The sequence below is a fragment of the Ovis aries genome, chromosome 8, assembly GCF_016772045.2.
Source record: "Ovis aries strain OAR_USU_Benz2616 breed Rambouillet chromosome 8, ARS-UI_Ramb_v3.0, whole genome shotgun sequence".
Classification (NCBI taxonomy): domain Eukaryota; kingdom Metazoa; phylum Chordata; class Mammalia; order Artiodactyla; family Bovidae; genus Ovis; species Ovis aries.
Window position 1 is genome coordinate 6,072,085 of NC_056061.1, and position 144,179 is coordinate 6,216,263.

At 42.4% G+C, this 144,179-nt stretch overlaps 1 protein-coding gene, 2 long non-coding RNA genes and 1 other non-coding gene across 9 annotated transcripts; 2 read left to right on the forward strand and 2 right to left on the reverse strand.

The window, feature by feature from the left end:
- Nucleotides 1-7,685: 7,685 nt before the first annotated feature.
- Nucleotides 7,686-42,116, reverse strand: HMGN3 (high mobility group nucleosomal binding domain 3). 5 transcript variants are annotated; one of them, XM_042253160.1, is made up of 7 exons: nt 41,984-42,116; nt 20,334-20,384; nt 14,241-14,270; nt 10,953-11,003; nt 8,719-8,835; nt 8,557-8,599; nt 7,686-8,169 (listed from the first exon to the last, which is right to left on the reverse strand). In XM_042253160.1, the coding sequence occupies exons 1-7, from the start codon at nt 41,996-41,998 to the stop codon at nt 8,156-8,158; spliced, it is 321 nt and encodes a 106-aa protein (XP_042109094.1). In that variant the 5' UTR covers nt 41,999-42,116; the 3' UTR covers nt 7,686-8,155. The 5 variants fall into 5 exon arrangements, with proteins under 5 accessions (XP_042109094.1, XP_012037822.1, XP_004011166.1 ...); XM_012182432.4 differs by having other exon boundaries at nt 8,500-8,599; XM_004011117.5 differs by lacking the exon at nt 8,557-8,599.
- LOC121820140 (uncharacterized) lies at nt 41,286-50,016 on the forward strand. The gene is made up of 3 exons (XR_006060562.2): nt 41,286-41,404; nt 41,730-42,468; nt 45,710-50,016. It is a non-coding gene; the product is annotated as an uncharacterized LOC121820140 (long non-coding RNA).
- A 14,503-nt stretch (nt 50,017-64,519) lies between these two features.
- Nucleotides 64,520-64,590, reverse strand: TRNAG-CCC (transfer RNA glycine (anticodon CCC)). Its single transcript has one exon. It is a non-coding gene; the product is annotated as a tRNA-Gly (tRNA).
- A 9,117-nt stretch (nt 64,591-73,707) lies between these two features.
- LOC121820141 (uncharacterized) lies at nt 73,708-101,919 on the forward strand. Of its 2 annotated transcripts, XR_009601502.1 has the most exons (4): nt 73,708-73,779; nt 80,119-80,177; nt 81,109-82,816; nt 83,053-101,919. It is a non-coding gene; the product is annotated as an uncharacterized LOC121820141 (long non-coding RNA). The 2 variants fall into 2 exon arrangements; XR_006060563.2 differs by having other exon boundaries at nt 81,109-101,919.
- The last annotated feature ends 42,260 nt before the right edge of the window (nt 101,920-144,179 follow it).

Below are 144,179 nucleotides of genomic sequence, written 5' to 3' on the forward strand. Positions count from 1 at the left end.
CCAAAAAGACATCAGTGGAAGAGTCACAAGAAGTATTATTCAAGATCAATTATTTCCTGGAAATATAGCTAAACATTTATTCCAAGTCCAAGGAGTCATTTTTCACAGGCACTCTACAGCAACCAGGTAAATAATATTTTAAAGTGCTATTCAGTAAATTAACTTAGTTTTATGTATGTTTGTTTGTGACTAAAATCTGTTCTCAAAATGAAATCCATTAGAGTAATTATATGAACGTTTTACGGTGGAAAATGTTAGGATTCAGTAATGGCTTTTATAAATACACATTTGTGTTACTAAGAAACTAATAATGCTAGCTTCCCCACTAGACTCTGAGCTCTGTAACAGCAGGACAATGACCTTCTCAATACTGCATCCCTAATACCTTGCAAAATGCCCAGCGTTTAGATGTTCAGTATGTTTTTGATGAATAGATGAATGTGGAAGACAGACTTTGGTGCAACCCTGATATGTCCTTTGTCCTGAAAACATACTTATTCACAGAAGACACACTAAATCAAATTTCCACAAAGGAGAAAGACTGAGGAAAAGGATCAGTTGAATCATGTGAAATCCCTGTTTCTGAAGGTCCAAAGAGAAAATAGGATAGGCATTTCATACAGTTAGGCCTAATGTGATTGTTTTAAAAATGTTCTGCTCTCATTTCTCAATCAGTGTGAATTTATGAGACTAATTTAAGTACAATTATATCTTAAAAAGAGATCTTTCCTCCTATCTTTATAGAGGAGTTTGAGAAACCAAAGTGTTTCCAGGGGGACGTAACAGGTGTCTTCAGACACTTGAAGGGTCACTGGATGAAGAATGTTAGTTCTATACGTCCCTGGTCCTGGGAGACCTGACATTAATAGCTGGCAGGTTCAAGGATAGGGCAGGTGGCTCAGTGGGTAAAGAATCCGCCTGCAAGGCAGGAGACTTAAAGGAGGTGGGTTCGATCTTTGGGTCAGGAAGATCCCCTGGAGAAGGGCATGGCAACTCACTCCAGTGTTTTTGCCTAGAGAATCCCACGGACAGAGGAGCCTGGTGGGCTACAATCCAAAGTATTGCAGTCAGACAACTGAAGCCACTGAGCAGGTACCCACAAGGATACAGTTCTTTGCTCAACAATAAGAAAGTACTTTGTAACAGAGCTGTTTGAGTGATAATGTCAAGAATGAAGGAACTCAAAAGTCTAAGAAACTCTTTGTCATGTTGTAAAGGGGATTTAAACCTCCTTGGAAGGGAGTAAGATGATCTCAGGGGTTCTTCCCGTTTTCAGAGTTGATAACCTGGCTTCAAGCAACTCAGTGAGACCCATCAACCTAGGCCTGCTGCTGCTGCTGCTGCTAAGTCACTTCAGTCGTGTCCGACTCTGTGCGACCCCATAGACGGCAGCCCACCAGCCTCCCCCGTCCCTAGGATTCTCCAGGCAAAAACACTGGAGTGGGTTGCCATCGCCTTCTCCGCAACCTAGGTCTAGGTGTATTTATCTCTATGTGAATATTTTCTGTTAAACTGTTAAGCAATTTGTAATCTAGAAAGATACTACACAGAACGAACATGGTGTAATTTTTGTAGAAAAGTGAAGTTGGGTCTAAATTAAAAAAGAAAATGTGAGCACACAGGTCAAACTAGTATTGTCCCAAGACTAGTACCACAACCAAAAAAGATGTTCCTTAAGTTATGATGTGTCTGTGTGGGTGCATGCTAAGTTGCTTCAGTCGTGTCTGACTCTTTGCAACCCCATGGACTGTTGCCTGCCAGGCTCCTCTGTCCATGGGACTCTCCAGGCAAGAACATTGGAGTGGGTTGCCATGCCCTCCTCCTGGGGAATCTCCCCATCCCAGAGATTGAACCCACGTCTCCTATGTCTCCTGCATTGGCAGACAGGTTCTTTACCATTAGTGTCACCTGGGAAGCCCCAAACTGGATTTTAAAAGGCTTTAGTTTAAATACAAACAACCCGCCTGCAACTCAGGAGACCCCAGTTCAATTCCTAGGTCGGGAAGATCTGCTGGAGAAGAGATAGGCTACCCACTCCAGTATTCTTGGGCTTCCCTGGTGGCTCAGCTGGTAAAGAATCCACCTGCAATGCGGGAGACCTGGGTTCTATCCTTGGGTTGGGAAGATCTCCTGGAGAAGGGAAAGGCTACCTACTCTGGTATTCTGGCCTGGAGAATTCCGTGGACTGTATAGTCCATGGGGTCACAACTGAGTGACTTTCACACAAAATAAAGATGATTTAATTTTTTCATTAATTCCAAGGAATATGAGCCTGAATTGTGGTTCATATGTTTGGGTTACACTGTCCAATTAGCTTAATTTGGAGACACATAGAGCAACGATAAAATCCTGAGCTTGGATCTTGTTTACTGAAGACCACACTGAGTCCAACAAGTATTTACTCTGCCTTAACCATATGTCGAAAAGGTGAAAGAGACAATGGTCACTGGTCCCCAGGGACTAACATCTCACCTGCTGCATGGTTTGACTCATACTTCCTGAACATCTCCATTTTATATCATTTCACACTTTTAACACCCAATCAAGTGTACTATTTTTATTCTCTTTTATAGACAGGAACTCTTAAGATATGCAGAGTATAGAGACTAAGTAACCTGTCCATGGTTATATGGAGAGTAAGAAATAAAGACAGGACTTGAACCTAGGGAGTCTGGTTTCAGAGTTTACAAGTTTAACCACTATATTATATTGCCTTTGATATGAAGCATAGTTTTTCCTTTTGCACACCTATGACAGACATACCTGATGTATGCACCAGCCCACACCTACAAGGCCCATTTGTATTCATCCAATTTCCATTCAGTTGGCATTTATGGAAAATCCACTGCATTTTAGGCACTGCATTACGTGATTTCATAGTAACTACCTCATTCACCACTAACAGCTTTGTTGAACAGATATTCTATTTTAGGGATGAGAAGCTGAGAAGCAGAAGTTAAATGACCTGGCTGGCTTAACACAGGTGAGCAATGGTGACCTCCTGAAGTTCCGTGCTTTCAGTAGCCTCATAAATGTCATTTTTAATGGTGTACAGTCAGTGGATTTTAGTATAGTTACAAGGATGTACAACCATTTTTAAATTCCAGAACCGTTTCAATATCTTCCCCAAAGGAAACTGTTTCCACTATCAGTCAGTTCCCACTCTCCCCTCCCACTACCATGAGTCTATTTTCTGTCGTTATAAATTTGTCAGTTCGGGACATTTTGCATGCATGAAATCGTATAATTGTTTTTTGTGACAGCCTTCTTTCACTGAGCAGGATGTTTTCAAGGTTCATCCTTGGGAAAGTATGTATCAGAACTTCATCCTTTTATGTGGTTGAATAATATTCCACCATGAGGCACATTTTGCTCATTCACTCATCAGTGAATGGACATCTACACGGCTTCCACTTTGGGGAAAATAAAAAATACTGCTATAAACATATCATGCATCAGTTTTTGAGTGAATATGTTTTCAGTTTTCTTGGGTATATATAGAACTCCTGGGTCATTTGGTAACTCTCTCATTTTCTGAGGAGCTTCCAAACTGTTCCCCAAAGATGCTGCACCATTTTCCATTCCCACCAGCAACAAATGGAGGCTTCAGTTTCACCAGGTGCTCTCCAACACTTATCTTCAGTTTTTAAAGTTATCCTAGTGACTGTAAAGTATAGTCTCCTTATGAGTTTCACTTGCATTTCCCTAATTATTTTGAGCACTCCTTCATTTAAATATTGGCTATTGATACAACCTGGAGAAGTGTCTATTCAAATCCTCTGCTCATTTAAAATTTTTAAAATTGTTTATTGTTGGGTTTTAAATTTTTATTATATGTTCTGGATAATAGGTCCTTATCAGATATATTATTTGTAAAAATATTCACCCATTCTGTGGATTGTACCTTTACTTTCTTGACGGTTTAAATTTTGATGTACAATTTATCTAGTTTTTTATTTGGCTGCTGTGCTTTAGATCTCATAGTTAAGAAACTGCTGCCTAACCAAGGTCATGAAGCTTACTCATAAATATAATCCTAAAATCGGCTTTCACTTTCTCTTCTCATACAAGGGAGAGATGTATAATCCCAAATTCCCTTTGCAGTTTTAAAAGAGCCTGAACCTCTACTTGGCACTGGAAAAAAAGGCTCATTTTTACTGAGGCATAGCAGCATCATATTAATATATTTAAAGAATTCACAAATTTTCTCCCAAATTACTTTATGAAAAGTGCTTATTACAAGGTAGTAAATAAATTGTGGCTACTTATGATTATTATCTTAATCATTATAATTATTACAAGATATTTTATATCAGTGTCCTGGATAAAATGATAAAAAATAATAAAAGTTCAGAGCTCACAATTAAGAGAGGCATTCAAAGAGATACATGAGCATAGGTGACAGCTAAAAATTGCGATGGCCTCCTTCTATCTGCTGGGATTGGAAACCTGAAGGACAGCATTTGTACCTCTAGCTGAGAAAAACATCTCCTAAAATTTGAGGAGAGGGAAAAAAACTTTCGTTTTGTAAACCTGTTTCAAACTTAATCATTTTAATGTCCACCAAAGATGTTATAGAACAGCTCACCTGTCAGGCTGATGTATCTTTTCAGTTCACACGGTCTTTTCACAGAACATAAAAATGGGAATTACAGAGCCACTTACTTCTCAGAGCCCACTCTTACTCCACCACAATCCACGGGCCGGCCTCAGGGAGAGTTTTAGGATTACCACTTACGGCTGAATAAGCAGTGCACTGCTCAACCATAAGGCCATGCCATTTGACTCAAAGTCACTGTAGATCCAAAGAGTTATGATTTTCCAGCAGGTGAGGCAGACAAGTGGGCTTTCCAGGTGGTTCAGTGGTAAAGAATCCGCCTGCCAATGCAGGAGATGCAAGAGACAGAGGTTCAATACCTTGATCGGGAAATGGCAACCTGCTCCAGTACTCTTGCCTGGGAAAATGGGTTGCCATTTTCCCTGGAGTAGGAACTGGTGACCCACTCCAGTGTTCTTTCCTGGGAACTCCCATGGACAGGGGAGGCTTGTCAGAGTCCATGGGGTCGCAAAGAGCTGGACACAACTGAGCACAGCACAGCAGAACACAAGCAGACAAGTATTTTGGACAACACACATTTTTCTAACTTGGGTCCATTCACTGAAGGGGTAAGCAATGTGGCAGTGGATGGGATTCCCAAACCTTCGTTGCATTTGCTGGCAGCGCACTCATACCCTTGGCAGCACATCCTTTGGTCAAGTTCTTGGGGAGCAATGCGGGCTTCCTATTTGGGTAGCTGTCTGCTCGACAGTATTCCCTTGCTTTGTCAACGTGGCAGTAATAATACCCAGAACTTTAAGAGACGTAAACCAGGGGCCTACAGAACCCTGATCTCTGTGTTTAAATAAAAAGTAACGACAGCAGTGGCCACGGCAAATAAGGACTTAAAACACACTGATTCCCTCAGAGAAAAACATCACAATTCATAGACGAAATTAAAGCGACACTAAACATAGGAAAAGCTCAGTTTTACTGGTAATAAATTAAAAAACTAAAACAGTACAGCATATGTTTCATTCATGAGACTGACCAAAATAAGGGTGTTGACAAATGCAGGAAGAAATGGCATTTATACCCTGTTGATGGAAGTGGACAGGGACCATTTTTTTGGCCACAGCGAGAACATCGAATGTATATTCCCTTTGATTCAGACGTTCCACTCCTAGGAAATTACTTGAGTTGAAATATGTAAGTAGGCAAAACTTTGTGTACAAGAATGTTTACTGCAGTACTACTGGCGATACTGCACTGTTAGAGATAATCTTTATACCCAATACAATTTATTGGTTGAATTCAATTCCAAATAGAATGCATAGTATGATTCCTTCTTTTAAAATTATATGCACGTATGCACACAAGCACACACAAGTGCTTATATATGCACATACAGTAAAATAGAGAAAATCATGGGACAGTGATTATCTCTGGGAGATATGAAGGGGAAAAAGGAGGAGTCTGACTTTATGTATCTTTGTAATCTTTTTTTAAAGAAAGATCACCAGCAGCACTTTAGAAATTAAATGTCAACCTGTGAAGTTTCTACTTCACTTTGGACCTGGAAGCTAGCCAGAAATGCACTTCAACTGCGTATTAACTGCATGATGAAAATATTTTTGTCAAGTGATCATAGGATACCAGCTATTTTCCTTTGGGGTAAAAGTTCTTGGCATATCTGACACTCATCAGCCAAGGTACATTTCATAATCAGAAACCAAAGAAACTATACATGAGATTATCCTCCATATAATACGGTTCCTACCTGCAGGAGATTAATGCCAAACTTGGGACAATGACACAGGTGTAAATTCTGAGTCCTGAAATTATACCTTGGAGGAGGGAGCTTGTTTTTGTTGATAAGAGAAAAGCATGGAGGGCCCTAGGAACAACAGCCTTTGTGCAAGAGTCCCAGAGCAGCCCAGGCAATAACTATTCTCCATTTCTTAATCCAAGAGGAATCCGCAGATTTCAGCCTTTCTGGAGGTGTTCATGCAGTTACCCAACTTCTTAGGAATGCAAACAAACAAATTTGCATTTAGAAAACAGCTCTTCTGCACCTCTGTCCTTCCAGAAACAAAAAGACATTGCTATGGCCTGAATGCCTGTGTCCCCTCAAGTTCCTATGCTGAAGTTTCAACTCTCAAAGATGCTGGTAGTAGGAGGGGAGGCTTAATTCATGAGGCTGGAGCCCCTGTGAATGGCATCAGTGCTTATAAAAGAGAGATCCCCAGCACCCTGCCCCATGTGTGGACACAGGGAGAAGTCTCAGATCTGTGGGGGGCCTCACTCAATCCTTCTGGCACTTGATCTGACTTCCAGCCTCCAGAACTGTGAGAAAGAAATTTCTGCTGTTTATAAGCCACCCAGTCAGTGGTATTTTGTTGCAGCAGCTTGAACAGACTAAGACAGATGCTATTCAAAAGATCACGTTTAACTCCTTTCCCAGAAGTGGCCACTTGGGTAAAGAGCGTCCAAAACTGTGAAATTCTCAATGAATGGGGAAGTATTTTAACATGAACGTAACTTAGTACTGGCTTCCCAGGTGGCACTAGTGGTAAACAGCCTGCCTGTCAATGCAGGATATCTAAGTGACGTGGGTTCCATTCCTGGGTTAGGAAGATCCCCTGGAGCAGAAAATGACAACCCATTCCAGTGTTCTTGCCTGGAGAATCCATAGGGACAGAGGAGCCCGGTGGGCTACTGTCCCTAGGGTCACAGAGCTGGACACGACTGAAGGGACTTAGCACAACACAGCACGACTTAGTTTTTTTTGAAAGTGGGAACATTTTCAAGGATGAGGCTGAGTTTACAGTTTTTCACTAGTTCTGGTTTAGCAGAATGCCATTCTATTTATAAGGATTTCAACAAAATAATGTTGCATTAAGTGTTATTATATAGTTGAATATTGCTGGCCACTTCTGGTATTAAGGATATTAGAAATAATTCTACACTGGCACTCATAGATGATTCTATTAAAATAACATTTTTAAAGGCCAGAAAACTAAGAAACAACCCTATATGAATTATTAGAGGGACCAGCATGGGACAGACTGTACAAATTCTTTCCATCTTCTGCAACAAGAAAACGAAACAATGCCTAAATTTAGCAAAGACACTACTAAGGCAGGTATTTTGCAGGCAGGAAAACCTTTTATTTTAAACCACAAATAATCAGCAGGTGGCCACAACTATCCATGTTTCATTAAAATCACATAAAACCTAGGTACAAAAGCACCACTGATTATTGCTCTAGAAAAACGGCATGAAAAAATTCAAATACGCACAGTAAAAGCACCACAGAATGCACAGGACTAAAATTTTAAAGCGAGAGCATGGAATACTGAAATCAATTTTATAGACAGCTTCCAATATTAAACTGGTATTTATTTTACTCAAGGATGATGGAAATTCCCAAAAAGCACGACTATGAGAAGGTAAAACGTCCATCCTTATATATTTTTGTATGCCAACTAGTAGAGTCCTAAAAAATTAGCATTTACAAAATACTCGGTAAAAATAGCTTTTAAAAGTTGTCCCAAGAGGTACATAAAATCAACCCCAATTTTCATGACCATTCATTCTCCCTCGTTAGCTACAGATTCAGTTTTCTGTGCCTGTGAAAAAAAGAAAGGAAGACAAAAAAGACAGAGTTACTATTAAAACTACCATAAGCCAAAGAAGACTCCACCCGAGCAGCAACATGCACAGTTTGGAACGTCTGCTTTTAGCGGCTCTACTGCAAAACCAAGTTCAACTCTGGGTGTAAAAACAGACAAGGCAGGGATATATGACACAAACACTTGGCTGCATTTGCTGCTTTCTGCTTTGCAAACGACCACAAAAGCTTCGCCTGCGGGGCTCCCGCGGTTCACGATTAAAGAAAAAGAACACCACACTGCTATCTGATGCTAGTCACTGCAAACGTGCAGAACTGTCTACTGTACCCTTAACTCTCACTGTTTCAATCTGCCCCTTTACTGACAGTGTGCCGGGTGGGGTACCTCTGGAGGCTGAGACATTAACAGTTGAGCGAGAGATGCGGATCTGCAATCACATTATGGGCAGTAAAGAGACACATTATGAACGGGCGGCCACTGGCTGAAGGGTCCAGCGACTGCTTTCATGACACTGATTCATCAGCGGGAGGCGTCTGGGGAAAGTACCTCTTCAGCTTTAGTGTCACCATTTTCAGACGGTGCTGCGGGGCCTTCCTTTCCAGCGTCCTGCTTCTCCTCCTTCTTCCCTTTAACACCTTTGCTAACCTTTGCTGCCGGTTCTTTCTAACAGAGGATCAAAGCACAGGGAGACAGGGTGTGTGAGACAGGGTGGGAGGCTGCGTCAACTCAGCCAGCCTCCATCCAAACGCAAGGGGAAGCACAAACAAGGGGGAGGGGTGGCTCTCAGGGGAAAAAGGGAACCCGGTTCTGCTGAGCTTTGAGTGGGTTACATGGAGGCTCCCGTGAAAATGTAACAGGCAACTCAGGAAATCCACCGGACTTTGACCTCTCCTCAAGTGTGTGTCTGGTGAGCATCCTCTCTCGATGCAGTGGGAAGCGGTCCTGACGTGGGGAGAGCAGCTGCAGGGGGACACAGTGAAGTCAGGGCAGACCCAGTGAGAGGAACCACTGCACGTGAGGACCTGGGGCTAAAAGCTGGGAGAGCCCCTGAGAAGGAAGCCCCAGAGGAAGAAAAAACCCCAATTTTAAGACCAAGCTGGGACTGCCCTGGTGGTCCAGTGGTTAAGACTCTAATGTGCTCCCAAAGCAGGGGGCCCAGGCTCCATCCCTGGTTTGGGAACTAAGATTCCAGATCCCACAGGCCATGAGGCGTGGAACCCCCCCCAAAAAGAGACCAAAGCCACAAAAATGAGTTCCATTTCACAATCGCCTTTTCACACCTCAATACACATCATTTCAAACAATGCACACACAACAAGGGGTGACGCTCTGAAAGGCAAAGTAAAGAAAGGCCGTTTGGGGGTACACTTCCTACCCCCGATAATTCTGCAATGTATCCCTACCTTAGTAGGACTGATGTGAGTGTCTATCCATAAGATGAAAGAGAAAGGCACTCAGTCATGTCTGACTCTTTGTGACCCCATGGACTACACAGTCCATGGAATTCTCCAGGCCAGAATACTGGAGCGGGTAGCCTTTCCCTTCTCCAGGGCATCTTCCCAACCCAGGCCTCTTGCATTGCAAGGGGATTCTTTACCTGCTGAGCCACCAGGGAGGCCCATGCATAGGATGAGGGTCTGACATAGGACAAGAGGCTTTCCAGGTGGCTTAGTGGGTAAAGCATCTGCCTGCAATGCAGGAGCTGGAGGTGAATATGGATTCAACCCCTGGGTCGGGAGGATCCCTTGGAGAAGGAAATGGCCACCCACTCCAGTATTCTTGCCTGGAGAATCCCCATGGACAGAGGAGTCTGGCAGGCTACAGTTCATGGGGTCACAAAGAGCTGGACATGACTGAAGCGACTGACCACACACGCACACAGGACAAGGGCTATGTAGCTGTTTGCTTGTATTCATTATTTGCTGTGTCTTGTTATTATTACTGTGTGTGTTAGGCGCTCAGGCATGTCTGACTCTATATGACCCCGTGGGGTGTTGCCTGCCAGGCTCCTCTGTCCATGGGATTCTCCAGGCAAGAATGCTGGAGTGGGCTGCCATTTCCTTCTCCAGGGGAATCTTCCTGACCCAGGGATCAAACCCAGGTCTCCTGCTTCCCTGGTGGCACAGCTGGTAAAGAATCCACCTGCAATGCAGGGGGCCTGGGTTCGATCCCTGGGTTGGGAAGATCCCTTGGAGAAGGGAAAGGCTACCCACTCCATATTCTGGGCTGAAGAATTCCATAGTCCATGGGGTCACAAAGAGTCAGACACGACTGAGCGCCTTTTACCGACACTTACCTGCAGTGCAGGCAGACTCTTTACCGTCTGAGCTACCAAGCAAGCCTTAATTATTTGGTAGTATTGATTAATTATTAGTCAGCAGACTGGCCTCCTAAGACCAGTTCTAGGAAGCCAGAAGCCCCCACAAGTCCTCCACCAGCTGTTGGCAGCAGGCCCAGGCTCACTGTTCCAGAGAACCATCTGAACTGTGTGTCTCATGAGGCAGCTACCAAACTCCACCTTGGACGTGAGGCTTCTCAGAGCAGCATGTGCTCTGACTCCCTCTGCCGCACGGACCAAACGGAAAACAGACTCCCAGCAAAGTGTAAGAACTGTGCTCTCTGCTTTTTGAGAAAGCCTGTCTCCAGCTCGGGTGAGTTTTCTGGTCCAGGCACTGAGCCTGAATCATTAAATGTGATCTTTCCTTGGATGACTCTGGGATATGGAATTATAATTCATTCACTGTTGAAAAAGCCAAAGCGGGGGAGGGAGCACCTCTTACCTTAGCAGATGTTTTTCTTGGTTTAGGTTCAGGTTTGGGGGGAGCAGGTTTCTGCAAAGATAAATGAAGTTATACAAATACTGAAAAAGACAACCCTTAGCACCAAAAGAAACAGCAACAAGACCGCCAAAGACAACAGTCCATTTTGACTATGATGTTCATTTCAAAAGGAAATAATGTCCTATTTTCAACACCAGCGAAAAGACCTCCGCATTTCATGACTAGTTTCATCCTGGGTTCTCAAGTCGACGACAGGTGAGATCTGGAAGTCAATTCACCATTCCCTGGGCCAGAATAAGTCTCTGGGAACACGTTTAAGCTTCTGATGTCTCTTTATTTCCTTTTATCACAGCAATGCAGCAAGAGGAACGACTCAGGCCCTCGGCCAAATGACTCTGTGAATTTGGTTCACACCGGCCTTCCAAACAGTCTAGAAATCCTAGCACCGTCACAGGCGAAGCCCATGTGGGAATGGAGAGAGCCGCCCATGAAGTATTCCAAAACCAGTTCCAAATTCTCCCACCTCTGATGTGGGTTTCAAATGCCTGTCTGAGCTTGAGCATCTTCCTACTTTTCTCTTCCGAGGCCAGTTCAAGGTGAACAGAATCTCCTGGCCACCCAGACCCTGGGCTCCCTAGCGTCTGTTGTTAGGAACACAATGATAATGATGCAATGCTCGCTGTGTGTGCGCGCTCAGTCACTTCAGCCGTGTCCAACTCTTTGTGACCCTATGGACTGTAGCCCACCAGACTCCTCTGTTCGTGGAATTCTCCAGGCAAGAATACTGGAGTGGGTTGCTGCGCCCTCCTCCAGGGGATCTTCCTGATCCAGGGATCGAACCTGTGTCTCTTTTATCTCCTGCACTGGCAGGCGGGTTCTTTACCACTAGCGCCACCTGGGAAGCCCACAAGGTATACTGTTAGCTCCCAAAGTTCAAGATCTTTCACAGACCTTATTAGCTAAAGGGCCCACCAGGCGACCTTTTTTTTCTTGCTTTGTGTGTTTCTCCCCACTCCTGGAAGCAGTGCCCTCCCTGCCCTGTGGCCCCAGGCCCCTCCACACAAGCCCTCAGCCTGGCTGCTCCCTAAGGACCTGAGATGGGTACAAAGAGACACCGGGGAAGTTTAAACCTGTGGTTTTTCTAAAGCTATCTTAGGGCAAATATTTCTCTCTCATGGAGATAGGAAAAAATTATACCTCTCTCCTGGCAGCAGGGAGCATGGTTTTTAAATAGAAAACACTGCCCAGTGTACCTCCTCCACTCCCCCCCCCCCCCCACCCCCCATGGAGAAAAACACTTGTTTCGACAGTCCCTCCAGGTGTCCTGGACCATACCGAATCTGGCCCTTTCCATCAAGGTCATAAACTGAAATTATAATCACTTCAATTCCGGAAGACTGGTCGTTGGACATAACCTCTCAAATGAAAAAAGGAAATTGAGCTTGAAAAGCAGGGGTTGTTTTCCTTTATCTTCTGACCACCATAAATTTGCTCCCCAAATATATCAGCTTGCATAGCTCCTAAATTTTCAGGATATAAAACATTTCACTTCAGGCTTTGATACATTGTACTAACATGTCCTTGTTTTCTCAATTTACAGCAAAATGGACCTTTTCCTCCTAAACTCAGTATTGGTGTTTTAATGGGACAGGAAATGGTGATGTTTTTGTAGTCTGTAATCCCACTGGCTTCCGAGGCTCTGCATCAGCACCGCGGGCCATGATGTCAGTGGAAGGTATTATATTGCTGGACCCTGGTGCTCAGGAAAGGCCTTGTTTTATATTTTGGTTTTTAACTTAAAGGTCTGCCCCCTCGCCCTTGATAAGCTAGATATCCATGCAATACAACAGCTTTCAGCATAATCTACAGTGAAATCTAAAAGAGTTAAGACATAGCTTTTAACCACAGTGAAAATCATACCATTGGACAAGCATAACACCTTTTGTGTTGGTATATTGTATTGGTATTGTAGCAGAATCTGGATTAACTATGTACACACACAAACACACCTCCCAGGTCTTAACCTTCCAGGTGACTCTGATGTTGCTTCTTAGGTTGGGCCTCATGTGGTGCTAGTGGTAAAGAACCTGCCTACCAACGCAGGAGACACAGGAAACGTGATCCTTGGGTCAGGAAGATCCCTTGGAGGAGAAAATGGCAACCTACTCCAGTGTTCTTGTCTGGAGCACCCACGGACAGAGGAGCCTGGGGGGCTGCAGTCCACGGGGTCACAAAGAGTCAGACACGCCCGAAGTGACTTAGCACGCACACATGCGGAACACTGGCTCAACCCAACCTAAACCCAGCTATACTTCCCAACTTGAGAATGGTTCCAACACCTATTTCTTTCCTTTTCTTTTAAATTTGTGAAACAAGTTTAGCAAAAATATATTGAGAAAAAAGCCAGAAACTGATATACATTTTTTTAATTTATGAAAAGTTTCCAATATCCATTTCAGCTTGGATTCCCTGCATTGTGCCAGGCACAGGTGTGGGCTGAGAAGAAAGCCAGGCTCCCCTGAAGGTCCCAGTGCCATCTAGTATGGGCTGTGAGCCAAGAGGTCAATGCCTTTCCCCCTGCATCTCAGTGGGCAGCGCACGTCCCCCTCCAGAGAGCCAGGCTGACCGGTCTCAGCAGGAGGAGGCAGGGCACACCAGCAGGCTGGGTGGGAGGAGCACCAGATTCAGCCAGGAGCACGGCAGGGTGAGGAGGGCTGGGGCAGTCTTGTCAAGGCTTGATCACTGCCCATCCCAGCTTCAATGCTCTCAACCCACGACCCTTCCTTGGGCTTGGCCTGGAGGGGGAAACCCCAGGTGGCACACTAGAAATGGTTCCTTTTTTAAAAAGATTCTCTGCTTCTGAAGTAAGGCGACAGTCTATGGATTCAGAGGACTTCCAGAACATTCTGACTAAGGTATGGATTTTCTCTTTCTCATGGAGACAGAATCAAGACTTCTTGTCTCCTTTGGTACATCAGGTGTAGAATAGGAGATGAGGGCTTTGCTAATAACGTCACTCTTCATCGCACAGCTCCAGCCATATCAAACAACTTTCTGGGCTTCGTATGCTTGCTTGCTGGGCTGGCCACTGTTCTTCACCAGTCTATTTGATTAAGTGAATTGCTTGGCAACACTTGTCAAACCTGCTCGAAATTCTGACCCAGGTAATTTCCAAAAAGGAAATTAAACAAAGCTCAAAGGAAACACTACCTTAGTCTTCATTCTGCTGCTGCGGACAGAAGGAGTGTGTGTGTAAGAGCTAGCAACAGTGGGGCCCAAACTACTCACCGCTGACAACCTGGCTGACCGTCTGGTGGGCTGCAAAGGAAAAGAAACACAAAACATAATTCTTCGTGATTTTGCACAATCAAGCCGATTTTTTAAAAAAATTCATTCTTACTGTCTTACTTTGTTGAAAGAATAGTACGCATGAGTCCCATTAATCCCCCACCTCAACCCCCCATGAGCAGTTAAACATACCCCAAGTGCCCTGCGCACTGGAACATTCCAGAAGAAGTGTCTGTAAAGAGGTACAGGTGCACTGTTCAAAGAAATGGCCTCTCACAGGGGAGGGCGCCATGGGCAAGGCAGGGAAGACGTGTTTAGGCTGCCACCCAAACCATCATCTACTGTGTGATAAAATGGGCAGCAACAGCACTGAGGCGCTATTTCAGAACCAGTCCAGTCTGACGCGCATTCCTTACAAGCAGAACCGAAGCTTATACATTTATACAAAAAGAGACTTATATAATTGTGCAGAAACCGAAATAGCAGGAGTCCCCTCCCTGGTTACTATGTTAGAAAAGAGAATGACTACAAATCTTAGGCAGTTAACAACCACAGCTTCCTTTTACCTGTAACAAAATAAACACAATGACTGATCTATGAAATGCACATCGCTGAAAGATTTAAAGAGTATAAAGCTCTTTTCATTTGGAAGTTTACAAATTTAGAGAATCTCTTGAGACCAGAATTTTTCAAGGAAATCTTCCCTAAGGATGGTGCAACTTCACAGCAAAGGAAATGGCAAAGAAAATTACTAAGAGCAGAAATGCTCTACATATTTCAGAAAAACGCACATACAACTGATAATCTGCTCCTCACCAGCCAAAGACAGAGCCTCAAGGGATTTCACTTTCTACAACTTCCTTTCTTTATAAGTGTTCCAGGAGCAAATACTCCTCCCGTTCTCTTCGGTTCGTAGCTCTATTTCTACTAGAACCGTGTACCACCTAACATACAGTAGATATGCAAGAATACTCATTAAAAAAAAAAAAGGAACGCAAGCTTTTCCCTAATTTGCTGCCTTATGCAGACTCTGCCTCATGACAATAGCTTAAAGGTCTCAAATAATCTTTCTGATGGTCAGCGCAAATCGTCAGCAGGAACCTGGGTCACAATTCCAAGGAATCACGGAATTCTCAAGTCAGTCTGGGTGAGCTGGTCAAGACCAAAGGGCCTTGGAGTGTTTCTTGCCATCTCGACATGGAAGAATTTTCTTGCTGAATATAGCCAGAAGAAGCTAAAGCTGTCTTTCTTTAAACTACAGAAGGAAATGAAAGGCCAGAGCCTCCAGGAATAACTTTAACCTTGGTTTCGTGTGCACAGCTCAGAGCTGGACTTCAGGTGGGCGGGCAGAAGTGTCGAGACAGAAGACTGTGCAGACACATCACTGCACAGGGTCAGGGGGTGCACAGCGCAACACACAACGTGGGCCTTCCCTCCTGCCCCTTGTCTGTGCCCCTTCTGCACGGAACCATCTTCTCTAGCACTTCTGAAGCTCTGATGCCTCGCGGGGGCCCTCAGCAAACATGGAAGTGATTGGACTGGGTGAGCACCAGACACGCACAGCAAGAGTGAACTTGCAGGGAGCGGTGCCAAGGCCACTGGCTACTTAGGATCCAGTCTGGAGCCTGAAAAGGGGCCAACAGGTTAACCATTATTTACAACTGCCTCCCTATCAACCAACAAGCTGTCCTGAGTAAGAGCTCATTGAAGGGAAGCCAGATCTTGTGAAAAACTCCCCAACTAGACGGTTCTCTGCCCCCTCCCTCTCCAAGCAAGAGGGAACACATGAAGAGGCAGAGTGATGTCATACCCCACCCTCACCCCGGGATTTCCAGAGGCGTTCCAACAGAGCACTGGCCTGCCAGCTGTTCCCATCCAAATGACTCACTACCTTTTCATAATTCAGGTCCAGCACAAGAGTTTCAAAATGAAAAGTCTAGAAAACGCATGCAAAACAAAGTCTGCCTTTCTAGGCTGTCTAAATGGAGCCATATCTAAAAAGCATATATTTTACAGTAAATTGGTTTTATGACTTCCTGCCTAAAATTCACCAGCTCTTCTTTCTATGTCAGGGAGGGGGAAAAAAAAAACCCAAACTTCTCTTAAATATTCTTCTCTTAAACCGTCCTAAGAGATGCTCTTTCTCACTGCAGAGAGGGGAGGCTCAAACAAACTTGCGCTCACAGTCAGTAGTACTGACTTTGCAGCAGGCGTGCACACCTTCCTGCAAAGTCTCATCACATTTCACAAATCTTCCTATAGATGACTGGACTGTATTTACTGGATATATGCTAGACCAGGCTGCTCTTCTCCCTTCTTTCAAACACTAGAATTCAAGTATTCATTTGAGACTCACACTGTGGGGCAGAACTACTATTTTTAAAAAAGATTTAAGAATTTCTTTCAATAAACAAGGGTTTACTGTATAGCACAAGGAACTATATTCAATATCTTGTAATATAGTGGAAAGAATTTTTAAAAAGAATATAGACGTATACATGTATGTGTATCACCAAAGCATCTTGTTATGTGCCTGAAACACAATATGGTGAATCAACTATACGTCAATTTAAAAAAAAAAAGTCTCTCCATTTGTTGATTGTGAATCCGCAGGAAAAGTGGCCGAAAGAGCAGTTTTCAGGGGAAAAAAGGCAGGCTTTTAGAATGATGGGTCGTTGAGAGTTATAGAGACCACGTGAAGGTTTGTTACTGTGGTACACAGGTGCTGGACAAAACGGAATTATTCAGTAGGCATTGACTGCTTACCTGACAAACTCCCTAGGCTGGAAAAAATTATAGTGAGGGCTACTATGAAAGATACGGAGTCTTTAATGTCCTGCAAAAGCAACACAGAGGTCTGATCTCAATATGACAGAATTCCCTGGGAGAGCTAGGGACAAGTAGAATCACTGGACTTAGCTGAACACTGCTCAAAACATATGGGCCATTCCAGTGGAATTCAGAAGTACATTTACTTTTATGAGACTCCTTAATGCCTCTGTGCTTCACCATGCACTTCCAAGTAAAGCCCACAAGTCAAGTTGCTTTTAACTTTCAGAAACAAATGAAGAGCTAGGTCGAATTTCCCTTCTTTGCAGAATTGAGAAGTGGAGCAGGATGCGTATCAGGGTCTTGCCTGGAGGACGGAGAAGACAGAGAAAAGGCACTGGGTGACCAGATTCGATTTTTTGGGGCCATGACGTGTGGCATGCGGGATCTTATAGCTTCCTGACCAGGGACTGAACCCGGGCCCCCTGCACTGGACCACCATGAAGTCCCATGACCAGACTCACGATGACCCCAAAAGGGGCATGAGGACAGGGGATTCTGAGTCAGAAGACTCAGACGGCTTTCCTGGTGCTGCAACTGACGAAGTGAGGGAAAAGTATGTTATTTCTCTGAGAACCTTTTTCACTCTTGTTAAATGGGGATAATAACTCGTGCCTCTGTTCACCAAAACAGTGCTTCTCTGACATAAATTGCTCCCTCTGATTGCTTTCTTTTTCTTCATAGCAGATTTCTCCTCATTTTATTTGCTCTTTCTCCCTTCTAAGTGGAAGCTCCATGAAGGCAGAGACTTTTGCTCCTCTGTCACTACGCAATCTGCACAGCCTGGTGCATCAAGTCTCCATACATCTTTCGGTTGCTTTGGTAGGAATGCTCTTGCTGTTGTTCGGTCGTTAAGTCAGTCGTGTCTGACTCCACAACCCCCTGGACTCCAGCACATCAGGCTTCCCTATTCTTCACCATCTCCCAGAGTCTGCTCAAACTCATGTCCACTGAGTCAGTGATGCCATTCAGCCACCTCATCCTCTGTCGCCCCCTTCCCCGCCTGCCCTCAATCTCCCCCAGCATCAGGATCTTTTCCAATGAGTCGGCTCTGTGCGTGGCCAACTAGCTCTATGGAAATCCCGAAGTGCTCTCTCCCCTTGTTCCAGGGTTAAATTAAGGGTCAGCTCAAACAATGGAGGTGAAAGGGCTTAGGAATCTGCCCAGTGTAATGACTGTAGCCTATCACTTTGGTCATTTATTGTCCAGATACTATACTCTGCACTATGCCCTTCAAATACCACTGAGAAGATTTTCAAAAGGGGATCCTCCTTTGTAACTGATATTTATTGACTGTAGACTGGGTTGGGCACACTCAGTGACATAACTAGAAAGCCCCATCAATTTAGCAGGGAAAATCAATCAATATATGATTAAACAGTTCTTATCCCAAAGCACTTTTAATTAACCAACCTTTTCACTTTTTAAACAATTGTGTTGGTGTCCTGAAGACAAATCATAAGTTTTAATCTGATCCTGATTTAAATGATAGGAAGAGTCTTTTCTAGGAAAGATTTCTGATAGCAGCAAGATAATATATGCAATCAGATAAAACATTAAAAATAATAATGTAAAAATATAAGTAGTAAAAATTCTGAGGCTAAAAGAATATGCATAAGACAACTGTATGAGCAAGAATCTCGTTCATATATTCTAACCAGCTTGCTTTTAGTGTTGAAAGGAGGGAAAAGTTCTCACTGTCCACGATCTGTTGTACATAATGGTTTCTAGGTTTTCTGACAGATCAATTTAAATAGCAGTCCCCAAGGAGAAACCCAACTGCATTTGTGCCAAAACCTAAAAACATTAAGGCGTATTACACTTAGTCAATTGTCCTACAGATTATATTTCACCATTTTCCAGAAAATTCAAGCACTGGAACTTTGGTATAACATTTTTTTGTTTGGTTCTACCATCTGTCTGGGCTTCCCTTGTGACTCAGCTGGTAAAGAATCTGCCTGCAATGTGGGAGACCTGGGTTTGATCCCTGGGTTGGGAAGATCCCCTGAAGAAGGGAAAGGCTACCCACTCCAGTATTCTGGCCTAGAGAATTCCATGGACTGTACAGTCCATGGGGTTGCAAAGAGTTGAATACTACTGAGTGACTTGCATATGGCAGTCCACTCCAGCACTCTTGCCTGGAAAATCCCATGGACGGAGGAGCCTGACAGGCTACAGTCCACGGGGCCGCAAAGCGGCGGACACGCCTTCACTTTCACTTTCACCATCTGCTTAGTGACTTGACCTTGGATTGCCAGTGCTACCTCCCAAGCTCCGCTAGACACTGAAAACTGGGTAAATGCACGGCGGGGACTTGGCTATACGCAGTTCTGTTTGTTCTGCTTTTGAAGTATTTCTTTACAGATTCTGTTGAAGATTTTCCACTCGGCAGAACGAACTTCCTTTTACAAATCATGTGTAGGGGTTTTGCTCTCCTGACAACCTCTGAATTATTAACACACTATGAGTCACCCAATCAAAGACTCTGTAACTAGATAGTATTTTCGTCTCTCTCCTGACCCCTTTGAGTTTGTAAGTTCAAGGGTTAAGAGCTGCAGTGTTTCTACACACTGTAAGGCTCTGTGTGAAAGGGAATGGCTATCACCACAGTTACCATCTCATTCTAGCTCGTCTCCTTTTAGAAGCTCATGATATTGCCATGGAAGGTCAAAGGCAAGCATCTCTTCCAAGCTCCTAGCCTGTTGGAGTTTTCTGTATTTTCACACAGAGCTTCTTTGACTTATTATCTAATTATCCCAAAACCTAAGAATTTTCCTGGTTAGAAGTAAAAAACTTCAAAATTCTGGCATTTTACATATCTTTTGTAGTTTTTGACTTTAAAAGACGACTGCTTTTAGGCAAATATTCAGAGCCCAAACGGTAATTTATAGTTCACTCACTGGAGTGGAGAATTTATTAAATCAACAGTCTTTCATTTCCTTACTGTGAAAGGCGGACATTGTTCTCCTTGATGAATTTACCTATTATCTCACTCTTTGCCCAGAAGGAATTCTCAGCATCTGCTTTAACAGACAGCAGTACGGACAAGCAGAAATATAAACATGCTAAGTGGGAAACACCTCCTGAGCGCCCCTAACTGAAACCTGCCCGGGCCAAGGGCGGAAACACAGCCACACTTCTATCTCTGGTTTACGTAGTCTCAACAATCCAGTTTAGAAGAGCAGTCATTCAGATGCAGACAGTCATAACAATACTAGAAATTCCAGTTAGTAACTGAATACAGGATGTCAAAGACACACTTACCTCCTGCTTAGTTACTTTGGATCCATCCTTGCCCTCTGTATTCTCTGGAGACTAAAAAGAAAATATTTGGGTGAATTGTATTTAAGTTGGAAAATGCATATTAAAAGACTACATAAGCCAATGATAATTTCCAGGGAAAAGTAAATTTGTAAAAGGATACGTCTTACACACACACACACACACACACACACACACACACACACAGCATTTATCTGCATAACTGCTCTAATATTACACCAGAATTGTTGCAAGAACTGATCTGAGCCCCTGTTCTCAATGTACATTCACTTGAAGCAATTTTCATTGATTTCTCTTGCCACTGGGGGAAAGAACAGAGAGCCAATAGTCACTTTGTTCCCTAAGATGAGAGCAGGAAAAGCCCAGGCCAAGCGCAAAATTGTTATTTTCACCCCATACTCAGCTAGCTTTGATTTCTAGCCCATTTCCTGATAAGACTTGACACATTTATCCTGAATTCCCATTTTTCCATCAGTAACTCCAGGGTCTCTCCCACACTCCCAGCCCCAGCGGAATGGCCCAGCACCCAGCCACGCTAGCTGATTTCTTTCCAGAGTTTGATCCATGCCCCCGGGGAAGCATCTGCCCACTCTTGTGACAGCTCCTTTCCAGACTCCATAAATACACTTAGATTTATAAGACAAATCAATTATGTCAATATGTTTTTATTGGCTAGACAATAAATAAGATGAAAACACTTCAAATAATCAGAAAATTAAAACTATTTGACACAACACAGGAATAGAGTGGGCTTCCCAAGTGGTGCTAGTGGTAAAGAACCTGCCTCCCAGTGCTGGAGACCTAAGGGACGAGGGTTCAGTCCCTGGGTGGGGAAGATCCCCTGAAGAAGGGAACGGCTACCCACTCCAGTACTCTTGCCTGGAGAATCCCATGGACAGAGGAGCCTAGTGGGCTACGGTCCATAGGGTCGCAAAGGGTTGGACACAAGTGAAGTGACTTAGCAGAAAAGCATGCAGGAACAGAGGAGTGTCTCAGACGCTAAAGAATCTGTTTGTGATGCAGGAGAACCAGGTTTGATCCCTGAGTCGGGAGGATCTCCTGGAGAATGGAAGGGCTACCCACTTCAGTACTCTTGTCTGGAGAATTCCAAGGACAGAGAAGCCTGGTGGGGCTACACTCCAAAAGGTCACAAGGAGTCGGACACAACTGAGAGACTAACACACACACAGGAAGAGTTCCCAGGACAAAAAACATACAAGAGCAAACTGACATTTGACGCAATGCACGGCTTAGCAAAAGAAAACAGCTGTGTGGTAATGCCTAGTCTGATAAAATGAGAAAAACATTTAAAAGCTCCTCAAACCCACTGTTCGCTGGGGTTGGTGACACTGTAAATCAATATATTTTCAAAGAACAATCTGGCAATATAAAAAAGACACAGAGGACTAATCATGTAATGATGGAGTAATTCTGATTTCGGAACCAAGAGTCAGAGAAAGAAACAAGAAGCTTTGTAAAAATACCGTTTTATTTGTACTCTAATATGAAAGAACTGGAAACAACTCACAGAATCGGTAAATAACAGACAAATGTTTAGATAAACAACGTAATTATTAATGTTATGGGATTAAAAATAGTTAAGCTATGTGAACATATGGAAAGTCCACATAAAGTAAGATTAAATTTAAACACTTAGGTTACAGGAAAATCCCTGGCAGACCAGTGGTTAGGACTGCACACTTTCACTGCGGAGGGGCTGCGTTCAATCTCAGGTAGAGGAACGAAGATCACGTGAGCTGCACAGTGTGGCCAAAAAACTATTAATAAATAAACGCTTGGATTATAAAGTAATATGTAAAAGTCAGGTCAGAAGTAGATAAAGTCTTTGAGAAAGACAAAACCTTTTCTTCAATGCAAACAACACAGTAAGCCTCTTCTTCCCTGGGGCTGCCTGTTGGCCAGTTTACGGATTTCTCTCTCTTCAGAACCTCCCACATCCCTGGAGTTCTCTCCTGTTTCCACACCAACCGTTTCCCCCCTCATCCGTGCAATCCTCTCTATCATCAAGGAAAACAGAGCTTCTCTTTCCTCTCCCCACTCTCTGGCGCAGGATGTCCGGCTCGCAGGTCTTGTGCTGCATCAGCCGGCTGAGTTAGAGACAGGGAAATCTTGAGAAAGTCTAACAGGCGAGCCATTTGGCTTTGCCCATTTCCCCAGGTACCAATGTGACCTGTCTGGCCACAACCAGATGCTGTGTTGTCTGAAGTGCTGGGCTCTCATCCTTACTTATCAGGCCACTCAGTAGATCTGATCTGGGCTACCCTCTACCTGTAACTGACAGGCTTCTAAAGCAGCAGCACACAGCTACTACTTATTTGTTTTTTGGCCACGTGGGAAGTTAAGTTTCTTGGCCATGTGGGATGTTAAGTTTCTTGACCAGGGATTGAATCCACCCTCCCTGCATTGTAAGCACAGAGTCCTAACCACTGGACTTCCAGGGAAGTCTCCACACAGCTTCTACTGACATTAAATGACAGTAAAATTTTTTTTCCTGAAACTGATATTATCCACAATTTTTTTTTCCCTTAAACTGATATTAATGACATTATGTTCAATATGCTTCCAGGCAGTGGATTTGTGACAGCAATATGACTGATTACTCTCTAAACTGACCTAATATTGTTCGTATTGGATGCCAATTATTGAAAAAGAGAAACCTGGAAACCACCCCTACCCCCAAAAAAGGCAGGTATAACTGACTATGTTAATACTTCCAGATGAATGAATGAGCCTAAGCCTGGAGACGGAAGAGAGACAACTGTAGCGCAGCTGGTTTCTCTGGCAACTACTCCCCGAGATCACTCTCTACACAGGCACACAGCAAACTGGTAGGCAGGAACAACCCAAATGATCTTCACCCTGGCGTCAGTGGGGTTCTGCGGCACACATGCAGGTCCAGACACCACTTCACTCTCGGCTCCCTAGCTCAGAGCCGGGTGGTCTGGGACAGTGACCTCATCATGTGACTCCGTCTCTTTCTCTGATCGATGATAGTGACACCTAACTCAAAGGGTCACCTTTACGATCAAGCGAGATACTGCGGAGAGCATTTCATAGACCGAATGGCTATACAAATGTTATACAACAAAACACAGAGCAGGATACTGGCTGCTTGGGGCTGGTGCACTGGGCCAACCCAGAGGGATGGTACGGGGAGGGAGGAGGGAGGGCGTTCAGGATGGGGAACACGTGTATACCTGTGGTGGATTCATGTTGATGTATGGCAAAACCAATACAATATTGTAAAGTAGTTAACCTCCAATTAAAATAAATACGTTTATATTTAAAAAAAATAAAAAAAAAATATAAGGCTTTAATGAGTCTTTTTTTATAGCAACAATTTTTATTTGAATATAGAGGTAAAATAACCACCTTTTAATCCTGAAATTCTAGACTTCCATACTTGTGACTAATATCTACTAAGCCATATTTGTCATTATTAATGAGTCTGTAAATTATCATATATGATATATTAAATTCAATGGAGCCTTGAGGTTGAATGCAATTCCTTACATCCAGATTCCCTGCAACCTTGTCATCTGCTTCTGTTACACAGAGTAACAGGCATACAATTTCAGAAGGACCTACCACCTTTCAGGCTGTCTTATCACACTGCTAACACTTAGCCATGAGGCTGGAGAGAGCAGGAGGTCATGGTATAAAGGAATCAAAAGAGAAGCCCAAAGCTTTCGTCCAAGATTTTGAGGAATAAAAATGAAGAAAAGTGAGAAATAAGGCTTGAGGGTGTACACAGATGATCTCAGATATACTTCAACCACCCTGTGAGCAGAAGGGAAGGATGAAGTGAGTGAGACAGGCTGCAGGGGGATCCAAGGCAGACGGGTTCTTGCCCACTCCCCTAGACAGGGCAGCCTCACGCTAATCTAATTTGAATGCAGAATGGCCAAGAAGGCAGAGAACCATGGTTTAACAAAAAAAATCTTATTCACACATCTGAGGCTCCTTCAGCATCCAACTGGATGGGGGCTGAACTAAGAACCAGCCAGGGGTAGGGGACACATGTGGTGGCCTGATGGAAGGCACAGCGGGGATTCTGGGGGAGTCACTGGGTGGCGGGTGGCGCAAGTCAGCAGGCAGCTGGATCACCTGGTAACCCAACGAAAAAGGAGAATCAGTCAAGAGCACAAACTGTGCATGGCAAAAATCAACAGGTAGCTGAACTTTTTAAAACTGCAAGTTCTGAAAATGAAAGCAGGCTCCTTGAAATTAAAAAGAACTCAAAAGGTAAAGTCTAGGCCAGGTACAGCAGGAGAAATAATGAATTGTCATGGAGTGCTGAGGAACTAGCCCAGAATGTACCAAACAGCAGTAAGCAGATAAGCAGTATGAAAGAGCGGTTAGGAGACATGGTGGTTAACTGCAAGGATCCACATATGTTTAACAGACTTTCAGAAGCAGAGAACAGAGACACTGGGAGGAAGGCAAAGGCATAACGGGTGAGAAGTTTCCCAAACTGAAGTCATGAGTCTCCAGACGAAAAACTCACACCAAGGAGCAAACTGGAAACAAAGCAAAGCAAACATATACAACGAGACATAATGAAACCACAGAAGGTCGAAGAAAATGAAGAAAGCCGTTAGAAGTTTCCAGAATTAAGAGATGGATTATTTTCAAAGAACTACCTTCTCACCAGAATCTGTAAACAGGAAACTCCAGAGAAATGTTCAAGGAGTTGAGGAAAACTGTCAGCCTAAAATTTTACACCCAGCTATCATTCAAGAGTAAAGATAAATGAAGGTGTGTCATAATATAAATACTAAGAAGAGTTTACTGCCAACAGAGTCTCTCTTTCAACAAGGATCTAAACCTAAAGGATCAAATTCAGCAAGAAGAAAAGAGAATTGACACGAAAGAAAAATGTATAAGAAAAAAGTATAAAATATATTGGCAAATCTAATATCTATTTTTTGTGTATTTAAAATATTTCAATAGAAATCACAGACTAGTGTTGCCCTATGAAATTATAAAATGTAATTTCAGATTTTCTAATAGCCACATGAAGAAAGTAAAAAGACAAAGGTGAAACTAATTTTGATAATATATTTAGCTGAAGATAACTAAAACTTTATCATTTCAACATGCTATCAAGATTCAAATTATTAATCAGATACGTGACAAACGTTCCTCACACTAAATCCTCAAAACTCGGCATGTCTTTCACGTCTACAGCACACTTCCACTCAAATGCCAAGTTTTCACTAGGAACATCTGACCCACATTTAGCGGTCATAAACTATATTGTATTTTCACATATCCAGGTTGTTGCAAACATGTTTAAAACCTCCCAGTCTCTGAATCGAATATCAGCTTTTAAATTTAAATTGATGAAATTAAAATTTTTTAAACTTGGCTCATTCTTTCTCAGTGGCTAACAGCCTCGTGTAGTTAGTGGCTGCCATCCTGGGTGGCACAGGTCTAGACAGTAACAGCCATAAAACATGAGAAGAGGGGGGAGACAGCATCTCCACCTCCAGCATGGGAGGGTCCTGGTTTTGTTCTGGAGGATTATACAGACACAGAATCATTTTAGATCACACTAAAATAAAAATTTTAAGACAGGCATTATGTTTTTTAAGAAAATAAAAAGAATCTATACACTTAACAAATCAGGAGGAGTGAAATAAAGCAAATTTTACAAATCCAAGGCAGGGAAGAAAAGAGGAAAACACATGATAAACATAAACCACAAAACAAGTCGTTAGAAAAAGTCCACATATATTAGTTATCATAATATACCTAAACAAGCTACACTCATTCATTATAATGTCAAATAACAAAAGAAATAGAATGCAATACATGATTACTTATAAATTTCAAAACATGCACAAATCAATTATCATGGATTTACATATAACATACACATCATGAACATCTAAAATCATGACCTGCAAAGATACACAATCAATTCATGATCAAGGTTATCTTCAGGAAGGTTCACAAGGGAAGGGAATCAAGGAGGTGTTTTGAACTTAAACTTCATAACATTTTATTCTTAGAAAGATCTGAAGCAAAGAGGATAAAAAACGGTCAAATGTGTGAATTCTGAACGATGGGTAAATAGGCATGTCATATTATTTTCTGAATTTTTCTGTATTTAAAACTCCCAAAGTATTACCAATATTCAGGGGGAAGAGGGGTGAAAGTAAAGCCCAATGGCAGTGCCACACCTCCTGCCAACACAAATTCCACAACTATTAGTGTTTCTTGTGTTTCTTACAAGTCTGGGCAGACACCACCTCTTCCTCTTCTGGCCAAAACATATAATTCACAGTCATTTCATTTGTGCTGATATGAAGGAATCTGGAGTCGGGCAAGATGGGAAGCCAAGATCATCAGAAACCCAGATTCAGAGCTGTCCTCTTCAGCGGGCGTGGGAGGAGAGCTAGTGAAGGAAGCCAGGGTTCCTTCAGCAGCTGACCAACTTCACTTTCTCCACTCTCCCATCTTACAAAGATGCCGGAGTCCTGCATCTGAGGACACGAAAATGCACTGATGGGGACAAAATCGTACTTCCTTAAGACTGCAACAGGACGAGGAGTCCTTGGGAAACGAAGGAAATGAAATTTGGAATTTTCATTCTGTAGACCATCCACAGGAATCAACAGAACAAATGCCCATTTATTGAGATTCTCATTGAATAAACAGCAGTTACCACTTTACTTAGGGGTTCTTATGGGGACCATCGGCCCAGCTTTCTCTCTCCAAACTCAGGAAGGTATCTGCAGAGATGAGAGAATTATTACGGCCCTCAACAGTTGCTTGGAAACAGCGCTGGATGGTCCTAGCCTCCAAATTTGTCACTTTGAGAAAAATACTGAGGGTGTGGCAGGAAGCTGGGAAGAATAGTACCTCCTGGTGCCATCTTTTTCAGATGCAGAAGACAAGAGCTCGGGATTCTTAGCAACGAGTGCTGGACCCTGTGTTAAAGTTCCAAATAGTCTTTACTGGTTAAGCGCAGGCTCTCGGAGTTTTCCTTCCAAGACATTAAGTGACAAAGGTTATTGTTTTCTAACGTAAGTGAATTCACTGAAATCTTAGCGTGTGTACACAATTCAAGTAACCCATTAGCCAGCTGCCATAGAACAAATCCAGACTCAACTCCTGGATTATCTATGCTGATGCAGGAAAGTTGGGAGCAGATATAACACTGCAAATAAACAAAATCACTTCTGGGGGAATGTATTACTTTGAGTGGACTCTTATTTAACTTGCTGGTCAGTATGTTTAAATTAGTAGCATTTCTCTTTTAAAATTAAATTTTAAACATTTTCTTTTGAAATTAATCTACATTTTCTGTTACAAATCTAAAGCTGGAGAAAATAAAGCAGTCCAATAGTGAGCTGGTTAGCAGAGGGAAACCATTTGATGACAAAAATCCAAATAACCCACCCCGAGAAAGACTGAAATGTGTCTGTAACTAAGCTTTCACGCTTCTGCTAAAACTGATACATAATTAAATTATTTAAGGCAGCATTAATTTCCCTCCACAAATGAGGGCACTGTCCATGAAATTCTCATGAAGTTTTCCAAACAACACATATTTCCCTTAAACTCAAATATGCACATATTTGAATTGGACATATGAAACAGACTCTGACAATTTTATTCAAAGCCGTAAGGACCACTGCTTAACATCACCATGGCAGTTTTTCGTTCATTCTCTAAGTGTGTGTTTGGGATCTTCCAATATGGTCATTTCCTTCTCCAGATCTTCCCAACCCACGGATTGAACCCGGGTTTCCTGCGCTGTAGGCAGACGCTTACTGTCTGAGCCACCAGGGAAGTCCAATACTGCCTTGCTTGTTAAAATAACCCTTAAAAAATCCAGTTACTTGGGAATGAGAGGTCACATGCAAATGACCTTCTTTAATAATGAAACCAATGTCAAAATTTTTTCTTACTTCCTCCTTGGCTTATGTCTATTAATTTCATCAACTTCTATAAACCCAAATAGCTTATTAAGGCCACGAGGCTAGTATGTCTTCCCAAAATAAAATCTTGTTGTTCACGATAAAAGTAATGGAGTAAGGACTCTGCTTTAAAAAGACTCTCAATGAACTGAAATAAACAGCAATTCTCTCTTTTCTGCTGCTGCTAAGTCGCTTCAGTCGTGGCCGACTCTATGCGACCCCATAGATGGCAGCCCATCAGGCTCCCCCGTCCCTGGGATTCTCCAGGCAAGAACACTGGAGTGGGTTGCCATTTCCTTCTCCAGTGCGTGAAAGTGAAAAGTGAAATTGAAGTCGCTCAGTCGTGTCTGACTCTTAGCGACCCCATGGACTGCAGCCTACCAGGCTCCTCCGTCCATGGGCTTTTCTTTTCTGAGGGATACTTTTAAGGAAAGTATCTCACGGATTCCATTACAAAAGATAAATGAAAGCAAAGAAAAAGCTGTGTTTGAGTATGCTCAGCAAAATTTTCTTTGTATGTAGTGAAATGAAGTGAAGTTGCTCAGTCGTGTCCGACTCTTTGCGACCCCATGGACTGTAGCCTACCAGGCTCCTCTGTCCATGGGATTTTCCAGGCAATAGTACTGGAGTGAATTGCCATTTCCTTCTCCAGCGGATCTTCCTGACCCAGGGATCAAACCCAGGTCTCCCGCATTGTAGACAGACGCTTTACCATCTGAGCCACCAGGGAAATCCTTTCTTCGTATAGTACATAAATGTACATAATTTAAAAATGGAAATATATCATTAATACAAAATAACTTAAAAATTTTACGCAGCTCTTTGGTCTGAGCTGCCTTTTTCAGGAGAGTCACCTCTTCCCATGTTGGGTGAATGGGATGGTGCAGGAAGTTCCTGGCTGAGGCTGGAAGCCTGACCCCAACCTGGCTTGTATCTTATGTCCCTGGGCCTGAGTTTCTTCATGAGGAAGACTAAGAGGCTGGATCCAAAGATCTCACTCGCTTGACTTAGTGAGATACTCAAGTATATACTAATCACACTATGGAATATATACCACAGAGATGTCAAGTACTGAAGCCTTGGAAAGGGATACGAGAAGAGACCCAGAGCAACCATCATCATCTCAACAAACATGGATTCTGTACTGCAGTCACATGCAAGGCAGCAATCTAAATGAGTTAATCTCCTTCACCACAGTCCTGTGAGGCGGGCAAACAGCATCATATCCACTGTATGAAGGAGGAACTGAAGCCAGAGAGGTTTAGGTAACTTGCCTGAGACAACACAGCTGGCAATCTCGCTGGTAAGGGTAAGAGCTGGGATTCAGACCCGGGGGGACGGGCTCAGAGTTCTTCCTCTCATCCACTACAGGCTCTAAGTGCTTTCTTCTGGCTTTGCTAGATTCAAAACTGGGTGCATATCTGGGACGTTAGGGCAGCAAGAGGGTTCCAGTCCGGGAAGTACCTTAACCTGTAGACCTGGGCAAGCAGCACATTATTTGTAATGGGGTGTTTCCCCCTCTGCCTCATGTGGCTGCTGCCGCTGCTAAGCCGCTTCAGTCGTGTGCAACTCTGAGCGACCCCATAGACGGCAGCCCCCCAGGCTCCCCCGTCCCTGGGATTCTCCAAGCATGGACACTGGAGTGGGTTGCCAGTTCCTTCTCCAACACATGAAAGTGAAAAATGAAAGTGAAGTTGCTCAGTCGTGTCCGACTCTTAGCGACCCCATCGACTGCAGCCTACCAGGCTCCTCCATCCACGGGATTTTCCAGGCAAGAGTACTGGAGTGGGGTGCCATTGCCTTCTCCGCCTCATTTGTGAGCCTCTTAGAATAACATGGAGAAGGAAATGGCACCCCACTCCAGTACCCTTGCCTGGAAATTCCCATGGACGGAGGAGCCTGGTAGGCGACAGTCCATGGGGTCGCAAAGAGTCAGACATGACTGAGCGACTTAACTTTCAGAATAACAAGGAACAATTTCCCATTAGAAACATGACATGTTAACTGCTTCCAAGTTCTGGCTATCTGCAGTGAACAATGGGGTGCATGTATTTTCCCAAATTACGGTTTTCTCTGGATACATGACCAAGAGCGGGACTGCCGGATCATATGGTAGCTCTGCTTTTAGGTTTTTAAGGAACTAAATGTCCATATGAATGGATAAACATGTGGGGACTTCCCTAGTGACCCAGTGGCTAAGATTCCTCTTTCCCAGTGCAGGGGGCCCTGATTTGATTCCTGGTCTGGGAACAAGATCCCACATGCTGCAACTAAGAGTTCGCAGGCCCTAATTAGAAATCCTGCATGTCCCAACTAAGACCCGCAGAGCCAAATAAATAAAGACTCAAAAAGGAGAAGATGTGGTACATATATATACGATGGAATATTTCTCAACCATAAAAAGAATGAAACAATGACCCCGGCAGAAACATCGATAGACTCAGAGATTATTACACTAAGTGAAATGTCAGGCAGAGAAAAATACCATACGACATCATTTATATGTGGGCTCTGTAAAAATGAGACAAATAAACTTATTTACAAAGCAGAAACAGACTCAAAAACAAATTTACAGTAAACAAAGGGGAAAGGTGAGGGTGGGATGAATTAGGAGTTTCGGATTAACATATACACACTACTATATACATTAATAGAACAGATAATCAACAAGGACCTACTATACAGCACAGGGAACTTAATTCAATATTTTGTAATAAGCTATATAGGAAAACAATCTGAAAAAGAATAGATATATGTACATGTATAACTGAATCACCTTGCTGGATACCTGAAACTAACATAATATTGTAAATCAACTATACTGAAATATAACTTATACTGCAAATAAAAACATAAAAATTTTAAAAAGACTAAACCTATCATAAAATAAAACTTAAGATAATTCTGAAAAAATAAAAATATTACATGTTGAGATGCACATACATTTACTATTCTAGGTTTTTAAATGTCCATACACATGCTACAAGTACTTTCATCTTACTATTAAAAGTAAAGACAAAACAAATCATTTCTATCATTTTCGTAGCACTTTATGTTTCTCTATGTACATTCAACTTGTTGCTGTATTTGATCATCTCAACAGCACTGAGATACACAGGACTGTCTCAATACTCCCATTTTACAGATGAAGAATAGAGGCTCAAAGAGATCAAGCGACTTTCCCCCATTAAAGAGTGGGGGAGACCACCCTAGACCCCAGTCTTTCAACTTTTACACCAGGGATTTTAGAGGGATGTTACCAAATCCCTTAATTTTCCTATTTGCTCAGATACGAATTTACTTCTACTAAATGGTAAACAAGTTATGATGCTCCTTATATTTTTGCAAAATGAATCAAGCTGGCTCTGATGTGATGGACGTGTGACCCTAAAAGGGGGAACAGTAAAAGTAGAAACAGTAAATAAGAGATAAAGGAAAGCAATGGAGAGGAGACATAAAAGATAGAGTTCAAAAATGTATTCTATGGCATATATATCGAACGTCAGAAGCCTTACAAGCTTCACACTTAAGTCTTTGGTGTGTTTACCTCCCACATACACCAGGTCTAGGACTCACAGCAACTTCCCACAAAGTAGAATTTAACTAATTGTGTCCAGTATTGTAAAAAGTCACAGTTTATACCCAAAAAGAGAAAGAGAGAAAAGAAAAAAAAAAAAAAAAACCTATCTTTTGGGGTAATCTTTGTATTTATCTTTGGATGGGATCAAAATAATAAAGATATAATTTTAAAATAATGTCACTTCATACCTTTTAAAAATAACTTTTGTAATTAAACATTAATCAGCTGGTAATCCAGAACTCTGAAATAAAAATCCGTTCAGTTCTAGGTCCGACAGCGTTTCCAAGCTATGAGGCTTTTATCCTTTATTTGATGAGTTCCAAACACAAAAGCACCTGCTTGTTTTTAAATCCAATGCCTAAGCAATGGGGGCTTCATACATGTATTACAACCTGTCACTATTACTGTATAATATGCAAGTGTTCATGGGGTTCTCAGCTCTCTGAGACTCAGATTCCTCATTTGCAAAACTGGGCTAAAAATATATTCTACCTTGTTGGGTTCCTGGACACATTAAGTGAGCAGGTGAATGCAAAGTTCTTAAACAGTCAATGGATGCGTCATATCGTGAGGCCAGTATTTTTTTTTAAATTGCAGTATAGTTGTAAACTATGCTTTGGAAAAGACCCTGATGCCGGGAAAGACTGAAGGCGGGAGGAGAAGGGGACGACAGAGGATGAGATGGTTGGATGGGATCACCCACTCGATGGACATGGGTTTGAGCAAGCTCTGGGAGTTGGTGATGGACAATGAAGCCTGGCGTGCTGCAGTCCGTGGGGTCACAAAGAGTCGGACACCACTGAGGGACTGAACTGAAACTGATGCAAATGTATTTACATATTTCTGGCGACAGGCAAATAGCCCCGTTAACTGAAATATAACAAAGACAATATATCTTGGAAATAGTAAATCCACCAGTTCATGGTGGAATTCGAGAAAATATGAAGCTTTAGACTTTCAACACTCGAAGATACCAATGCTTAGGGATGGAAACTTCACATAAATACCTTGCATAGGAGCCTGCAGTCCATGAGTTCCTGAAATACCCAGAAGGCTTCATGATAATGGGCATCTTTCAGAAGCCAGAGGTCTGGACCCTGAGGGCAGCCTTAGGGTGTGATCACAGATAATAATGACTTGTGGGGTAACTTCCTCTGACTGGTGCCTAGAAGCAATGGCATCAGCCTATATCTTAATAAAGAGAACATTTTAAACAGATGGACACACATATTTACATAGCTTGAGTCCTTCTTGTTTCATTCATTGGGCGCCTTTCTTTAAATACCTATCACTGACTCAATGGACAGGAATTTAAATAAAAATTCACTAGCTCTAGGGAGCTAGTGAAGGGGCAGGGAAATCTGTCTTGCTGCAGTCCACGGAGTCGCAGAGAGTCGGACACGACTTAGAAACTGAGCAAGGACCACCACTGAGATTATCAGGAATGAACATGTATGGGAAGTACCGTGCTGTCACAGTTAGGAGTAAAATGCTGAGGGCTGGGGTGGAATTCCTAGTTCTGTCACTTCCCAGCCGTGTGACCCAGGGGAAATGCCTTCATCTGACTAAGTCCCAGTTTTCCCACTGTGTCTGGGGCTGAGACCAGCTGCAGGCTCCATGGTTCTGGAAGCAGACCCGTCTCGGCCACCCCCTACCTCGGAAGATGTCATTGTGGAGAACACACCTGACCAGGTGCTTAGATGATTCAGGTTATTAATGCAAAGTGCTGGGAACAGTGCCTGAGTCATAGAAAGCTACCTAAATGTTATTTATTATGGCTGTCAATATCATACTCTGTGAGACGAGACCAGCCTTTCAGAAGTGCAGGGAGAATAAAATGAAATAATATGAAATTACTCCATAATGCTTCCCACCCAGGTTTATTTCTAACAACTTCACATATTTTTATTTAAAAGAAGGTGCCTAATGACTATAAAGCACAAAGCTCAGCCAGGCATTCAATAAGTGGTAGCTATTTAACTTTTAATGGTAATAAATATACATATATGTTGTTACTGGTAAGTTACTCTTAAAATATTAAATTTTGGAACCAATTTTGAGATTTAAAACATTTTTACTCTACTTCCCTACTTCTGATTATGCATATCATTCCCTTTTGTGACTGAACAAGCATTCGCTTTGGGCAGATCTAAATGGCCCTGTTTTCTGGATATGCCCACAAGACATAAAAATACTGGACTCAACAAACACCTTGACCAGCAACCAATACATGATTCGATTGAACTCTTCTAAGAAGGCAGTGAAACGCACAATAAATGAGCAGCCAGTGGGGGGAAAATTCAACATTTTGATTTGGTTTGTTATCTTCAACACTGATTTTTAAATTACTCAGGAGACTAACATCGTATTTCAACACACTAGGTACTCTGAAAGAAGACAGCTTAAATGGTGTTTATGTCAGTCGCCATTTCCAAACTGTAACCTGCAGAAAAGTGGAATATACTTAAATTTGGTGTAAACAAAGGCAGTGGTTTAGGGGGAAAAAATATAGAAGTGGATCACTTGATAACTGATTTGCCAAGGGAATTTTAATGTTATATGGCAATATTTTTAAGCATAATTTTTTCTGTGAGAAAAATCAACCATGTAAAAATGCACCAGATGAAAGCTTGTGTTCTCTTAAAAACACTACATTTGTTATCTGGTTGTTGAACACTGACTCCTATAATTGCAGTTAATTGGACACACAGGTGAGATCTATGTGCCACCGGTCCTGTAAAATGAAAGCTTGGATTACTACAAGGCTATTATTTCACTGCAATTCTCTTAACAATTAAAAATTATCATTCAGTATCCCATGATAAACTACAATGGAAAAAATATATCTATTTCTATGTGTAAAGATAGATATATATACATAAAACTGAATCACTTTGCTATATAGCAGAAATTAACACAACACTGTAAATCAACTATACATCTTTAAAAAAAAAAACCTGTCTCGAAATATGGAGCATCTACGGACGGTTTCACACATGCTAGGCCCTGTGCTAAGAACTTTTCATTCACTATCTCATTTAATGTCTCCAATGACCCAACAAGGTAGAATATATTTTTAGGCCAGTTTTGCAGATGAGGAATCTGAGTCTCAGAGACCTGAGAGGCTTACAGAGTTAAGCAACCTACCCTAAAACATACAGCTAGTAAACAGTAAAGCCAGGTCAAACTGGACGATCTCCCCAACAAAGACATGAAGTAAGTCAAGTTACTGCTTTCTTTTTTTGGAAACGATTCATTCATGAACTTGTTGAACAGTTATAGTACCTGTGTTAGGTGCTGGGGCAGGGATTGAAAAAAAGACCAGAGCCCTCAAACACTCCATGGTCAAGTGAAATTAGAAGGACTACAGAATTAATTCAAAATTAGGTAATCAATCAAATAATATATGTCAATTTAGAAACATGGTCCTCACCTTTTAAACATCAGAGGGTGGTTACAAGAAAAGCATGGGGCCAGGAAGTCACAGAATCTTCACTAATGAGGGTACCTACTGTGCACAATCTAACCTCAACTGCTAATAATATGACAGGCCTTGAATTTAACTTTCTTCTACTTCAAAGAAAGCCAAGACTTCACAGACCACCTCTATTAACAAACTAGAAAGATCCCCTTGAGATTAAGAAAAAAAAAAAGTAACCCCCAACCCTTTTAACCAAACAACTTTTTGTCAGTGTTTTTTCTTTGGACATGCAGTCTGGCCGAACTTTTGAATGTTTAGAGCTCATGGCTTTTCTTGTGGCTCATTATCATTTCTTGCCATGAATTATAAATACTGTCATATTTATATTACTTACCCTCTCAGACTGAAAGATCCTTAAAAACAAGGGCCTTTACTCATTCATTTCAGAAAGAGTTTGTAATGTCAATAATTCACTTACTTTCCAAAGGTAATGGTACTCTGCATTAAGGTGATGCTTAATAAATGTTTATGTCACATGAAGTGAGTGAAGGGCTGAACAAAATGTATAACGCTGACATTTTGGAACCTTTACTCAAATATAGGTTTCATATAAGTATCAACTCAATTAAACTCAGCAGCTATTTATGGATGGCATACTACATGCCAGGCCCTTTCACATTCAGACTGGGTAGCTCAGAATGGCTTGCGTGCACGCTCAGTTGCTTCTATCGTGCCTGACTCTGGGTGACCACATGGACTGTAACCTGCCAGGTTCCTCTGTCCATGGGATATTCCAGGCAAAAAACACTGGAGTGGGTTGCCATTTCCTCCTCCAGGATGTCTTCCCAACCCAGGGATAGAACCCATGTCTCCTGCACCGCCTGCTTTGCAGGCAGATCCTTTACCGCTGAGCCACCGGGGAAGCCCAAACCAATTTACAGATTCAATTCAAGCCCTACCAAAATCATGGCAGGCATGCTGTAGGAACTGACAAGCTGATTCAAAAATTTGTATGAAAGACAAAACAATTTTGAAAAAGTACATAGTGAGAAACTGATATTACCAGTATCAAATCTTACGATACCATAGTAATCAAGATAATGTGGTATTAATATATGAATAAATATATAGATTGTGAACAGACATCAAACCTTTACATTTATGATGAACTGATTTTCAACAAAGGTGCCTACGCAATTCAGTGAAAAAGGATGGTCTTTTTAACAATTGGGGCTGTGACAAGTAGATATCCACATATACCAAAACAAAAATAATATAAAACTGAAACCCTTATCTCACACTATTTACAAATTTAACTGAAAATGGATCATAGATCTAAACATCAGAGCTAAAATTATAAAACTTCTAGAAGTAAATATCTGTGACCTTAGATTAGGCAAAGATATATTAGATAGGACATTAAACAGATTTCATCAAAATTAAAAAAAACTTTTGTTCTTCCAAAGACATCAAGACAATACTTTTAAAAAAGCCACAGGTTGGAAGGAAAGATCTATAAATCATTTATGATAAAGGACTTGTATCCAGAATAGGTAAAGAACTCTTACAAATCAATAATAAGACGAAAATCCAATTTAAAAATGGGCAAAACATTTGAACAGACATTTCACCTAAGGTATCTATTATGCTAGTAAACACATGAAAAGATGCTCATCATCATTACTTATTATGGAAATATAAATTAGGCTAATTAAAAAGCTATACGCAAAAAACCCCAACAATATTAGCTATGAGTACAGATGCAGAGAAAACTGGAACCCTCATGCACTGATGATACAATTACCATCAAAATCAGTTTGGAAGTTTACTAAAACATTAAAGATAGACTTTCATACCACCTGTCAGTTCCACCCTTAGGAAACTTCCCAAGAGAAAATGAAAACATGTCCATGCAAAGACTTACATATAAATACTCATGACAGCATTATTTATAACAATTCAAAATGAAAACAATTCAGATGTCTATTGACCTGCGAAAGGGTAAACAAAAAGTCAAAAATTCATACAACGGACTACTATTCGGCAGTAAAAAAGAATGGAGTACGGATACAAGCTACTCTGTGGATGGACCTCAAAATCATTGTGCTGAGTGAGAGAAACCAGACACTATTAGACTACATATTGTTTGATTCCTTTTATATAAAATTTCCAGAAAGAGCAAATCTATACAGATAGTAATCAGTGGTTGCCTAGGACTGGGGCGGGGGGAGTAGGGACTGTCTGCAAACAATGGAGAAGACCTTTCTGGAGTGATGGAAGTGGTTTAAAACTGGACTATAGAAATGTTACACAACTCTATAAATGTATTAAAAGTCACTGATTTGTATACTTTGTATAGATAAATGGACTCTATGGTAAGTACATCATACCTCAATAAAGCTTTTTTTTTAAGGAAATTATAGCCCCATCCATATTGCTTGGGAGTTGCTGAAATGTCAGTGCCACTCAACACTGCACAGTGACACAATCTTTTTTTTAAAAAACAAGACTTTTAAAAAACTCACATCTCATTATTCTTAATAATATACATTTATTTGACTTCTAGTTAAACATTTTCATCTATTGGGTCTGTTATTGTCTTATAAAGATATACATCTATTTCATAAGGACATCTTTTTTAAAGTAGCACGCTTTTTTCAGTGGTATGTGGTAGAAATCTTTTTTCCCAGTTTTACATGAGTTTTAAAATTTTGTTAACATGGTTTTCTTTTTCTTTGCCATACTGACATATTCATTTTCATGTAGTCAAATTTATCTGTATTTTCATTTACAGAGTCTGTCTGTTGTCATATTGGTGTTATAATATGCAATCTCCTTTTGAAAGATTAATCAGAAACCTTGAGTATTATTAGGTAAGCATCCCCTGTCCCAAGCCCAGCGTTACTAGGCCTTTCCATTTTATGAAAAGAGATAAAACAGAATTTCAAATCTCAAAGCTGGAGGCAGACGGACTTTTCTGCCTTTAACCTTTACGGGTAAAGAGGGACTAGTGTTGACATCACAAATTCCTGGAAAATTGTCTCATTAGAGAAAACTTCTGATGTGATACACTTGACATTTCCAATAGTTCTGGTGATGAGGAATTGGAAAAATAAAAAGGATGTGAAAATGTGCCGCTGCTGCTGGTCATGCCAGGACCATGGCTAGAGGGCTCACTGGCTGAGGCCTTTTTGTAGACCATCAGGTCATTCCATTCCATAACAACGTGATCACTGCATTCAATGTGATCAGGCATTTGTGGATGTCTGACCGGAACAGTCTAGAACTCAGTCACTCACTGTCCCACCACCACCTGGGTCCAGGAATATTATCATTTTTCCTGCTGCTCCATTCACTATTAGTGGGTGGTCACTCACTATCCATTAGGCAATGCATACAGGAAACACAACTTTATTTAAATCTCGCCAACTCAGGAAGAGACGTAACACTAACTGAAGAACTCGTCACTACTGAGTGATATACTCATCGAAAAATACTACTGCAGCTCCAAAAACCACTTGCTTTCATGTACCTATGACTACCACACAAAGATGCAGAGAAAACTCACAAAGGTAAGAGAGGCCCAAGGATGTATTGTACAACACAGGGGCTACAGATAATATTTTGCATTAACTGTAAATGGAACATAACCTTTATAACTGGATAAAATTTTTTTAAAAATAATACAGTATTTTAAAAAAACAAATGCCATAAAAACATTTTATATTAATGTGGACACTATGGACTTTAAGGCATATACCTGAAGCCCAGTCATGTTAGATACAATCAGAAGAGGCATTCAAATGCCTGAAAATAGAAAATGACTGATTTTTTTTCTTTGTATATATGAGTCTCCCACACACACATACACTTTCAAGACTGGCCCCAATTCAACCTCTTTCCTTATCTATCCTATAGTTTTTGGAATCTATACTATATATTCTGGGACCTATATACAGGTTTAATATTATTTAATTGTTTTGTGCCCATTACTCATCAAATTAAACATAAGCTCCATGAGGGCAAAATTTGTATTCCTATGGCACTCAAGCAGTGCTAGGATTCCAGATGCTTCTACTGACTTTGTTAGTGCCATTTCTTCCTCTGCAGCCTCAACAGTGCTCATTAAATAACATTTCTTGATTTCTGGAAAAAGCTGAAAAAAGGGGCCAAGAAGGTAAAAAAAAAAAAAAAGTATTGTGAGGGCACTTTGAAAACTTACAATGTAAAACAGGCAGTGCTTTAGCTAAGAAAAATACCACGGAGTAGTATGTAAATGCTTTGGCAGATACCCCAGCTTTACAGATCTCGAAGAGCAAAGCACAGATTGTCTCCAGTTCTCTTCTTTGCACCTAGGCAGGCTTTATCTAATGACTATAGTTTCCTATATAAGTTTCAGGGACCCCCCCCAGGGTTGCATGAGGCAGTTCCAGGGTTCTATGGGGCAGCATCAAGGTTTGCCTGGTGAACAGGATGGCCATGGGAGCCATGTTTAATTTGTGGTTGCTCCTATCCAAGTAACAACCCAGGTCTTTGAGCTGTATGTATAAATGAAAAGAATTTCTATTAATCAAGGAGAGGTTTCCTATCTCTGAAGAAGACGGACACACCGGTGCCTGCCCACAGGTCCGCCCTTAGTCCCAGGATGCCTGGCTAGCTTCTTCTCTGCTTTCTAGGGAAATAAAACAATAATCAAAGGCCAGTTTCTCTACTGCTCTTCTGTTCTTCCCTTCTGTTCCCTTGAGAGAGGAGGGTAGTGAGAAAAAGTAAGAGTAATGGTTTCACCAACTCTGACTCCTGGACAACAGGATTCCAGCACATCAGGATCTCTTATAATAAAGACTTTGTACCATCTAACTATTTGTCTACATTTGTTAATAATTCCCAGAATGGAGATGATATCAACTCACTCTGGAACCCAGTTCTTGGTGACTCTACTAGAATTCCCAACCTCATCATTAAACCAAAGTTAAAATGCCGAAAATGGTGGCATCATTCTAACATCCTCATTGTAGTACTGGAAAAACCGTACTTTCATAATAATTACGTTTAACTAATAAATCTGAAATATTAGTACTCTTAATATGCCATTCATCTTCTCAGGCTGGGCGTTTCTTTGCATTTCAAATTCCTCTTCACTACCCATGAATGAGTAAATAAAGAGAACGAGTAAACAATGTCTGAAAGAAAGCCTTTACCTACAGCATCTAATTAAACCTTTGGTACTAGTTATTGGTATCTGAGATTCTTAGGTAATTCCTGTCTTATAGCCCCAGTTCAATCGCAATACCACCATCTCTCAAGGGGTTCTGAGGTTTAAATGCGACGTTAAATCAAACTCCGCCCACAGTATGAGGCATATAGTATGTGCACAATAAACTCTTTTTAAAAAACTTTTAATTATAATATTTCTTTTTCCAAATGGAGACAAGTTTCCATCAACTTCTAAATAAGGACAGATAAAAAGGCAAAAGCCTCTGTATTTTTAAAGCTGCAAGATTTTGAAAACAATGAGATCACTTACAAACACACATCATTCCACCATCTTTAACTGATATAGCAACATACTCTTTGCCCTTTTGCTTCCAATTTAATACCCTCACTGCTTAATACTGTTGGACACGCGAGGCCAGGCGGTGGGAGGGTGCAAAGTATTTTCTCAGCGACAGCCGCCACACTGCAGTTTCTCCTCGGGGTGGAAAAAAGCCTTCCCCTCCTTCCCTGGGACAATGATAAGTCGCAGCCGGACTCCGAGGGAAACGTGCGTCCCTGGTGCGAGTCACTTGGGTGTCCGGGGCCTGCGCGGAAGGGGACACATAATAGTCCTCCAGGAGGGACCCCAGGTCCCCCCTCCGCACCCAGGGGCGCGAGAGCACGCGAAGCCCGCCTTCCCGGACCGAGTGTGAGTTCGGGTCGCCGAATCGGACCCGGTGACCCCTGCCCTTTGCAAACACAGTTGCGCGCGCCCCCGGAGGCGTCCCATTCCTGCGCAGGGCCAACTCCGCGAGTCCCCGCCGCCAACTGCACGCAGGTCCAGCCGCCCTGCCCTGCCCGACACTGGAATGGGCACATACGGGTCTGCAGCGGGGGCGGCAGCGGGGTGAGCGCTCAGTTAAAACATGGCTTTCCCTCTCCCGTGGCCTGAGCGCCTTCGCGGCGCACCGGCGTGGGCACGGCCCACAAGGGAATAACCCCGACATCTGCCCGACTTACTGGATTCATTTTCGATCTCCCTCTGCGTGTTACTTGTTACCCCTCCCTTCCCCTCTGCCCTCCCCCCCCCCACCCCCGCCCCGCCCCCGGTCTCGCTGCTTTTTCCTGCACACTAACCTCAACCTGGCAGTTTTGGAAAGAGAAAACTCCCCTTCTGGAAGCGGGGGGGCGGGGGGGGTGTGCAAAGCGCTTTTGCTTCTTGTTCGAGGTAGAAACCATTCCGGCTAGAATGAGTTCGAAAAGAAGGGAAGTCGCGTCGCCGTAAAGAAAGTAACATCCAGAGATCGATGAAGACAGAGGGAGGGAGCAAGATTTGCAACAGGCACCTGAAAACAAGCCTGAAGGAGCAAAGAGAATCGCCGCCCCCGAGTTACTACCGAGTGCATTCCGCGCCATCCATAGCAATGGCAAGATTTGCTCTTCTCACAGTCTGAAGGCCTTTGAAATCTTTTCGGGTAAGACTTACCTTTCTCTTCGGCATAATGACTGTATTCGTGCAGCTTAAAAGTAAAGCAACGGGCTGGAACTACTGGCACCGCCGCTGGATGCTGCCGCCGCCGCAGCTGCTCACGCGCAGGTCTTGGCGTAGCCCGGCCTCCGGGACCTCAACCTCGGCGGCTCCCTCCAGGGGCCCTCTACTCGCTGGTCTCCCCGCTCCTCCAATGAGGAGCCCCGGCAGCCGGCCGCGAGGCCCCATTGGCTGCGGCAACGTTCTAAATTCCACGAGGGCACGCCCACCTCCGCGCGCACGGTACGCGCTGTTGTAGTTTCCACTTCACCGAAAAATCTGCCTGGCGACTGAGCATGCCCAGTTCAACTAGTAACCCCCGCAAGCCACGGGATCCTGGAGTTTCATTGTTTTGTTGCTCCGTATTTGGATAGTTATCAGTAGGACGTGTGGGCCTTCATAAGAAGGAAAAAGAGTAAGGATGGACACATTAACTTTATAAGGTAAATGTATACGCAGCAAGCATTTTATGTTTCCTGTAAAAGCTTGTAATGAGTGCTATGTGGTGCAGAGCTTTGAAAGTGGGAAGGTACTCTGTTCTGAGACAGTCTGGCAGTCTCTAAGGGTCTCAGTTTCCCCTTCTAGATTTCTAGGGACAGTAAACTCTAAACCTGCTAAGGAATAATTTCCTAAAATCTGATTTCATATCTTTTACTAATTCAGTCACCAGCAAACTAGGCTTGAAGGTGAATAGGGTGTGTTTACTATGGAAGTTCGGAGAAGGCAATGGCACCCCACTCAGTACTCTTGCCTGGAAAATCCCATAGACGGAGGAGCCTGGTAGGCTACAGTCCATGGGGTCGCTAGGAGTCGGACAGGACTGAGGACTTCACTTTCACTTTTCACTTTCATGCATTGAAGAAGGAAATGGCAACCCACTCCAGTGTTCTTGCCTGGAGAATCCCAGGGACGGGGGAGCCTGGTGGGCTGCCGTCTGTGGGGTCGCACAGAGTCGGACACGACTGAAGCGACTTAGCAGCAGCAGCAGCAGCACTATGGAAATTAGAAAAGACTGAACAAGGTCAGATAGGATTATTTTATTTTTTGGAACATATTTAAATGACAATTCAAATATGCACAATTTAATGTTTCTCAAAGTTCTGCAAGGCATTCAATAGGCATTGGATGCCTGGATTAAATATAAATATAAAATATATAAAATAAAATATAAAGTATTTTAATATAAAATAAACACTCTGGATTTATTTTATGAAATCATTCTTACTCTGATACCTGATACCATAACCAGTGATAAAACCTCAAAAGTAGAACTAGAGATCACTTTCCTTCATAAACACAGACATGAAATCTTGAATAATATTTTAGTAAATTAACTGTAAATGAAATGTAAATTTTAAAAATTGTGAATCACCTTTGTGTTGAATACTTGGAATCTATATAATATTCTACATCAGCTCTACCTCAATTAAAAAAGGTCTTTTTAGGAAGTCAAATCCAGCAACATTTAAGAGGATAAGACTTCATGACCAGTGAAGTTTATCCTGGGAATGCAAAATTGGTTTAACATCTGAAAGTCAATCAAAGTAGTTCAACATATTAATAGAATAAAGGAAAAAAAAAAAACAGTTTTTCAACAGATACAGGAAAAGCACTAGTGAATGGTTAAACAAAGTTTAGTAACTATATACAATAGAATACTACTCAACTTGATGAAGAGGAATAAAATATTCCTCCCCGGATGAATGTCAAAAACAAAGTGCTTTGTGAAAGAAGGCAAGTATAAAAGACCATACTGAATAATTCCACTTACATAAAAATTTTTAAAGCAAAATTACACATAGTTAGTTTTATAATCATGTTGGGAGGCAAAAGTTCACATAGGAAAACACTGAGACCTTACGCTACAAATATGGCCAAATCCATTTTAGTTACCCAAAGGCTACAAATATGTATTAAATAGCATCATCAAGTAATTAATTTTAATGTGTGACATTTTTCTTTGTTAATTTTCACAGTAATGAATTAGTATCCTAGAAAACTACAGAAGTGATCAATGACTTTCTTTTCTGTAATATCTTTAGGAATGCATGGATTTTTTGGCATGGATATTTTTTTGGCATGCTTCACCCTGTTGCCATTATTACTTTTTTTGATACTCACATTGCTCCAATGTGAGAGACTTTTTTCAAATTAGTGCTTGTATACTTTTGACATGATCCCAGTTGTCTTTGATAGACTCCTTATTTTCAGGTATTCAGTGGATCACAATACACTCAAAAGAACTGGGATAAAACCAGTTCTTTGCTTCAACACTGGATGGAATTTGTTTATAATTTTACCATGGTAATTAATTTATAATGAAATTGTTTTGAAAGACAGTTAACTTGCAAAGTGCTTTTTATTTTTATTTTTTCATGTAAAAATTTTTGTTTTGGCTGAACCGCATAGCATGTAGGGTCTCAGTTCCCTGACCAGGGATCAAACTCTGCATTGGAAGCACAGAGTCTTATCCACTGTACTGTCAGGGAAGTCCTTGCAAAGTGTATTTTAAACCAATGAAAACATTTTAAAATAAGGTATGTGTGGGAAGGATGCTGAGTAGCACTTGAAATCTGGGTTGAATTGTTTTTCTTTATGGAGATGAAATGATGTCACAACAAAAGTGGGACTGGAGTGATTTTTTTTTCCCTGTGATGAAAAGTGATTCATGAAGTTGGCTGCTTTAGCTGATGTTTGTCAAGACTAACCACTCAACCAACAACAGCAAACACAACTGGGACTGTTTTTACTGCATATAATTAAATAGTGGCACTGGTTTATGGAATTCTTTAAGCCCAGTACTGGAGTGGATAGCCATTCAATGAAAATGAGCATTGCTAATTGGATAAAGAGGGTTGATTGTGGGGACCTTGGGTCCTTTGAGCCCCAGAATTCATTTACAAGTGATGAGAATAATGGCTTTAGTTGTAAAAATAAATAACAGCATTGGTTCTTTTTACTTTGAAGGCACTTGTACCTGCCTGAGCAGGATGTTAGGGAAGGAAGGTCTCTCCCTGTGCCTTCGATAGCCTTCACTGGCAGCCCCAAGGGTGAGGAGGCAGGCAAGGAGAATGATTTTGCAGGTAGCTGCGATTCCAGATTAGGAGGTAAAGACAGCCAAGCAGAAGTGAGCATGCCCTTTGCAAGTCAGCGAGAAGGCCAACCTGGTAAGAAGACTCCTTGGTTTATCAGTAAATTCCTCTGAGTGTTTCACTTACTTTAACCGATCCACCTCTAAGACTGTCAAGTCTTCTCTGTAGGTTGCGGATGCTGTTTTAGCCAAGATAGACAAAGGATACATGAAGAGGGTTACTGCCTGAGGAAGGAAGAAGGAAAAATGAGTGAACAGACCTCTTTTCCAGTTCCAGGTCCTCTTGCCTTCTTTCCTTCCCGTAATGGTTGGAATCTTACATGGACCCCAGCACTTTTCAAACACCAGGGTGAAACCATATGTGGTACCGTGACTGTCAGTAAAGAAAATAGGGGAGGGAGAAGGGAAAAGGGAAAAGGGCAGAGGGTGGATAATACTCGAGTGCACGTCCCATGATAAAGGCAAGTCATGTTTTAGAAAGTGTTTCCATTTTCCATATGTTTCCACGTAAACGCATGCCACACTTAGATACACATATGTGGAGTGTGTCTCTGTGTGTGTGTTCTAGGTTGTGACTTGAAATTTATTTTTAGGAGGGGTCTTGGTGAAAAATCTTGAAGCTACTGCACAGCCCTAATAAATATTCATTGGAAGGACTGATGCTGAAGCTGAAGCTCCAGTACTTTGGCCACCTGATGTGAAGAGCCAACTCATTGGAAAAGACCCTGATGCTGGGAAGGATTGAAGTGAGAAGGAGAAGGGGATGACAGAGGATGAGATGGCTGGATGGCACCACTGACTCGATGGACATGAGTTTGAGCAAGCTCTGGGAGACGGTAAAGGACAGGGAAGCCTGGCGTGCTGCAGGCCATGGGGTCGCAAAGAGCTGGGCACAGCTGAGTGATGAACAATAATAGCCCTAATGAATCTTGTGGTTTTGGGGGCTCAGGCAGTTTCTTCCTCTGGAGGAAAGATGCTTCATCTTCAAGTCTTGGAAAGAAAATTTGAAAGGGAGAGGTCACCTCCTTTTTCTGTCCCTCCTTCCCTCTTTCAGGCAGGCACAGACAGGTTTTGCTTGAAGTAATGGCAGCTGTGGAGAAATCAGAAGTAGAATCATATTTTGTTGCCCCTGATAGATCTGTAATTCCTGGATAAGTTACTGTTCTTCAGTGAATAGGCCAAAGAACTCCAGAAGTAAATGAACAAGAGGTGGCAAAAGAGTACTCCTTTGTTGGTGGTGGTGGTATTGTGATCAGGCAAGTCTCTAATTGGACTGAGTGCTTTTTTTTGAAGAGACCATAGTTTTTACAAAGTAACTAGAACGGTCCATGGCTTCCCAGGTGCGCAGTGGTAAAGAACCCACCTGCCAATGCAGGAGGTGCAAGAGACTCAAGCTTGATCCCTGGGTCAGGAGGACCCCCTGGAGGAGGAAAGGGCAACCCTCTCCAGTATTCTTGCCTGGAAAATTCCATGGACAGAGGAGCCTGGGTCACAAAGAGTTGGAGTTCTTTGTGACGTTTGTGGGGTTCCGTCACTCTAACCCCAGTTTACTGAATCAGAATCTTACATGGCTAGATTTGGGAACGTATGTTTCAGATAAGCTTCTCGTGTGTTTTTAATACTAGAATTTGAGAATTCTAGTCTGGGCCTGAATGCTGGTACTTAGACTATATATCTGTGAAAGCCTCTAAAGTTAACTTCCAAAGTAGGACCTTCATTCTGTGGGTGAAATTTCACCCCCCAGACCTCATCTTGTGCTCGGGCTTCATCCCTGCTCAGTTCCAGTTTTGCCAGGCACTACCTACCACCTTCTCTAGTTGCAAGGAGAGTAAAAATGTCCCACCTTGAGATCTTAGAAATGCGCCTCATCCCAGCTTCCCAGGCAGCTCCTCAGCCTCTGGCAAGGTTAATTTCCGTGGCCTTGCATCCTCAAAGGGTACCCAATCTGAGCAAAACCCCACAAGTCATGCCTCCAAGGCTCTATTATTTCAGCAACTGGACAAGCACACCTTGTAACTGCATTAACGAGGAGGCCCAGGGTGTTCTGTGATCTTCCAACAGTAACCCCCTTTTTGTTTTCCCAGCCTTCAACAAATGTGGTTTACACAGTTTTCCCAACCTCCCCCCACCCCCTGGTCCTTTTCAGGTTCAATCTCTGTGTTATTTACCTCTCCTCCTTCTTGCTGCTGCTTAAACTCACAGGAGTGTAATTAATTTGCTCTTTGTAGTTCTCCAAAGACTATTTGGGCAGAAATTAGCCATGCTCTGTAACTAGAACCAGGGATTGGACTGCATTTGTTCAGCCGTCCCTTTCGGCTTGGATGATCTCTGTGTCCTGTGCCAGGAGCCAGCCAAGTTCAAGGTGGTGAAAGTGGGGGAATCCCAAGGTTCAAGGCAAGGACACAGCCAAGTCAGGACACATCCTATCCCTTTAAGGCAGAAGCCACAGCCTGCCAGGTGCCCAAGGCCAGCTAGGGGTTGTTGTCAGGCTCCCAGGCAGAGCTGTACTTTTTTTTTTTTTTTAATTGGTGTCTTAATTTTTATTTATTTATTGTTTTGGCCTCACTGTGAAGCGTGCAGGATCTTGGTTCTCAACCAAGGATCCAGCCCGGGTCCCCCTGCATTGCGATTGCAGAGTCTTACCCCCTGGGCTGCCAGGGAAGTCCCCTGAGTTGCACATTCTTGCAAACTATGGCCAGGGCAATGCACTCTCAAGCAGACCCACCTCTGTCCTCCCAGCTGGGATCTTAGTACCCATTTCTGATGTCTCCTGCATTTTCTTCAAACCTCAATATCCTTGCGAGCTTGTACAAAACATCCAATAGCTCCACCCCCGTCACTACTCACAGGGCTCCTGTCTTTCAGGGCAGATCAAACCATTTCCTTTCCTCAATGGTAGCAAAAACAAAACAAAACAAAAAACACCAACCAAGAAATAAAAATATCTAGGTTTAGGGAAATGAGAATCAAATGAATCATTCTGGAAAACACCATATAGCAACTGGAGAAGGTCTTCAGGTCAGCTTGGTTAAGAACTGCTCTAATTCTCAGGCATTAATTTAGAGTTAATAGAGGCAATAAAATGACTGCCAGGTCAGAATGAGTTCTAGCCACAAGGCAGTGAATTTTTTACCCACAGTGGGAAACTAGCCTGAAAATATGCCATAATCTTTAAGGTTGCTTTTTTTAAGGGTTTTTATCATTGTTGTTTTTATTGTTTAAGCATGAGATTGTGCTATTCCCACCAAAAATCTCATCCTTTCCTCCTTTCTCATTCCTACTTCTACTTCTCCAGAATATTTAGCAAATGGTTTCTTTTTTGTTTGTTTGTTTTCTGAATAATTCAGTTTATCCCTTTATAGGTCAAAATATTTTTGATTTAACTATTTTAAAAGTAAATTCTTTCACAGACATGGAAAACAAATTTATAGTTACCAAAGAAATTGTGGGGGAGGGGATAGATAAATCAGGAGTTTGAGGTTAACAGATACACCCTACTAAATAGAAAATAAACAAACAACAAGGTCCTACTGTACAGCACAGGGAACTATTCTCCGTATCTTGTAATAAAGTATAATGGAAAATAATCTGAAAAAGAAAATTTGTATGTATATGTACAACTGAATCACTTTGCTGTACACTTGAAACTAACACAGCATTGTAAATTAACTATGTTAATTGTTCAGTCAAGTTGTGTCCAACTCTTTTTGATCCCATGGACTGTATAGCCTGCCAGGCTTCTCTGTCCATCGGATTTACTATACTTCAATAAAAAAAATTCCTCCTGCCAAATAAATAAATTCTTATCAGAAAGCCCTGAATTTGCACTTAACAGAGCTTGAATTCCCAAGTCATTGAGCTATGATCATGTTACTCAACCTCTTTGAACCTTGGTTTCCTTGTTGTCGAATGAAAATAATGTTTATCTGAGCCAGACACTACCAGTTACCTGACCAATATTCAAAGTGGTTTTCTTTCTTACTAACAGAATTCTGATTTTGGTAATAGCTGTCACCAAAACAAAACCTTTAGTCCCCCCAATTCCCCAGAAGAGAGAGGTTGCTATGTAACACTGTTTTGGAAATAAGATGTGTGAGGAAGTCAAGAGGTTGTAGTGTAAATACCACCTGTAACTGGGTGGACCTAGCCCCACTGCTGCCTTCTGCCTTTGAACCTCCCCTTTCCATTCTGGAAGTTGCTAGTAATGTCTGGAGGTGGTCTTATATCCGTGAGGATCAGGGCCAGAAGATTAGAACTAAAGAAAAGAAAGGCAGCTAGCTCTCTATATTAGTCCTGGCTTGCTCTCCTGCAGACTGCTTACTGGGACTTCCCAAGTGGCTCAGTGGTAAAGAATCCACCAATGCAGGAGACATGGGAGATGAGGGTTCAATCTCTGCGTCAGGAAGATCCCCTGGAGTAGGAAATGGCAACCCACTCCAGTATTCTTGCCTGGAGAATCCCATGGACAGAGGAGCCTGGTGGGCTACAGTCCACAGGGTGCCAACAAGTCAGACATGACTGAGCATAACACATAGAGACTGCTTATTACATGTGGAAAATTAACGCTTTGCTTGTTCAAGCTGCTGCAGCTGGGTGCCTGTGACATACAGCTAAACACAATCCCTCACTGATGCATGACCTCATAGAATTGGTGTCAGAATTGGAGACTAAGCTATGAGAATGCATAAAAGCCTGAAGCACAGTCCTTAACATGTTGTGTTTGATGAAACTGTATTATCAGGTCTTCCCTGGCCTAGTGGTTAGGACTTTGTCTTCCAAAGATGGGGGGGGACAGCAGTTTGATGTTTGGTTGGGGAGATAAGATCCCACGTGCCCCAAAAGCCAGAACAAAAATAGAAGCAATATTGTAATAAATTCAATAAAGACATTACATCAAAAATCTAGGGTTTTTTAAGTATATTATCTTCCCCATAGATTGTAAAAGATAACACAAAAAATTTTTAAGTTTTCCAGAATCCCTAAGGCCCTGACTTTGGATGTTCAGTGTAAACCTTTTAAAGTAGGTGGGGCCTGGGGGTATGTGAAAATTATAAACAAGCTTTATTGTTGCTATAGCATCTGCTGCCCTACCGGTGGCCTGCTGCCAAGTCGTAAAGGATGTATGTGTTGCCTAACAACCTCATCTTCGCTGTGGTGGGCCCCCATGTGTATAGATGCTAGAGTCTAAAAACCAGATCCCAGAGCCCACTGCAGCTCGGGTTCTGGGTGTGCTTTGAATCTGGCCAATCAGATTATTTCTGCTTTATTGACTATGCCAAAGCCTTTGACTATGTGGATCACAATAAACTGGAAAATTCTGAAAGAGATGGGAATACCAGACCACCTAACCTGCCTCTTGAGAAATCTGTATGCAGGTCAGGAAGCAACAGTTAGAACTGGACATGGAACAGCAGACCAGTTCCAAATAGGAAAAGGAGTACGTCAAGGCTTGTCACCCTGCTTATTTAACTTCTATGCAGAGTACATCATGAGAAATGCTGGACTGGAAGAAACACAAGCTGGAATCAAGATTGCTGGGAGAAATATCAATAACCTCAGATATGCAGATGACACCACCCTTATGGCAGAAAGTGAAGAGGAACTAAAAAGCCTCTTGATAAAAGTGAAAGAGGAGAGTGAAAAAGTTGGCTTAAAGCTCAACATTCAGAAAATGAAGATCATGGCATCCAGTCCCATCACTTCATGGGAAATAGATGGGGAAACAGTGGAAACAGTGTCAGACTTTATTTTTGGGGGCTCCAAAATCACTGCAGATGGTGACTGCAGCCATGAAATTAAAAGACACTTACTCCTTGGAAGAAAAGTTATGACCAACCTAGATAGCATATTCAAAAGTAGAGACATTACTTTGCCGACTAAGGTCTGTCTAGTCAAGGCTATGGTTTTTCCTGTGGTCATGTATGGATGTGAGAGTTGGACTGTGAAGAAGGCTGAACGCCGAAAAATTGATGCTTTTGAACTGTGGTGTTGCAGAAGACTCTTGAGAGTCTCTTGGACTGCAAGGAAATCCAACCAGTCCATTCTGAAGGAGATCAGCCCTGGGATTTCTTTTGGAAGGAATGATGCTGAAGCTGAAACTCCAGTACTTTGGCCACCTCATGAGAAGAGTTGACTCATTGGAAAAGACTCTGATACTGGGAGGGATTGGGGGCAGGAGGAGAAGGGGACGACAGAGGATGAGATGGCTGGATGGCATCACGGACTCGATGGACGTGAGTCTGAATGAACTCCGGGAGTTGGTGATAGACAGGGAGGCCTGGTGTGCTGCGATTCATGGGGTCAAAAAAGTCGGACACGACTGAGCGACTGAACTGAACTGAGCACGGGTTTAGAAAATCGAGACTAGAAGGCCATGCTTGAGTCTGTCTGTCCTGTCTGCTACTTTCTCTTGTCCTGTGACAGTATCAGCAGAGATACCAGGCACCAGCTCTGTGGGTTCTGAGAGGCGGGCTTCCCGGCACCCAGCCTGTGGACCTAGACGGTGCCAGGTGTGGTGTGGTCTGGTCTGGAACTAGTGGCAATGCTGCTTTCCTGATGGAGAGGGGGAGTTTTCATCCTCAAGGGGTCCTGATGCTAGTGGACTCCTGATTGCAGGGGAGACACAGCTCCGTTGATGACCTAGTTCTGGGGTGTGACTTTGGGAGACTTTTCTGAAAGCTCAACCTACAATCTATTTCTTTATTCCTCCCAATTGTCCACAAGCCACTGAACCTTCGAATCCCTCTCTTCCGCCTTGAGTTAGATACAGTGGGTTCTGTTCCCTGCATCTGAACTCGGAGCTATAGAGCTTCTATTCTTGTGTATGTGTGCTCAGTCGTGTCCCATTTTTTTGTGACTCCATGAACTGTGGCCCTCCAGGCTGCTCTGTCCATAGGATTTCCCAGGCAAGAATACTGGAGTGGGTTGCCATTTCCCACTCCAAGGGATCTTCCTGACCCAGGGATTGAACCCGTGTCACTTGCACCTCTTGCACTGGCAGGCGGATTGCTGCTTACCAAATATTTCCAGCTCTAAGAGGCACCCTCTCTTCCCCCAGAGCTCTGCTTAAGAGAGCAGTTGTTGAGACGGAAACTGGCCGTGTGTTTTCCCGAGTGACCACGTTGAACAGAATCATCTCAAGACCCCTCCAATGGACATGGGACACAATAGAAAAGAAACCTCTTATTTAAGCTGTTGATATGGGAGGGAAGTTTGTCACCATGGAATTATATTATCCTGAAATGACACAGAATTTGAAAGAGTGAGCTGCTACTTTAATAATAAACCCTAAAATATGTGGCATTTGGCTAACCACTGGTCAAAGGAATCAAGGTAACTATTCTTGAAGGACTGAAAGTCTATCCATGTTATTTTTTTAAATAAGTTTTTCCCATGCCCCCTGCGGTGAATGCATGGAGTCCTAACCACTGGGCCACCATGGAAATCCCTGGAAATCCATGTTCTCTAGTGGGCAAAGAGTAGGTAAAGTGTTGCCAGCGGTCAACTGAAAAGTAAAAGGCATACCTAACTTTAGGGAAAAGACTGAAAGCAAATTATTATCATTACTGTTTATTTGCTTGCTATTGACTGCATTTGACAGGATATTGCAAGAAAGAGATATGAGGAGGAGATTGGTCAGTTTGGGTAAAGATGCATAAAAGAGACAGAGTTTGAAAATTCAAGGACTTACAAGGTTGGAAAGGCAATGGCTTCTCAACCCAAACAATATAAGATAAAACTGATACTTTGAGCCATGAAGTCTATTAAAACCCAGCATTGCAGTGAGGATCAGAACAGTGGAATTGGATTAGGGCGTGGTGGCTGATATCCCCTTCAGTTGGACCAAATGGCTCCAAATGACTTAAACACGGTTCAGGGGAAGACATATTGCTCTCACTGCTGAGCTCAAGGAACCCACAATTAGAGAGGGAGGCAGAGAAAGAGGGAGAGAAAGCAGGGAAATATGGCAAAGAAATATGTCTAGAAAGGAAACATGGGGGTAAGTAAGAAGTCGAACAAGGTTTAATCTGAAAAACTGTTTTACTGTTAAAAGAGGTACCAACTTGGAGTAAAGGCAGTTGGAGCCTCTTGAAACTTAAAATGATCCTTGATTCCTATCAGAATGGGTAAGAAGTATGCTGACAAGACAGCTCAACCTCTACAATAGATAAAATCATTGTCCCTGGGTATCCACTGGGCGACTGGTTCCACAACTCCCGTGGATACCAAACTCCACAGTGATCAAATCCCTTGTATAAAATGGTGTGGTACCTATAGCCCTCAGATGCGGAACCCCCAGATATGGAGGGCTGACTGTATTTCTCAATACCTACTTCAGACAAGGCCAAGAAGAAGAATTATGGAAAGGGAAGAGCCTCCCAAAAGGAAAATCCAAGGCCCCGTGGAGATCAACAGACAGGGGACTCCGTCCTAGGAAGCTCAAATGAAGCCTCTTCAGGGAAAGCTCCTCACCCTGCCAGGGGGGTCCTACACCTTCGGTACAGACTAATATCAGGATTGTCATAGGCCAGTGACTGCCGTGTGTTTTCCATCTGTCTTATTTTTACTTTTAGTTTTTGAAACATTGTTTATTTGGCTGCACCAGGTCTTGGTAGTGGCACACAGGATCTAGTTCTCTTAGCCGCTGGACCACCAGGGAAGTGTCAGTAAAGTTGATTACAGTTATCCTGATCCTGCTCTACCACTGGAGTGTGTGTGTGTGTTAGGGGAGGCTTGGGTCTGTGGATCAAGAGGAGCTGCACCTGGCCCTGTGAGAGAGGCTGGTTGCACATTCCCCTCTGATACAAACTCCCAGGCATCACCCAGAGCCCCTGGGCTTTGAGCTTGATACCATCACTGGGACTTCCTGGAAAGCGAGTGAATGAATGCATCTTACATGCAGGAAGGAGGGTAGAAGAATTATTTCATATGCAGAGGAAGAGCTTGTGATAATAATACTGTTCACCAGTGCTTCCCTGGTAGCTCAGTAGTAAAGAATCTGCCTGCTAATGCAGGAGATACAGGTTCGATCCCTGGTCCGGGAAGATCCCACATGCTTCGGAGCAACTAAGCCCATGTGCTTAGTTAGGGTTAGGGTTAGGGTGTATTGAGCACCTATTGAGCCTGTACTGTAGAAAACGGGCTGCAGCTGCCGAGGCTCAGCACGCTAGAGCCTGTGCCACAGGAGAAGCCCCCACTTGCTCTAACTAGAGAAGAGCCTGTGAAGCAACGAAGACCCAGCACAGCCAAAAATAAATAAAATTATTTAAAAAACAACTGTTCACCAAATGGATTTGCGTTACTGCTAATGGGCCCATACTAGGTTTATACCACCCCTCCCCCTACTGGTAAAGTCAGGCGCAGCTGCTGTAACTTACTTTGCTAATTAACTGTGAACAGAAGCCACACTTTTCCTAAACAACATTTTTTAAGTTGTGGTTAAAAATCCGTATTTTTTACCCGTATAGTTTACCATTGTAGCCGTTTTGAAGTGTACACGTCTGTAGTGTGAAGCATACTCATGGGAATGTCAGTAAAACAGGTCTCCAGAACTTTTCCATCTTGCAAAACTGAAACTCTATGCCCATTAAACAGCGACTCCTCATCCTTCCCTCCCCTCAGCCCTGTATAGCCACCCTTCTGCTTTCCATCTCTATAAATTTGACTGCTCTGGCTGACTCACATAACTGGAATCAAGCGTACAGTATTTGTCTTTTGTGACTGCTTCTTTTACTTAGCATAGTGTCCTCATGGTTCATCCACATTGTTGCGTGTGATAAGATAGCCTCCCTTTTAAAGGCTGAATAGTATTCCACTGTGTGTGTCTCTCGCGTTTTGTTTATTCATTCATCCATCAATGGGTGTTTGGGTTGCTTCCACCTCTTGACTATTGTGAATAGTGCTGATTTGCTGAGCACCATTTTTAAGAGCCCCTTTTCCTGCTGTGACAAGCAAAAAGGCACATGTTAAGATGAGCGTTTCTCAGCCTGAGTCCCTGAATTATTAAAATGAGTGGTGCTCCGTGCTGGCCCACATTGAACAGGTGCAGTGAACAAGAAACAAGCCTTTGTTGTTTTAAGGCACTAAGATCTTGGGGTCCTTTTTCCCCTAGTGAAAACTGGTACGGTTTTAACTTTTAAAATGAAGGTTTAACTCCTGGAAAGTTTGCAGAGAGAGACGCTGATCAGAGGTTCCCCCAGTGTGGCTTCATTTGAACCCTGCTCTTCTGTTGTATCTCTTCAGTCACACTTTCCTCTTGAGGTTTTGTTTCGTTTTTGTCATACTCGTGCCTTTTTCTTCAGCTGGCCAAAGACTGGAGAAATTTCAAATCCCTTTTTCTCATTTCCGTTTCATTTATCTCGTCTCCTATACTTTGGATTGGCAGCGTCTTTGCATCCTGTGTATTTGATAGGAGCAGGTTTGATTGAGCATCCAAACCCCCTGATAAGAGAAGCTAAGAAGATAGATGTTAATTCCTCCCCCCGCCCTGCCACTTGCATTAATGACATAGGGTCAGTGGGGTAGCTCACAATCCACTGGGACGCTGTCTCCCGTGACTCTCTCATCCTCATTATGCACCTCCTCTGTCGTATTCCACAACGCCTGATCCAGCGTCATTCTTCACGTGTGCGTTTTGGCCAGCAGAAAGGATAAAAAGAAAGGGAAAGATATGCCCTCTCTCTTTAAGGCAGCTTCCAGAAGTTGCGCATATCACTTCCACTTCCATCACATGGTAGAATTCAGTCATGTCAAACATATCAGAGGAAACTGGGCAACATGATCTCTGCTCTGGGCAGTGATAGTCCCTGCTTTTGGTAAATAACATGGAGGTCTTACTTCTGAAGAAGTGGAAAATAGATATTGAGATATATGCCTGTGGTAGACAGAATAATTATCCCCCAAAGATACCCATATCCTAGTTCTCAGGGTGTTTCTGTGCATACGTTACTGTTTATGGAGAAATGACCTTTCAGTAGGAACCTTAAGATGCAGAGATTCTCCTGGATCATCCAAGTGGGCCCAATATAATCACATAGACTCTTAAAAGTGGAGAACTTGGGCTTCCCTGACGGCCCAATGATAAAGAGTCTGCCTGCCAATGCAGGAGACACATCCCTGATCCAAGACGATCCCGCATGCCATGGAGCTAAGCCTGTGAGCCGTAACTACTGAGCCTGTGCTCTAGAGTGTGGGAGCCGTAGCTACTGAGCCACATGCCACAGCTACTGAAGCCCGACTGCCCTAGAGCCCACGCTCTGCAATGAGAGAAGCCATCGCAATGAGATGCCCGTGCACAGCACCTAGAGGGTAGCCCTGCTCGCCACAGCTAGAGAGAAGCCCTGCAGCAGTGAAGACCCTGCACTGTCAAAAAATAAATAAGTAGGTAAAAAAAATTTTTTTTTTAAAGAGGCAGAGAACTTTTCCTGGCTGTGGTCAGAAGGCAGGTCAGAGATTCCATACAGGCTTTGAAGAAGAAGGATACCATGAGCTAGGGAATGCAGGTGGCCCCTAGAAACTGGAAAAAGCAAGGGAACAGATTTTCCCCCAGAGCCTTCAAAAGCAACACCTTAACCTTAGTGCAGTGGCAAGAATGTTGGACTTCTGACCTGACTGTAGGATCATAATCTCCTTGTCTTTAGCCACTAAACTTGTACTTTGTCACAGCAACAGTAGAAATTGAACACATTAGCATCTCAGCCACAATGCCCTCCATGGGCCACCCAAACACCCGTGTCCCGTCTTTTCTTCACACACACAAGAGATTCACCTTCTGGGAGAAACCTCTCAAATTCCATTCATCTCTTCCATTTACATTGTCCAGCTCAAAGTGCAAGACTCCCAGAGCTATTCAGTCCTCTCCATCAAGTCTGGATGTAGCCAAGCTACCTGCTTCCCAAATACCTGATATATTGCTACTGGTAGACAAGGCTTATTCTCTAGCACCTAAGTTCTTTGACTGACTCATCTGGCAGCCTTGATGGCAAAGTCTCATATCCAGAAGGCTCTCCCATGCCCGCTTTCTCTACATACTCCCTGACTCTGCCCTCTGAAAAGGTCTTCCTTGTGCTACGTCTTCCAGGGCCAATATTATGTGGGCATTGAAAAGCTCGTACCATTTGAAAGCCACTAAACTTTAGTATAAAAGCAAAGACATCACTTTGCTGACAAAGGGCTGTATATTCAAAGCTATAGTCTTTCCACTAGTCATGTATGGATGTGAGTGTTGGACCATTAAGAAGGCTGAGCAGGAAGGAATTGATGCTTTTGAGTTGTGGTGCTGGAGAAGACTCTTGAGAGTCTCTTGAACAGCAAGGAGATCAAACCAGTTGATTTCCTTAGGAAATCAGCCCTGAATATTCATTGGAAGAACTGATGCTGAAGCTCCAATACTTTGGCCACCTGATGCGAAGAACTGACTCACCGGAAAAGACTCTGATGCTGGGAAAGATAGAGGACAGGAGGACAAGTGGCAACAGAGGATGAGATGGTTGGATGGCATCATCGACTCAAAGGACATGAACTTTGGCCAACTTTGAGAACTAGTGTAGGACAGGGAAGCCTGTGGGCTGAATTCCATGGTATCACAAGAGTCAGACATGACTTAGTGAGTGAACAACAACAACAATAAACTTTGGTATCCCACCTTTTCTTGGCATGGGTTTGAGTGCCCAAGGATTGCTCTGCAGATTAAACAGTTTAAGGTTTTCTAAGTTTGCTCTTTCTTTGACAATCTGTTTCTCCCAAATGCTTGATAGGCATTTATTTACTTTCAGTTAATTCCGTTGGCAATTAACAATAGCCATATGTGTCTAGATATAATCATTAAGCCTCAAGGTTATTCTTTAGGGCTACCGTCATAGCTCAGTGGATAAAGAATCTGCCTGCAATGCAGGAGACCCAGGTTCAATCCCTGGGTCAGGAAGATCCCCTGAAGAAGAAAATGGCAACCCTCTCCAGTATTCTTGCCTGGAGAAGCCCTTGGACAGAGGAGCCTGGCAGGCTACAGTACATGGAGTTGCAAGAGTCGGACATGACTTAGCCACTAAACTACTACTAAGATTATTCTTCAAACCTTAAGATTATTAATTCACTGGGCATATAGAAACAGAGGTGTTGGGCTGTGCATGGCAGCTTCCCAAAGACCCTGATGGGTTTTGCTTTAATTGTTGACCTCATGAAAGCTAGACAGTGTGCTCCCTAGTTTACAAATTCTCCAAAACTGAGGTATAAGAGCCACAGTGACCTTCACCATGGCCAACTGTCACACAAATACATCATTCTGACTGCCAGGGGACCAGATGCCAGGAGAGTTCCTTAATATCAGGTCCAACCATGTAATGCTAGATACAGTATAACAAGCTTTTGGCTTCTCTTCACGATGGAGAAAGCCTTGAGCACTTTGGTTAAGTTCAGAAGGACTTTTGTAATCGACTCAAGATGGCGGAGTGGAAGGATGTGCACTCTTCTTCTCCAAAATTACAACTAACCACTGTACAACCGTCGACAGGAGAACATTGGATTCCACCAAAGATAGATACCCCATGTCCAGCGGCAAAGGAGAAGCCCCAATAAGACAGTACAAGGGGCAAAATCACATTTAGACTCAAACTCCACACTGTCCAGAAATGCTCACAGGGCTCAAACAAACCTTGTGCTCACCAGGCCCCACAAGAGACTGAACCAGACCTGCCTTTGAGTGTTTGAGTGTCTCCTACAGAGGCATGGGACAGCAGTGGCCTGCCACGGGGACAGGGGCTCTGGCTGCAGCAGACCTGGGTCACACACTGTTACCCACCATAGAGTGGTCGAGTAGACAACCCACAAACTGGAGAACAGTTACACCAAGGAATTCTTCCACTGTTGCAAAAGGTCTACAGTCCACAATGATTCCGCAACCGGAGATCTGGCAAAAGTACTGAGAACCACCAGGGGATTTGAGTTTGAAGGCCTATGGGATTTGACTACAGAACTTCCACAGCACTGGGGAAACACTCTTGGAGGGCACAAGCAAAAGTTTGTGTGTACCAGGACCCAAGAGAAAGGAACAGTGATCCCACAAGAGGCTGAGCCAGACTTGCCTGTGAGTGTCCAAGAGTCTCCAGCAGAGTTGTGGGTTGGCAGTGGCCTGCAGTGGGGTCAGAGGCACTGAATACAACCATCCTGGCATAAGCCCTTTCGAAGGAGGTCCCTGTTACTGCCATTAGCCCTACCATAGTTTGGCCTCAGGCCAAAACTGTGGGTGAGGACACAGCCCCACCCATCAACAGAAAATGAGATTAAAGATTTACTGAGCATGACCCCACCCATCAAAGACCCACTTTCCCTCACTGCCAGTCCCTCCCATGAGGAAGCTTTCACAGGCCTCTTATCCTTATTCATCAGAGGGAGAATAGAATGGAAACCACAATTATAGAAAACTAACCAAACTGATCACTTGGATCACAGCCTTGTCTAATTCAATGAAACCATAAGCCATGCCGTGTAGGGCCACCCAAGATATGAGTCATGGTGGAGGGTTCTGACAAAACGTAGTCCACTGGAGAAGGGAATGATAAACCACTTCAGCATTCTTCCCTTGAGAACCCCATGAGCTGTATGAAAAGGCAAAAAGATAGAACACTGAAAGACGAACTCCCCAGGTTGGTAAGTGCCCAATATGCTATGGAGATGTGAAGTGAAGTTGCTCAGTCGTGTCCGACTCTTTGCAACCCCATGGACTGTAGCCTGCTAGGCTCCTCTGTCCACGGGATTTTCCAAGCAATAGTACTGGAGCAGATTGCCATTTCCTTCTCCAGGGGCTCTTCCCAACCCAGGGATTGAAACCGGGTCTCCCACATTGTAGACAGACGCTTTACCATCTGAGCCACCAGGGAAGTCGCTATGGAGAAATACCTCCAGAAAGAATGAAGAGGATGAGCCAAAGCAAACAATAACACCTAATTGTGATACCTGTAGTAACAGGCAAGTTTGGCCTTGGAGTACAAAAATGAAGCAGGGCAAAGGCTAACAGAGTTTTGCCAAGAGAAGGAACTGGTCATAGCAAATACCCTCTTCCAGCAACACAAGAGATGACTCTACACATGGGCATAACCAGATGGTCAATACCAAAACAGATTGATTATATTTTTTGCAGCCAAAGATGGAAAAGCTCTTTACAGTTAGCAAAAACATGATCTGTAGCTCAGACCATGAGCTCCTTATTGCAAAATTCAAACTTAAACTGAAGAAAGTAGGGAAATCCACTAGACATTCAGGTATGACCTAAATCAAATCTCTTACGATTATACAGTGGAAGTGACAAATAGATTCAAGGGATTAGATCTGATAGACAGAGTACCTGAAGAACTATAGACTGAGGTGCATAACATTGTACAGGAAAGTGAAAGAAAGTGACAGTGAAAGTTGATCAGTCGTGTCCGAGTCTTTGTGACCCCATGGACTATCCAGTTCATGGAATTCTCCAGACCAGAATACTGGAGTGGATCCTTCACTGGTAGATCAGTTGGTAAAGAATCCGCCTGCAATGCAGGAGACCCCAGTTTGATCCCTGGGTCAGGAAGATCCACTGAAGAAGGGGTAGGCTACCCACTTCAGTATTCTTGGGCTTCCCTTGTGGCTCAGCTGGTAAAGAATCCGCTTGCAATGTGGGAGACCTGGGTTGGGAAGATCCCCTGGAGAAGGGAAAGGCTACCCACTCCAGTATTCTGGCCTGGAGAATTCCATGGGGTCGCAAAGAGTTGGATGCAACCGAGCAACTTTTCACTTTCTCCTGCACTGCAGGTGGATTCTTTACTAACTGAGCTATCAGGGAAGCCCATAGGCAGTGATCAAAATCATTCCCAAGAAGAAGAAATGCAAAAAAGCAAAATGGTTGTCTGAGGAGGCCTTGCAAATAGCTGAGGAAAGAGAAATGAAAGGCAAAGGAGAAAAGGAAAGATTTATCCATCTGAATGTAGAGTTCCAAAGAATAGCAAGGAGACATAAGAAAGCCTTTCTCAGTGATCAATGCAAAGAAATAGAGGAAAACAATAAAATAAGAAAGACTAGAGATCTCACAGGAATTTCATGCAAAGATGGGCACAATAAAGGACAGAAATGGTATGGACTTAACAGAAGCAGAAGATATTAAGAAGAGGTGGCAAGAATACAGAGAACTATACAGAGATCTCAATGACGCAGATAACCACGATGGTGTGATCACTCAGAGCCACACATCCTGGAGTGCAAAGTCAAGTGGGCCTTAGAAAGCATCACTACAAATAAAGCTAGTGGAGGTGATGGAATTCCAGCTGAGCTATTTCAAATCCCAAAAGATGATGCTGTGAAAGTGCTGCACTCAATATGCCAGCAAATTTGGAAAACTCAGCAGTGGCCAAAGGACTGGAAAAGGTCAGTTTTTCATTCCAATCCCAAAGAAAGGCAATGCCAAAGAATGTTCAAACTACCTCACAATTGCGCTCATCTCACATACTAGCAAAGTAATGCTCAAAATTCTTTAAGCCAGGCTTCAACAGTGTGTGAACCAAGAACTTCCAGATATTCAAACTGGATTTAGAAAAGGCAGAGGAAACAGGGATCAAGTTGCCAACATCCATTGGATCATAAAAAGGCAAGAGAATTCCAGAAAAACATCTACTTCTGCTTCATTGACTATGCTAAAGCCTTTGACTGTGTGGATCACAACAAACTGTGGACACTTCTTCAAGAGATGGGAATACCAGACCACCTTAGCTGCCTCCTGAGAAATCTGTATGCAGGTCAAGAAACAGTTAGAACCAGACATGGAACAGTGGACTGTTTCCAAATTGTGAAAGGAGTACATCAAGGCTGTATATTGTCACCCTGCTTATTTAACTTATATGCAGAGTACATCATGTGAAATGCTGGGCTGGATGAAGCACAAGCTGTAATCAAGATTGCCGGGAGAAATATCAATAACCTCAGATATGCTGATGACACCACTCTTATGGCAAAGAGCGAAGAGGAACTAAAGAGCCTCTTGATGAAAGTGAAAAAGGAGGGTGAAAAACCTGATTTAAAACAAAGATCATGGCATCCTGTCCCATCACTTCATGGCAAATAGATGGGGAAACAATGGAAAGACTTTATTTTCTTAGGCTCCAAAATTACTGCAGATGGTGACTGCAGCCATGAAATTAAAAGACGCTGGCTCCTTGAAAGGAAAGCTATGACAAACATAGACAGCATATTTAAAAGCAGAGACATTAACTTACCAACAAAGGTCCGTCTAGTCAAAGCTATGGTTTTTCCAGTAGTCAAGTGTGGATGTGAGAGTTGGACCATAAAGAGAGCTGAGTGCTGAAGAACTGATGATTTTGAACTGTGGTGTTAGAGAAGACTCTTGAGAGTCCCTTGGACAGCAAGGAGATCAAGCCAGTCAATCCTAAAGGAAGTTAGTCCTGAATATTCATTGGAAGGACTGATGCTGAAGCTGAAGCTCCAATACTTTGGCCACCTGATGTGAACAAAGAACTGATTCATTTGAAAAGACCCTGATGCTGGGAAAGATTGAAGGCAGGAGGAGAAGGGGACGACAGAGGACGAGATGGTTGGATGGCATCACCAACTCAATGGACATGAGTTTGAGCAAGCTCTGGGAGTTGGTGATGGACAAGGAAGCCTGGTGTGCTGCAGTCCATGGGATCATAAGAGTTAGACAGGACTGAGGGACTGAACTGAGAAGGACTTTTTGTATTTTGGACCCTAAACAAAATTGGAGTTTCATTCGGCCTCCGTTTCCCAAAGTACTGGGGATAGGAGCTTATAGAACTTTACTTATGCCACTGGTCTTGAAGGGAAGCTTTGAGAAATGAACAGCGGTTCCCAACAAAATTTTTAAAGCTTTAGTGTGAATGAGGTTATAAATAAATTAAATCTTATTTATATAGCAAAATGATTATGTATTTTTTTTTCCTATTCAGAGTTTTTTAAACTCAGTTTTCAGCTAACTCATCACTTTATTTGGAGTACAAGAACGTATCAGTTCAGGGAAATGATCACACCGCTTCCCAAGTCTCCTCTGCCTAACTCTGGGCCTTTATAACCTGTGCTCCACACAGGGCCACCCAGCAGGGACATTAGAAACCCCTTTTGAGATCTTTAATCTACTCTGACATTTTACATTCTTTTGACCAACATCTCTTACTAGACCAAAGAGAAAAGGCTCTCAGAAGGCTTCATGTTGCCCTAAGAGGAAACCATGGGAAATGTTAGTTATCAGCTGAGGATCAAGTGACTTTATGTAAGAAGAATTTGAAGAGCTTTTGCCCCACAGTCTGAGCATCACTGTGGTTCCCAGTGTTGTAACCCATTTTTTTTCATGTATTATTTCATTTAATATTTTTATTGGGGTATAATCTGCCTGCAATGCAGGAGACCCTGGTTCAATTCCTGGCTCGGAAAGATCCTCTGGAGAAGGGAAAGGCTACCCACTCCAGCATTCTGGCCTGGTCACAAAGAGTCGGACATGACTGAGTGACTTTCACTTTCACTTTTCATAATTGCTTTACAAAGTTGTATTAGTTTCTGCTGTACAACAAGGTGAATCATCTATGCGTGCATGCTAAATTGCTTCAGTTGTATCTGACTCTTTGTGACCCTTTGAACTGTAGCTTTCCAGGATCCTCTGTCCATGGGATTTCCCAGGCAAGAGTATTCATGTGGGTTGCCATTTTCTTCTCCAGGGAATCTTCCTGACCCTTGGATTGAACCTGCATCTCCTATCTCCTGCATTGGCAGACAGATTCTTTATCACTAGCGCCATCTGGGAATCAGCTATGCTACTGCTACTGCTAAGTCACCAGTCATGTCCGACTCTGTGCGACCCCATAGACAGCAGCCCACCAGGCTCCCCCATCCCTGAGATTCTCCAGGCAAGAACACCGGAGTGGGTTGCCATTTCCTTCTCCAATGCATGAAAGTGAAAAGTGAAAGTGAAGTCGCTCAGTCGTGCCCGACTCTTAGTGACCCTATGGACTGCAGCCTACCAGGCTCCTCCATCCATGGGATTCCCCTCCCTCTGTAACCCATTTATAAATATTTCATTTTGGATACTTCCATGTCCTAAGACCCCTTTCAGAGTAACCTTCCTAGTGTGTTACTAGGCTGGAGAAGTAATCCTCACCTCAGATGCTGGCATGCCCCTCCTGACTTAAAGGCTTAAGTGAAGTCGCTCAGTCGTGTCCTACTCTTTGCGACCCCATGGACTGTAGCCTATCAGGCTCCTCTGTCCATGGGATTTTCCAGGCAAGAGTGCTGGAGTGGATTGCAGTTTCCTTCTCCAGGGGATCTTCCCGACCCAGAAATCGAACCCAGGTCTCCCACATTGCGGGCAAACGCTTTACCATCTGAGCCACCAGGGAAGTCCAAAAGTTTGGACACTATGCATTGGCCAGGAATTGAACTTGGGTCTCCTGCATGGGAGGCGAGAATTCTACCACTGAACCACCAATGCGCTAAAGGATTAGATTGAACATAAAATCCCTGGATCAGTTCAGTTCAGTTCAGTCGCTCAGTCGTGTCCGACTCTTTGCAACCCCATGAATCGCAGCATGCCAGGCCTCCCTGTCCATCACCAACTCCTGGAGTTCACTCAGACTCACGTCCATCGAGTCAGTGATGCCATCCAGCCAATCCCTGGATACCATTTATTTTTTTCCCTTTTCCCTGGCAAAATTAAAATAAATGGCATTTTGCCTCAGATAGGATGTAGAAAGTTGTGACAAAAATCACTTTCATCTTTAAAGAGAAAAAAATTAGATAAACTAAGAAAATCATTTTAAAAAGATAAATGGTTGTTGAGTGCAAAGAAGTTTAAACAAACTAAATTCCATAGAGGGGACAGATCCTAAATATGTATACATAATGTATACATAAATGTGTGTGTATATATGTGTGTGTCTGTGTGTACATGTATGTGTATATGTGTGTGTGTGTACGTGTGTGTGTGCATGTGCATGCTCAGTGGCTCACTGTGTCTGACTCTTTGATGGGCTGTAGCCTGCTAGGCTCCTCCGTCCCTGGGATTCTCCAGGCCAGAATACTGGAGCGGGTAGTCATTCCCTTCTCCAGGGGATCTTCTCAACCCAGGGACTGAACCCACATCTCCTGCATCTCCTGCATTGGCAAGTAAATTTTTCACCACTATGCCACCCAGGAAGCCCATACATATGTGTGTGTGTGTGTGTGTGTGTATATATAATAATGTATATTATATGTACATAATGATAATATAAATGTAACTGAATATTTTTAAATCACTCAAAAGTGTTATTTTTCTAGCAAAAAAAAGCTATTGAAAAATTATTTCTTAATTATTTAGTAAGCTTTTTTTAAAACTTTTTATTTTGTATTGGGGTATAGCTGATTAACAGACAATGTTGTGATGACTTCCAGTGAACAGTGAAGGGACTCATCCATATACATGTATATATGTCTGTTCTCTCCCAGACTCCCCTCTCATCCAGGCTGCCACCTAGCATTGAGCAGAATTTCATGTGCTATATATATTAGGTCCTTACTGGTTATTCATTTTCAATATAGCAGTTTGTACATGTTCATCCCAAACTCCCTAACTATCCCTTCCCCCCATTAAATTAATGTTTTCTGATATTTAAGTTTCTTATTGAAATATAGTTGATTTGTAATATTATATTAGTTTCAGGTATACAGTGTAGTGATTCACTACTTTTATAGATCATGCTCCATTTAATGTTATTATAAAATAATGTGGAGATGGAAATGGCAACCCACTCCAGTATTCTTGCTTGGGCTGTATTTTCCTGTGCTGTTTAAAATTAAGCTCAGACTTTTGCTTGATATGAAAATATAACTTTTAATTTAGTTGCTGGATATTCATGCCAAGATTGTTGACATTTTTCTTTTCAGCACTTGACATCATTAAAATTGTATCACACAATTTTTGTCAAGTTAAATAATGAAAGAGAAAGTATTTTTACTTAGTTCTGAAAGTCCAACTCACATACAAGAGCATGAGGAACAAACAGAAACAACTATGCCACTTGAGAAGCCCTTACACCACTCATAGAAAATATTTACAAAGTGAATATTTGCAAGAAAGACATATTTCCCCTTGAATTGTATAATTTAAAATACTTTGACATCTTATATGTAGTTTTATATGCACAAGGGATAAATTGCCCCCCTCTAAAAAAGTTTTCCCTAAGTTGATTACAAAAGTCAGTGATCCAAAAACTCATTTAACAAAATTTCATTTTGGAGCACGCTTTTCCTGGGGGATCACCTTGTGCAGTGAGGTGTATCTAGCCTTTGATCTTTAAATAATTACAAAAGTAGTTAATGGATGTCATGAGCTATTTTCGATATTGCAAAATGCAATCATACTATTGCTGGGCTTTCCCTCCCCACAATGTGCACAGTTTTATAGGTCTTTCTTCCATAAAAACAGGGCATCAGATTGTTGCTTAATTACCTGGTGAAACTGACATGTCCTTCTGGCCCAATTACCTACCTTACCCTGTGCCTTTCACCGTTTCACCAGTTTTTGTGTCACCACCATTTCTAATTCCCCTTAGAGGTTTGTCACAATTAAAACAAACAAACAGAAAGTGAAACATTTAATTATTGTTCACTAAGTGATTTTTCTAGACACAATATTTTGGAACACAAAGTTCATGGTTAAAAATTATGAGCAGAAGAGCTCAGTAGTGAAAATGTTTCAACTGTTTATCTGGTTTAACATTCTACAGAGGTCTAAAGAGGTCAAATGCATTTTCCAAGGTCATGCAACTGGTTAATGACAGAGGCAGGATTGTTCCCAATTTCTAACTAAAACCTGTCATGCTTTTCATTAGTGCTGTCCTCAGAGTGGGCAGCATTAAATGGCACGAAGGTCATTTTCTGTGGGTGGAGGTCAGTGGCTGTCTTCACCGCCTAAGGCATGTGAGAGCTACTTCTGCTTGAGCTCGTACTCCAGGGCACAGTCGTCAGCCCAGACACAGCAGAAGACTGTGAAGCAAAATACTGCTGCAGCATTCTTCACAGATCCCTGGAAAAAAGCTGGCGTTGTCCGTGACTGCTGAGTCGTGCTGTGATGATAGTGGTTTGCGAATGATGTCCCCAAGGCACTGCAGGTCTCCAGGATACAATATGCAGGATCAAGGAGTTATTATATTTGGAACTCTTGCAGCATTTACTGCACATGATAGCATTCTAAGGTGACAATATGGCAACTCAACAACCAAACGCAGTTGTTTAATTGGACTTGAAGACTTCTGGAATACAATTTAAATGAAGACTAAAGGCCTAGAGTCATAATGCTTGTTTTTATAGTTTATACTTGTTATAATAGTTTCACTTTTGCCTCATCAAGCCTTTGTTGACTATTATGGTATGGCTTTCCTTGATTTTTTTTTTTTTTTTACTTCTTTGAATTACTGAGTTCATGAAAATAATCAATTCATCATTTATGCATTCATTTAATATGTTCATGGAGCATTTACTGTGGGCCAGATTTATGCTAGATATTGGCAAAAAAACAGACATAAATCGTAGAGACTATAGAACTTATATTACAAGTAAGTATAAAACTACCCATTGATGAGTGCTTCTTAAGGGAGGGTATGGTGATATCACAGTTTATTAAAGGCAGATTTGATGAAATTGGGGATAACAGAAAGGGGTGTCTTGAGGAAGAGATGATTGAACAAAAGTCTGAAAAAATAGCCTTTAAATAAGTGAAAAAAGCAGAGAAGGGGCTTTCAGGCAGCACAGCATGTGCAAAGGCCCTGTGGCTAGAGGGTGGTTCACTGAAATGAAGGTTAGTGTTGCTGAAGTGCAGACAAGTTTGGAAGCTGTTAGATGAGATTGATGTGAATTAAGACCAGGTCATGAATGATTTATAGGCAGTGTTAGGCATCTTGGCTTTATTCTGAGGGCTGTTGAAGGCATTGAAGGAGGTGGGGTGATCAAGGTTTATGTTTTGGAAAATCTTTCTATACTGTGAGGAGAGAACAGATCGGGGAGGCAAGAAGGAGGTACAGTAGACCACCCCCATTGATGGGGACTACATTCCAAGACCCCCAGTGGATGCCTGAAATCTAAGATTGTACTGAGCCCTATATATGCTAAGGTTTTTCCTATACATACATACCTACGATAAAGATTAGTTTATAAATTAGGCACAATAAGAGATTATCCATAAGTTCATTTTCTATGTTTGTGAGTCTATTTCTGTTTTGTAAATAAGCTCATTTGTCTCATTTTTCTAGATTCCACATGTAAGTGATATCATAGGATATTTGTCTGACTGACTTTACTTAGTATGATAATCTCTAGGTCCATTCATGTTGCTTCAAATGACATTATTTCATTCCTTTTTATGACTGAGTAATATTCCCCTATATATATATGTGTGTGTGTGTGTGTGTGTGTGTGTGTGTGTGTGTATGTTTGTGTATGTGTAATCTCACATCCGTTTTATTCATTCATCTGTTGATGGACACTTACAATGCTTTCATGGCCTAACTATTGAAAATAATGCTGCTATGAACATTGGGATACATGTGTCTCTTTGAATTATGGTTTTCTCTGGGTATATGTCCATGAGTGGGATTGGCAGGTCACTTGGTAGTTCTATTTGTAGTTTTTTAAGGAACATCCATACTGTTCTCCATTGTGGCTGCACCAGTTTACATTCCCATCAATTATGTGGGAGAATTCCCTTTTCTCCACACTCTCTACAGCATTTATTGTTTGCAAACTTTTGGGTTTGTTGATTTTTGGATGATAGCCCTTCTGACCTTTTAACTTGGGCATTTTTCTTAGCCATTCTTAATCCTCTACTGAATATAAAGAGTAAGCTTTGTAATTACTCTTTTTGTATATAAATCACAGCTGTCCAGTTTATTTGTGGTATTTACACTTCATGGGTGGAATAATAGGAAAACATTAGAAAAAGTGTCTAAAAGGTCTTCTTGAAACATAATAATAAAATAAAGTTTAATAAAAGTGGTTTAGATTATGGTGATGAAAGTAGAAATGCAGAAATACAGAAAATTGGGGGATGGGGAATCTCTAGGATCCAGTGATAAATGGGATTTGAAGAGGGAGCAAGGGGAAGGTCTAGTTTACACAACATAGGTGATTCAGCTCGCCACTTGATTGGGAAGCACTGGAGGAACCCCAGGAATTTGCCATCTAGTTGTTTATTTTGTGGAGTCTATTAGTGTATATGTTTGTGGGCATACATTTAATGAAAAGTTCTGGATATATTGACTTTCAGTGGTAGATGGACTAATGGTCTTCTCAAAATTTCCACATTCAAACCTCTGGAACCTGTGAATAAATGATGTTACATGGCAAAGAGGAATTAAAGTTATAGGTGGAATTAAGGTTGTTAATTAGCTGACCTTAAGATATTAATGGTAGGGACTTCCCTAGTGGTCCAGTGGTTACACCTCTGTGCTTCCTCTTCAGGGGACATGGGTTCAGTTCCTGGCTGGGGATCTAAGATCTCACGTGCTGTGCAGCATAGCATAGACAGATAACAAAAAGAAAACAAACAAAACCAAAAAGATATCAGTGATAATCCCCAGAAAAACCACTAAGAAAACTCAGAAATATATACTAAGAGATAAATACCACAAGGAGATTTTAATACTACACTGCTGCTAAATCACTTCAGTCATGTCCAACTCTGTGTGACCCCATAGATGGCAGCCCACCAGGCTCCACCGTCCCTGGGATTCTCCAGGCAAGAACACTGGAGTGGGTTGCCATTTTCTTCTCCAATGCATGAAAGTGAAAAGTGAAAGGGAAGTCGTTCAGTCGTGTCCGACTCTTCGAGACCCCATGGACTGAAGCCCACCAGCCTCCTCCATCCATGGGATTTTCCAGGCAAGAGTACTGGAGTGGGGTGCCATTGCCTTCTCCTACACTAGCAAATATCTATTTGGCACAAAAGAAGGCAGTAATGGAGGAACTGAGAAATGCCAAAGACATAAGACATATAGAAAACAAATAGCAAAAGAGAAAGATTTTATTATGCATAGAGTATTAGACACTATAGATAATAAATTCTATATTAGCAATAATTGCATTATGTAAATTAATTTAAAACTTTCATTTAATTTAAAGGGAGAGATTGGCAGATAAATTTTTAAAAGACATAAACCAACAATATGCTGCCTAAAGAGACTCCCTTTAGATCCAGATATTAAATAGGTTGAAAATAAAAGGGTGGACAAGAGATAACTGCAACTCGGTAATCAACTGAGACTAAAACTAGACAAAACAGACTCAAAGACAAAAAGTAATACTAGAGACAAAGATGGATATCTTATAGTGATAAGAGGTCAATCTTCCAGGAAGATATCATAAATGCAAACATACATGTACCTCACAGAGACTCAATATATATGAAGCAAAAGCTGACAAAGTTAAACAGGGAAATAGTCAGCACAGAAATATTTTAATTTAATACTTTAATAACACTTTGATAATAAGACTTTAATGTCCTACTTGCCATAATGAATAGTTGAGTAGATGGAAGGTGAGCAAGGAAATAGATTTGAACAACACTATCAACCAATTAGATCTAATAGACATCTGTAGAGCACTCCACGCAAAAACAACATAATGTACATTCTTCTCAAGTACTCATGAAATGTTCACCAGGATAAACCATATGTTAAGCCATTAAGTCTCAATAAATTTAAAAGGATTGAAGTCGTATAAAATATGTCCTTTCAACCACAATAGAAGGAAATAAAAAACAAAAGGAAATTTTGAAAATTCACACATATGGGAGAATTAAACAACCCACATCTAAAGAACCAATGATACCAAGAAGAAACCACAAGGGAAATTAGAAAATGCTTTGATATGAATGAAAGTGAAAACGCAGCACACCAAAACTATGGGATACAAAAGTAGTGAATCCTTTGTATCCCTGTTACACTAAGGAAATTTATAGCTTGAAGTATCTACATTTAGAAAAGAAGGAATATCTCAAATCAATAACCTAAACTTCTGCTTTAGGATATAACAGAACAAAATAAAAAGAGAAAATTAAACCCAAACCAATTAGAAGGGTGGAAGTAATAAAGATTAAAGGTGAAATCATCAAAATAGAGAGTAGAAAAATAATACAGGAAATGAAACAGACCATAAATTGGTTCTCTGAAGAGATCAACAAAATTGACAAAATTTTAGGTAGATTAAATATGGTAAAAAGACAGAAGATTCAGTTACTAATAGGGGGAATGAAAAAAGGGATTATTATTACCAACCTTATAGAAATAAAAAGGCTTATAATGAAATAGTATAAATAATAATGCTATAAATTAGATCATCTAGATAAAATGGACATATTTCATTATGTGAAGTGAAGACATAAATTACCAACACTGACTCAATCAGAAATAGAAAATATATATGATTTGTAACAAGGCGATTGTATCAGTAAACCTTTCATCAGAGAAAAGCCCGGGACCGGATAGCTTCACCTGTGAATTCTACCAAGTATTTAACAATAATTAGCACCAATCCTGGAGAGGCAATGGCACCCACTCCAGTACTCTTGCCTGGAAAGTCCCATGGATGGAGAAGCCTGGTGGGCTGCAGTCCATGGGGTCTCTGAGAGTTGGACACGACTCAGTGACTTCACTCACTTTTCACTTTCATGCATTGGAGAAGGAAATGGCAACCCACTCCAGTGTTCTTGCCTGGAGAATCCTAGGGTTGGGGGAGCCTGGTGCGCTGCCGTCTATGGGGTCGCACAGAGTCGGACATGACTGAAGCGACTTAGCAGCAGCAGCAGCAGCAGCAGCAGCAGCAGCAGCAGCAGCAGCACCAATCCATTACAAACTCTTCCCAAAAATAAAAGAGAAAGGTCATTTATAAGGCCTCATTCTATAAGGCCAATATTACCTTGATACCAAAGCCAAATAAGAACATTGTAAGAAAATTACAGACCAATATCTCTTATGAATATTCAATAAAATACTACTAGTAAACCAAGTCAACAATATATAAAAAGGAATATATACCATGACTAAGGGGATTTATTTTAGGAATCCAAAGTTATTTCAGTATATAAAAATGAATCAATGAAATATACATAGAAGGAAAAAACCTCCCACGATCATTTCAACAGAAGCAAAAAGAAAGAAAAAAAAAAAAGAAAAACCCAAAAGCATTTAACCAAAATATTTTTCATGACAAAAATACAAAACAAACTAGGGGCAGAAAGGAATTTCCTCCAACTAGGAAAGGGCATCTGTGAATAAGCTACAGCTAATATTATCGTTCATGGTAAAAGACTGATACACGCTACCACATGGATGAACTAAGTGAAAGAAGCCAGAATCAAAAAAGCCATATATTGTATGCTTTCATTTATATGAAATATTCATAACAGGCAAATCCATAGATTAGCTACTACTAGTCCAGAGTAAATTAGTGGTGTTCAGTGCTGCGGAAGGGAGAAATAAAGAGTCTCTGCTAAGAGCAGTAGGACATGTTTTTGGGGTGATGGAGAAATTTTGGAATTAGGGGTAATACTTATACAACTTTGTAAATATACTAACCACCACTGACTTTTCTATTTTAAAATAGTGAATTCAATGATATAGAATTACATCTCAATTTTTTTAATAAGTGAAGAAGGAGGCAGAAGAGAGTCAGAGAAAGCTGCGGTGTTGCTGGCTTTGCAGATGGAGAGGGGACCGTGACCCAAGGAATACAGGTGGTAGACTCTGGAAGCTGGAAAAGGCAGGGAAACAGATTTCCTTGCGGGGCTTCCATAAAGAAAATTAGCCCTACCTTCCCCTTGATTTAAGACATGTGTGTGAGCTCGGTTGTGTCTGTCTCTTTATGACCCTATGGACTGTAGCCACCAGGCTTCTCTGTCCGTGGGATTTTCCAGGCAAGAATACTGGAGCGGGTTGTCATTTCCTCCTCCAGAGTTTAGCCTGTATCAAACTAACCTTTGTCCTCTGTCGATGGGCATTTACGTTGCTTCCATGTCCTTGTGAAATTGTGCACAGTGATATAATGAACGTTGGGCTGCGTGTATCTTTTCAAATTAGAGTTTTTTTCAGATCTATGCCCAGCAGGGGGATTTCAGGATCATATGGCAATTCTACTTTTAGTTTTTTAAGGAACCTCCATACTGTTTTCCATACTGGCTGCACCAGTGTGTATTCCACCAACACTGTAGGAGTACTTCTTTTTATCTACACCCTTTCCAGCACCTGTTATTTGTAGACTTTTTAATGATGACCGTTATGACGTTGTGAGGCAATAGCTCACTGTAATTTTGATTAGCATCCAAAGAAGTCATTTTTAGATATTTAAAACTTTTTATTGTTTAAAATGTTTAAGAACTCATTCTGATTTTATTCTGATGGGAAATGCTGATGGAGGGAGTGAGGAAATGGTGAAGAAAAATGTAAGGAAGAATAGGCATCTCTAAGAATTCTGAGCAAGAAGGAAGAGGAGAGGTTCTTCACGCAGTGGAAGGATTGCTCTTACACCGAGAAGGGGCGGGTCTTTTACTATATCAGACTGGAGCGAAAGGGAAGAGGGTGGGTTACCACATTTGGCTTCAGGAGAATGAGGAAGTTGCTGCGGGCTTCTGTGTTTTCTCCTCTCCTGTGAGGTAGGAGTCAAGGTCACACAGAGGGTGGGGGAGGTGCCAGGAGCACAAGTGAGCCTAGTGACTGCGGCCGTGGCAGCACTGAGCCAGGAGCCTAAGGAGAGTGGAGAAGGCTGGCCCGCTCCCTGGAGAGCAGGAGACGCTGACTGGAGGGATACGGGGGGATTCTTGTCAGTTTCAAGGGCCTATTTAAGGTTTTATCTCATTTGCTACTATGGTCTTAGGTTGACTGTAAATTATTGCATGTGTCTTAAACTTCTCGTTACGCTCAGTTGTACTGTAAAATTCTTCTGACTTCTCAATGTCTAGGACAGTGTTGAGAAAGCATTTAGGAAATATTTTTGGACTGATTAACTAGAATGCTCAATTACTCAGACTATCTCAGTTCCCAACATTTCTGGACAAAGGAAGTTTATTATAACTAGGTTGTAAAAGGCAACTGTAATAATTTGTATTTCTCTCCCCAATCCTGATTTTAGTAGAAGTTTTCCATTTAAAAAAAAAAAAAGCAAAAACAAAACAAAACCAAGTTATAGAGTATCTGGTTATCTTTTTTTCTAGTGTTTACAATATTTATATTGTATTTTTCACTTTTTCATTTTTATTTGGTTGTTCTACCTTTAGGCAGACACAGACATGGAATAAAGAAAGGCCAAATTTTGACCTAATGGCATAGCATGGGAATTGTACATACATTTTCATCCTCTTCCTGCATTTAGAGTATCTGTTTTCAAGTTTAACAGGAAAACAATAACAAAAAGACCTTCTCCTCCCACAAACGTTAAAAAAAAAAAAAGCTTCAACCCTCTCTTTTATGGTGAGGATAATAAAGACCACCTGGCCATTTAATTTTATACATCTATTACCAATGGAGTAAATATTCAAACTGGAGTGTGGAACAGTGAGAAACTGTGGTCCTTTCAGGGGAAGTAGCTGGTGAAATAAAACAGGAGGGATGACTCTGCTCAGAGATAAGGAGGCTCCTGCCAAATTCCTTCCCTGCCTGCTACAGTCCACAAATATGCGTGTGGCTGCAGTTGAACGTCTCTGAGTCCTTGCTGCATTCCAGAGGCTGATAAAAAATGTGACCATTTAGCTACAAATGTAACTCTCCGAGTACTCGAAGCATAGCAAGCAGCAGAGAGTTTCAAGGAAGTCACCCAGCAACAATCAGAAAGTGGAAAACAAAGCAACCCAGTCAACAAAACATAATCTAGACAGATTAAGGAAAGAAGGAAACACCCAGGGAGGAGTGGAGATGTTCTGTGTCGGATTCAAGTCAGCAGTGTCACAAGACTTGTACTTGCCCACTCATATTTAGTGGATGCCTGCTGTGTGCTAGCGGAGAAGGCAATGGCACCCCACTCCAGTACTCTTGCCTCGAAAATCCCATGGATGGAGGAGGCTGGTGGGCTGCAGTCCATGGGGTCACAAAGAATGGACACGACTAAGCGACTTCACTTTCACTTTTCACTTTCATGCATTGGAGAAGGAAATGGCAACCCACTCCAGTGTTCTCGCCTGGAGGATCCCAGGGATGGGGGAGCCTGGTGGGCTGCCATTTATGGGGTCACACAGAGTCACACACCAGTGAAGCGACTTAGCAGCAGCAGCAGCGGCTGTGTGCCAGTACTTCACCCGAATTATTGCCAGTTATCCAACTCTCAGGTTGAATAAGCAACAGTCCCTGTCTTCAATAAAATAATGATAATATATATTTAATCCCCCAGCAGTATTGTGTGATAAATGCTAATATAAACCATCATCAAAGGATCATGGCGACACAGAGGGTTGAGGGGCATGGGGCTGTGTTTAATCTGAGATGTTTGGGGTCACTCCAGTGGATCTACTCATTTGGCAGTTGGATGTACAGACCAGAGGTTAGATCAGATGTATAGGTGGTGGAGGAAGTCAGGGGTTTGGAGAAAGCCTTGGAGAAACTCATGAAAGTGAGTGAAGCGCTCTGTGGAGCTTCACACTCTATGGAGCATTGACAATTAAAAAGGGCAGAGTAGATGGAAGCGGGTAGAAGTGAACGAGGAAAGAGAAGCCATGGGCAGGGAGGGAACAGAAATCATCAAGAAGTGTCCAGTGCATCTGGGTACTCAAAGTCCATACTGAGTTGACATTCATCAAAACAGCTTAGAGCAGTGCCTGAAGGAAGCCACACTTCCAGCCTTGAGAAGTCACTGAGGTTGAGGAAGGAGGGAGAGCAAACGCAAATATTGTCCTGGTATTGTAAAGAAAAATGCAGCAACCTTTGCGATGGCGTGGTGCCCTCTGACACACACTCGCTAGCAGCTATTTGAGTAATCATTCTAGGCTCTATTTCAAGACTTTGCCCTAATTAATAAGATCTGTGATCAAACCCTGAGAAGCCAGGAAGGAGGGCAAGTGAACTGACACTTTCTAGCAGCTATCAGGTGCAAAGACTTTTCTATCCATGATTTCATTTAATTCCCACAACACATCTTTTAATAGAGTTATCCTTCGTGGTTTAAGAACTGAAGTAATAACAGAAGTGAGGTGTAAGTTAAGTAGGAATTTTACTAACCTCAACTGTTATTATCTTGCTTTGATTTTGTAGATTCAGGAAGACCTTTCATTGCTCTTGCTGTGGTCTTCCAGGTTTTGAAAAGCACTGGGCCACTAACTGTGATTTACCTGACCACTGCTTTTAGATCTGTCTTTCCTTCTGGGGGGCTTCCCAGGTGGTCCTAGTGGTAAAGAATCTGCTTGCCAATGCAGGAAATGTAAGAGATACAGGTTCGATCCCTGGGTTGGGAAGATCCCCTGGAGTAGGAAACGGCAACCCACTCCAGTTTCTTGCCTGGAGAATCCCATGGACAGAGGAGCCTGGTAGGCTACAGTCCATGGGATCGCAAAGAGTCGGACACGACTGAAGCAACTTAGCATGCATGCGCTCCTCTGCAAGCTGTATTCTGGGATCACTGCCCATGTCAGAGTGACCAGCTGTCCTAGCTCACCTCTCATCACTTAGCTGATCACTCTTCTGCCCACCTCAGCGGACCCCCAAACCATCGTTTCTTTCAACCTCTATTTCCACCCCCCCTTTTTTTTTGTCATAAACTGAAAAGCTCATGTTGCATTGAGAAGCTGTGTTCAATCCTCTGTTGATTTTCTTCCAACTGGAAAAATGTACTCTGAACAGCTAGTTGAAATCATTCACCTGATCATATTTCCATGTCATTTCAGGTTGGACCAAGTGAAACTGCCACTTTGGAAGGTCAGAAAAATTAAATGCCAAAAGTTCCATGTAGATTTATGGTGATTAACTTGTGCCTCATGGAGGAGATGTTAGGGATATTGACTCTTGGTGCTTTAATTTAATATTTATACAATTTTGTGTATTTTAGTTCTATTTTAAATTTTATGTTATTTACATAGTTGGAAGGTCAATCTGCTATTTTAATGTCTAGGAGACCAGGTCCTCAAAATGGTATAGATTAACTAAGGAAGCCATTTAAAGTTTTTTTATCATTTAGCGGGGGACATATCTAAGAAGCTGAGATTTTATGGCACGGTTTTAAAAACAAGAAACTATCATGTATTGTGAACAGCCCTAGGCACTTTAATCAGACCTCTGTGTTGCTGAATAATATACTTTATACGGACTCAAATCTGGAGCTAAACTTTAACTCGTTTTCAATTTCTGAAATAACATGTGAACAAAACCCATATTTACTTTAAATATCAAGCTGTGTATTCATGTTGACAAAAAATATTACTATTAAATCACATAGACTAAATGCCTACTTTTTATTTGGTTTGAGTTCATTTAAATATATCCTTGTTTCCTAGAGGCTTAGACTTTTAGATCAGATACCCTGTTCTATGTTACACACTCTAAAATCTAGCTATTAGATTTAAACTATTCTCCAGACACTAACAGAGTGCTACCACTATCTTCATATAGCTCTGGAACAAAAGAACCTCAAACTGAGAGGTCAAATTAAAATTCCATTTCTTTATTTTTGAAGAAACTATAAAATAGCTTCCATGCAATAGTTAATATAAATATTAGTTACACTTTAAAAAAAAATGACTTTAACATCAGTCCATTTTCCTAACTATAATCTGTGGTTTCAGTAGAAATATATCTAATTCACTTCCAACTGACAATCCTTTTGATTTTTAGGGAAAACTATGAGATCCTTTCTAAGGTCAATTTCATTGTATCATTTTGATGTACAGTGTGATTTGGGAGGAACAAACAATATCCTTCTATTCTCAAGTTTTCAGTCATAAGGTCCACTTTGCCATGTGATAATAATGATTGTTGTACTAAAAATAAAAAATCCTAAGTTTGGTTTGTGATGTTTGAAAATGGATGTATATCTAACATCAAACAATAATAAAATAATTTGTGTAATAGTTGATTCCTGTACTCCCTAATGCCTTTATTTGGGAAAAAATGATAAGGAATCTAGAAGGAAAGAAATGAAAGGACTGGAGAAAAAAAAGCTGCCCTCAAATCTAACACAGAAGTATTTAAGAAATGTTCTTATTAAGACTTGCAGAGAATAAAACAAACGAGAAAAAGGACTAAATAATTGGCCGTGAAAGTGATAATTTGTTAAAAAAAAAAAATAGGACACATCTCCAGCAGAAGAAGGAAATGGTTGCATATGGGCTAATGGTTTTGTAGGAAAACTTATGAGTATTTTAAGGGCAGGGCTGCGAAAGTGTGTGTGTCCCGTTTTAGTCTAGAAAGCCTGAGGGGTTCTAAACTGTCAGAGAATATGATCTAAATGGTTTGGAAATGGAGTTTTGTACTAGAATTTAAAATCCTTAGTAAATTGGCAGAGTAGAGGCCTTTGTGGTGAGCACTGTTAGTTAAACCATGTCATGGAGCAAACATGATGAGGTGAAAGAGAAGAGATTTCAAGGGCACAAGAGGAAAAATAGGGAGGGCTTGTCAAGGCTATGGTTTTTCCTGTGGTCATGTATGGATGTGAGAGTTGGACTGCGAAGAAGGCTGAGCGCCAAAGAATTGATGCTTTTGAACTGTGGTGTTGGAGAAGACTCTTGAGAGTCCCTTGGACTAAAAGGAGATCCAACCAGTCCATTCTGAAGGAGATCAGCCCTGGGATTTCTTTGGAAGGAATGATGCTAAAACTGAAACTCCAGTACTTTGGCCACCTCATGCAAAGAGTTGACTCATTGGAAAATACTTTGATGCTGGGAAGGATTGGGGGCAGGAGGAGAAGGGGACGACCCAGGATGAGATGGCTGGATGGCATCACTGACTCGATGGACGTGAGTCTGAGTGAACTCCGGAAGTTGGTGATGGACAGGGAGGCCTGGCGTGCTGTGATTCATGGGGTCGAAAAGAGTTGGACACGACTGAGGGACTGAACTGAACTGAGCCGAACTGAGCCCTGGCTTACACACCTGTGACCTTGTCATAGCATGGTCCAATCAGAGAGGTTTAGACCTGGAAGGGGCCTTGAAAACCTCTGCTTCTATTGTCTCATTTTCAGATGACAAAACTGAGCCTCAGAGAAAAGCTATGTTTGTGGCAGAAGTGGGATTTGAATTCGGAAACCTTGTTCTTGTTTTTGGGAAAAATTGTATATTATTTAACATCATTTTGTATGTTCTCATTAGTTATTGCTAAGGCATCGTTGTAATACAAGTGATGCTGTAAATGCACATTAGTGCATACAAATGAGCAGCAGCATTACTGTTTTTATTGAACATCTGGCAAGGAAAGTCTGGAATCCCTCCTAAGTGAATAATGAAAGGCCCAGATTCTAGATCAGACCTCTAAACTGGCTTGGATCCTCATCCAGAACCTGGACTTTTTCTTTGTGAGAAGTTCCTGCTTCCTCTCAATCTCTAACCTGTTGGCTTCATCTTTCTGAGAAGCCGTTGAATTACTGCAGGAATGTAACACGATATCTACACTGAGTGTGTCTGTTAAGCTAATAAATAGTATTAATTAATAGTCATTACACTATATATCGTGTACTCTGCCTGTACCACATACACTGGTGTGGTATTCAGACACTCAGTCGTGTCCGACTCTGCTGTTTGTTGAGCATACATCATCTCATTGAATTCTCACAGAAATGCTTTGAGGTGAATTCAGTAATCACCCTTGGTGGCTCAGATGATAAAGAATCTGCCTGCAATGCAGGAGACCCTGGTTCGATCCTTGGGTTAGGAAGATCCCTGGAGATGGGAATGGCTACCCACTCCAGTATTCTTGCCTGGAGAATTCCATGGACAGAGGAGCCTGGCGAGCTATATAGTCCATGGGGTTGCAAAGAGTCAGACAAGACTGAGTGACTAACACTTTCACTTTCCATTTTGCAGGTGAGGAAACTCAGCCTCAGAGAGGGGAAGAAATATGCTAAAGATCACAAAGCTATCAAGTGGGTAAATGTATTCAAATCTGGGTAATTTAATCTCAAAGGTTATATATGCCTTAACCATAACATAAGTATGTCTGTTACATATGCGTAATTATTGAATATTTTTTAAAAACAAATATTTACATATGTTTTGACTTAAAAATTAGACTTTTAACTATTATATAATTTATAGTACATATGTGTTATTTTTGTCTTTTCATTATTTTTCTACACTGAAACTCCTTCAAGTATCATATGCTTGGTACATGATGCAGTATTTTTAAGAACTTTTTTTAAAGAATGTTGCTCAAAGCCTTTGTAAATTGGTGGAACATCACACTTTCACCTGCTCTTTTAACACATTCTGCTGTGCTTAGGCACAGAGCCACCACTAATTGTCCCCTTGTCTAAAATGAACACCGAGACACTTACCAATTAAGACCTTGAGTTACATCAATATTGTCAATTCTGACACACATAAATTGAAATAAAATAAGGTAAAATTGTTTTAATCAGCTGGCTATTTTCATTCGTTTGTTCACACATCCAACAAATTTTTATTAGCTCCTAGCAGGCATTTGACCTAGGAACTAGAAATACAGCCTAGAAATGGTCCTGGCTAGTTGCAAAACAAAACAAAACCCCCCAAACTGACACCTGACTGGTTATTTCACCTATAAAACTCCTTTTTAAAAACATTTGTATTTGGTATATACCCACTTAAAAGAAATTCACTTAGCAAATGTAAAACTTAAGAAATGTGGATGTTAGAATTTCACTTTGAAGAATTATCATGCTTGCCTGACCTCTAGCTTTTTTTTTTTTTTAAATAGAGGTTTTTTTGGTATTTACATATTTGTTCATTTATTTATTTTTGGCTGTGCTGGGTCTTTGTCGGTGCATGCAGGTTACTCTCTAGGGCTTCTCACTGCGGTGGTTTTTCTTGTTGCAGAGTATGGCTTCAGGCGCATGGGCTCAGCAGTTGTGGTGCACAGACTTAGTTGCTCCGTGGCACGTGGAATCCTCTCAGACCAGGAATCAGACCTGTGTCTCCCGCCTTGGCAAGCAGATTCTTTACCACTACACCACCAGGGAAGTACCCTGCCCCCCCCCGCCCCGCCCCACCCTCCACCTTCTAAAACTTCATTTGCCATGGGTCCCTCCACAGAGCTAGATCCCGTAGCTGCTGGCTCCATCTTTGAATCCAATTTGGCACCTTACAGCATGCATGCTGTGTTTGGGTACAAGGGGGATTACGGGGAAAGCTCTCAAAGAGCCTTCACTTCTGCTTTTTGGGAATAGTGTGCTCAGTCGTGTCCAACTCTTTGTGACCCCATGAACTGTAGCCCACTGGGCTCCTCTATCCATGGAATTTTCCAGGCAAGAATACTGGAGTGAGTTGCTGTTTCCTTCTCCAGGGACTCTTCCTGATCCAGGGATCAAACCCACGTCTCTTGTGTCTTTGGCATTGGGAGGCAGACTCTTTACCACTGCGCCACCTGGGAAGAGCCAGAAAAATTATGACTAGTAGATTTTTAGGCAATCTTATGTCAAATGTTTAGATTAGAATCCAGAGCTAGGTTAGACAGGAGGGATTTAAAGAGCTTTTGCCCATCTGGAAGTCCTCATCAGGACAGCTTTGCTGGTATCCCCAGGGATGTGACCCACGTCTAAAGCTTAGGTTTGCCACTGCCCACTGGCCTGAATCCCATCGTGAATAAAACGCATGTTCTAAGACCAGAGCCCTCTCTTGCTTTGCTTTGTAGAATGCTTCTTTCCCAGAGTCTGCTATCCCTAACACCTTGGCAATGCTGAAGTCCTACTACTGGCCAGCAAACTTACCTGGTGCTCAAGTCATCTGCTCTGGATTGTCCATAATCAGGCTCAGCCTGTCTATTAGGAACCCTGGTTACATGGTTTTGAATACTCTGTTTGGCTGGTCTTTCACCTGATGTTGGTGTAATCATTTTCATTCATTCAACAAACATTTATTGAGTGCCAGGCATTGTTCTAGGACCTGGAAATAAGAGCGAACAAAACAGAAAACAAAGCAAAACAATAGATCCTGCCTCCTTGGAGTGTTCTGATATCAGTGTCTGTTCAACTGGGTTCCTACCTCATCTTCCGCAGCTGAATAGTTTCCATACACCTGCAAAGCCTTTTCCAGCTTCCAAATCTTAACAGTCTGCTCTCCCACTGCAGTGAAGGGAACCCTCCTTTTATAAGATAAAGAAGTGTTGTATGAAGAAAGGGCACCTGGCCAAGAGCAAGTATATAGTTGGTAAATACACAGGAGACAATAAACACAACTGTTAAAGTTGAGTTACCAGAAGAGGAACAAAGAAGCAGCAGAGCCATTGGGTTAAGTCAAGTCAGCCGTAATCTGTTGTTAAACAATTACTTGGGAAAAAGCATGTGAGTGAAGCTCAGTTTTACTTCTGTCTTCTTCCGGAGGAGGGTCAAGAGGAGAGAGAAGGAGAGACTCACCAGCAAAAGAAAGAGAAGTCCAGGGTGGGAGGACTCAGTCACTAAATTGTTGCTCAATTCTAATAAATGACATTCCAGTGTGCTGTGGAAAAGCTGCAAATTATATGGCAGATCTAGTCTGTAAAGAAGTGGAATTATGCAGAATTGTTAGAGTGCCAGCTTGCAAGAGATGGGTAAGTCCTGTCCCTATTTTGACAGAGTGGAAGAAGGGAAGTGTTATATAATAAAGACCAGTGGCTTGATGCTAGATTTGTTTCGGGGGTGTAAACTATTCCAGTGTATAAAAGACCTACACACTTGTTTGTTCTTGATCACACCCACAGTGTGGTGGTCTTGGGGTGCTGGCCTTGGACCTAAAGGCACAAGAAGTGGCCCCTGAATCCTCTTTGAGTTTTCCTAATCTTTGCAGAGCTTATTATCCTCCAGATCACTGGCAGGAGACTGGATGTAATTTCCATCCTTCACGTCCTTCTGGGATGTGTTCCAGAATCAGTCTGGGATCTTGTCTTGACTGGGATTGTGCGTGATGGTGATCACAAGTTCCATTTCATCCTTAAGGACCTCTCTTTAGGAGTCAGTGTCTATATTCTCAGGACCAAGTGAGTATACTGTTGCCTCACCCCCTTTCTAGCAGGGATGGCAAAGGTTGTCTTCTGCAGCCCAACAGTGTGGGTGTCAAGAACTCACAGAATGAGCTGGAACTCCTCCGCTAAAGGTATGGTGGTAGTATGTAGGCTTCCTATGGAAGACAGATGTTGAATTTGTGAAGAGTTTGTTTCAAAGTCTCTAGGTCAGGAGCAAACAAACTATGGTCCACGGGCCAAATCTGGCCCGTTGCTTCTTTTTGTAAATTAAGTTCTGTTGCAGTGAAGACTTGCCCATTTATTTATGACTTCTTTTGTGCTATGGCAGCATTTTGGAGAAGTTGCGATGAAGATCATATGGCCTGCAAAAGCCTACTTTTACTAAGTGTAAAATTTACCACATTTAACTATGCTGACCCCTGTTCTAGGAAGAGATATTGGGAACTAGGGCTTAAGTTTCCTAAGAACAGTTAAATGCAGTGAAACTATAAATGCAGTATCGTTTACTAGCTCAAGGAAGTATTTTTGAGGTTTACTAGATATTAATATATATATCAGGGAAATATTCACACTGAGTCCATGGTCTTCACTAAAATCTCAGCAACCGTATCTAAAGTATTTGCTAAAGAAAAGCTATGGCAAACCTAGACAGCATATTAAAAAGCAGAGACATTACTTTGCCAACAAAGGTCTGTATAGTCAAACCTCTTTGTTTTTCCAGTATTCAAACACAGATGTGAGAGCTGGACCATAAACAAGGCTAAACACTGAAGAATTGACTTTTTCAAATTGTGGTGCTGGAGAAGACCCCTGAGAGTCCCTTGGAGAGCAAGGAGATCAAACCAGTCCATCTAAAGGAAATCAGTCCTGAATATTCATTGGAAAGGCTGACGCAGAAGCTGAAGCTTCAATATTTTGGCCACCTAATGTGAAGAATAAAATGGGAAAGACTAGAGATCTCTCCAGGAAAATTAGAGATACTAACAGAATTTTTCATGCAAGTTCAGTTCAGTTCAGTTCAGTCGCTCAGTCATGTCTGACTCTTTGCAACCCCATGAGTTGCAGCACGCAGGCACAATAAAGGACAGAAATGACAAGGACCTAACAGAAGCAGAAGATATTAAGAAGAGGTGGCAAGACTACACAGAAGAACTATACAAAAAAGATCTTCACCATCCAGATAATCACGATGGTATGATCACTCACCTAGAGACAGATATTCTGGAATGTGAAGTCAAGTGGGCCTTGGGAAGCATCACTATGAACAAAGCTAGTGGAGGTGATGGAATTCCAGTTGAGCTGTTTCAAATCCTAAAAGATAATGCTGTGAAAGGGCTCCACTCAATATGCCAGCAAATTTGGAAAACTCAGCAGTGGCCACAGGACTAGAAAAGGTCAGTTTTCATTCTAGTCCCAAAGAAAGTGAAAGAAAGTGAAAGTGGCTCAGTCGTGTCCAACTCTTTGTGACCCCATGGACGGTAGTCTATCAGGCTATGCAGTCCATGGGATTTTTCAGGCAAGAATGCTGGAGTGGGTTGCCATTTCCTTCTCCAGGGGATCTTCCCAACCCAGGAATCGAAACCGGGTCTCCTGCATTGCAGACAGATGCTTTACCGTCGGAGCCACTAGGGAAGCCCAATCCCAAAGAAAGGCAATACCAAAGATGCTCAAACTACCACACAATTGCACTCATCTCACATGCTAGCAAAGTAATGCTCAAAATTCTCCAAGCCAGGCTTCAGCAATATGTGAACTGTGAACTTTCAGATGTTCAAGCTGGATTTAGAAAAGGCAGAGGAACCACAGATCAAATTGCCAACATCCTTTGGATCATAGAAAAAGCAAGACAGTTCCAGGAAAACATCTACTTCTGCTTTATTGACTATGCCAAAGCCTTTGACTGTGTGGATCACATCAAACTGTGGACAATTCTTAGATATAGGAATACCAGACCACCTGTCCTGCCTCCTGAGAAATGTGTATGCATGTCAAGAAGCAACAGTTAGAACCGGACATGGAACAACAGACTGGTTCCAAATCAGGAAAGGAGTTCGTCAAGGCTGTAAATTGTCACCCTGCCTATTTAACTTCCATGCAGAGTACATCATGAGAAACACTGGACTGGATGAAGCACAAAATGGAATCAAGATTGCCAGGAAAAATATCAATAACCTCAGATATGCAGATGACACCACCCTTATGGCAGAAAGTGAAGAAGAACTAAAGAGCCTCTTTATGAAAGTGAAAGAGGAGAGTAAAAATTTGGCTTAAAGCTCAACATTCAGAAAACTAAGATCATGGCATCTGGTCCCATCACTTCATGGTAAATAGATGGGGAAACATTTTTGGGCTCCAAAATCATTGCAGATGGTGACTGCAGCCATGAAATTATAATACTCTTGTTCCGTGGAAGAAAAGTTATGACCAACCTAGACAGCTTATTAAAAAGCAGAGGCATTACTTTGCCAACAAAGGTTTGTCAAAACTATGGTTTTTCCAGTAGTCATGTATGGATGTGCGAGTTGGACTATAAAGAAAGCTGAGCACTGAAGGATTGATGCTTTCGAACTGTGGTGTTGGAGAAGACTCTTGAGAGTCCCTTGGACTGCAAGGAGATCCATCCAGTCTGTGCTGAAGGAGATCAGTCTTGAATATTCATTGGAAGGACTGATGCTGAAGCTGAAACTCCAATCCTTTGGCCACTTGATGCGAAGGACTAACTCCTTGGAAAAGACCCTGATACTGGGAAAGATTGAAAGCAGGAGGAGAAGGGGATGACAGAGAATGAGATGGTTGGATGGCATCACCAATTTAATGGACATGAGTCTGAGTAAACTCCGGGAGTTGGTGATGGACAGGGAGGCCTGGAGTGCTGTAGTCTCTGGGGTCACGAAGAGTCAGACATGACTGAGCAACTGAACTGAACTGAATGTGAAGAACTGACTCGTTGGAAAAGACTTTGAAGCTCGGAAAGATTGAGGACAGGAGGAGAAGGGAGTGACAGAGGATGGGATGGTTGGATGGCATCATTGACGCAATGGACCTGCATTTGAGCAAACTGTGGGAGATAGTGAAGGACAGGGAAGCCTAACACGCTGCAGTCCATGGGGTCTCACAGTTGAGTGACTAACAACAGCAACAATATGCCAATCACTAGGAATATAAAGATGAATAATTTTCTGGTAGAGGATACACGTACAGACAGAAAGGGCAGGTCCAAACAGAGTAGTACTTTCTGTGAGAGGAGTATGTCCAGAATGGTGAGAACTCTGAGGGGAGTTTACCCACCTGAAGAAGATAAGGTGGAAGCTGAGTACTGAAGAATGAGCTGTAAACAGGCCCTCGATGAATCAGCGTATTGCAAGCAGAGGGATCTTCTTCCGCGGGGGTGCAGGAGATGGGGTAGCATGTTCGGTGGGAGCATAAAACTCAGCATGATATTGTTAGAAAGTGCAAAGTGGGAAATGGCAGGAGATGTAGGATGAGTCGAGGTTCAGAGAGGAAAGGTTTTGCCAAGCTGACGAGGGTCACCTTTATCACAGAAGCAAAGAAAACACTATTGAAGTATTTTAATTGCTGGAGAAAAACTGGCATATTTGCAAATTAGAGGAGCCCCTTTGGCAATGATGGGAGTCAAAACAGGAACCCCACAGCCTGGCTTAGGGGTTATTGATAGGATCCAGTGAAGAAGAGGAGGTTAGTGATGGTGTGGGTTGACAGGAGGAGCAGGTTTGAGAAATAAAGGATTTGAGACAGGCGTCATTTAGTGGCATTGGATTTAGTGAAGGAAGAGGGTGATAATCAGGAATAACTCGTAGATTTCCAGCACGGTACCTAGATAAATCACACAGTAGCTGTTACAGGGAATCAGATGGATAATCAGGTTTGGGCACATGAGAGATAATGAATTTGCTTCTGAACACGTTGATGTGAGGAACTTGTAAGTTATCTATTTGGAGATTTCCAAGAAGCAGTTACATAAGCGATCTTGAAACTTGGGAAGATGGGGCCAGTCAGCCATCGTTGTATACACAGTGGCTTAAAATACAGAAGAGCAAGCAGATTAGAAAAGCACAGATCCAAGAGGAACCATCGAGAAATCTAATGTTTTTGAGTGAAGAGCTGAGAAGAGTAACCTATACAAGAGATAAAGAAGGAACTTTGAAAAGTCAGGAAGGGGCTCATTTTCCATAAGTTACTTACAAAAAATGGATAAATATAAAAGTAAAATCAGGCAAATTGAAACTGTTTCTCAATGCACCAATTCATGCCCCGTGTCAGCCTGGGTAGAGGACACTCACAGAGCGAAGAAAGACTCCTCATTTCAGTCAGGATTTCAGTCAATGTCTCAGACAAAAGACACCTCCTTAAACATCTAGACTGTGGTAAGTTGGGGTCTTCCCAGGTGGTGCCACTGGTAAAGAACCCACCTGCCAATGCAGGAAGCATAAGTGATAAGGGCTTAATCCCTGGGTTGGGAAGATCCCCTGGAGGAGGTCATGGCAACCCACTGCAGTGCTCTTGCCCGGAGAATCCCATGGATAGAAGAGCTGGGAGGCTTATAGTTCATAGGGTCACAAAGAGTCTAACATGACTGAAGCAACTCAGCCTGCACACAAGCTGAGGGGAATACAAAATATACTCGATAAAAGACTTAGGATGTGAGAAAATATTGACTGACTGGAGCCACAAGCCCTATCTACCAAAATAAAATTTAGGAAGGATCAATGTTTCAGTGGCAAAAAACAGGATGGGAAAACGTGACTTAGCAACTGACTGTAGAAGCGAAAATACTTAGAGGAACTAGTTGATAATTAACTTTTGGAGTCAAGAAGTGGCTGCCAAGAAGAGGTAAGATGAGTCGACTGATTGGCTTGGAGCCTAGTGTCTAGAACAGTGCTTCTCCAGCTTTACTACCTGTGAGAGTCAGCTGGAGAATTGTTACACCACCTTCTGTTCAAGCCACGCTCGGTACTCATTAACTCAGAATCTCTGGGAGAGGGCAGGGCTTAGGCATCAGTATTTTTTTTTAAAACTCCCCAGGTGATTTCAAAGTGCAGCCAGATTTGAGGGCAAGCAGATAGAACTGAAAACAGAAAATAAAATAATGGTTTTTACCTGGAAGCAGGAGACATTGGAGTCACCTGGGTGTTGTGTTTTTCAAAATACAAATGACAGACCCCTTCTTCCCAAGGTTCTGATAAGCCTTTGGGGTTGGGGTTCTAATGTACCACCCTATTCCACCTTGTTGAGAACCACTGGTCTAGACTATCTCTACCCTGTCCTACTCAGGCGGCACCTAATGTCCTGACTCCTCTCTTTAAAAACGCTATAGATTAAAATTCTCACATTGAATGTGATGTGGCCACAGGTTGCATCTTTGGTCATGGGGGGCAGGGAGCATGGTAGGGGCTGGAGGGATGGACAGGAGGTGGGGGGAGCTAAAAAGTGAAAATATTATCAATATTTTAAAATCAAATTTCATATGAGCTTGACTTTCAGGTTCCCTTAGAAACTTGTTCTGTTGCTCAGTTGTGTCTGACTCTGCAACCCCATGGATGCAGCACGTCAGACTTCCCCGTCCTTCACTATTTCCTGGAGTTTACTCAAACTCATGTCCACTGAGTTGGTGATGCCATCTAAACCATCTCATCTTCTGTCCCCCTCTTCTCCTCTTGCCCTCAATCTTTCCCAGTATCAGGGTCTTTTCCAGTGACTCAGCTCATTGCATCAGATGGCCAAAGCATTGGAGCTTCAGCTGCAACATCAGTCCTTCCAACGAATATTCAGGGTTGATTTCCTTTAGGATTGACTGGCTTGATCTCCTAGCTGTCCAAGGGACTCTCAGGAGTCTTTTCCAACACCACAGTTTGACTATACAGATCTTCGTCAGCAATATGATGTCTCTGCTTTGAATACACCGTCTAGGTTTGTCATAGCTTTTCGCCAGCGAATCTGAGCCCACCTCCCCGCTGCAGTAGTCATTTGGAGCTGAGTGCCTGCCACCCTCTTTGGAACAGGCCTGTGCTCTCCAGCCCTCAGTTCACTTCTTTCCGTTTATCAGACAAGCTCCCAGCAATGCTCACGTTGGCCGCCCCTCCTATAGACCAAGGAATCAAGTTCTGGGAGAGGAAGCAGGAAGGTGAAAAAATTCTCAAAATCATGTCATATAAGCAGTACTTTGAAATATCTGGAGTATTAGATAGAACACTCAGGAGGATTCTTCACATTCTTGGTGCAGTGTCATCTGAAGGAGGATTGGATCCAAAATGCTTGGGTCCAAAATGAAGAACTAGGAGCACTGTGTAGAACTACTGGGAGACCTATCTGAACTCCATCTCCCAACTAATTTTCCAGTTAGCAAGACTGTCTAAACAGAAAGAAAAGGCTTTAGAGACAGTGAATTCTCAGTCATGGAGATGTGTTAGGCTCAATTTCTGACACCTCTGTCAGGCTTGGGATGGGCAAAGGGGTGGGAATGATAGACTTGAAATTGAGTGGTGTTGGATCACAATGAAAACATGGTTTGAGTTCAAATTGCCAATCCAAAGGGAGTTCAGCAGAGTCAAATGGGATGGGAATTAGGCAGAGTAGTTGGAACAACTGGTATTAAGAGGGTGATCTGGAGCAATTCCTGAGTTTGGGGGAAGGAAAGGAAAGTGAGGGTAAATGGTAACACTAACTGGTCTTTCTATCTTAGGCATGGTTGGGTGCTGAGTGCTAAAAGGCCAGACAGCCCTGAGGGAAGTGGGTGGGGGATTCCCAAGTGTTGTGTGAGACGTGACTTTAATGTGCTTTCTCAGCCGTGGTTCTGGTTCCAGCTTCGACGGTCACCACACCTGAGAGAGAGCCAAGAATAATTGCCTTTCCTGGTTATGAATGTGTGTTTTGAGATGAAATTAGAGCATTTGACTGTCTTCAAACATTTGTAATCTTTTTGAATTATATGAAAAATAAGGTTAGGGATGAGTTTGCCATCTGCTAGTACACTCATTTCAAAACTGAAAAACCCATGCTCATGAGACGTAGGACTTTTTCTTTAAAATATGTCCTTATGTGTTTCTGAATGCAAAATACTTGCTCTTTGCAAAAAAAAAAAAAAAAAAAAAAAGAATCACAATTAAGAAAATTAAAATAACCCACAGTTGTGTCACCTGGAGATAAAGTGCTACATAATTTGGAACACATGTACTTTTTCCTTGTGCATGTTTTAAAAAATTTAAACATGAAAACATATTAAATAAACTGAAAATTATAGCTTTTTCGTTTACGATATCTCCAACTTTGGCTACATAGTTAAGTATGGGGGGTGAACAGAATGGTGGAAAGGGTGTGCCTTGTTCTGGAGTTAGCTGCTCAAGTTTTGAGTCCACCATGTAGCCTTTCTGTGTTTCCATTTTTCATCTAGAAAATGAAGAAAATAATAGTTCAGTGTCATCATAGATTGTGGATATTAAATAACATAAGCCATGTGAAGTCCTTCAAAGAGTGAAACAAATTTAATGACTGTATAATATCTAATTGTGTACATACATCATAATATAGTGAAGCAATTTTATCTATTATACCACATTTATTTTATAATTTTTGGATTTTTAAAAAATATATTTTTAATTGGAAGATAGTTGCTTTACAATATTGTGTTAGTTTCTGCCATCCATCAACATGAATCAGCCACAGGTATTCATATGTCCCCTCCATTTTGAACCTCCCTGCCACTGCCCACCCCATCCCACGCCTCTAGGTTGTCACAGAGTACCAGGTCTGAGCTCCCTGTATCATACAGCAAATTCCCACTGGCTATCTATTTTACATATAGTAATGTATATGTTTCAATGTTACTCTTTCAATTCGTCCCTCCCTCTCCTTCCTCCCACCCCTGTGCCCACGGATATGTTCTCTATGTCTGCATCTCCATTGCTTCCCTGCAGATAGGTTCATCATTACCGTCTTTCTAGATCCCTTACATACGCGTTAATATACAATATTTGTTTTTCTCTTTCTGACTTACTTCACTCTGTGTAATAGTCTCTAAGTTCATCTACCCCATTAGAACGGACTCAAATGTATTCCTTTTCATGGCTGAGTAGTATTCCATTGTGTGTGTATATATATATACACACTACAACTGTCCATTCATCTGTTGATTGGACATCCAGGTTGCTTCTATGTCCTAGTTATTGTAAATAGGGCTGCAGTGAACATTGGGGTGCATGTGTCCTTTTCAGTTATGGTTTCCTCAGAGCATATGCCCAGTAGTGGGATTGTTGGGTCATCTGGTAGTTTTACTCTTAGTTTTTTAAGGAATCTCCGTACTATTCTCTATAGTGGCAATATCAATTTACATTCCCATCAAAAATTCATAAGGGTTCCCTTTTCTCTACACCCTCTCCAGCATTTATTGCCTGTAGATTTTTTGATTATGGCCGTTCTGAATGATGTGAGATGGTACCTCATTGTAGTTTTGATTTGCATTTCTCTAATAATGAATGATGTTGAGCATTTTTTCACACGTTTATTATCCATCTTTGAATATGTTTTCTTTGGAGAAATGTCTGTTTATGTCTTATGCCCACTTTTCAATTGGGTTATTTTTGTGGTATGTAGCTGCATGAGCTTATGTATTCTAGAGATAATCCTTTGCCAGTTGTTTCATTTTTTATTTATTTTCTCCCAATCTGAGGGTTGTCTTTTTATCCTGTTTGTAGTTTCCTTTACTGTTCAAAAGCTTTTTAAGTTTAATTAGGTCCCACTTGTTTATTTTTGTCTTTATTTCCATTATTCTAGGAGGCGGGGCTAGAGGATCTTGCTGTGATTTATGTCCAGGAGTGTGCTGCCTATATTTTCCTCTAGAATCTTTATAGTTTCTGGCCTTACATTTCAGTCTTTAATCCATTTTGAATTTATTTTTGTTTATGGTATTAGGAAGTGTTCAAATTTTATTCTTTTATGTAGCTGTCCAGCTTTCCCAGCATCACTTTTTGAAGAGGCTGTCTTTTCTCCACTGGATAATCTTGCCTCCTCTGTGGGTTTTTCTCTGGGCCTTCTATATTGTTTCATTGGTCCATATTTCTGTTTCCGTGCCAGTACACAAAACTGACTGTAGCTTTGTAGTATAGTCTGAAATCAGGAAGGTTCATTTTGCATTTAGGTTTCTCCTAACTCTAGATGTTATTATAGGTTTGACTTTTTAAGATGCTGACATGAGTTACCTGAAAGTCACATCAATAAATAATTAATAATTCTATGTTTAAAAGAGCACAGAATTAGTAATATTTTTCCAGATTAGAAGGGTTAGTAATTCAGAACTCCCTTTCTCTTCAATGTCAGCTCATTGTTTAGCATATTATTTAGAAATAAGAATAATGCTTTGTGCTTTGCCAGCATGAATAATTCATAAAATAAGCATTTTATTCAAAGAAAACTGTTAAATTACTTTTTAAAAGAGATGAAACAAAAATTTTTAGTAATTTTTATAGCTGGTCTCAACTAATAATAAATGGACAATTAAAATGTATGTAGGGAAATTTTTAGATCATTATATTCAACAAAAGCAGAAAATATATTTTTAAGTTGCACATAGACCATTTACCAAGATAGACCTATTCCGGGTAATAAAAATATCTCAAATTTAAAAGTATTCAGATCACATAATGTTCTCTGACCACACTGGAATTAAATTAGAAATCAACAGAAACATGTGTGAAAAATATGCAGATATTTGGCTGGCATCAATCAACCATCAATTGAAGAAACCAAAAGGGACATGAGAAAATATTTTGAACTGATTGAAAATGAAAACGCAACCCATCAACATTTGCAGTATTCCTTTAAGGCAGTATGAAAGGAGAAAAATTACAGAACTCAATATCTATGTTAGAAAGAAGAAAGGTCTCAAATTAATGTAATGCATTTAGAATTGCCAAAATATTGTTTAAAAAAAGGAACAAAGGTAAAGGGTCAACACTACCTGATTACAAGACTTATTCTAAAGCTACAGTAATCAAAACTGAGATATGACACTGAAATTAATGATTCATTGAAATAATAAATTAAGTTTCATTGAAGTAAAAACAATTTTGCTCTTCAAAATATACCATGAAGAAAATGAAAAGATAATCCACAATCTGGGAGAAAATCTGCAAATCACATTTCTGATAAAGAACTTATTCCAGATTATATATATATATATATAGAACTCTCAAAATTAAACAATAAGAAAACAACCTAATAAAAACCGGGTGAAGGATTTGAATAGACAGTTCGTTTGAATAGACAGTTCATCAAAGAAGACAGGTGATGTCTTCATATGCTTAGAGGCATATGAAAAAATACTGAACATCGTTAGTCATTAGGGAAATGAACACTAAAACCACAATGAGATACCACTATACAGCTATTAAGATGGCTAAATCTAAAAAGACTGATCTTATCCAGTGTAAAGCAACTGGAGCTGTCATAGACTGCAGGTGAAATGCAAAATGGCACAACCTCTTCAGAAAACAGCTTCAGTTCAGTTCAGTTCAGTCACTCAGTCGTGTCCGCCTCTTTGCAGCCCCATGAACCGCAGCATGCCAGGCCTCCTTGTCCATCACCAACTCCTGGAGTCCATCCAAACCCATGTCCATCGAGTCGGTGACGCCATCCAGCCATTTCATCCTCTGTCTTCTCCTTCTCCTCCTGCCCCCAATCTCTCCCAGCATCAGGGTCTTTTCCAATGAGTCAACTCTTCACATGAAGTGGCCAAAGTATTGGAGTTTCAGCTTAGCAGTTTCTTAAAAAGCAGTTTCTTACACCTCCCACTGAACTAGTCATTTTTCTCTTATCTATCCAGGATATAAGAAATCATCGACCTAGAGACTGTTATACAGAGTGAAGTAAGTCAGAAAGAGAAAAAACAAATATCAAATGTTAGCATTTATATATGTGGAATCTAGAAAAATGGTAGAGATGATCTTATTTGCAAAACAGAAATAGAGACATGGATGGAGAGAAAAAGCATATGGACACCAAGGTGAGGGGACCTGGGTAGGATGAATTTGGAGATTGAGATTGACGTGTGTGTGTGTGTGTGTGTGTGTGTATACATACTGTTGATACTATGTATAAAATAGATAACTAATGAGAATCTACTGTATAGATTAGGAAACTCTACTCAGTGCTCTTTGGTGACCTAAATGAGAAGGAAATCCAAAAAAGAGGAGCTATATGTGTATATATAGCTAATCCACTTCATCATACAGTAGAAACAAACACTTATAAAGCCAATATACACCAATAGAAGTTAATTTTAAAAAAGAAAGCATATGCTCATACAAAGTAGTTGATTGTGTGTCAATAACACCGCAATAAAATTGTGCAAAAACAAAAGCAAACTTACGTATGCCTCCTTTTGATCTCTGTGCCCAGGTTTCATAGCACACATGCTTTCGAGCTGCTGCTGCTACTGCTAAGTCACTTCAGTCGTGTCCAACTCTGTGTGACCCCATGGACGGCAGCCCACCAGGCTCCCTCATCCCTGGGATTCTCCTGGGAATCATTAACTGGTCAGCATATAGAAAACTGTGATCACTGAGTTTCCTTCATGGAAACATCTTCAGGGACTGAAGACAGCCTCCCGATCATGCTTGCTCTCTCACTTAGGAGCTAGTACAGCCAAAACTCACCTATCCTTCCTCCCAGCAATGTCAGAGAGAAGATTCTGGGGCAGAAACCATCTGTCATGCAAGATAGTTGGCAATATCAAAGCATCTCACCCCAGGCCTGGTGTCAAGTATGTATTTGAATACTGAAGTGAACTGAGTGGAATCACAATGTTCTTAACCATGGTTATTGCATCTCCTCATAGGTATACTTTGGCCTAATAAGAAGCTTGTTAACTCAGGTAACTTTTGCTTTTGGATCCAAGATGTGCAGTTCCATAGCAGATACATTATCTACTCAAATTCCCAACCTTTTTGCAAGTTCCTGACAATGATACTGGAGTATTTGGCAACTGAGCATGACCATCTAGAATCTCGGTCAACAGGCTGTGTCTCATCTTCCTATGACTGCAAACTCCTAACTCTATAGCTTATGAACCAACAGTCAGGTTGGTTGTCTGGATCTTTTGCATCATTCTTATAACCCTGCCTTACTGCTCCCACAGGCCCATCATAATGGTTTTCAACTCTGTCCACAGCAACTCCTACCAAAACAAACAAAACGCAACCAAAGGCAGAACAGGCTAAAATTACCTTCTCAGTTGTTCTTAACCCTAGTTGCATATCAGAAGCATTTGGAAAAAATTTTTAAGAGATAGAGGTACCTTTAACTGATACTATTTTTATGATGTATGATGTTTGTATCACTTCTCTTTTGTTTTATTTCATTGTAATTATTATTTTTATTATTTGGCCATGCCACATGGCTTGCATGATCTTAGTTCCCCCACCAGGGATTGAACCTAGGCCCTTGGCAGTGAAAGCGTCCTAACCACTGGATCACTAGGGAATTTCCTTTAATGGACAAATTTGAAAATTCCTTCTATCCCACCCTCTCCTACTTTAAATTTTTTTAAGTTTAAATTTATAAATTAAAAAAAATTTTTAAGTTTTCAACTGAAGTACAATATTATACAACTTTCAGATGTACAGCATAGTTATTCACAATTTTTAAAGTTATTCTCCCTTTTTAGTGTGATAGTACTTATATGCAGAACCTAAAAAAATACAACACACTAGTAAATATAACAAAAAAGAGACAGACCCACAGATACAGAGAACAAACTAGCATTTACTAGAGGGAAGAAGGAAGGGGGAGGGGCAAGGAAGAAGTAGGGGATAAAGAGGTACAAACTATTAAGTATAAAATAAATAAGCTGTAAGGATGTATTGAACAGCAGAGGAAATACAGTCATCTGAAGGGATTATAAAAGCATGATGGGTCCCACCTCACGGCAATTAAATCAGAGTCCTGGGGGTGACCCCTCCACGTGAGGTTTTTCTTTTTTTAAGTTCCATGGGAAATTCTAATGTGAGCTACTGCAGAAACACTGCTGTGTTGATGGCATCTTTTTCTATGAAAAGTCAGCAGTTTCTCTACATTTTGGAAAACCAACCGACTGCCTTTGTTCTAGCCTCTACAACTGCGTATTCCTAGAAGGCCAAGTTCTCTCATTGGTTATATACAGGTCATGGTGGTTACAGGAAAATTTGTCCTGTAATTAAGAATAAAATGAAACAATTTCTGTAGAAAATTATGTTGTTACCTTACAGTAAATTATACTTTTCATGGAGAAATTATAGAAAAAGAATTTGGCATTGGCCAGAATAAGGTAATGCTTAATTTTTAAATTATGTAATTAAAAGATAATTAGCTAAATAGGTAATAATTTGGCTAATTGCAGTGATTAAATGATTGCTTCCATAATGTAAATTACTTTCCACTATAGTCAGTGCTTTAAAATATTTTCTAAACATCTAGTGGTATCTTAAATGGTCTATATTTGGCTGATGGTTTCCCTGTGACCAATTTGTCAGTTAAACCAAGGAAGAGACTGGAAAACCAGTCATCCAGGGCTGCGGGGGTCTGTCAGCATTATCTCCAGTGGGAGCCTGGAAAGGAGACTCTGCAGGTACTTGGACTCATGGCTGGTGTGCCAAGTACTGGCTTTGTATTTTGAAAAACTCTTGAGTCTCAGTTTCTTCTTCTGTGAGAAGGGAGTAGTAAAACCTGCCTTGCCAGAATGTTGCCTCCATATGCACAGTAATAAAGCCCTTAGCATAATACTTGACATAGATAATACTCATAGAATGAGAATAATCATCTTTTTAAAATTAATTTATTTTAATGGAAGGGTAATTACTTTACAATATTGTGATGGCTTTTTGCCATACATCAACATGAATCGGCCACATGAAGTTATATATTCTTTGCATCGGATTTTTCTTATACTGCTCCCGCCACTTTATTTGACCATCAGGAGGACCTAGGATCTATGGAGTCACAGGGGCACCGCAGAGTTGGCTGGGTCACTGGATTCCGGGTGACAGGTCCTTGTACTGCATGATGGAGTGCCAGGTGGGGGTGAGGCTACACTTATGGGGTCTGGGTGCCTCCTCCACTGAGGAGGGCTTGGGAATTGAGGTCATCCTTGCCATCAACGTTGAAAGGCGATCCACCAGTCCATAAAGCTAGCTGCGCAAAGCCAAATCCTGGATACAAGCAGACGTCACAGTGGAAATCAAGCCTATTTAACAAAACTTCCTGCAGAGATTTGACTTCTATTTTCTGCTATTAGGGAAAAACATGTCTTCCTTTTGTTTTCTATTTTGTTTTCCCTTCCTGACTTTCTTTATCTGATAGGATACACACAAATTGAAATTCAGCCAATATTCTGCATCCAAGTGGAGAAGAATGAGTAACTTAGCTTCAGTCATAGATTTACATCTGGAAAGGCTCGTCTAGATTCGGGATTTTTCAGATGAGTTCTCAGTCTCCGGAGTGAAGTGACTCAGAGGGTGAAATCAAATGGCTAAGGGCTCCACAACCCACCTGCTGTTTCCCTACTTCAAATTAAGGCATGCCGCTTTGATCTATTTTATAGGTTGGAGTAAAATCCTACTTGCAAAATCCTGCTTGCAAGAAAAGGAGTCTAGTACTAAAAATGTGGAAAGCTAGAGCATTAGTAACATTTAGATTTTATAAATGGAACTTAGAGAGGTAAACTTGCTTGAAGTCACACGTTTAAAAGCTAACAGAACAAGGACTGGTAATTAGTTCAGGTTTTCAGTGCCTGGACGCCATCCCCTATATTATGTTGCCCCATAAAAGATAGGGAAAGGCAGGCAGAAAAACATGGCACACTTACCAGGCCATGGCTGCGAACACACGGCAAGAGAAATCTTCCAGCAAACTAAAGGGCAACAGTTAATAATGGAGTTATCATCTGGAAGGAAAACCATACAAAAGAGGGCCACAGAAGGGCATGTTTCCACTTCATTTCTCTCCTCCATTGGAAGCTTTCTGTTGTATTGCCAATTAAGTGGCATGATTTGGGAGAAGGCTCTTTAGAGACCATACAAACGCTTGTATGTCATTAACTAGAAATGGGGAAAGGACCCTGTAACAGTTTCATGACAGGTCCTCAGGATCATATTACCGAGACACTCAAGTGGGTATATTGCTCACTGTTGAGCCTTAGGATGCCTTATTTATGATATTGCCCCATGTGACACTTAGCTATAGTATTAATGGGCAACCAATATCTGCCAAAAGGATGCACCTTTCTCAAAGGTATTGAATGGACTCCCATGGTTTCCATCAGCAATAATCCACGCACTTTTCCCCTGCTTTACTTGGTTATGACCGTGGACTTTAGTTCTGTTCTACACTGAGAATATCACTTCAAGGTATGAGTTGCTCTACTCTAGGAATCTTGATTTATCTATTAGTCTGGGTATGGCCTCATATCTCAGCATCTCCACCATAATCTCAAGCATTCCCACAAATCCATCCCCAGTTAACACACAGCTAAGTCAAACAGACTGCTTGCCTCTCCCCAGTTCCAGAAGCAGGCTTCTGTTCATAAATTCCTCCTATCTACTGGTTCCAGTGCTGCTGAGGAGAAATCCTCAGTATTTATTTGTGTGTGTGTGTGTGCGTGCAAGAGAGTGTGCACGGGTGCTCAGTCCCTTAGTCGTGTCTGACTCATTGTGACACCACGGACTGTAGCCCACCAGGCTCCTCTGTCCATGGAATTTTCTAGGCAAGAATACTGGAGTGGGTTGATCCCAGGGGATCAACCAGGGGATCAACCAGGGGATCTTCCCCACCCATCAATCGAACCCATGTCCCTTGCATCTCCTGCACTGGCAGGCGGATTCTTTCCCACTGCACCGCCTGGGAAGCCCATTTATAGGGTAAGCGGATGCAGTGTGCTCAGTGAAACGAACACAGGCAGAGCATCTGCACAAGCGGATAGCAAAGTAGTCAACGGGGGTCAAGAAATGGGGCTCAGCCGGTGGTGAGTTTTGAGTGTCAGGACTGGTAAAAAGTTGCCATTCCCTGGTTCACTGTGGTTTTGCCGATGCAGCCACAGAATCCCTCCCAAGGCAGAACTGCAGGTGGAAGCGAGCGCATGTACTAATGATTCTCTTTAGTGCCACACTGCATTTTGAGAGACTTGCAGATCGCTATTGCTAAAACCTCCATCTAGATCCTTCTCCCTTAATTCAATGACACTTAATATGATTCTAATTGGCAATGTGAGGCTTTTTTTTTTTTAAGGAATAAAATAAAGACAAAAGGCAATCATGTTGTTAGCAAGAAATATTCAGTATAACGTACTTTGAATTGTTTCAACATTATAACTTAACTAAATTGACCTTGGTTATTACACCAATTGAATAGAGATGTATTACTCTAATTTAACAAAGGAATGAAAGAATCATTAAAACATAAAATTTATGCATGCACCCAGCTAACTACCTCTCTGTAGTTAAATGTAATTGCAGTTTTCCAGCAGGAGAATTTGTGGAGGATGAAAGTGCAAAGGAATAAAAGCTTGGGAAAGTAGCTCCAAATGGATAGAAAATATAAAGTCAATTATCTCAATGCCAAATATCTGTGTCTTATGAAAAATTGGAGATCTGCTGAACTTTAGAAGTATTTACTTTGTGTTTTTCAGACATGTTCTCAGTGTCAGTGGAAGAATAACATGTAAAGAAGAATTGTATCACATTTGTCTTGTAATATTGAGCTGGGAAGTGTTTAAAGAGTTCATTTGGTCCAACCCTCTGTGTCCAGTCAGATGGCTACTCCAAAAACTACAGGTACTGCTTGAAATCAGTGGTTCCCATCTACTTTCGCCACCTCTTTTTTTTATGTAAAAACAAACAACCAAACAAAAAAGGAAGATGTTTTTCATTGTGAATCTTAGAATTTATTCAAAGAAAAGTTATCTCAAATGGTACATATTTCAGACTCAGTTTTAAGTCTTTTATTTTTATTTTTTCTAGTTCACATGATAACAATACTAAGAAAGGGATCAGGTAATCAGCAATGCTCTAACATTTTCCCAACAGCTATTAATTTAGCTTTACATGTATATATTAAAAAATAATTGATATAAAGGGGGATTCATCTGAATTAAAAGCACTGAAAGAAAAAGAAAATTGCAAAAGAAAATCCTAGTGGTGTTCATTCAGCCATCATCCAGAGGAGGCGTGTTGTTTACCAGACCTAATATATTCAGATCACATTGGGCATGGCTATCTATTCTGAGATCTATGTATCAGGAAGACTTAGCTTGCATATATTAAACTTGAAATTCAATTGGCCGCTGATTTAACACTCATCAGAAAATTTCTTTGATCATTTGGACTTCCATGAATCTCTGCTTACAAAGAGAAAGTAACTTTGCGTTGGACAGACCATAAAACACATGATCAGAGTCATATCTAATGTTTTATTCTGAGAGAGCACAGCCTCTAGAAATTCTTGTGCGTAGGAAAAGGGGGAAGCCAATTCGGTTCTCTAACTGCAAATAATGGCCCTAAGGAGCCACACCTGGGCCACGCCTGCGCAGACATAGCCGGGAGCCAGATAACGAAACTCTACCCGGATAGGGTTCAGTCTTTTTGAGAGGGCATGCTTCTGAGAGCCTGGTGGGCTGCCGTCTATGGGGTCGCACAGAGTCGGACACCACTGAAGCGACTTAGCAGCAGCAGCAGCAGCAGCCTCTGAGATGCTTCTGGAGTGAGTGAGTCGTCAAGAGTTGTTGGCGAATCCTATGGGTGAGGAGCCATGCTTCCAGGAACTTTGGGGGCTTTTCAGTCTTAGAAGCCCTTTCACAATTGAGATTCTCCATTTTTAAAGCCCCAGAGGCAACCTGCAAAGGTATGGATCCTCATTAATTTCTGATGTATGTTGTATATCTGCAAGAGACCTAGATTCTATGCATTGTTTCAGATTTGAGATTTTACACTTTTGTATCTTATTAATGGTAGGGGAGGGGATGTTTGTTGGAGGAATGTTTGCCGTTAGTAAAGGTGGATTGGATGGGAATTTCTAAGTGGATCTGATTGAATTCTCTGATGAATAGGTGATGCTTTACCTCTACACCTATAGTTCTCCCACTAAGACCTGTGCTTTCTGTTTGGACATATGGCCACACTCAGGATTTTTCTGGTTTTTACTTATTTTTATTTATATCCTGGCGGAGTTAATGATCTTCAGGGAGTACTTGTGTGTTCAATGGAGAGCTAGAGAGTGGCTCTGGAGATAATGTGTTTAATTAAACTAAAAATTCTCCAGCACCTGTCTATGGAAGCTGGTACCGCAGAATGCTTGTTCCTCAAACAAATCAGGGATACATTTCAATCTATATCCACCAGAGCCTGTACATTATGGTTATTTCTCTTCGGCGTACTGTATTGGGGTCGATGTGGGTGGAAAGGTAGAGGGAAGGCCAAGAAGGAAAAAAAAGAACACACACACATAAATCTGAATAATATATTCACGTCTATAATATGTAAAACTTAAGATGCGTCAGAAATGGCGGATAAATTGACAGATTTTTCAAATGCCTCTTTTGCATGTAACAACTATGTGTTTGTTCTTAATACATTTTTTTGTTGATGCAAAGAACTATAGTGATATCTTGATCTCACGCTTACAACTGGAAATAAATTCTACATGTTCACATTGTATCCTTTAAAAGTGTAATCGTTTGGGTCTAATGGATGCTTCGATGTGCTGCTCCAATGTTGACATTCAGTTCAGTCAGTTCAGCTCAGTCGTGTCTGACTCTTTGTGACCCCATGAATCGCAGCATGCCAGGCCTCCCTGTCCATCACCAACTCCCGGAGTTCACTCAGACTCACGTCCATCAAGTCTGTGATGCCATCCAGCCACCTCATCCTCTGTCGTCCCCTTCTCCCCCTGCCCGCAATCCTTCCCAGCAACAGGGTCTTTTCCAATGAGTCAACTCTTCTCATGAGGTGGCCAGAGTACTGGAGTTTCAGCTTTAGCATCATTCCTTCCAAAGAAATCCCAGGGCTGATCTTCAGAATGGACTGGTTGGATCTCCTTGCAGTCCAAGGGACTCTCAAGAGTCTTCTCGTGGCACCTACTCCCCCATGTGTCCTGCATGTTCGGATGCCGATGGCTCACAGCTGAGTTTCTCATGACTGGTTCACCTCTGTTGTAACTGAATTGCTGTTCAACCTCTCTCCCTGCCTCAGTGCCTGCCTCTCACTTTCTTAAAGATGTTGTTCCTGAGAGCACTCCCTCCAAAGCGTTTGGCGTGCATTTTTCCTTTTTTGTTCTTACTGGCGTTTATTTTTTGAGAAGTAGGTTCACAGCAAAATTTAGTGAGAGTAATGTAGAGATTTCCCATGTGACCTGTGCCACGTGCACCCCTCCCCCATTATCAACACCCACCCACCCCCACCAGAATGGTTCCTTCATTATAATCCATAAGCCTACACTTACTCATCGTTATCACCCAAAGTCCATAATTTACGTTAGGGTTCACTCTTGGTACTGTTCACTCTGGCTTTGGACAAATGTTTACAGGCTTATCAGGTTTTATTGCATTTTGCTGTGTTGTGCTTTACAAATGTTGCATTTTCTACAAATTGAAATTTTGTGGCAATGCTGCAACAAGCAGGTCAAATTTTTTGCACCATTTTCCCAACAGCATTTGCTCACTTTGTGTCTCTCACAATTTCATAATGTTTGAAATACCTCAAACTTTCTCACCATTATTATAATTGTTACGGTGATCTGTGATTGCTGATGTTACTACTACAACTCTCTCTCAGATCATAGTTAGCATTTTTCAGCAACAAAGCATTTTTGCATACTTCCATTGCAGTCTACCCAGGAAACCTGACCTAAGACAGCAGCAAGTTGCATTTGATCTGCTAATATTTTAGTTAAAATTATTTGTGTCTGCAATTTTAAGATGAGTCCAGCATTTAAAAAAATATGTTATCAGGCTTTGGAATTAAAATTAATCTGGTTTTAAAAAATAAATTAGAATTTTTTTCCTTGTTTCCATTGCCTGGAAATGTTTAAACAGCATTGGAGTCATCTGGTATTTAAAGATTAAACCCATCTGGTCTTTGTGCCTTTTTCCATGATAGATTCTTAATCACCAGCCCAACATATCTTCTACAGTGATTGGCAATTTAAGTAATTTATATTTTGTTGGGAAATCATTCACTTCCTCCGTATCTTCAAATTTGTAGCCGTAGAATTGCAAGCAGTGATGTATTATAATTCTTTTAATCACGCCTGTATCTGTGGTTAGTCTCCTCATCTTTAATCCTGCATATTTTCCCGATTCCTCTCGTGTGTGCTCACCACGTGCATGCTGCCCTTTAATCAGATTCACAGAGTGTTTATCTGCTTTATTGCTCATAAATATTTTAACGTTTGGGTTTGTTTATCCTTTCTGCTTTATTTTGGCTTGTCTGTTTTCTAGCTTATTAATTTTAACTTTTACTGTATTGACTCTTTCTTAGTTTCTTTGCCTCCTGGTCCCCCCTTTTTGGCCTTTATAATGATAATCTTCTTCTTCCGTTCATGTCCTGAGTTGTTTAACAGGGAAACTGTGGCTTGCTTTGGCTCCACAAAAATGTGTGCAGGTATGTGTATGTGTATGTAAGCTTCATTGACTCTCTTGAATGTCTTTCCCTCATCTTTTCTGTTGCAGCAGTTCTGTTTCATCAGGAAACGTGTGTTCGTCCTGACTGACCTTCCTCTTTCTGGCTACTAGGCCCTAAGCTGGGTTTTCACATTGTTTGCTTTTACTGGGCTGGTTGATGAGACACTCTGCATTATGGCAGCGTGGCAGATGGTGGTGGTGGCAGTCCCGCATGAGCTGGCGTGGCCAGCGGGTCGCCAGTCTCCAGGTTACCTACCAAAAGACACCTCCAGGCTCCCAATACCTCCAGTCTCAGCAGCGGCAGGGCATAACAGACCCATTCAACACTTGCGTGGCTTATTTAGGGGTCAGTATCTGACACCTTAATGTGGGGCAAATTTGGGAAAACAAGGTTTTTCCAAAATTTCTGCTCCAATTCCAGTTCAGGGCAGTCTGATGCAGGTCTGATAATCTTGTCCAGCCCCAGGGGAAGCCTCCCTTGGATGCCCTTAGGGACCAAGGCCATGCTGACATCAGCTCTGCCTTGGTCTAAGCCCATGGTCAAACTAGGCTTGTAGCCTGGGGTTGGGAGTAGGGAAGTGGGAGCTGTAATCATTTCCTAGAATCTTAGTATAGAAGACCTGGTATAAAGCACAGGGAGCTCAGCTCAGAACTCTCAGACTTAGATGGGTGGGGTCGGAAAGGGGGCAATGGGAGAGAGGCTCAAGAGGCAGGGGATATATGTATAAGTATAGGTGATTCACTTTGTTGTACAGCAGAAGCTTAAAATATAATTGTAAAGCAGTTATATTCCAATAAAATTATTACATTGCACAACAAAAACAACAACAAAAAAGACATATATTATAGCAGGGTAAAACAGAAATTATAGCAGGGTAAAACAGAAATGTTTCTCTGCTAATCCCTCCATTTTTTAGGCAGTAGCTTAGTGATTTTATCTACTTTTGTATGAACCCCTCTGTGACATATGCCAATGATGTTCTGTTTTCTTGGACTATCAGTGACCCCAGAGAAAACTGGTCTTATAGCCCATTTCCAATCACAACAGTTTAACTACTTTACATGAAATTCATCATTTTTGGTAGTTGGCCTACCACACTTAATTGGTTTCTATAAAATAACTTGAAATCACTGATCATTATGTTTAATTACCTAGAATAATAGTTTACATACAGTTCATTTTGGAAGTTTCTCCAAGAAGTTAAATTGCTCAAAAATAGACATGGCATATATCGTAGAGATCTATAGATATAAATATGTATCTGGTAACCCTAATGTGTACATTAAGATTGCCAGATTCAGCCCAAAGCAGCAACAATAACCAAGACATTCTGTGAAAATTGAATTTCAGATAAACAGTAAATTAAAATTTTAGTATAAGTATGTTCCAGGCAGTAAACATACTTATATTAAAATTTAATTCACTGTTTATCTAAAATTTACATTGTGACAGAAGTCCTATATTTTATGTTTAAATATTATAAATATATATACAAATACAGATTGTGTGTGTGTGAGAGAGAGAGAGAGATGAAGGCTGCAAATTGGTTATTCTTGCCTTGAAAATTTTCACTGTTAAAATCACCGAGGCCATGCACAGAGTCGGACACGACTGAGGCAACTTAGCAACAGCAACAGTAACAAATGCATTTTGGTAGAAACTCTATAAACTATGCTATGGGTAAACCACATGAAGGTGTGTGAAGGAAACTTACACGGCTCAAAATAGCCTGGAGTTAAAACTCTTCTCAGGGTCCTCCCCACCATTCTATGCAAAACAAAGAACTCTCTCACCGGTAGAAAAAATGGACAATAAGATTGATTACATCCAGCTCCCAGCCAGTCCAGCCTCTGGCCCATCTCCAGAATTCCTTGCCCGAGCCATTTAAGAGAGAACTACTCCAAAACAACCTTGGAGAAGAACAGACCCCCTTAAGACAGTAGATTTCCACATATACGTCTGTATATACTTACTCTTTTCTTGGGTTGGTGCAGCAGCTCACTAATCTGACTGCTGCCCCTTCTCGCCTCATTAAAGGTGATCTGTTCTGTAAAGTGCCGGTCTGATTCTTTTTCCGAACCTCGCCTTCTCTAACTCCCTTACCCTACAGTGTGAATCTCTCTTGCTCACTGATTTATCTTTGTAATTTATCATAATACTTGACACAAACTATTTTCAGTGAATGTTTTCTCTAGTTTTTTCTGGATCCTAGAGCCCAGATGGTAGTTCAAATATAAGCAACAATATACACTTTCCACTAAAACGGGACAATTTAGACTTAACCCAAGTATCTATCCATCATTTTTATCTGTTTGGCAATTGGCATTTTATCATGAGAATTTGCTAAGAGTTTCAAAACTACTATTCTAGAAGTTGGAACTTGCTCATCTTTTTTTTTTTTTGAAAAAAGTGAAAGTGTAATTGATTAGTTGTGTCTCTTTGCGACCCCTTAGCCTGGAAAATCCCATGGACAGTGGAGCCTGGTAGGCTGCAGTCGAGGGGGTTGCTAAGAGTCATGCACGACTGAGCGACTTCACTTTCACTTTTCACTTTCCTATGTTGGAGAAGGAAATGGCAACCCACTCTGCCAGTGTCCAGCCCCGGTGGGTCCAGGGAACTCAAAGCGGGGACGGAGTCAGCGAGGAGAGACTTATTTATTTAGAAACATAAAGAGAGATTAGGAAAGAATAGTGTAGTAAGAAAATTAGTGGAGAAAAGAGGCTGAATAACTTGATTTACGCAGAGAACCAACAAAACTCCGAGACAAGGGGTTTGCACCATCTACGTAGGCTACCGGCGCCCACTTGAATAGCAGAGGGTACCCTGCCTTGGGCTCCCTGTCGCGTGGATCTTAGAAGCCAGGACAAATAAGTAGACACGGTGAGCTTCCGTGCTCCAGATGGGAATTCAGCTGGAAAAGGGAGAAAAGAAAGACATGGGGGAGCCAAGCATCAGTGCCAGATCCACAACTTTATTTCAAAAGCAGCTTATATACCCCAAGTTGTACATAAAGAAATAATGGAATATGAAGAGTTATGCAGGGGCAGCAGTCCTGATGGGCCGCCCCTCCTCTCCCTCCCGCTGGCGAGAAAGTCCCGAACGGAGGATCCTCCCAGATCCCAGGGACCAATGACAGCACACTTTGCCGGTTGCCATGACGAGCCGTCCCCTCCTCTCCCCAGCTGGCAGGGGAAGTCCCTAACGGAGGAAGCCTCCCAGATGCCAGGGACCAATGACAGCACACTCCACCAGCTAAAGCCGCCCCGCCCTAGCTGCATGAACTGCACTGCCTCAGCTGCATAGAGAAACCTATCAGCTCTCGACGCCACGAACCAGCAACCTATCCAAACCCCCGTCCGCTAGCCCAGCCATCCCTCGAAAAGTGCATATATAAACAAACTTCCAACGCGGTCCGGGCGCGCGGATTTCCTCAACCTGCCCCGCCCGGGAGCGCTTCGCCATTAAAGCCCCTTAGACATTTTTTGGTGTACCTGGTCCTCTTTTACCTAACACTGACCCTTATTGAGACGATGTTTTCTTTTTGCATACCTTCTCGTATACAAAAGGTCCCAGGTGGTTTTACATCATCTTCTGGCCAGGGGGCCTGTTAACATTTTTATGGCTCTTTTCCTAGATAAATGTCCATCAACCAGAAAACTCATTTTCCCTTGAAGTGTTTTTCCTTAATCTGCATCACCCTCAAAGTACTAAATAAAGTTACATTCCTGTAGAACAAAGATGCAATGGGTTATAACAAAGAAAGTACTTAACTCAAAGATCTAATGTTGCTAATACCAGGGCTACTACCTGTTTTTTTTCTATATACCAACTATATCTGCAAATAAAATATATGAAAATTTGGCAGCTGAACAAATTTGGCAGTTTCAACAAATGAAACCTGTAAGGCTGGACCCTGGGGCCATGATGGGCTGCCCCTCCTCTCCCTCCCACCGGTGGGGAAAGTCCCTAACGGAAGGAGCCTCCCAGATCCCGGGGACCAATGACAGCACACTTCGCCAGCTAAAGCCGCCACACCCTAGCCACATAGAAGGACCTATCAGCCCGCGACGCCTCAGCCTGGTGACCTATCTGAACCCCCGTCCATCTAGCATGACCACCCCTCACAACGAATGTATAAAAGCCACCCCCAACACGATCTGGGCGCGGACTTCCTTGACCTGCCTCGCTAGGGTCTGGGAACCCCGCCTGGGCGTGCTTTGCCATTAAAAAAGCCTGTTGACACTTTTTTGGTGTCCTAGGCTTTTACCTAACAAAACCCTTAATCAATCCTATTCTAAATGATTTTGACTCCTCAGAAGCCCCTACATTCCTAGGATGTTTTAAGCTTCCAGTGCCTCTCGCGGTCAGGAGGCCGCAAACAATCACACGCAGAGCTGTAAGAGTCCAGCAGGGAGGCTAGAAAGCCATCAGAGGGGTTTTTGGATTGAAACACTCTTATGATGCCCAGGAGACTTATTATCTAAAAGCTCTAAATTAACTTTTTCCAAAAAAAGGTGGTGGGGGGACAGCCCCTGTTAATGTCAGACGAGTAGGTGGAAAGCATAACACAGTAAAGCAGGCAGACTCTGGTTTTGGGGGCAGATGCATGAGCAGATCCAGCAAGGCTCCCTTAAGGCCTGACTCGCCTTTGCCTGTCGGGCCCCTTAACCTCATGACCTTTGCCATGGGCAGAACTCCTCGTGCTGGCTCCTGGCACCACTTCAGTGTTCTTGCCTGGAGAATCCCAGGGACGGGGAGCTTGATGGGCTGCCGTCTATGGCGTTGCACACAATCGGACATGACTGAAGCAACATAGCAGCCACAGCAGCAAGACTAGAGCCTGCCAGGCTTCTCTGTTCATGGAATCTCTAGGCAAGAATGCTGGAGTGGATCGCCATTCCCATCTCCGGAGTTTGTTTTTTGGTGCAGACCATTATTTTCTGAGGACACTCTGTTGGAGATTGAATTTATCTTGTGTAGGCCTCTTATCTTGCATAAAGTAATATATACGAACTGCATTACAGGTGCTTGCATTTAATGTTCAGCTGTTTAATGCTTATCATACATATTGTTGTAAGAAATAATATTTGTTGAGGAATTACTCAGGGATGAGTTTACTGATTCTTTTAGGTGTCAGAAATTCTCTTTGGAACAAGTCATTGTTAACCCTTGTGAAAGGTCAGGGCAAGGTCGGGCATGTTGAGGCATGCCTGGGCATGCCCGGGCATGTCAGGACATGTCCCGGCAGAGAGCCGCAGACAAGCCCCAGAGGCGGGCCGACAACCAAGCCGTCCAATCAGGAGCCGACACGGAGCCCTTGGACACCAATCACCGCTGAGCTCGCGTTTTCTTCCTTATATGGGAGCCCGGCCCGGGCTATGAAACCCTTCCCCACCCCTCATACCTCGCAGACTCCCTTTGCTTCGCAGACCCCCTTTGCTTCTTTGCTCACCCGCCCCCGGGAGTTCTGCCCGAGAGCACCGCCCAATAAAAGGCCCTGATCAACGGTCCATAGGGGTGGCTCTTTCTTCCCGCGGCGTTTCTTACATCTGGCGCCCAGCGTGGGGCTCGAGGTGAGGGCCTCCGGCACTCGCCGTCGAGGTCCCCTCGAGCTCCACCGCCCTGGTAGCCCTGGACCCAGGCGGCTGACCAACCCCCCGGACGGCAGGATACGGGGTAAGTCCCTTCCGCTTTGGAGCCCGCCCTCCCTGGCGACCACTTCCTAGGACCCGGTAACAGGCGCGCGCTTACTGGGCCCTCCCGGTCACCAGCTCGTGAGGGAGACGTCCGGAACGGCTGTGTAGACCTCTGGCTTCGGCCTCCGGCTTCGGCCTTTCCAGTCCCCCAGCTCGGGAGGAAGACATTCCGAACGGCTGCATAGACCTCCGGCTTCCCTTGGCACCTGAAGACGTTCGGGCAGCGGGGGTTGCCTCCACGCTCAGTGGTCGCCATGGGATCGACGGCCTCCAAACCCGATCCCCGATACTCCACCCCCTTAGAGTGCCTGCTGGCTAATCTGTGGACCCTAAGGTTAAAGGGATATATCCGCCATAATGGTTCACAGTGGCCAACCACAGGGACATTTGACTTTGACGTCCTCCGTGATTTAGATAATTACTGCCGGAGAACGGGAAAATGGTCTGAGGTCCCCTATGTTCAGGCCTTTTGGGCGTTGCACTCTCGCCCCACCCTGTGCACCACGTGCACTCCCTGCCAAATCCTGCTTATCATGGCTCCCCCGATTCCACCCTCCCGGGCCAAACCAGCTCCTCCCGCCTCTGAGTCCTCTGCTTTCTCTGTTCCCCCGGAAGATCTGGTGGCCCCTCCTCCCTATACCTCTCCCACGGCCCTTACCCCTTCCACTCCGGTTTCTGCTACCTCCCCCTCCACTCCAGACTCTCCTACCTCCGCTCCAGCCCCCGAGACTCCACCACCGGTCCCGGATCCTCCGGCCCTTAGCCCTATCTTGTATCCTCCTCTTCCCCCCGTCACTCCTTCCCCTTCCCCAGTTAGCTCCCACACTCGCTCCCACAGCAACCCTCCGGGAGCCTCCCCTCCCCCAGCCCCGCTATTCCCTCTCCGACAAGTAGCCGGAGCTGAGGGTCTAGCCCAAGTTCATGTCCCCTTCTCCCTCCAAGACTTAGGACAGATTGAGGCCAAACTGGGTTCCTTCTTCTCCAACCCCACTCAGTACATTAAGCAGTTTACTGGTCTGACCCGTGCCTACGCCTTGACATGGCAGAACATATATGTCATCCTGGGGTCTACCACCACCCCTGAAGAGAGGCAGGCCATCTGGACGGCAGCCAAGGCTCATGCCGACCAGTAGCACTATGCCAACCCCTCCCCCGAGCCCCCCCCCCCCCCCGGGGGCTCAGGCGGTTCCTGACACTGACCCTGGTTGGAACTACCAGGAAAGGGGTGGCAGCCGGCTGCGAGTACGCTGTATGATAGAGTGTATCCTGGATGGGATGGAAACGTCCTCTCATAAGGTTGTAAACCTCCTCAAACTAGATGAGGTGATCCAGGGGCCCGACGAAAACCCAGCCATGTTCCTTAATCGGCTGACCGAGGCCCTCGTCCAATACACCAGGCTGTGCCCTGGGTCCCCCGTCGGGGCGGCCACCTTGGCCAGTCGTTTTATCTCCCAGTCTGCCCCCGATATCCGGAAAAAGTTGGCCAAGGCCGAGGACGGCCCTCAGACCCCTATCCGAGACCTGGTAAAAATGGCTTTTAAGGTCTACCATGCCCGCGAGGAAACTGCTGAGGCCAGCTGAAAGGCAAGGCTCAAGCAAAAGGCCCAATTTCAGGCAAGCCTCCTAAACCAGCAAACCCAGGCCTTGGTAGTGGCCCTGCGGCTGGCGGCGGGCTCGGGGCCCCAAAACCCCCCTCCGGGGGCCTGCTTCAAGTGCGGCCAAAAAGGGCACTGGGCCAAGATGTGCCCCAATCCGCGGCCTCCTTCCAAGCCGTGCTCGTTGTGCAAACGACGAGGACACTGGGCTAGTGACTGTCCCCAGGCCTCTCGGGCCTCGACCTCTAGGGGCCGGGGACCAGAGCGCCCCAGGGAGACCTCCTGCCCTCCTTCGGCTTTGGAGCTGCTGAACTTCGACGGTGACTGACGCCGCCCAGACTCGGGGACCCCAATAACCCAAGCCGAGCCCAGGGTAACGCTCCAGGTAGCGGGTAAGTCCATCAATTTTTTGGTTGATACGGGGGCTGCCTATTCGGTCTTTCCCTCTTTCGGAGGCACTCTACGTCCTTCCCAGGTTTCGGTTATGGGCATTGACGGCCAACCCTCGTGTCTGCCCCAAACCCAACCACTATCCTGTCAATTAGATTCCTGTCTATTTACCCACTCCTTTTTGGTCATCCCCTCCTGCCCTACTCCTCTCTTGGGAAGAGATATACTTGCTAAGCTGAAGGCTACTCTTCAGCTAGCTCCAGGGTCGGCTCCCACGTCAGGGGCCTTCCTAATGCTACTTGTTGACCCTCCAACTTTTTCAGTTAATCCTGAGGTCTGGGACACCCGAGTCCTGGTGGTGGCTGGGCACCACCCTCCGGTCCTCATCCGGCTAAGGGACCCCACCTGTTTCCCGGCCCGGTCCCAGTTTCCTTTGTCTACTCGCAACCTCAGGGGGCTAAAGCCCATCATCGACCGTCTCATGGGACAGGGTCTCCTGATCCCCACGACCTCCCCCTGTAACACGCCTATCCTCCCTGTTCGGAAGGCTTCAGGAGACTACCGGCTAGTGCAGGATCTCCGCCTGATCAACGCGGCGGTGATCCCTGCCCATCCACCGATCCTGCCCAATATGTGCCTCCACCTCTCCTCAGGGAGGACTCCGACCCCCACAGGAGACTCACCAGTTGAGGGGACATATGCCCGGGCAGGATTGGCAGATAGACTTCACCCACATGCCCAGACATCGAACCTACCGCTATCTGCTGGTCTTGGTGGACACCTTTTCAGGATGGGTCGAGGCCTTCCCCACAGCCCGGGAGATGGCAGCGGCAGTGGCGGAGGTCTTGACGGCCCATCTCATTCCCAGATTTGGGTTGCCAAACTCCCTCCAGTCTGACAATGGGCCTGCATTTATCTCGCAGATCTCTCAGCAGGTGGCTGCGGCCCTGGGTATTGGCTGGCATCTCCACATCCCCTATCGGCCCCAATTGTCAGGCAAGGTAGAGCGGGTGAATGGCATCATCAAGACACATCTGGCCAAGCTTGCCTCAGAACTGCAGCTGTCTTGGGTTGACCTCCTTCCTCTGGCACTCACTCGCATTCGCACCACACCACACTCCAAAACAGGTTTGACCCCTTTTGAACTGCTCTACGGCAGGCCCTATCTCCTGACTCACCTTCCCAAGGGAGAGGCTCCCCCACTCACGGGGTACCTCCCCCTCTTCTTCCTCCTACGATCCTTGCTGAGGGAACACGCAGACCAGGTCCTGCCACAACCAACCGATGACGAGGGGCCCACCCGGCCTCTAGCACCAGGAGATCAGGTACTGCTAAAAACCCTGAGTCCCCGCCCACTACAGCCTCACTGGACGGGACCCCATACGGTAATCCTCACCACTCCTACAGCAGCCAAACTCCTGGGGTGCTATTCCCTTGGGATGCCCTGACCCGGTTACCGGCTCCATCCTTATGGGACCCCCCGAGGCTGGTTATCCGCCACACCCCTTTTCACCCCAACTTTGGAACAATGTGGGGCTCTCTGCTCTGGGTTGCTCTGGGGATACTGGGGGCCCTGGGAAAAGGGGAACACACCAACCAAAACCCCCACCAGTCCTTTCAGATCACTTGGACGCTCCGGAATGGACTGACTCGCAAGGTACTCAATTTGACCACCAGAATTCACCCCCCTAATACGTGGCGGCCAGATCTGTATTTCAACCTCAAAGACCTTATACAGACTACTTGGTCAGCGACCCGGACCAGAAACTTTGGATTCTGGGCATGTCCTGGACACCTAAAGACACATAATTGGGAGATTTGTGGGGGGGCTGCAACATTATTTCTGTAGGTCCTGGAGCTGTGTGACCTCCAATGATGGGAGATGGAAATGGGAGATCGGGAACCGGGACCTAGTCAATTTCTCATTTGTCCAGCCCTATCGCGGGCCCTGGGACCAAGATTACCAAAATCTGTTCAGAGGTTATGTCAGGCCGCGTTGGAAGCAGCATTGGAGCCCAATTACTCAGGTGAAAGTAATGTTCAACCAGAAAGTGGCTAAACTGGAGAGGTCTTGGGTATCCGGGCTATCATGGGGCTTCCAACTCTACGCTGAGTGGTTTGAAGCAAAGCCAGGGGGAATTCTGGTTGTTAGTCAGACAATAGAACCTGTTCAGGCCCATGCTGTGGGGCCCAACCAGGTTATTGCACCTCCCCGCCCCTCACCACGGGGGACAAACGCCACAAGTGTGACCTCACCTACCCTTACACCCTCCCTTCAGCTGACCCGGACTGACCCACCAGAGACCCAGGAACCGTGGGCCTTGATCAGGGAAACTTACAAGGCCCTCAACCACTCCAATCCTAATGCGACCCAATCCTGCTGGCGTTGCTACACCCTACATCCACCTTACTACGAGGCCGTGGGCTTAAATGCTACCTACAACTTATCCATTCTCTCCAACCCACCGCAGTGCCCTTGGGGAGACCACAAGGTGGGCCTTACCATGAAAGAAGTATGGGGTTCGGGGACCTGCTTAGGCACGGTCCCTACCGATAAACAAACCTTGTGCGCCCAGACTGGCGATGATACCAATTTCGCCAATAAGACCTACGTCATACCCGACACCGGGGGATGGTGGGTGTGCTCACAGACTGGGTTAACACCCTGTCTCCACTTGGCTGTCTTCAACCAGAGCAGGGAATTCTGTGTCATGGTAGCGGTCGTGCCCAAGATTACGTAGCATCCAGAAGAGGTCCTCTACAACTTTTGGGACTGAAATACCCCAGCTCCTAGGCATAAGAGGGAGCCCGTTACAGCTATTACTCTGGCAATGCTGTTCGCCCTGGGAGCAGCTGGGATTGCTCTCTGACCACACAACATCAGGGCTTCATCACCCTGAGGGCCGCAATTGACGAAGACATCGCCCGCATAGAAAAGTCCATGACGGCCCTAGAAAAGTCCCTGACTTCTCTTTCCGAAGTGGTATTACAAAACCGTAGAGGACTAGACCTGGTCTTTTTGCAGCAGGGGGGCCTCTGTGCAGCCCTCAAGGAAGAATGCTGTTTCTACGCTGATCATACTGGGGTGGTTTGAGAGTCCATGGCTAAAGTAAGAGAGGGATTAGAGCGCAGGAGGGGAGAGAGGGAGGCTCAGCAGGGCTGGTTCGAGTCCTGGTTCCAGAGCTCCCCTTGGCTGACAACTTTGCTATCCTCCCTAATGGGACCAATCATCATTCTCCTGCTGCTCCTGACTTTTGGGCCCTGTATCCTAAATAAGCTTTTGGCCTTCATCAAACAACGGCTCGACACGGTCCAGCTGATGGTGCTGCGACAGCAGTACCAAGGGCTCCCAACAAGCACTCCGTGGCAAGATTAACGGCAGATGCCCCCTGTCATCCCAGCCATACCCTACCCCTCGTCGCCCCCGTTCAGCAGGAAGTAGCCAGAGAGAATCGGCGCCCCTTGTCCTATATCAAAAAGGCCGGGATGAAAGGTCAGGGCAAGGTCGGGCGTGTTGAGGCATGCCCAGGCATGTCGGGACATGTCCCGGCAGAGAGCCGTAGACAAGCCCCGGAGGCGGGCCGACAACCAAGCCGTCCAATCAGGAGCCGACACGGAGCCCTTGGACACCAATCACCAATGAGCCCTCATTTTCTTCCTTATATGGGAGCCCGGCCCGGGCTATAAACCCCTTCCCCACCCCTCATACCTCGCAGACTCCCTTTGCTTCGCAGACCCCCTTCGCTTCCTTGCTCACCCGCCCCCAGGAGTTCTGTCCGAGAGCGACCGCCCAATAAAAGGCCCTGATCAACGGTCCATAGGGGTGGCTCTTTCTTCCCGTGGCGTTTCTTACACCTTGGATCTTTCTCTCTTTTTTAACTCCTTAATTTTGCCTTTCCTGAATTATACGTTGGTATCAACCCTGGGATTTCTGTGGAAGGAATGATGCCAAAGCTGAAACTCCAGTACTTTGGCCGCCTCATGCGAAGAGTTGACTCATTGGAAAAGACTCTGATGCTGGGAGGGATTGGGGGCAGGAGGAGAAGGGGACGACAGAGGATGAGATGGCTGGATGGCATCACGGACTCGATGGACGTGAGTCTGAGTGAACTCTGGGAGTTGGTAATGGACAGGGAGGCCTGGCGTGCTGCGATTCATGGGATTGCAAAGAGTCGGACACAACTGAGCAACTGAACTGAACTGATCATGCTATAGGCCAGCATCAGAAAATAAAGTGGGGAAAATTAATATTTTGCATTTATTTATTAAAAATTAATTTTTATTTCTGGCATATACAAAGGGACTATCATTCATTTATTGAAAACTTATTTTAAGCTATACCATCATTGAGGCAATCCAGTTCTGTAAGTTTTGACAAATAGAGTATGTGACATTCCCACAGTGATCAAGATACAGAACAGTCCCCCCACTCTGAAACAGTGGAAAGACCTCAGTTCTTATCTTCTTGGAGGGAAGAATTCCACAAGGAGTCCAAGACTGTGAAGCAGGACCAGAGTTTATTGGATACACAGTATGTGTGGGAGCACACTTAGGGCAAAAGTGAGAGGTACACATTCTGAGAAAAGTGTGGAAACCCGTGCAAGTGAGGGGCACACAATACAGGCAGCATGGATTATAACGGGGTTAATCTTCTGGGGTTTAGATGAGGGTAATAGCTCCAGTCAGTCAGTCCCAGGCCTACCTATTTCCTACCTCTGAGCCATACTGCCCCCACTTTTTCATGGTCAGTTTCTTGCTCATATGTTACAAAGTATCTGCTTTAGATGTCTTCCTCCATGTGATGGCCTCATTAAGTGCAAAACAAGGAGGTGGCTTTTCCTTCTGCCTAATGTCTATGCATGAGGAGTCTGTCCTTGGGCCCAACCTGTCTTGCCTCAAGTCCTTCCCCATAACTCCACCCCAGGCAGCCACTGACCTGATTTCTGTCACTATGAATTAGTGTGCATTTCCTAGAGTTTTATACAAATGGATTCACAATGTGTGCTCTTTCAGTCTGAATGCTTTAGCTCAATATAATTCTCTTAGAACTTAAGTTTCTGCATGTATCAATAGCTCATTCTTTGTTTTCCATTGTATAGGACAATTTGTTTACTCATCTGTGGATGGACGTTTGACTTGCTTGTAGTTCGAGGTTATTACAAACAAAGCTGATGTGAACACTTAAGTATAAGTCTTTGTATAGATGTATGCTTTTACATCTTTTGGAAAAATATCCAAGAATGGAAAGCCCAAATCATATAGTAGATGGATTCTTAACTTTTTAAGAAATTGACCAACCAGTCCCAGAGTGGTTGTATCATTTTGCATTCCTACTAGTCCTTTGCTCGATATCCTCACTAAGACTTGGCCTGGCCAGTCTTTAAATTCTAACCATTTTCATCAGTTTGCAATGGTATCACATTGTGTTTTTTATTTCCCTAATATCTACTGGTGTTGAGCAAATTTTCACAAGCTAATTTATCATCTTCTTTGGTGATGTGTCTTCCGATCTTTTTTAAGCCATCCTTTTAAACTGAGTTGCTGTTGAGTTTTGAGAATTCTTTATACATCCTGTACTTTACCAGATTACATAATTTACAAATACTCTCTCTCAGTCTGTCTTGTCTCTTCATTCTTTTAACAGTGTCTTTTGAAGAGCAGGAAAATTTTAATTTTGATGAAGTTCAATTAGACAGTTTATTCTTTTATGAATTGTGCTTTTGATCATTTAGGTCTATAATCCATTTTGAGTTAATTTTATACATGATGAGAGGGATCAATCAAAGTATCACCACTTACTGAAAAGACTATGCTTTCTCTACTCAGTCACCTTTATACATTTGTCAAAAATGAGTTGTCCATATATGCATGGGTTTATTTCTGGATTCTGGATTCAGTTCTGTTGTATGTGTCTCGATTACCACAGCTTGATAATGAGAATATATCAGATAGTGGTTGTCCTTCAACTTGGCTCTTCTTTTACACTTTGTCTTGGCTGTTCGGGTCCTTTGTGTTTCCGCAGGAATTTTAGAATCAGCTTGTCCATGTCTTTAAAAATCCAGCTGAGATTTTGATCAGGTCTGCATTAATTCTACAGATCACTTTGCAAAATGAGTATTAAATTATTGATGATGACTGTTGCAATAATGCCTGTCTAATGGAGGCCCAATAATTCTTAAATCTGAGGATCACTGCTATCATTGAGGGCTCAAATGCATCCAAATATCTGATGCTAACCAAAAAATGTAAAGACTGACTCTTTTGCTTTTTTTCAGTCAAAAGAACACACCATTGAATAGAAAAAATTATTAGCCTACCTGAATATTATCCTACCTCTACACAAGTGTATTAGAAACTTGGATTTTGGATTTATTTGGAGGAAGATTGATTGACATTTGTTGAACATAGGGGAATCGTAATTCCCAAGTGAGAACAGTATAGGAAAATACACAAAGTTGGGAGAGGGAAATACTGAAAAAAAGAATGATAAGAAATTTGATGTGGGTAAGTTGGCTCATTGATTGGTAAAGAATCCACCTGCCAATGCAGGAAACACGGCATCGATCCCGGGTTGTTTTTCTTTTTTAGTCACAAAGACTTTGCTTTGAATTACTACCACATGGCAGAAAGTGAAGAGGAACTAAAAAGCCTCTTGATGAAAGTGAAAATGGAGAGTGAAAAAGTTGGCTTAAAGCTCAACATTCAGAAAATGAAGATCATGGCATCCGGTCCCATCACTTCATGGGAAATAGATGTTAAACAGTGGAAACAGTGTCAGACTTTATTTTTGGGGGCTCCAAAATCACTGCAGATGGTGACTGCAGCCATGAAATTAAAAGACGCTTACTCCTTGGAAGAAAAGTTATGACCAACCTAGATAATATATTCAAAAGCAGAGACTTTACTTTGCTGACTAAGGTCCATCTAGTCAAGGCTATGGTTTTTCCTGTGGTCATGTATGGATGTGAGAGTTGAACTGTGAAGAAGGCTGAGTGCTGAAGAATTGATGCTTTTGAACTGTGGTGTTGGAGAAGACTCTTGAGAGTCCCTTGGACTGCAAGGAGATTCAACCAATCCATTCTGAAGGAGATCAGCCCTGGGATTTCTTTGGAAGGAATGATGCTAAAGCTGAAACTCCAGTCCTTTGGCCACCTCCCATGCGAAGAGTTGATTCATTGGAAAAGACTCTGATGCTGGGAGGGATTAGGGGCAAGAGGAGAAGGGGATAACCCAGGATGAGATGGCTGAATGGCATGACTGACTCGATGGACATGAGTCTGAGTGAACTCCGGGAGATGGTGATGGACAAGGAGGCCTGGCGTGCTGCAATTCATGGGGTCGCAAAGAGTTGGACACAACTCAGCGACTGAACTTGACTGAACTGAATCATCATTTTGGCTTCCCTGTTAGCTCAGCTGGTAAAGAATCTGCCTGCAATGCAGGAGACCCGGCTTGATTCCTGGGTCAGGAAGATCCCCTAGAGAAGGGATAGGCTACCCACTCCAGTATTCTTGGGCTTCCCTGGTGGCTCAGACAGTAAAGAGTCTGCCTGCAATGTGGGAGACCTGGGTTCCATCCCTGAGTTGGGAAGATCCCCTGGAGGAGCACATGGCAATCCATTCCAGGATTCCTGCCTGGAGAATACTGAGGAGCCTGGAGGGCTACAGTCCATTGGGTGCTAAAGAGTTGGACACCACTGAGCAACTAAGCACACACACGTAGAGACACAGTTGTCTGATCAGTAGACTTGGGTGTAGTCTAGCCGATATATTAATTCAGTCAAAGTGCCAAGAGTGGAACGAGCATATATCTTTTAATCTGAATTTTCTGCTTCACTCTCTGCATTAGTGGTCCTCTCCTCCAGTGTTACAAGGATCCGGCAGGGAATTGAAATGAGGCTGCCTTGGCGAATCCACGCATGCGCGTAACCTGAGCGATGGAGGAGGCAGCTGCCACTCAGCCGCCGCAGACGTGGGATGTGGCTCCCTGTTGCTAGTCTTAGACATTTTCAAGGGACTTGCATGTCTGATTTTTTATGTGTAATCTTTTGCTTTTTAAATGTTGGTTCAGTTAGAACAAAAACAAAAAACAACCACAGTGTTTGGGTTGAATAAAAGATGTCTGTGGCTGCCAGTTTGCTGTCTCAGCTCTCCATGCCGCCCACTTCGATGGGGACTTCGCTGCGGCAGTTGGCCTCTTGAGAAATCCTTGGACTGTGGATGTGATAACATCAGCATATTCACTTATTCATGCCGATCTGTGAGTTCAGAACCGGGGCTGGCTGCAAATAAGACACGAAGATTTTAAAAGTGCAATTCTAATAAACTAAACACAGGAAAGCGCCTCCCGTGCTACACTGACCTGAAAGGTGCCTAGCCTAGCGCTGATTCTGTGGGGCTTTTCGCCACTCACTGTGGAGAAGAAGATGATGTAACAAATATTTCTATGTTTATTTGGTGTGTGAAGCCAAATACGCAAATGCTGAGTGCATTTTAAAAAATCAAAATCAGCAATTCAATTATTTTTCTTTATTAGAGCAGTCGGGAGGGAGCTTGTTAAGATGGATCTGCTTTGTTGTAGCTTGCTCTGCTGGCAATGTCTAAATGAATTAAATGAGTCAGAGTCAAAGAAATCTCGCAGGCGGCTTTAATCTCCTGTCAGAAAGAATAGCTAGCTGAGTCGAACATCAGTAATTTTTTTTTTTTCTTGGCTCATCTTAGAAAGCTCGTGTTCTTAACTCCCTCTCTATGGACTTACATTTTAATGTTAAAATTGCACTCCTAATATATTCTTAAGATTGGGCATCTGAGTGTCTATTCTTCTAAGTTAGTGATTTGTCGATATTTAAAAACAACCAGATGCAAATACCATCTCTCCTCTGAAACGCCTAAGAGGAAATTTCTTTATTACTCAGTTCAATACCAGAACCTACCATGGTTTGTTTTCCATTTTGGTAAGACCAGCAAGTCCCCAGATTTCCTTTTTGAGACTGAGTACACATATTAGAAAAGTGTATGTAATATGTCACAATAAGAGTCTCTGCTGAGGTCAAGTATGTGGGGGGTGCAGTTCTCTTGTGCATTCTGTAAAACTGTTAACATATGCTGTGGCTGTGAAATTGATGTCAGAAGGCAATCCATAAGTGATGTTAGCCTTTTCTCTGCTGAGGAGACCTTTGAGCTCTTGGTCATTTGTGCTACTGTTTTGGTCAGTTTCTCTTTTAAGAATTGACTGGTAGAATAAGCTCCACTGGGCAGGAAGTCGAGCTTTTTTTTCTGTTAAGAAAAAAGATGCTTTTCTACCAGGATGGGTCTTTCCAAAAGTTAAAAAAAAAAAAAAAGTCAGCAGGTGGTAGGTGTTTAGTAGATTGAAGACTATATCATTGAAGAAACAGCAATTACCAACTCGTGTCTGAGAACCCAAGGTGCTGCTGAGGAAAGCTAAGATATTCAGTCTCATTGTAAGGGCACCTTTGTTCTCAGAATGTGACAAGTAGGGCATCATGGGCTTTGACGTTGGTGGATTATTAATTACGCATGGAAACTTCATCTACATGTAGAGCAATGCCATGTTTTCTGGGAAATATCATAGCCCCATCAGTAGGAGCCATTTACTGACTTTTCATGTGGTTCATGAAGGTGTCTGCAACAGAGTTCCAGTTTTTTTTGTTAAGCTTGTCCTCTCTTCCTGAGTCCTCTGCTTTCATCAGGTATTTTCCAGGTTGATGCATATTCCCGAGCATAGTTGTAGATTTCCATATTTTGGTAACCATGTTCTATTTCCCCTGCAAATTGGGACACCCAGACTCTCCACGCTGGAAATAAGTAGAGCAAATTGACTCAATCTACTTGTGTTTAGTTTTATTTTGACCACAAAAAGTATAGAGAAAACTCATGAACCTACCAACTTCCTTGAGAAATTCAACACAGATCAGAGCTCCTATAAATCTCTCCTTTATTTCATTTCCCTCTTTCTCTCCTCAGAGATGACTATTGTTCTGTTTTGTTTTTTTTTAATGCAATATTGTTTATGGTCTCCCCTCAAACATTTAGTATTTTAAATATTTTTATACTAAATTTAAATGGTATCATATTTATATATCCTCCTAAAAGACTTTTACATCTATGATACTATAATTATTTCTCCTTCAAAGATAAACTTTTCCTGTATATCTAAAAATCTTTGTGGGGATTTTAAAAAATATCTCCAATCATTTTTACTAAATATAGAGAAAGTATTGAAATGCTTGGATGCTCAGAATAAATTTAGTCTTTATGTCTCAGCACCACTTAGTTCAACCACTTGTCATTTCTGATTCGTCTGTCATTTAATATTCTCTATTCTTTTATGGTTTGCAGTTCTTTATTTTTTTCATAAGTTATTCAATTTAGGCTAAAAAACAACACCTTACCTATTTTACCCAATATTCTTGTCCTTATAACCAGCAATGTCAGTTCTTAACCAGTTAAATAATCATATATATGTTCAAGTAGAAGTGTCCAAGACTATTTGCTGTATCAGTGTCATAATACTAAAACTAATACTTGAGGTTACACGGAGTTCAAACTATGTAGCAATTAAAAGTAATGAGGTAGATGTGTATTTACTGGTCATAGTTAAAGAGGTAAATCTCTAAGATATATTATTTTTTAAAAAAGCAGTTGCAAAGCAAACACTATGATGCCATTTATGTTTTAAAACGGTTTCTATGTGATCTTATATAGCTTTACATATATATAGAAAAGTTTTGCAGACTTCCCTGGTGGTCCAGTGGCTAAGACTCTTGCCCTCCCAGTGCAGGGGAACTGGGTTTGATCCCTGGTCAGGGAACTGGATTCCACGTGCCACAACAAAGGTCTTGCATGCCACAACTAAGACCCAGCACAGCCAAATAAAAATACTAAAAAAAAATTTTGCAAGCAAACATTGAAAGCTGGTAACAATGATTATCTGCAGGATTGGAATGGAAGGTGGAAGATTTTGTATTGCTAGTATTAGTTGGATTTTTACAATGAGAAATTCATGTTAGTTGATTAATTAAAATGTAAATATGATTTAAAGTATATAGAAAAGATTAGTATAACATTTTCAGAGCAGGCTAATAACACTGTGGCTTGATGCAAGAGATTAAAACTATCCCAGCAAATGATTAGCTTAAATGATCTCAAGGAAAATAAACAAACTGAGGGACTGAACTCAATGTCTATCAAAACACCCACCCCAAATTCATTACATTTACAGAATGTAAGTATAGTCATATTAGCAAGCAAGAAGAGTCACCAGCAGATCCAAAATGGCAAAGCACACCCAGAAGAAAGAAGTCGATGGATTTGTATGGATTAGAGTTGAGGAAACCCAGAATACATGCATGGAAAAAACCCTGAGAACAGGAAACAATATCTACTGAAATGGCAAAAAAAAAAAATATATATATATATGTATATATATATGTATATATATGTATATAATGAGCAAATACCAAGAACTGGACAGAGCCCTGGGGCAATAAGGAGGATAGTTTAGGGACTGACGTGGGGGCTCCAGCGGTTAAGACGCTATGCTGCCAGTGCAGGGGTGTGTGTGTGTTCAGTCACTCAAGTTGTGTCTGACTCTTTGTAGCCCCATGGACTGTAGCCTGCCAGGGTTCTCTGTCCACAAAAATTTCCCAGGCAAGAATACTGGAATGGGTTGCCCATTTCCTTCTCAAGGGGATCTTCCCAGCATAGGGATTGAACCCCCGTCTCTGTATCTCCTGCATTTCAGGCAGATTCTTTACCTGCTGAGCCATTGGCGAACCCCATGCCAATGCAGGTGGTACAGGTTCAATCTCTGGTCGGGGAACAAGATCCCACATGCTGTGCAGCATAGCCAAGAAATGAAAAACAAATTTTTTAAGGGTAGTAAATAATTTAGTTAGAACAGCAGTCACCAATTGAATGAGGAAAACATTAATCTGAGGCTGAAATTTACAAAGTACCTTCCAAAGAATGTGATGCACCAGGGAGGAGAGAGTTTGTTGGGAGGTACAGGTGTCAGAGAGACGTGCAGTCACACCGAACGTGCAGTCACACCGAAAGAATAAGGCAGCCAACCCTTTCCAGGAGGGAGGACCACTGAGGACCTCCACCACTAGAGAAAAGCCCTTCTTCCAGCACCTGGGAAGCTCCATACACAGGCACCCTAAAAGAAGACTTCCCAGAGGACAGGCTACTCCCAGATATAAGTCCTGCAGTCATTGCTGCCATTCAAGGAGAGAAAACCCGTGCCAGCTCCGGATAACCACCTTGAGTTTCGAATTCACAGACACAAATGGGTGACAAAAGGATCATCAGATATCTGAGGAAAGGCAGCCAAATGAAAGGAGAGACCAATAGGAGGAAACAAGTACAAATACCAATACAAACCCCAGAAGAAACAGAGAAAATTAAAGGATACAGAATTTTTAAAATTTCCAAGTGATATTCTCTTGGGGGACAGTGCAAAGGAAAGCCAGCAAAAGGAAAAGGAGCAAATAGAGAATACTAAAGAATTTTAGGAGTTAAAAATGTAAGTGCCTTGAGGATGCCCTGCAGTAGGGCTAGGCGCAAACAGAGCAAGAGGAAGATAACAGAGGAGCTGGGCAACAGGGTTCAGCCCAGGAGAGCAGTGAAGGGAGACCCTGGGAAACAGCTATGCAGCCTGCCTGGTGAACAGTTGGTGCCCAGTGGAGCAGAAGTGTGGGTGGGTTAGAAGGGAGAGATTTGAGAGAATTGATGTTATGATAACATGAAAAAGGCATGATGGTAAAGAGATATGGTGGAAAAAGAGTAAAATTTCTGTAAAATTGAGATAACGTAGCTGGATTATTTTTTGTTATTTTCCCAGAAAAGTTCACATTAGTCAGTTTTTTCCTAAATAAGAATAAATCCTTTCAACAGGAAAAAAAATTTGCTGAACAGGAAAAAAAGAAAGGTGAACACAAAGCCATAATCTAAATATTGAAAAGAAAATAAGGCCCGACTTTAAGCAATTAAGGTGAGAAAAAAATTTCATGTGTCCTCGATGTTAAGATCACTATTATAATTGATTTAGGAGTCATGACCTTGAAAGGAAAGATAATCCCATCACCATGCTTGGCCTACCATCTTACAATGTTTGGATGAACACAAAAATGAAGACCAGACAGACCTTCGTAGATTTTCACCTTTTAGAGTCAGCCTATGGATGAAACATGGAAGGCTTGGTTGAGTTTCAGAAGAAAATATCAATTTAACTATCTTAATTAGGTAAAAGGGAAAAACTTAAAGTGTACCTAACTGAAGTTTGGAGATTAGAGGGTGGGGAGTGGAGGGAAGAGGTAAGTGTTAATATTCGGTCTTACAAAATATGGGATGAGGAAACATTGTTGAACTTGATTGCATTAAAATGACCATTAAAGCTGAAGATAACATTACAGATATAAAATTTTGGGAAAAGAAAGAAAAAAACAATACAGATAAGGATAATATTGCTGAACTAAACTCTTTAATTTCAAGACAAGAACTAGAGGTAAAAACATATTTAGCATCACAGAGTTAATGCCCAGAAAATTGCAAAGAAATATTTCAAAGAGGGGAAGAGGACCTGTAGGTGGGCAATGATGCTTTTCCTGTACTATTTGATGTGGTATTGTATCCATGCACTACTATTGTTAACAAAAAGAAAGTTCTCCGGGGGGTAGAGTAACAGAGAGACATAAAATGTGAGAAAAGGTTTGAGAGATGAAAGACCAATATAGGCCTAATAGGATATTCAGAAGGAGACAATAAAGAAAATTGAAGGAAGGCTACTCACTAAGATAACTCTAAAATAGTTCTTATAACTTACAAGTCACTAGAGCAGGGTTATAAAACCAAAGTCTATCGGCCAAATATGGCCTACTTCCTGATTTTAAAAAATATATATATTTTTTATTAGTACATAGCTATGTTCACTCATTTCTGTTTTGTCTATAGCTGTTTTCATACTACAACAGAATTGAGTGGTTGCGACAGAGACTTATCCACAAACATACGCACTGATTGGCTCTTTACGGAGAATGCACTGTGCTAGAGAAACACCCATGAAAGTTTAAAAATCTATCTGCTTAACAAAAGACATTACAAAACAAAACCAGTAACACCACAAAGGTGGCACTGGTGGTGAAACGTCCGCCCGCCAGTGCAGGAGACTAGAGATGCGGGTTCGATCCCTGGGTCAGGAAGATGCCCTGGAGGAGGAAATGGCAGCCCACTCCAGGATTCTTGCCTGGAGAATCCCACGGACAGAGAAGCCTGATGGGCTACAGTCCATGGGGTCACAAAGAGTTGGACATGACTGAAGCACATGCATATTATTATTATTATAGAAATTGTAAGACTGTAGAAATAAGCAAAAATGTATTATTAATAATAAATATTTTATGGGTTAAATTTGGGTTAAATTCCTGTATTTAGATTAGAAAAAAATCATGACATTTTATGAGATAGTCACTTAGAATAATGTACTGTAAAAACATGGAATATGATAAAATGGACAAGAATGTGCTATCAAACTGTGATCCATAAAAGGCAATGCAGAGGATTCTGGGGAAATGGCAGAGTTGAAAGCACAAGGAATCTGTCTCCCCCTCTGGACAATGGTGGAATTACACTGATAGACTCTATGATACAACGTTTTTTAGTACTCTGGAGTTAATTGAAAGTGTAAAAGATTTTATTTAACTCATTAATTAATGAGAGAAATGGCAAAATGTTATCCCTGGTACAAGGGAAAACCCAAAGAGAAAACAAATAATATAGTCACAGGAGGAATTGACAAACGGGTACAAATTAGCAAAATTGGTCAATATCCATAGGGCAACAATCAGTTGCATTCTTCTGGATACTATTTGCATTTCCTTAAACAAGACTCATTTGTGTTATTATCAGTTATCTAGTTTTCTACAATTTGCAGAATTGTAACATAGCCCAACGGAGAAAGCAATGGCACCCCACTCAGTACTCTTGCCTGGAAAATTCCATGGTTGGAGGAGCCTGGTGGGATGCAGTCCATGGGGTCGCAAAGAGTCGGACACGACTGAGTGACTTCACTTTCACTTTTCACTTTCATGCACTGGAGAAGGAAATGGCAACCCACTCCAGTGTTCTTGCCTGGAGAATCCTAAGGTCAGAGGAGCCTGGTGGGGGCCGTCTATGGAGTCGCACAGAGTCAGACACGACTGAAGCGACTTAGCAGCAGCAGCAGCAGCTATGTTGAGCAACAACATAGCTCAAAACCCAGAAAGGCTGAAATAACCCTGAAGGGTGCTTTAGACAGGACATCCAATATCTATTTGTGCTGCTGCTGTGTGTGCTTAGGTGTGTCCGACTCTTGCAACCCCATACGCTGTCAGTCCCATAGACTGCCTGCCAGGTTCCTCTGTCCATGGGATTCTCCAGGCAAGAATACTGGAGTGAGTTGCCATTTCCTTCTCCAGGAGATCTTCCTGACCCAGGAATCGAACCCGGGTCTCCTGCACTGCAGGCAGACTCTTTACCAACTGAGCAACAAGGGAAGCCCTTTTTTTGTCTCGCTGTGCTAATCGTCACCACTCCCTGCATACCCCTGTCTTCCAAGAGTATACTAGAATGTGAAAGTTTCAGAGTAGAAGTTGGACATGGCTGAAATGATCTACATTGTAAAGGCAAGAGGCACTTGAAATTAGGGGTGAGAGTAGGATTTTAGTAGTCAGAACAATGCCCTCCGCCCAAAGTGGTCCATGTCCTAATCTCTAGAACCTCTGACTGTGTTACATGATGTGGCAAAAGAGAATGAAGGAAGCAGAAGGAGTTAAGTTTGCTAATCAGATGATCTTAAAACAGGGAGATTATTTGGATTATAAAGGAGGGTCCAAGGGTCCTTAACTATGGAAGAGGAAGCCAGAAGAGGAACTCAGAGTGACGATATATAAGAACTCTACCCATTGTTGATGGAAAGGAACCAAAAGCCAGGAAATGTGGGTGGCTGGAAAAGTCAAAGAAATGGATTTGCCTCAAGAGAATCCTTTAGAAAGTGATGAAGCACTGCTGGCTTCATTAGATTTTAGACCAGTGAGACCCAGTTCAGACATCTAAATTACAGAACCACTAACAATAAATTTGTGGTGTTTTAAGCCACTGACACTCCTTCAGTTCAGTTCAGTCACTCAGTCACGTCTGACTCTTTGCAACCCTATGAACTGCAGCACACCAGGCCTCCCTGTCCATCACCAACTCCCGGAGTTTACCCAAACTCATGTCCATTGAGTTGGTGATGCCATCAGCCATCTCATCCTCTGTCGTCCCCTTCTCCTCCTGCCCTCAATCTTTTCCAGCATCAGGGTCTTTTCCAATGAGTCAGCTCTTCGCATCAGGTGGCCCAAGTATTGGAGTTTCATCTTCAACATCAGTCCTTCCAATGAACACCCAGGACTGTTCTCCTTCAGAATGGACTGGTTGGATCTCCTTGCAGTCCAAGGGACTCCCAAGAGTCTTCTCCAACACCACAGTTCAAAAGCATCAATTCTTTGGTGCTCAGCTTTCTTTATAGTCTAACTCTCACATCCATGCATGACCACAGGAAAAACCAGAGCCTTGACTAGACGGACCTTTTGTTGACAAAGTGATGTCTCTGCTTTTGAATATGCTGTCTAGGTTGGTCATAACTTTCCTTCCAAGGAGTAAGTGTCTTTTAATTTCATGGCTGCAGTCACCATCTGCAGTGATTTTGGAGCCCTGAAAAATAAAGTCAGCCACTGTTTTCCCCATCTATTTGCCATGAAGTGATGGGACCAGATGCCATGATCTTTGTTTTCTGAATACCGAGCTTTAAGCCAACTTTTTCACTCTCCTCTTTCACTTTCATCCAGAGGCTCTTTAGTTCTTCACTTTCTGCCATAAGGGTGGTGTCACCTGTATATCTGAGGTTATTGATATTTCTCCCGGCAATCTTGATTCCAGCTTGTATTTCATTAGCCCAGCATTTTGCATGATGTACTCTGCATATAAGTTAAATAAGCAGGGTGATAATATACAGCCTTGATGTACTCCTTTCCCAATTTGGAACCTGTCTGTTATTCCATGCCTGGTTCTAACCATTGGTTCTTGACCTGCATGCAGATTTCTCAGGAGACAGGTCAGGTGGTCGTGGTCTGGTGTTCCCATCTCTTCAAAAATTTTCCAGTTTGTTGTGATCTACACATCAAAGGCTTTGGCGTAATCAATAAAGCAAAGTAGATGTTTTTCTGGAATTCACTTGCTTTTTTGATGATCCAACGGATGTTGGCAATTTGATCTCTGGTTCCTTTGCCTTTTCTAAATCCAGCTTGAACATCTGGAAGTTCATGGTTCACGTACTGTTGAAGCCTGGCTTGGAGAATTTTGAGCATTACTTTACTAGTTTGTGAGATGAGTGCAATTGTGCTTGCTCTATTACTAATTTATCAGGATTTTAGTGATTACAATGGACCCACATGGGTAAGCCAGGAAAATTTCTTCATCTCAAAATCCTTAATCATATCAGCAGAGTCCTGTTTGCCATATTCACAGATTCCAGGGATGTGGAAATCTTTGTGAAACCATTATTCTGCCTATCATAAAACTTCTGATTCCATCCATCTTAACGTTTTTTTCCCTTATATTTGTATGCTCTTGCATTTACATAATATCTTTTTGTTTTTTTTTCATTAAGAGGATCACTTGCTGCCATAAGGTGGAGGTGGTGGTGGTGGTTTAGTCCCTAAGTCATGTCCGATCTTGTAACCCCATGGACCATAGCCTGCCCAACTCCTCTGTCTATGGGATTCTCCAGGCAAGAGTCCTGGAGTGGGTTGCAATTTCCTTCTCCAAGGTGGAGGTAGTTGTATCTTAAATTTTTTTGTAATTTTTAAAGGTATTTTCCATTTATAGTTATTATAAGATATTGGCTCTATCCCCCATGTTGTTCAGTATATCCTTGAGCCCATTTACACACAGTTTGTACCTCCCTCCCCTCCCCCATATTGCCCTTCCCTCCTCACCCCACTGGTAACACTAGTTTGTTTCTAAGTCTGTAACTGCTGCTTTTTTGTTTATAATGTCTTGAGAAAATTCCTTAGTCTTTCAGCTCACTAATTTGATCTTTTCTTATGTTTATTCTGTTACATAATCGGGTTTAAATCTCAATAACCATGTTTTTAATCTCCAAGAACTCTAGTTTGTGTGTGGTTTATGTGAACACAACCCCTTGTATTTCTCTGAAAATACAAATTATACTTATGTTAGTATTTTATTTTCTATATTAACTGTTCGCTTGGGAGCTAATCCTTCTTTTAGTTGGAGTTTATGCTTTCTCTGCTGTAGGTTTTTCTCATCTATCTGAGGACTCGTTTCCAGATTATACTTTTAGATGATTAGATAACATAGCAGTTAAATGTTCTGGGTGGGTTTTTCCCCTCTAAGCCAGACTTTTCATTTCTAATGTTAGAGTACAAATTATGCTTTCAAGAGTGCTGGTTGTTGTAAGAAGGTTAGGAGAGAGAATGCAGGCTGAGAGATGGTGTCCTAGGCTGTGCAGTGGAACACGGGGATTAAGGCTGGGCTCTAATACCAGACCATCTGGGTCAGATCCTGACTCTGCCATGTCCAGCTGTGTGACTTTGGAAAATTTACCCAACTGCCCTGTGCCTCAGTTTCCCTCTTTCTAAATACTGTGAAAAGAGTGGTACCTTCCTCTTGGAGCTGTCATGAGGATTAAATGTAAGTGCACATGAAGCTCTTAAAATAGTTCCTGATGTGTGCTAAGATTTCAGTGCATGTTAGCTATTGTTTTGTAGTAGTGTTTCATTTATGTTTGAGCAGATGCTGGAGTCAACTGCTTCCAGCCTTCTTTTTTTTTTTTTTTTACATTTTTAAAAATTTCTCAGGATTTATTGTTTTGTTTCTTAATAAAATATAATGCACCGACACTGTGTTTCCTCCTTTAACCAACAGTGATATCAAGAATAAACTCGGCCTAAAAATCAATTGTTTGAGCTAACAGAGAACTGTGTAATACATTTTATATCTGATTACTTGAGCACTATATGCATATTTTGGGTTACGGTCAAGAGGCTCACCAAATATTTTGTATGAAAGTTTTATAAACCAAACAGGTTCTCTGATGACTTATCATGCTAGCATGTGAAATTTGAAGGAATAACAAATGGTATAACATAAAGAGACATGTGATACAGGCGGACATAAAAGATACAGCTTGACCCTGAATATTTCTCTTAGAATAACTTCATCCATAAATAAGACTTTACTTTTTATATATAGATTTATCCCACAACTGGTCTTGGATCACAGAGAATGTGAAGGACATAGCTTAAGAAATCAAGACGATGGGTTTTTTTGTAGTCTTTCGTCCCCTCAGACCACAAAAAGCATTCTCTAAGTGGATGCTCAGGTTAAATTAAGATGCTCTTGAACAGACAAATTTACTGAGGCTTAGAATGTAAATCACGTGCCAACCATCTACACAGGCTGCTGTCCCCTTAGTTCACACTACCACTGAGGTTATTCATGAGAGGGTTCTGCAGGGAGAATCTTCTCTCCCCTCTGATTTCCTCCTATTTCCACTCTCCAATTAACGGTTTGACGCCAGAACACAGGAGAGCTCTTAAAAAAAAAAAAGTGGACTGAGGGTTGTCTTTTCACCTTGTTTAATTTCCTTTGCTCTGCAAAAGTTTTAATTAGGCCCCACTTGTTTACTTTTGTTTTTATTTCCATTGCAAGAGGGAGGGACATGTGTATAGTTATGGCTGATGCATGTTGATGTATGCACAATATTTTAAAGATATTATAAATATTTTAAAAATAATTTCAAAATATTTTAAAATATTTTTAATAATTTAAAATATTATAAACTAGTTTTAATAATTAAAAATATTATAAAGATATGAATATTTTAAAATTTAAAAATATTTTTAATATTTTTAATAATTAAAAATATAAAAAATTTACAATATTATTTTAAAAAAATTTTTAATAAAATTTTTTTAAGTGGGCTGAACCTGCATTTTAAAGCCTCTCCTTCATTCTTGATCCCACTAAAAAGAGTATATATTTTAAAAAAGAAAATAGATAGCAACTCTGGAAATCCAACAGGACCCCACCAGCAGGCCAGGGCAGCAAGGATTTCTAGGACTCATAAGACAGAGGCAAACAGATCAGTCATGAGACCACAGAGCTGAGGGACTGGTATAAAGGCGAAAGAAAGCCCTCTGAGAAGGGAATTTCCCCAGAAATGCAGAATAATCTCTACCAGAGGCGCTGAGAACTGGCAGGATGAGCAGCCTGTGGACAGTTGACTGCAGACCTGGCCCGGGATCAACCATTCAACTTCTGCTCTTGGCTGAAAGCACCGGTGCTGACTCAGGAGACTCAGAAACCTCGAGTTACTAATGGCTATGTTGGGGCAGGCGGCTGGGTGTGGAGAACCCCTGACATAACATTGTCCCTGGACAAAATAAAAGTATTTAAAGAATGATATTTTCATCAGTGCCACTCTGATTTGCTTATTTTAACCTTATAATATGCTTAATAGTTGGTAGAGTTAGTCTCCCCCTGCTCATTTTTAAAACTTTCTTAGAGACCTTTGCTCTTTGTCTTTTCCATACCTTTCCTTAAGAGTTTCCGTATCCCCCCAATTTTAAAAATACTGCATAAAGTCAATTCCAACTTAGTTTTGTGAATGAAAAGGAGATGACAAAATTGCCTCTGGAAACATTTTAAAAAATCAAATGTTGTAAGATTTTGGAATTTTTCCAGGAAAATGGAGCGTGCAAAAGTCATACTGCACTGAAAGGTGACCTCTGACATCATTTACGTTGAGTTAGGTTAATATGCAGGACATGTATCCTTCTGAAACAAGGTTAAATCCTGACATGCCTTCTGAAGTTTGAGTCCAGGTGGCCACTTCCCGTTCAGGTTCAAGTTAAGGTTGTCTAGAGTACTCACAGCCAGAGGTTTCCGCTCTCTTTGGTTAAATCAAGGCGTTATCTGAGTTCAGAGGAATCTTGTAGGTCCCAGAACTGTCTAGGCTTGCCCTTGTTAGTACAACCCTAGCTTGTATCAGATGCTGGTGCTGCTGCTGCTTCTAACTCGCTTCAGTCGTGTCCGACTCTGTGCGACCCCATAGACGGCAGCCTACCAGGCTCCGCCGTCCCTGGGATTCTCCAGGCAAGAACACTGGAGCGGGTTGCCAGTTCCTTCTCCAGCATCCGATGCAATTTCTATTAAATTTACTAATGTCCCTGTAATCACTTTGAGAGGAATCCAGCGAAGAATTTTGATGGTGCTAGGTGTCAGTGTGTGTAAGAGAGAGACAGGAGAGAATGGGATCAGGCTCTTGAAGGGTTGTAACATATGTACTTGTTTCTAGGGAGATACATTATTAAAGCTCCCTTTCTTTGTTCAGGGGAAAAAAGACATTTTAATGGCCCATTTCATTATACTGATGTAAGATAAAGAGGCATTGATTTTTGTGAAGGACAGGCATGAGCAGAAGATCATCCCCCTTTAGGCTTGTAAGGGATGGGACTTTTGCTCTGAAGGCAGAGAGCTTCCGGCTGCCTGCTATTCAAAACTATTAGGCTTGAAGGTCCCTGAGGAGAAAGAAGGTGGTCAAATTTGCACAGAGGCCAAGGAGCCCTTTGAGAGTGGTGAGACAGAGACCCTGATGCTTGGCCTCAACATTGCCACCATGTGTCTGATTCATTGCCTTTTCCAGGGGCGTCTTCCTGACCCAGGGATGAACCTGCATATCCTGCCCTTGCAGGCAGATTTTCTTTACCATCTGAGCCACCAAGGAAGCCCGTGTATCTGATTCCTGGTGCTCAAGTCTGAGCTCCATTGGCAGTAAAGAACAGCGCGGACTCTGAGGAAGCCTTCTGGAGGAGAGAAGGCTGGAGCTGGTGCCAGGCAATCTGTCCAGAGCCTGGGTTCATGTGGGAATCACTGCCATCCTATCACATCTTGTGTGTAATGCCCTAAGCATCTTGAATGAGGCCAGTCATACTTCATGCGTTTTACCACAACTGAACTCCACTGCCAGGCTTCCCAGGTGGCGCTGGTGGTAAAGAGCCCGCCTGCCAATGCAGGAGATGTAAGAGACATGTGTTCCATCGCTGGGTTGGGAAGATCCCCTGGAGGAGGGCATGGCAACCCACTCCAGTTTTCTTGCCTGGAGAATCCCACGGACAGAGGAGCCTGGCGGGCTACAGTCCGTGTGGTCACCCAGAGTCAGGCATGACTGAGCTCTGCACATGCGGATGCAGACTCCGCTGCTGTCACTCAAGATCTGTAAGCGAAGAGCCCCGTTCTGCTGTGATGTGGCTCAACCTCGGCTGAACAGAGAGTCAGGTGACTGCTCCCTCCTCCCTCGCCGGCCCACAGAACCACCCTCAGAGCAGCAGTGGGGTGGGGGTGGCGATTCAGGTGGTGCTGGATCTGAACTTATCCATTGTTACCCAACCTTCAAGCCTAATAGTTTTGAATAGCAGGCAGCCGGAATAAAAGAATATAAGGACTTCCCTGGCAGCCTAGTGGTTAAGATTCTGCACTTCCACTGCAGGGGGCACAGACTTGATCCCTGGTCAGGGAACTAAGATCCCACACGCTGCATCACATGGCCAAAAATATCAACAGAATAATACAGTAGGTCCTTGTTAATTATTTTATATGTAGTAGTATATATATGTTAACACCAAACTCCTACTAACATAGCATTGTAAATTGATACCTTGATTTACAATTTAAAAATTAAAGAAGAATACCAAATTCCACATACAAAATTGCTAGTGTCTTAGGACCATGGGAAGGGCCTGTGGAGGTGAGGGGCCCTGAAGCTTCACCTTGGTAAATGTCAGGCAAGTGGGCCCCTGAGGGGCCTTCCCTCCTGTGGTGGAGGCTTGGCCCTGGGCAGAAACTGTTGCTTCTGGTAGTTTAAAGAGATGTTTTCTTTTTTCCTTAGTGAAAGTGACTAGAAGCACAGATCCCTGGAACTCAGTAATGAGGAGGAAAAATGGGCCTTCATGTCCCAAGGAGTGTGAGACTTACTCGGTCATATTGTTTGAATACGAGTTTCCTGTGCCCTAAGCTGGGAAAGCGGGATGCACGACACCTCTCCATGATATCCTCCACCTCAGCCCTCAGAGGTTAATGAGGTACAGTGAGGCCCCTACGTATGAACCTTCAAGTTGCAGACTTTCAAAGATGCGAACATACTACTACCCAGACGTCACTGGATCATTTTTCCATAGGGTAGGTAGAATTGAATCCAGTAAGGGACCAGACCTGTGCCATCAACATCGGGCGTGAGTGAAATTGCAGCTTGCCCTCCGTCTCCTATTGCTGATAGTCCTTCAGCTCTCCCATCTCCCACCTCCCCTTCCTCCTCCGGTCAGTAACTCTTCTTTCCTGTTCACCTGATGCCAGCCCCTGGATACCAGCTGTTGTACTGTACTACTATACTTTTCAAGCTACTGTTCTGTAACATTGAAATTTATTTTTTGTGTTTGTTTATGTATTATTTGTGTGCAGAGTATTATAAGCCTATTACAATGCAGTACTATATAGCTGGGGCTTCCCAGGTGGCGCTAGTGGTAAAGAACTTGCCTGCCAATGAAAGCATCGGGAAGATCCCTAGAGGAGGGCATGGCAAGCCACTCCTGTATTCTCACCTGGAGGATCCCATGGACAGAGGAGCCTGGTGGGCTACAGTCCATAGGGTCTCACGGGGTGGACACGGCTGAAGTGACTTAGCACACACGCACACATTATATAGCTGATTGTGTCAGTTGCGTACCTGTGCTAACTTTGTTGGTCTTAACGGACTAGTTGGACTTACAAACCCGCTCTCAGAATGGAACTTGTTCATATGTAGGAGGCTTACTGCATTTCATGAGTAATGGAAATCAGTTAAACTATTGTAACAGCAAGTCTGTCCACTAGGATAAATGCACTTCTGCAAAGTTTTAAAAATGCAAATGCTACCCTTTCTAGTATGTTAAGGCCGCTCCTGTGACTTCAGGAGCTCCTGTTGCCTTTGTGCTGGTGATGTGACATTTCCCACTAAGTGCGTGGGAGTCAGCCCCATCTGCTGTGCCCCGCTTTCTTCCTGTTTTCCCATTTTCCAGTGAGTGTATCTAATGGTGACTCTATTGTCCATCCAAGGCTCTGGAAAAGTTGAAACTATCTTGTGAAAGCTCCACTTTCTCCTTCCTCTTTACCTCGCGTAGCCCAGGAGTTATCAATCCACACTAAATTTATCTGCTGATGTCTTTTTTCTTTTAAAAATTGTTCTCTTTTCTATTGGAGTATTAGTGGGTTTACAGTGTTAGTTTCAGATGTACAGCAATGTGATTCAGTTATACATATACATGCATCTGTTCTTGTTCAAGTTCTTTCCCCATATAGGTTATTAGAGAAGATTGACCGACTTCCCTGTGCTAAACAACGGGACCTTGTTGGTTATCTATTTTAAATATAGTAGTGTGTACCTCCTTGTAACCCAGCGTCACTGTTAGACTCCAGAATATGTCAGTGGCCTCCAGCTTTTCGTTCTGTCTTCCCCTCCTCACTGAGGGAGCCAGAGGAGGCCTTTTTAGAGCACAGCTGTGATCGTGTCCGTGTCACATGGAAACATTTGCTGCTTCAGCCTGTCTTCTCCCACCCTTCTCCTGGCCCCGATCCAGCCATGGGGAGCTACCTCCTGCTTCCTGAACATGCTCTCATTTTCATGCCTCCTTACCGTTTCCCTAGACTGGGATGCATTTTCCATCCTTCTTCTACCAGACGAATTTCTACTCATTTCAAGGCCCAAGTGGAATTTTAACTGTTACGTGATGTCTTTCCAGATCCCCTCTAATTTCAGTGAATCATTCCCACTTTTGTGCTCCCCTAATACTTTAGCAAATGGCTCTGTTTCCTCTGTGTGAGCGTTTCTGTTCTGGTTTCTATAACTGTGTCATGCATCTACCTGTTCCACCATAGGCTGTGAGCATGACTGTGTTCTTTCGTATTTATCCTCATCCTCAAACCTGGGGTCTGGCCCATTGCAGGCCTCTGGGAATATAGCCACTACTCTTGGCAGAGTTTCACTTTTATTTCATATATCCTCATAGCCCACAGGAAAAATGTCTGAGTTGCAAATGGAATTCCAAGACCACTTCTTTTATTTTTCTTCTTGCATATACTCTCCAGGCAAATACCACTAATCATTTCTTAATTCATTGCTTCCCTTTCTGCTACTCAATTCAGTATTCTGTTTTTATTCTTTTTCTAAAACTCTTTCCTCTTATTCGAATACTTAGCTTCTAAGGCTCTTCTCAAATTTTGCTTTTAATTAGGAAAAAATTGTGTTCTGGATTATTAGCCTCCCTCTCATTCCATCCCATTTTGAATGGTCTTTAGGGCCAGAGAGGCATTGGTAATTCAAGTCCAGGGAAAGTAAGAAATGGTTTTTGACATAGCACGGAATCCACTTAGAGCTGACTTTAAGAACTAAATAAGAGGTAAGCTATTTTCTGAGTTTAAGTAATTTTTAAGTGGCTCATGAAAATAGAAGAGTCTTGGCAGGGAAACCAGATGACTTCAAGTGAGTGGATAATGGGTGAGAGAGCGTTTGTCGTGTGGGATGGTTGTCATATGAGATTATAATTCAGCTGTGGTTACTAGTGATTGGAGAATATCTATGTGGTGAAATATGGGTTGATCGCTTCAGTTCATTTTTCAATGAAGAAATGTCTGAATTTAAACGGACCCCCAGGGGGCTGTAGGAAGCTGTGTCTTCAATAGTTTTTAGTATTGAATGGGGAAAACTAACCAGGTCCTGGGTGGCCAACAGAATTATTTTCTTGAAGCCTGGTTTAAGTCTTCGTTTCTCTCCTTATCTACCCATTGGATGTGGCACTTATACAGTGCTGACTGGGACTCAAAGCAATCAAAAAGGAACAGGGAAAAGAAATGTTCTGACCAAATCGGTCAGTCAATTCTGCTTTGTTTAGATGTTGTCGTTATACACAATTTTAATGGTCAAATGCGTCCTTTCTTAGTTTTTTATCTTAGGAATGTATGGGTGGTACAGAAATGAAAAACTGAAAGCATTCAAAATCTTTCTCTCTCTTAATTGCTTTATAGGAAGTAAACATTCTGGAATTGGCAATATTTTAATTTAACCCACACAGTCCAGCTTTCATTTTAACAAAACCCCCAAATATTTTTGAAAGCCTATTATATATGCAAATTATTATACTGTTGCTGCTGCTAAGTCACTTCAGTCGTGTCCGACTCTGTGTGACCCCATGGACGGCAGCCCACCAGGCTCCCCCGTCCCTAAGATTCTCCAGGCAAGAACACTGGAGTGGGTTGCCATTTCCTTCTCCAGTGCAGGAAAGTGAAAAGTGAAAGGGAAGTCACTCAGTCGCGTCCAACTCTTCACAACCCCATGGACTGCAGCCCACCAGGCTCCTCTGTCCGTGGGATTTTCCAGGCAAGAGTACCGGAATGGGGTGCCATCGCCTTCTCTGATTATACTGTTAGGTGCTAACAAAAACACAAAGCTATAACAGGGATTTTGTGAGAGAAAAAAGAAAAAAATGAGAAAATGTATGTGAGGGCTGCTTGTAAACAATATGAGAATATTTAAATGTCAGTTGTAATATTATTGAACAGATTTTCAGTGTCCCAGAACTCATAATCTATGGAGGATATAGATTTCTAAAAACTCAATACTGAGAAGGCTGGAATGAGTATATAACCAGATTTTATAGGAATTATGAAGAAGAACAAAGTACATATATTTAGAAAACTTTGGAAAGGCTTCTTAGAGGTAACATGCAGACTATTTTATAGAAATCACAATAAAAAGGTATGCTGATACTCTCACTGTGTTTATTTATTTACTTGCTTTCATATCATTCCATCAATATCAGTTTTTTAAAGTACCCAATCAAGAGAAACAAAATTATTTTCTAGGTTATGTTTCATAAAACTGCCAAGATGATTCCTTTTGGAATGTTCCCTCCCAAAGGGAAAATCAGAAGAATTTTAAGAGTGTGTATTTGTGTTCATTCTGAAAATATTTCTAGACAGTTATACAGATACACATGTGTATATTTGTTATATGATATCATGTGTGTGTGTATGTATATACATACATCTTTGTCAAAGCTGACCTCTCTACTAGAGAAGCATTTTCAGTTCAGTTCAGTTGCTTAGTCGTGTCCCACTCTGCGACCCCATGAATCACAGCACACCAGGCCTCCTTGTCCATCACCAACTCTCGGGGTTCACTCAAACTCATGTCCATTGAGTCGGTGATGCCATCCAGCCATCTCATCCTCTGTCGTCCCCTTTCCTCCTGCCCCCAATCCCTCCCAGCATCAGAGTCTTTTCCAATGAGTCAACTCTTCACATGAGGTGGCCAAAGTACTGGAGTTTCAGCTTCAGCATCAGTCCTTCCAGTGAACACCCAGGACTGATCTCCTTTAGGATGGACTGGTTGGATCTCCTTGCAGTCCAAGGAACTCTCAAGAGTCTTCTCCAACACCACAGTTCAAAAGTATCAATTCTTTGGCGCTCAGCCTTCTTCACAGTCCAACTCTCACATCCATACATGACCACAGGAAAAACCATAGCCTTGACTAGATGGACCTTAGTCGGCAAAGTAATGTCTCTGCTTTTGAATATACTATCTATGTTGGTCATAACTTTCCTTCCAAGGAGTAAGCGTCTGTTAATTTCATGGCTGCAGTCACCATCTGCAGTGATTTTGGAGCCCCCCCAAATAAAGTCTGACACTGTTTCCACTGTTTCCCCATCTATTTCCCATGAAGTGATGGGACCAGATGCCATGATCTTCGTTTTCTGAATGTTGAGCTTTAAGCCAACTTTTTCACTCTCCTTTTCACGTTCATCAAGAGGCTTTTTAGTTCTTCTTCACTTTCTGCCATAAGGGTAGTATCATCTGCATATGTGAGGTTAATGATATTTCTCCCAGCAAGCTTGATTCCAGCTTGTACTTCTTCCAGCCCAGTGTTTCTCATGATGTACTCTGCATATAAGTTAAATAAACAGGGTGACAATATACAGCCTTGATGTACTCCTTTTTCTATTTGGAACCAGTCTGTTGTTCCATGTCCAGTTCTAACTGCTGCTTCCTAACCTGCATACAGGTTTCTCAAGAGGCAGGTTAGGTGGTCTGGTATTCCCATCTCTTTCAGAATTTTCCAGTTTATTGTGATCCATACAGTCAAAGGCTTTGCCATAATCAATAAAGCAGAAATAGATGTTTTTCTGGAACTCTCTTGCTTTTTCCATGATCCAGCGTATGTTGGCAATTTGATCTCTGGTTCCTCTGCCTTTTCTAAAATCAGGTTGAACATCAGGAAGTTCACGGTTCACTTATTGCTGAAGCCTGTCTTGGAGAATTTTGAGCATTACTTTACTAGCATGTGAGATGAGTGCAATTGTGTGGTAGTTTGAGCATTCTTTGGCATTGCCTTTCTTTGGGATTGGAATGAAAACTGACCTTTTCCAGTCCTGTGGCCACTGCTGAGTTTTCCAAATGTGCTGGCATATTGAGTGCAGCACTTTCACAGCATCATCCTTCAGGATTTGAAATAGCTCCACTGGAATTCCATCACCTCTACTAGCTTTGTTCGTGTGATGCTTTCCAAGGCCCACTTGACTTCACATTCCAGGATGTCTGGCTCTAGGTGAGTGATCACACCATCGTGATTATCTTGGTTGTGAAGCTCTTTTCTGTACAATTCTTCTGTGTATTCTTGCCACCTCTTCTTAATATCTTCTGCTTCTGTTAGGTCCAGACCATTTCTGTCCTTTATCGAGCCCATCTTTACATGAAATTTTAACCAATATGAAATAGTAATTCTCTTTTTAAAATTGAAATATAGTTGGTTTATGTTAGTTTAATGTGTACGGCACAGTGATTCAAAATGTTTGCAGATTATACATCATTTAAGGTCATTACGAAATGATGGCCATATTTCCCTGTGCTGTACAGTATATCCTTGTTACTTTTTCATTTTATACATAGTAGTTTGTATCTCTTAATCCCCTGCCCCTCTTCCTTACCCTCTCCCCACTGTGACCACGGTTTGTTCTCTGTATCTGTGAGTCTGTTGCTGTTCTGTTATATACATTTGTTTGGGTTTCACATGCTTTCTAGATTTCACATGTAAGTGATAATGTTGAGTATTTGTCTCTCATGTAAATGTTGCCTGCTTCTCCGATTTACCAAAGGCTGAGAAGATAGAAACATCTGCCTATCATAGCTAGGTTATTATTTCTAACCTTTTTCCATGTAATTTATCAAGTTCTTATTAACAGCTTATGAAGTAGATATTGTGATTATCATTCCCTTTTGGTAAAGTGACTGAGTTGGGATTTGAACCCAAGATTAATGGTCCAGGGCCTGTGTTCCCCATCACAATGCTCTATTTCCTCTCTGCAAGTGGTGATTATACTTAGGGCTCTGTTCTTCCTAGTGCATACATCATTCTCTGGATGTTACTTAAGTCACTTGGGGAGACTCAGTTTTCTGTCTGGTTCATTTTTATGCTATTTCAAAGGGAAGTAGATGTCAAAGTGAATTTCCATAAAGGGAATCAAGTTTTTGAGTATCATTATAAAAATCAGATGTGTTTACATAAGGAAAAGTATTTCTCAAGAAGTAATGCAGCAGTGGAGACACAGACACAGGGAACAGACTTCCTCTGGACACAGGGCAGGAAGAAAAAGGCAGGACGAATGGAGAGAGTGGCATTGAAACGCATGCATTACCGTGCTGTCTGACACAGAGAGCTCAAAGCCAGAGCTCTGCGACCACCTGGAGAGGTGGGATGGGGTGTGAGGTGGGCCTGAGGGAGGGTGTGTATACCTATGGCTGATTCATGTTGATGTTTGGCAGAAATGAGCGCAATAGTGTAAAGCAATTATCCTCCAATTAAAATAGATAAATTTTTTTTTTTAAGTAATGAAAAGTTTTGTTAAGGAGGAATCTAAAGTTCATTGGAAAAGACTTTGATGCTGGGGAGGATTGAAGATAGGAGGAAAAGGGGGCTACCGAGGATGACATATGGTTGAATGGCATCATCGACTCAATGGACATGAATTTGACCAAACTCAGGTAGATAGTGAAGGACAGGGCACCCTGGCGAGCTGCAGTTCATGGGGTCACAAAGAGTTGGACAGTTCAGTTCAGTCGCTCAGTTGTGTCCGACTCTTTGAGACTCCATGCACTGCAGCACGCCAGGCTTCCCTGTCCGTCACCAACTCCCGGAGCTTACTCAAACTCATGTCCATCCAGTCGGTGATGCCATCCAACCATCTCATTTTCTGTTGTCCCCTTCTCCTCCTGCCTTCAGTCTTTCCCAGCATCAGTGTCTTTTCTAGCGAGTCATTTCTTTGTATCAGGTAGCCAAAGTATTGGAGTTTTCAGCTTCAGCATCAGTCCTTCAGGACTGATTTCCTTTAGGATTGACCGGCTGGATCTCCTTGCCGTCCAAGGGACTCTCAAGAGTCTTCTCCAAAACCACAGTTCAAAAGCATCAATTCTTCGGTGCTCAGCTTTCTTTATAGTCCAACTCTCACATCCATAAATGACTACTGGAGAAACCAAAGCTTTGACTAGATGGACCTTTGTTGGCAAAGTAATGTTTCTGCTTTTTAATATGCTGTTTAGGTTGGTGATAACTTTTCTTCCAAGGAGCAAGTGTCTTTTAATTTCATGGCTGCAGTTACCATCTGCAGTGATTTTGGAGCCCCCCAAAATAAAGTCTGTCACTGTTTCCATTGTTCCCCTTCTATTTCCCATGAAGTGATGGGACCGGATGCCATGATCTAAGTTTTCTGAATGTTGAGTTTTAAGCCAGCTTTTTCACTCTCCTCTTTCACTTTCATTAAGAGGCTCTTTAGTTCTTGTTCACTTTCTGCCATAAGGGTGGTGTAATCTGCATATCTGAGGTTATTGATATTTCTCCTGGCAATCTTGATTCCAGCTTGCGCTTCATCCAGCCTGGCATTTCACATGATGTACTCTGCATGTAAGTTAAATAAGCAGAGTGACAACATACAGCCTTGATGTACTTCTTTCCCTATTTGGAATCAGTCTGTTGTTCCATGTCCAGTTCTAACTGTTGTTTCTTGACCTACATACAGATTTCTCAGGAGGCAGGTCAGGTGTTCTGGTATTCCCATCTCTTTAAGAATTTCCCATAGTTTGTTGTGATCCACACAATCAAAAGACTTTGGCATAGTCAATAAAGCAGAAGTAGATTTTGGGGGGGACTTTCTTGCTTTTTCAGGGTACTGAGTGTAGCAGTGCCTACATGGAACCTTTTGAAGGAGGTCACCATTATCTTCATTATTTCCACCATAGTTTGACCTCAGGTCAAACAATAAGGAAGGAACACAGCCCTGCCCATCAACAGAAAATTGGATTAAAGATTTACTAAGCATGGCCCTGCCCATCAGAACAAGACCCAGTTTCCCCCTCAGTCACTTTCTCCCATCAGGAAGCCTTCCATAAGCCTTCCATAAGCCTTTTATCCTTCTCCATCAGAGGGCAGACAGAATAAAAACCACAATCACAGAAAACTAACCAATCTGAGCACATGGACCACAGCCTTGTCTGACTCAATGAAACTATGAGCCTTGCCATGTAGGGCCACCCAAGACAGACGGGTCACGGTGGAGAGTTCGGACAAAACATGGTCCACTGGAAAAGGGAATGGCAAACCACTCAGTATTCTCTCTTTGAGAGCCACATGAACAGTACAAAAAGGCAAAAATGACAGTGAAAGATGAACTTCTCAGGCTGGTAGGTGCCCACTCTGCTGCTGGAAATCAGTGGAGAAATAACTCCAGAAAGAATGAAGAGACGGAGCCAAAGAGTTGGACATGACTTAGCTATTGAACAATAGCAGCAGGTTCATTTGGGGCCAGCATACCATTACTTAGTTACTATTGTGAGAGGGTGGTATACTTTTTGTTTGTAGTACCCTATTGATTCTGGAATGTTGTCTTTGTCTCCAGTTGCTCACCTAATTCTTCCTGCCAGGTCCTAGTTTATACCCCATAAATACCCAAACATGGCTCTGCCCAGATTACCTACACATTTACAGTTCCCAGAATTTTCATACCCATCACCTAATATTTCTCTGGCATTTTCAGTGCCTGACTCAACTGGACCACTACCACACACTTCAACTGTAATTGCCACCACGTTCATGCATTCATCTAACAGATTTTCACTGAGAACTCTAGTGGATTGAATAATTGTGCTCAGTTCTTCACCTCCTGTATCAGTATTGCACATCCACATGCTTGGTGTGGGCTAGGGCAGGCAGAGGGTACTGTACATTCTGTGTCTTGACTGTGGGCTTGGCCATATGACTTGCTTTAACTGAAGGCATGTTGGTAGATGTGATATAAACAAAAGCTTGATACAGGCTTCTTCTCCTGACTTTGTTAGGAGAAAAAAAGTGCTTTAGGTAATATGACAGATATCTGTTTGGTCTTTGTCCCCAGTTCCTGATACAGAACTTCTAAAT

Excerpts from the sequence above, each read along its gene's own strand:
- HMGN3 (XM_012182430.5), bottom strand. Across the intron at positions 11,004-14,240 it reads GGTCAGCCAGGTTGTCAGCG|AAACCTGCTCCCCCCAAACC; the intron begins GTGAGTAGTTTG and ends TTATCTTTGCAG. Across the intron at positions 8,600-8,718 it reads GTGACACTAAAGCTGAAGAG|ATCCGCATCTCTCGCTCAAC; the intron begins GTACTTTCCCCA and ends ATGTGATTGCAG.